Source organism: Mustela lutreola, chromosome 2 (genome assembly GCF_030435805.1).
Source record: "Mustela lutreola isolate mMusLut2 chromosome 2, mMusLut2.pri, whole genome shotgun sequence".
In the NCBI taxonomy this organism is placed as follows: Eukaryota; Metazoa; Chordata; class Mammalia; order Carnivora; family Mustelidae; genus Mustela; species Mustela lutreola.
In genome coordinates, this window is record NC_081291.1 from 211,781,454 (window position 1) to 211,925,632 (window position 144,179).

Here is a 144,179-nt window from a genome sequence, read left to right on the forward strand (position 1 = left end):
ACATTCAAAAGACCATGGTTCTTCTATTATAGCTCCAGAATGCATGAACACTGTGCATTCAATCTGGGCATGCATTCAAACATGAAACATAGTTTCACATTCAGTGTTCCTAGAAATCATCTTCTCCCTCTTCAATGTCATCCCTTTATTATCTTTATCTGAATTCTGGAAAAGTTTTTCAAATTTGTCTTCCCCATTATGATTCCTTGCATTATGGAAAAAGCTTTTCCATTTTAATCCACCTAATGCAAATTTTAGTCCATCCCAGGCAAATTTTTAAAAAATTTTTATGTGCATATAGTGGATACACAATGTTGCATTAGTTTCAGGTGTGCAACATAGTGATTTGAGAAGTTTATACATTATGCTATATTCACAACCAGTGTAACTGCCATCTGTCACCGTACAACATTATTACAATACCGTTGACACTATTCCTTATGCTGTGCCTTTTATTCCCATGATTTATTCATTCCATAACTGGAAGCCCTACCTCCCTCTCCCCTTCACCCATTTTGCCCGCCCCCCACATCCTCCTTCCCCCTGGCAACCCTCAGTTTTTCTCTGTATTTTAAGTCTGATTCTGCTTTTTGTTTGTTTATTCATTTGCTTTGTTTTTTTCAGATTCCAAATCAAATGGTATTTGTCTGACTTATTTTCAGATTTGAAATCAGCTATTATATGTTAGTTGCCTTTCTTCTTTCCCTACCTCATCCAATCATGTTGTACTTCTGTGCTCTGTCTCTTAGCTGTCCCCTCTTTCTTTAAGATTTCATTTATTTATTGAGAGAAGAAGAGAGAGCAGGCATGTGAGCAGGGAAGGGGCATAGGGAGAGAGAAACAGCATCTAGAGCAGACTCCTTGCTAAGGAAAGAGCCCAACACGGGGCTCCATACCACGACCCTGAGACCATGACCTGAACCAGAACCAAGAGTCGGTTGCTCAACTGACTGAGCTACCTCCAGCTGGCTCCCCTTTTAACCTCGGATCTCTTGTTTTATTACTGCATGCTTATATTTTCTAGAGTTTTACTGAAAACAAAAAGAGCTTATTCTGAATTGGTTCTCCCTCCTATGGAAATTTATTTCTTTTAGAAATAAAACATGTGCATCTTCTTCCTTTCAGGCTTCGGAACACTTGGTTTGGTCCCACGCTGAGCTGCTCTGTCACAGTATACCCATAGTTAATAGGGATGGCTTATGTTCCTTGGATCCTCCTCTCAGACTTTTCTATTTGTCTTAAAATTTTCATTGCAGATATAAGACAGCAAGGTTACTTTCTATAAATTCCACGTGCAGCTGGCTGTTTCAGAGAATGAGGAAATGGAAAAGAAACTCTTTCTGGTGATCCACTTTGCTAAGGGTCAACTTCTGGACTTTTCTCTTTGGTTTATCCATAACACCAGGTTTGTGGAAAATCTTGCCCAATCTGCATTCCCGGGCTGCTGTTTACCACGTCAAATAGAAACCAAAATGTGTCTGGAAGGAATTTCACCTCACTGGCAGCTTTCTGCTTGATGGGACTCTTGCATGAACTCTGAAGTCTCCCTCCTACGGTGTTTTCCTCTGCTGTGGCTCTGCAACCATGACCAGGCATCTAGTGACATACCTGACTTTCCCTAATGTTCCCATGGTCTGTAGAGCTCACCCCCCAATATGGCCACTGGTGGAACATTTCTGAGAGCATCAATCAACCCTGCAACCTCCTTGCCTTGTCTTGTTTTTGGAAAAGTCTCCATTAAATAGAAAAGAAATGTTCCCAGCTTTTTAACATTTCCTTTTTCTAATTTCCAGTGGTGATGTCTGATCCCTGATAATTTTCTATTTTTTCCGTTACTCGGTCAGTCAAGATAGGAGTGTCATAGTGTACAAACGATCACAGCTGTCATCACCTGAAAGTCAAAACATAAATACTTTTAAACCACCTAATGAGCTAGAAATTCCAAAGTTCTCCAAGTGGACCAGCCCTGCAGACAGATAAGCAGTGACAGAGAGGTCCAGAGAACACTGTGTGCAGCCTCTCTTGGTAAGTCGCGCACATCACATCTGTCATTTTGCTGAGCCTTCTCATTCAGACTGCCGTTAGCTCCATTTGCAGGTGAGTCACCTCAAAACTTCAAGCTGCAAAATGGCCCAGTTACAGCAGGGAGTGAGGATGCTTTCCAGAATCTTGTGAAATAAGATGATTTGTGAGCAGAATCACCCAAACAATATTTCTCAAGGTTATTTGGGGATTTTGCTTTTCCTTTCTCCCTAATAATTTTAACTCAGATGAGTACATGGAGCTTTACCTATGGTGCTAATAGGTAAAAAAAGAAATAAGATAAGTATTAGCATTATCACTAAATAAGAACGCACTGATAGATAATGCATTTGTACCGTGCTCCACATTGCACTTGAAAATCGTGATGGAATTAAACATCTTTCTGAAAGTCTGAAATCTTAAAATGTATGAGGTCTCAGGTTCTCCATGAGGAGCTGAGCATGCTGAAATCATTATTTAGCAGCTGGAAAGACATGATGTGCACATTTCAAAGACTTCCTGGTAGTTTTCTCTTCGTGTGAACCGAAGAGGTCAATGAAGAAGGGAGTACGTGGAGCCACAAAGGAAGAATGACCACTTTTCACCTGGACTTGCCCCTGAGCTGTTGACAGAGCCTACAGCTTCAGGGAGGAGTCCCTCATCACCTGACTTGACGCCCATCTTCCCACAACCCCAGGAGTAAGCTGAGGTTGAGAAAGGGCAAAGGGATCTTTGCTTTCCATTCCTGCCCTTCCAAGTGATTAAGTTTCCACCATGTGGAAGGTCCCTACTCACCCACTCAGGCCATGAGGTAAGCAGAGTGAATGAGTTAATGAATGAACAAATGAATGATTGAGTCCATCACCAACGGAGCCAACAACTACATGTTGACAGTACTACTTTTTGTCATCTGGGCTGACTCTCAAGTCTGGGGTAGAGCACTATTGGCTGATCTAGGATGGCCTCAAGCTGGGAGTCTGGAATAACATTGCTCTGGTCCACATGTCTCATCCTAGGGCAGGCCAGCCCGGCATCTGGTCACCACAATCACAGAGGAGCTAGAGAACAAGGAAAAGTACGCAAGCACTTGTTGAGACCTCCCTGTGGCAGAGGGTGGAGGGGAATGTGTCACATTTGCTAATATGCCATTGTCCAAAGCAAGATACACGCTGAGCCCAGAGTCAAGGGGTGGGTTAGAATGCCCAATTCAGAGGGCATTGCACAAGGCAAAGGGAGTGGGTACAGAGAGAGATGGAGAATGGGGGCCACTGATGCAATCAGTCTATTATACTCCTTTATTGTCAGCTCATCTGCTGTATGAGTCACTATCCTGAGTAGGCCAATTACTTTATAACACACCTAATCCCTGATTGAGGCCCCAAAATCTAGAACTACTCACTCACACGAAAATATCTGGTCAACTCACCCATGATTACAAATAGATGAAATTTAATTACCAATAGGTAAACAAAATTAGCTCATAGCTAAACAACACATGAGATTGTGGTAAAACCATCTTTGTTCTAATCGGATGCAATGCAAGATCATTCTCTCACTAAAGAGCAAGTCCTGGATAAGAGTGAGAGTAAAATCACGATTGTGTCTTGAGGCAGACACACAAGTTTCATGGAAGCAACAAAGTGAGATCCCCAGAAATGGTAACATAAAATCACTCTTCAAAGTACAACCCAAAAGTTGTCAGTATTCTAAATAATGACATGCAAAAGTCAATTAGAAATCAAAGATATATTTCCTCACAATAATGATTGGGAATGCATCAGTGATTGGAGATCAGTACATTAAGGGTTCTCATAGCTCAAGCTGCACTGAGTGCTTTGGAAGCAAATTCTGTCCCTTCCTTCCAGATGTTTCATGTTTGACACAGAATACTTAGCATGGATTCATTTGAGATCAAACTGTATCTCTGAAAAGTTGCATATGACTCAAATATCTTGGGTTAAATAAATCTTTGAGTTATAATTTAGAGTGCATTTCCCACTTTCATCTGCTGCGATAGGAAGCCCAAATAGTTCGGGAGGGTATCAGTGTTTCTATTGTAGGAAATGATAGAATAAATCAAATTCTTAATATCGATGTTCTTGTAAGAAAATCAGTAATAAGTTTTCTTGATCATTGACACAATTCTTAAATTAATCGCCTGATTTGGATGTTCGTTCAGATGAAGTTCTTGCTGGCTGGGTGGGCCACAACGCATAGAGACAATTCAATGACAGTTGATTAGATTCTGCGTATCTCCTGACTCTGATCAAAACAGTAAAGTCATGGTAATGATGCTCCTTCCAACCAAAAGGACTTTGAAGAAAACAGTTCTTCTGTTGAGGCCTCAGAATTCTACCCCATTTCCCGCCCAGTTCTGTTCTGGCTGGTTTTCGGGGACGATTCTCTACTCCTTAATTCACTGTGTTTTTATCTTCAAGCCAGGATGGAAGTCTTTCTCTGAGAAACTGCTGAGAGACCAATTTTACCTCTAACGTTACTTTTTTTTTTTTTTTTTTTTGAGACTTAAATATGGAAGTGGTTCACATAATACACTGTGATAAGAGCCCTAAAGGCAGTAGGCACCCTTCTATTCAATTTCCCTTGTTATCAGCACATGGATTGTTCTAGACAGCTGGTTGGATTGAGGCGCTTTCAGAGTCCACGGGATATGGCAAAGTCTCCTCGCCCAGAGAGAATCCTATGCATGGCTAGGAACATTGAGTCCTTTCAGGAATCCTCAAAGGGAAAATGGAAAAAATTGACCAGGTATCTTTCTTTTGTACGGCTGAGATATCCCCTGCATTCCCTCAATTGGCAGTCCCCGCTGTCATATAGAATGAGAAAAGTTATGTAAAATAGCTCTTTACAACAGAAGGTCTGCTTCTTCCAAAATCTAATATTAGTGCAGCTTGTATAGACATTCAAATAAAAGATAAGGAACCAACACCATTAGGGTTTCATGGAAAAGTATCAGGAATTAAGAAGGCAGATTTAGGTCTTCCCACTTTGGGACAAAAAAGATTTTTAGCTAAGAACTAAAACATTCTGCGCTAATGAAAATAGCAAATCTTATTTCTGTCCTTTGCTTCCATAGCCAAACACCAGTGATCTGTTAACTGTTGTTTCTATGTCCTGCCTAGCCTTCCCCTACATGAACTTGTCTCTGGAACATTGCTGAGGTCATTCTCTTAAAGATCACCAAGGACTGACTGCCTTATGGTTTTCCCGTTTTTTATTGTAAAGTATAACACAAACAGAATAGTGCATAAATGAAAACATCAATAATTTATCACACAGAAAACAGCTGGGCAACATCCCAAAAGTATTCCTCGTGCTTCCTCTCGATCCCTAATCCCTTCTTCCTCCCCACAAAGAGATCTCCCTTATGCTAACCCTGCAGTGTAGTTTTTCCTGCTTTTCAGCTTTTTAAGAACAGAATCGTGTGTTTGCCTTATTACGGAACGGTGTTGGGCTCACTCAACTCAATGTCACTCGACCTTCTGATGGTGGGATTCACCGATGGCATTGGATGCACTGTATGTAAAGAATGAGTCCCTCCATTCACATTGTTGGGCAGGTATTTGCACTATATGACTGACTACTCCACAGTTTTTTGTACCCATATTTCTACAGATGTACTTTCAGGTTGTTTCTAGTTTGGACTATAACAATGTTGCTATGAACCTTCTTATTGGTCTTTCTTTTTTGGATTCAAGTACAGTCTCTAATGCACATGTGCACACATCACTGTTGAATAAGTAGGAGCAAAATTTCAGGACCATCTATTAACACTAAGAGATAATTGGCAATCGTACTAATTTCTACTTCCACGCAAAAGTTCCTATTGTCCCAAGGACTCTCCAGTGTTTGGTATTGTCAGTTACTGTAGCTTTAGCCATTTTGCAGTGCCCACTGTATCTCATTGTTCCTGCCATTGGCAATGTCCTGCAAATAATAAAGCAAAGCACTTTTCTATATGTTTATTGGCCATTGGAGATCTTCTTTTCCTTATGGATTTGTGGTAGTTCTTTGTATAATCTGGAAACAAGCCCTTTGTCAGTTATTAGTCATATAAATGTCTTCTGTCACTCTTGTTTTACAGTTTCTTAATGCCACTCTTGTTTTCTTAGGTTATTAAATATCTTAATTTTGATATCACAATAGTCTGGTCTTTTCTAGAGTTTTAAGCAAATGAAATAATAGATTAGGTAGTCAGTTTTGTTTGACTTCTTTCAATTCACATAATATTTTTGAGATCTATATATATTGCAAGCATTAGTATTTTACTACTTTTTCTTCTGCATTAATATTTTAGTACTTTTTACTTCTGATTAGTATTCTATAGTGTAGAGACACCACAATTTGTTTATTATTTGTTTATACATTCACACCTTGGCCATTTGAGTTGTTTCCACTTTTTTGGCCTCTATGAATAATTGTTATGTGCATTCTTGTACATAATATATACACATATGTTCCATTTCTCTTGGATAAATAACTAGAAATAGGATTGCTGAGTACTATGTTAATTATAAGTTTCACTTCATAAGATGTTGCCATATTGTTTTCCAAAGTACTTGTACCAATTTTGTATTCCTACTAACTACATTGTCCCACATCCTCACCAACACTTGGTATTGTCGATCTTTTTAACTTCAGCCATTTCACTAATGTATGATAATATCTCATTTTGCATTTCCCTGATAACTTAGGGCAGCAAGCAGTTTTTCCCCTATGTGCTTATTGGCTATTTTTATTTGTGAAGTATCTGCTTACATCTTTTGAATATTTTACATTAGAGTTATTTTTTAATTATTAAGTTATAAGAAGTCACTGTACATTCTAGATACAAACCCTTTGTCAGATACATGTTTTGGAAATTGTTATGTGTTGACTTTCAAATTTTCTTTTTATCTAATATGTGTGTTTAAGGCTCTATATTATCCTTTAAATACAGCTTTAATGGCATTGCACAGATTTTGATAAGTAGTGTATTTATTATTATTCATTTCAAAATATTTATTATTTTCCCTTATGACATCTTTGACCTGTAAGTCATTTGGAATGTATTCATTCCCGAAAGTGGAGATGTTCTCATTAACTTTGAATTACTGATTTTTATAGTTCAATTGCCCTGTATTCAATATGACATATTCCATATGATTTCAATCTTTTGAAATTTGTTGAAACTTGCTCTATGGCCCTACGTATGATCAATTTATGTAAATTTTCCATGCATGTTTAGAAATAATGTGTATTCCATAGCTGTTGGTTATAGTTTCTATATCTTTAGTTAGTATAGTAGTTATTCATGTTTTTCAAATATTCTGTTTACTTACTTTTTTATTGTCTGCTTTTCCAAACACTTTTTGAGTGAGGCATTTTAAAATTCTCTGTTAGGGGGAGCCTGGGTGGCTCAGTTGGTTAAGCAACTGACTCTTGATTTGGGCTCAGGTCATGATTTCATGGTCATGAAATTGAGCACTACATCAGGCTCTGTGCTCAGAATGGAGTCTGCTTGTCCCTTTCCCTCTGCTCCTCCCCCCACCTCCCCACCCTCTCTCTCTCAAATAAATAAATAAGATCTTTTAAAATAATAATAATAAAAACATAAAATTCTCAGTTATGATTGGGAATTTTTTCACTTCCTCTAATTTTTGCTTTGTATGTCTCTGTTATTAGGTATACACAGAAATAAAATCTTTATATCTTCTCAGTGAAAGAGCCTCAGTGAAGTGAATATTTTATTATTTTGAACACTCTATTTTGTTTATGTTTTTTCCCTAAAATGCATTATTGTCAGGTATAGGTGTGTGTGCCAGGTTCCTTGGTACTTTTTCTCTCTTCCAAATCAATGCAAAAAACTTGGAAGATTTTAATTGCATTCTTTTCCCTTATTCGTCTATGATATTGACATATTTTCTCATAAGGTTCTACTATTATTTTTTAGAATAATCATTATTCATTTAAATCTGTTCATCTGTTTCTCATTTTCACTGTCCTTTATTTTTTCCTGTATCTCAAATTTGGAGCCTGAATAATGTTCTCTCTGTCTTTGGTGTAGATTACAGGTGATAAATTCTTCCAGTATTTACTTGTCTGAAATGCTATTTATCTATTTGGGGGAGATATTTTCACTGGCTACAGAATTCTTAGCAGCACTTACTTACCATGAACACTTTAAAGATAACATTTCATTACCCTCGAACTTTGATTGTTTCTATTCTGAAGTCAGCTTGTCATTCTAATAGTTGCTTCCTTGGGAGCAGTTTGGTTCTGGATGTTTTTGTGATTTCTTCTTTGTTCTTAGTTTTAGATTATATATATATCTATATAGATCTCGATCTAGATCTATATAGATATAGATATATATAGATATATAAAGATTTCATTTATTTATTTATTTATTTAACAGAGAGACAGCAAGAGAGGGAATGCAAGCAGGGGGAGTGGGAGAGGGAGAAGCAGGCTTCCTGCTGAGCAGGGAGCCCCATGCAGAGCTCCATCCGAGGACCCTGGGCTCGCGACCTGAGCTGAAGGCAGATGCTTAACCGACTGAGCCACCCAGGCATCCCTCAGATGTTATATTTTAAGGAACCTAAGTTGGTTGGTTTATTGGTTGTTCTCCTGCTTGGGATCTGTAAAGATAATTGAATATGCAACAACACTTTTTGCTAACTTTAGAAAATTCTCAGATTTTATCATATTGTACTGTGCTTCCAGCCCATTATCTGTCTTCCCTGCTCCTGGGGCTCCAGCTCATTCCTTTTGGCAGTACTGTTAACAGTCTCTTCTCCTGTTTCTAACTGGAACTCTTCATACTTCACTTTGCATTTTGCAGCTGTCGATGTCCCATATAGTTAATTTCCATTTCGAATTGCCTTTGATTTAATTTCAAGAATTGAGATCATTCAAAGCATGACTTCAGTCCCTTCCAGAACTGATCTACATCCAGTTCTCCTTGACCCCCAGGGTATAATCATTTGGGTTCTTAACCCCAAATGAAGAACTTTTACCATGTCTTACCAAAAGGTTCTGGACTTTAATTTTCTTGTCCCCCATCACAAAAGGTCTCAAAATTTCTGCCCAGTATCTCAGCTTCTCAATTATCTCTTCCAGATTTAGCAAATGTGTCTGAGGAAAAATAGCCCTAAATGTCAGGCTCACCTTTTAGCATGAGTCAACCCAGTTGTTTCTGTGATGACTTTAAGTAGATAAACCACTTTTTAAAAATTTTGTCCAGATTTTCTAGTTGTTCTTAGTGTGAGATTTAATTCAAATTACCTTGTTCATTGCTGGAGAACAAAAACGTATTGGTTTTAAAACCTAGTATTCTTTCCTGAATCATCACTTTCCTCAGTTCTCTGAAACATTCAACTCTTGCTTAACTTCTTCTTGAGATTTCCTTTTCATTTTCATCAAATGTATTTCTAATTTATTTTTCCCTTTCTTTTTGCTCTATATGGTCCTTCTATTCCTTTAACTTTTCTATATGCCTTCCTCTTTTTTTTTTTTTTTTTTTTTTTTTTTTTTTTTTTTTTTTCTGCCAGGACTTTGGCCTCTCTACACAAGCTTTTGTACAGGGTACAGGTGTCTGTCAGGACAAATATCCCCTTCATAGCCACCCTCCAGTCAATGTAGCTACTCCTCTAGCAGCAGCTGTGGGATGATTCCCACATCTTTATCTCCTGTCTGAAAATACCATTTGCAATTACACCTCATATTCCTAACTCTTTAGAGGAGCCTCCATTTAAATATCCAGTCTCGATGTCACCTCCCTTGCAAATGAACTTCTCATCCTAACTAAACTACTTTGAAGTGGTCCAGGACGCTAGAAAGGGAAAGAAAGAGCAAAAAGAGATGTATGTGCCAAGGTGCCACAGTAAACTATTTGGCGACTCTGCTGATTCAGAAAATAAAGATTAGAGAAGAAGGAAATATGGTTCCAAGTTTTCTTGCCTAGAAGATGTAAAAGTACCTCCTTTTGATAAAATTAGTTGGCTGGGAAGAATGCTGCTTGGGGGAGACATATTTGTTACCTGTCTCTCTACCCACTATCCCAGACACTCCCCCACCACCTCCATCAGAGATATATTCTGAGTAACACTTTCATAGTATTCTCCCTGAAATACAAGATTTCTCACCTCTCCCCAAAAGTTAAAAACCCCAAAATGGAGGGGCCTGAGTGACTCAGTGGGTGAAGCCTCTGCCTTCTGCTCAGGTCATGATCTCAGGGTCCTGGAATCGAGCCCCGCATCAGGCTCTCTGAGCCTCCCTCTCTCTCTCTCTCTGCCTGCCTACTTGTGATCTCTGTGTGTGTGTGTCAAATAAATAAATAAAATTTTTAAACAAAAAAAAAGAAGAAGAAGAACCCCAAAATGGCACCTTTTATCTTCTGTACCCATTTCAAACAATGGTGCCTGATGGTTCAAGGTTGTTTGTCATCTGTCATCGGCCATTGTTTCCCATGATGCAATTTCTTCTCAATCAATAGCCTTCATCAAAAATACTTCCGTCTTCCTTCCCGCTCCCACACTGTTCTTCAAGCTGATCTCAAGTCCAAAAGATGTTTTTTCACTTCCCTTAATAGTCTTAATTATTCTTCCAGGTTTGACACAAGCCCCATCCCTGCCATGAAACCTTGTGACTATGTCAGTTCCTGCCACTTCCCACACTCTCCCAAAAATCTTTTGTACAAGAGTGATGTGAGCAAAATGGCAGCATAGGAATTTCCAGGGCTTGTCCTCCCTCCCCCGCCACTAAGCCCCAGAAATATCAACTTGAACAACGAGCCATGAAGGAAAAACCTTTACAAGGATCAAGGTTTCCAGGTGAGGGATAAAGAAGAGAAATAAGAAAGGACTCACTGATAGATTCACACTCCCCCAAGCCCAGGCCACCCCGAACAAAGACACCCTCCCCAGGAGAGAAAAAAAGTAAAGTAAGTGCCTGACCTGACCTTGGGCCCCCAGCACCAAACCTGTTCTAGGCAACTCTCTACAGGCTCCCAAAACCCTAGGCAACTCCCTACAGGCTCCCAAAACCCATGCAGAAGGATGACAGGCTGGACATCTGTCCTGTTTCTGTCCCCAGGTGTTCTCCTTCTCAACAGTATCTATGATGTACAGACTTACTACATAAAATTGGAATGTTCTCCTTGGGTCAAATAACATTAGAATTTATTCATTACATAAATGTTACCAATAAACCAGAGGCAGCATGGAAAAGGTATTCATTTCCTCAAGTTTCAGCACTATCTTGACTCTGCCCAGCCCTAAAGCAAAGGGTGAAAATGAACAAGACTATTATATAAAAACAAAATACAGGACACTACCTTTCTTTTTATATGTCTTAAAATTAAACACCAAAGAAATATATCATTTAATATTGTCAACATCAATAAAACAATTCAGTTTAAAACTGCTACTGTGGAGAAAAGAGGATTTTTATATTCTGTGCACATAGACGGCCAAATATTTACTTTTGTGGTTCTTAGTCTTTTAACCTTCTCACCTGGTAGTGGATACATAACGCCCTGAAATTTGCTTTCGGGGTTGCTAGAGAGTGTCTGTTGTATAAAACTGTAAACATTGCTGCTGGTTTTGACATTTAAGGAGCAGGTGGTATGGTGTGACCTGCTTCAGTGTTCTAAAACCTGGCAGCTTGGGTTCCATACCTGAACAAAGGGGGGAGAGAGCAGGTTAAATTCCCTGACCTCTGGAGTTTTCCAAAGGGCAAACTTAATTAACTGCATCCCAGTTGGTGCTTGCAGGTGGGAGGGAAGACAGGAACGGAGTTCTATGGAGGATTAAGGAGGCAGCGCTACTGTGTCAGCCGCCCACTGGGCATCCCACTGGCCAAAAGCAGGATAAAGAGAATTGCCCTGGAGAGTTCAGTGGTTTTGGCAGCGCTGCCAGAACTTGATTGAGAAATAACCCTTCAACAGTCTTAGAAATAAGCCCTTAAATCTGCCACCAGACTTTCCTCTTTTCGGAGAATCCAGGTTATGAGGACAAAGTAATGCATTTGGTTAATACAATGGGCCTCTTTTCTAATCCTTTTTGCTACTCAGAATGAGAATTTTTTTAAAACGTCAAACTAAACTGCCTTATTGAGGCACAAAATAACGTCATTTAACTTGAAAACTTGAGGTGGAGGGAGCACATGCCTCTTGATCTCCGGGCTGTAAATTCAAGCCCCATGTTGGATATAGAGATTATTTTTAAAATAAAGTCTTAAAAAAAAAAAAAAAAAAAAACTTGGGTGCAAAACTTAATGAGACTATGTATTTTTACAGAATTAATGATGGTTCTTCTCAGGACCAATGCATATATGTCATTGTTCCTTGCAATTTAATAACCAATATTTGTTTGCTTCTCATGTGCCAAGTTCTGTGTTGTCTCTGACTTAAGCTTCAGAACAATCCAATGAGGTCTGGGTACTAGAGTCATTATCATTTCACAGGTAAGAAATTAGAGGTACACAGAGGCTGGATGAGTTGCCCCAGTTATGTCCCTAGTGAGGGGCAGAATTTGGATTCAGACCCGATGGATCTAGTTCTGTGCTCCTCACTCTGAAACCACTATAGCATACTATTTTCCCTGGTGACAGAACTAGTCACAAACATAGTCAGCTTTCAGATAATGTTGCAAAATTTCCTTACTCTCCCCAACCAGTAGTCTTCCAATCAAAGGCAGGGTCACCTTGGATGGACACCAGGAAGCTCTTGTCCTCTGGTCGAATTTTCTTCTTTTTCTACTCCACTGCACCACTGGCACTATCCTCCCTGGCTGGGGCTCAGGAAGCTGTTTGCACCTCATTTCAGGTCCAAGGGTGCTAATTTGAGTCCTCACACTGGGGCAGGGAGAGAGACCTCCCCATTCCGGAGTGAAACATCTGCAAGACAAATAAACTTTTCCTTTGCTTCTGTTAATAACCACTCGTGGCATGATTTTGACACATTGTCTTGTGAAGGCACGTTCAGTGCTGATGAAAAAGAAGGAAATGGGAAGAAACAAACAATGGAGATTACTCAGGTTTTCCAGAGAAACAGAACTAATAGGATATAAAGAGAGAGAGAGATGGACAAAGGTTTTGTTTTCTTTTTTTAAAAGATTTTTTATTTATTTATTTGACAGAGAGAGAGATCACAAGTAGGCAGAGAGGCAGGCAGAGAGAGAGAGAGGAGGAAGGGGGCTCCCCACCGAGCAGAGAGCCTGATGCAGGACTCGATCCCAGGACCCCGAGATCATGACCTGAGCCGAAGGCAGCGGCTTAACCCACCAAGCCACCCAGGCGCCTGACAAAGGGTTTTTTAATGCAGAATTAACTCAAGCAGTTACAGAGGCTGAGAATCCCACAACTGCCTTTTTATTCTATTCACATCCTTGATGGGTTGATTGGGGGAGACCCACCATAACGGCGACGCCTCATCTTTATCAGTCTGCGGATTCTAACGTTCATCTCTTCCAAAGATTCCCTGGCAAACAAACTCAGAAATAATGTTTTATCAGCTGTCTGGCCACCCTTTAGCCCAGTCAAGTTGAAGCATAAGATTTATCAACAGAACCCCAGCCTGCAAAACACACAGCACTGTCCCCAGGGTCTCAGCAAGCCTGCAGGCTCCTGGACTACAGCAGGGTACAAGCCCCTGGCTCTAGGGCAATCATGCTGTCTTTAGATGCAATAGTTCAGGACAATACCCAGGGCAATTCTTTCACTCTTTTTTAATGAAATAAGACATTTGCTTATTCTTAGAAGGAATCACCTATTTGGTGACAGCTGAGAAGGAGAGTAGCCCATTAACTTATTCAAGTGTATTTCAGAAGCACCTCCCATGAGAAGACAGGTGGATCCGAGGCCCATCAAGGAGGCATGAGTATGCCTTCTTGTTTGGGCCTTAACATGTAAAGAATTCAATTAGATTCCTTAAGAAACCACTGGGCTATCTGCACGTTCTGACTCGGCCTAGTGGAAGACGGGAAATATTGGCCTGTCTAAATAGTCACCAGCCCCTCTTTTTCGTATGCTGCCCTGGTGTCTTGATTCCCTTTTGTAGGTCTCAGGTTTCTCATCCACAAAATAAGGGGTTCAGCTCAATTATCCTTAAGGCCCCTTAAACTTCTATGATCATTTACTGTTGGATCTGATATTGAGAACTAACAAGATGAACTTAGAAGGCTCTTTGGGGTTGGTTTTTGGACTGAATAATCCTTAACTTAGTCTTCACGGTGCAGGAGAAACACACCCCAGCCAACAAGAAACTCAACAAAAACCATTGCCAGCTTTTGTTTGCATGCTCTTTTTTTTTTTTTTTTTTCCAGTCAACCGACTTTATTTTTTTTTCTCATGACAATGCTTTCATTTATTTATTTTCAGCATAACAGTATCATTATTTTTTCACCACACCCAGTGCTCCATGCAATCTGTGCCCTCTCTAATACCCACCACCTGGTTCCCCGACCTCCCACCCCCCCCCCCGCCCCTTCAAACCCCTCAGATTGTTTTTCAGAGTCCTTGCACCCTCTCAAACACAGCAGGACAGATGGCAAGGAAGCTGCCAGGACAAAGCACAAAGAATGGGTGGAGACACTGTCCCCACCTGTCCCCCAGCCCTCACTTAAGGTATGACCCCAGTCAACAAGCAGGCTGAGTTTTGTTTGGTCTTCAGTTCCAAAAACAACCAGGGATTAGCAGATGCCAGACCCACAAACCTAAAGGGTTTCAGCTTCCCAGGACACGGTGTCCCCGCCACCCTCCAAGACTCACTCAACCCGACAGAGACATCGCCTTCCTTATCTACAAAAATAAACATACAGTGGGCAATATCTTTGGAGGGAAATGGACTAGTTGACATCACAGAGTGCAAAGGCCTGGACCAGGGAGAGACTAAGCCTGCAATTTATTTATTTATTTAAGATTTTATTTATTTTTTATTTGGCAGACAGAGATCACAAGTAGGCAGAGAGAGAGGAGGAAGCAGGCTCCCTGCTTGAGCAGAGAGCCCGATGCAGGGCTTGATCCCAAGACCCTGGGATCATGGCCTGAGCCAAAGGCAGAGGCTTTAACCCACTGAGCCACTCAGGCACCCCACAAATCCATATTCTAAACCCTAAAATGTTCATTCTTTTATTTATTTATTTATTTATTTTAAAGATCTTTATTTATTTATTTGCAGAGAGATAGCACAATCAGGGAGAATAGCAGGCAGAGGAAGAAGCAAGCTCCCTGCAGAGCAGAAAGCCCCACTGAATCCCAGGACCCTGAGATCATCACCTGAGCTGTGGCACTTAATCCCAGGACCCTGAGATCATCACCTGAGCTGAAGGCAGATGCTTAACTGACTGAGCCACCCATGCGCCCCTAATTATCTAAATTTAGTATGCATAGAAATCATTTGCATAACTTCTTAAAAATGCATTTCCACCTGTAATAGTTTGTGAGGGCTATCATAGAAAGTACCACAGATTGGATAACTTAAAAAATAGAAATTAATTTTCGGGGCTTCTGGGTGGCTCAGTGGGTTAAAGCCTCTGCCTTTGGCTCAGGTCATAATCCCAGGGTCCTGGAATCGAACCCAACATTGGGCTCTCTGCTCAGCGGTGAGCCTGCTTTGCTTTCTCTCTGCCTGCCTCTCGGCCTACTTGTGATCTCTGTCAAATAAATAAGTAAGATCTTAAAAAAAAAAAAAAAAAGAAATTAATTTTCTCCCAGTTCTGAGGCTGGAAGTCCAAGATCATGGTGTTGGCAGATTTGGTTTCCCCTGAGGTCCCTCCCCTTGGCTTGTGAATGGCCTCCTTCTCAAAGTGTCCTCATGGGGTCTTACTACTTCTTATAAAGACAAAAGCCAGATTGCTTTGATTCGGGCCCATCCTGATGGTTTTATTTTAACTTACTTAATGCCTTCTCTGAAGACCCTATCTCCAAATCCAATCCAATTCTGAGGTCCGGGGGCTCAGGGCATCAACATATGAATTCTGGGAGGACATAATCCAGCCCATAAAACACTCGGCTCCATCCCCCACATTTTGATCAAGTGCATCTGAGCTGGAGGTCTTTTGTGAGTTTCTTTTTGTTTTGTTTTAAAGGAGCACCCTTATGATTCTAATTCCACAAGTAAAATTTAGAAAGGACACTATTTTAGGCTCATTCCTCTGGACTTCCCCCAGAGAAATCTCCCCACTGACCTACCTCTTTCTTCTACGAGTCTCCCATAATGAGTTTCTCCACCAGTTTGTGAGTTTGGGGTTATGTTCTCTTCCCTATAGTTTCAATCAATATCCAATGTCTTTAACCACAGGAGTCAATAAAAACAGATTTCCTCAAAAGAGAAGACAAAACTTGTCTGTGAGTCTGCATCTCAAGCTGAGAAGCAGAATCAGAATGAGGAAGACTTCAACTAGAAATGAGAAGCCAAGTTCCCAGTCCATCTTCAGAAGTGGCCTCCCCTCTCCCAAGATAGGAGATGCTATGAGTCCATTAAAGAAATGTTGCCGTAAGGTTTCTGAGAGGACAGAAAGAAATCTCACTGGGACTAAGCACAGTCCCTGCCTCAGTGGCCCCCAGACGAGGCCACCACCAATTCCTCAGGGTTCCCACATGAGCAGCCAAGGAGCATGTAGTGGCTGGCTCCAGCTTAGCTGGGTTCTACCAGCAGTGAAACACACACTAGTTCCAGCCAGATGTTCCTGTCCCTCTCTTAGCTTTAATGCGTACCAGCTACTGGGAGTTTCAAGACAACACTTTCCCAGAAGAGTGCACAGATCCTAGGCTTCCAATCTGGCTGTAAACTGCTAGAGCAGCATTTTCTCCAGCTGGCAATAATCCAAACCAGAAAGTAAAACGCCTGACCCAAAGACACATTTCCCCTTTAAATTTTTGAACAGAAACCTATGAATTAATCTGAATCTTAAAGGCACAGGTCAGTTTGTCTTTTCATAAAATGATGAAGTCTAGAGACCCTATATTCCCTTTCCTCTCAAACAGATTTATCTTCTCACTCCACAGCATTCTGCCTACAGCACAAGTTTATGACATTCCAAAAATATAAAAACAAGATTTATAATTTCAGACTTAGCCTGTTTTGATCAGATTAAGAGAAAAATGTTTACAGTGTTTTGATAAGAAAAATCAGAAGCAAAACCAAAACAAGCCAGAGACTATTTCTGATTTAAAAACATGAGATATTAAGATGTGGCATATGATAAAATTTAGTACATGTATCAAGAGGTTTTCTCAAAGAGGTTTTATTTTCCCAATTCAATCAATGTCTGTTCAAGATAAGGACAGAAATAGCATTTCAAGGATGTTCTCAGGGCTATATTAAAAAGATCCAAAGACTCCAACTTATGGGAAGCCACTGATGGGGTCAGTCCCTTCGGGGATATCAATAGCTCATAAATCCAAGACAATAGCAGGGGAGGTAAACGCAGCTTCCGTAAAAGCAATGTGGCCATAGATCAGTTTAATAACTCAATTTTACCCTCTCTTCCCAAAAAAATGAGACCAAAGTGTGATAATTTACCAGTCCCAAAATGGCCTCGTTAGTCATCTCCAATTACACTGTATCCAGGGAACTAGGCTGAAAAAGATTTATGGGTTTTTCTCACTTCCTTTCCCTTCTTTCTACCTTTGAAGTCTGGGTAGGGATGTGATGACCAGCGCAGCGGCAGCTCTTTTGTAACCATCACAGGATATGTGATATGAAAAGCTAGTCCATGAAGCCTGGTGTACTCAAAGCATAGAAAGCTGGGTCCCGGATAACTCACTGAGCTGATCCGCCAACTCTGAGAACCAGTCATCTTCAGACTTCTTGCTAATTAGACCATGAATATCCTGTGAGTTAAGCCAGATTCTGAAAGTCAGGTACCCATACCAGCTTCAGCATTACCTGGCCACTTACTAGACACACAAATCTCTGGACACCACCTGACACCTGCTGAATGAGAGACCCTGAGGATGGGGCCCAGAATTCCAAGCTTTATCAAGTCCTCTGGGTGATTCTGATGCAAGTAAAGTTGGAAGCCACTCGTTTAAGCCATTGTTAGTGCGCTTTCTGTTATTTTTTCAGCTGGAAGGATGCCTGATGAATATAAGCAATGGTATCAAATCTCAATGGAGTGTTACCTGTCTATTATTTATTACACAGAACTTTTCTTCTAACAATACTTATCACACTGTGACAGGGTCACAAGTTAATCACAGTGCACATAAAACTTCAGAAAAAAATGCATATCTGTATTTTTTCACGAAAAGCCTATTCACAAAAAGTCCCCATTCCTTATTATCCCCTATGCTTCTCAATGACGTCTGTGTGCATAGGACCAAATCAGAACAGCTAATCAACATCTTGGTCTTTTCTGGTTGAAACTGTCTCTTTTCAGTTACGTTTGTTCAGGATCCAATCCCTAACAAAGCTGATTTAAATCACATCTTTTGGGGCGCCTGGGTGGCTCAGTGGGTTAAGCCGCTGCCTTCGGCTCAGGTCATGATCTCAGGGTCCTGGGATCGAGTCCCGCATCGGGCTCTCTGATCAGAAGGGAGCCTGCTTCCTCCTCTCTCTCTCTGCCTGCCTCTCTGCCTACTTGTAATCTCTCTCTCTGTCAAATAAACAAATAAAATCTTTAAAAAAAAAATCACATCTTTTGGACTTCTCAGCCTCTTTAACTATAGTGCTAAGTCTCTCAGCATTGCTTTCCTGAAGACGGGTGGCTCATATGACTTTTTGGCAATGAAGGAGTCTTCTGGCTCCTTATTATCTCTGGGCCAATGTTCCTTGTTCTTCAGCGGGATTTGTGGCTGGATTTGGTGGCTGGTGTGACCCAAGTTCTCATTCCTCTTGCTTTGGTCACTGCCTAATGGAACTTCTGAACAGTCTGACTCCTGAGACCTTGGAGTCTCTGCCATGCCCTCCAGGCAGTGTCTGGCCTCAGGTGTAGTGGGGCATTGCCCCACCCACGGGGCTGAGTGGTGACATCTCCTGTAGGAGCAGACAAGAGATCCAGAGTGCTGTGCCTGCTATGAATGCTTCAGGAAAGCTCAGCCCATTTGCATCTCGTTCTGAGCCATGGCAGTCACTTTGCTAGTCTGTCCCTGAGTTGGTGAAGGGGCCATCTTGGAAGTGACTTCCTTTTAGAGTTTTTAGAATCCTTTGCTTATTCAACAGGTTAAAACCCTGTGACAGTGGTTCTCAACCTAAGGTGATTTGGTTTCTCAGGGGACATTTGACAACGTCTGGAGACACTTTTGTTGTCATAGCTTGGAAAGGGGAGAACGTTGATCCTGACATCTCGGGAGAGGTTAAGGATGCTGCTAAACATTCTAGAATGCTACTGTGGACAGCACCCATAAGGATGCTGCTAAACATTCTAGAATGCTACTGTGGACAGCACCCAAGATTTCTGTCTGCTGGGACATATGCTCTGCATCAACCCTTCTACTTGACTAGGGGTGAAACTTGCAAATATGATGAGGTATGGTTCCTGCAATTATGTGTCTTGATAGGGCAAAAGGGATTTTTGGAGCTATAACTATGATCCCTAATCAACTGACTTTGAATTAAGCAAAGGAGAAAATATCCTGCGTGGACCTTGCCAAACCAGGTGAGCCTTAAGAGACAAAAGCAGCAGCTAACAGGATTTTACTGGTCTTGAAGAAGCCAAGAGCCATGTTGCGATCTGCCCATAGAGAGGATCACGAGGCAGGAAGTGCAGGTGGCCTTGAGGAGCTGAAAGCAAGTCCCATGCAACAGCCAGGAAGTAGAGGTCACAGTCTCACAACCAGGAGGGTGCAGAGCCTCAGATGAGAATTGTCCTGAGCAACACCTTGATTTCAGTCTTGTGAACCGTGAGTGGACACCCAGCTAAATGCACTTCTGACTCACAGTAAATGTGAGATAATAAATGGATGTGGTTTTAAGCCACTAGGTTTGTAGTAATTCTTTATAGGGCTGTAGAAAACCAACACAAATACACAGGATATCCCCCCGCCCCCACAACAAATAATTATCCACTCCAAAATGTCAACAGTGCCACTGCTGAGAATCCACGCCCTACAGGAAAAATGTGTTCTTCATGCCTCTACGTCTCCCAGATGTTTAAGGAATAGAAGGAGGAAACCTTCAGGCCTTCCATTTTCTTAGGTTGTACCTCACATTTTTTTTATTCTAGGCTCACAACCCACATAGCCAGGTATGCGGAGGGTGGGGAGCGGGACAGACAGCCGAGAGCTGAGAGGCCTCGGAGCACCTGGAGGAGGGACGGTCAAGGAGGTGGGGCTACTGTGAGATTTGGAGAAGGTCAGAAAGGTCACATGGGAGTTAATAGTATGTTTTGCTGCATGAGGAAGATGAAAGCCACATCTTCTTGATGTAGGAAAGACTTAAGGGTATGAAGCAATAACCAAGAGAGAATTCTTGAGACATCTTTGGTGCAAAAAGGTGGTTTTATGAAAGCATGGGGAGACAGGACCTGCGGACAGCAAGAGCTGCACTGAGGTCATGAGGAGTGGCCCATTATATACTTTCTCGTTGGGAGGGGGTTAGGGATAGCAAAAGCCTCTAAAGAATTTGGAAGCAAGGTTTCTAGAACCTTGAGGGGGCTAGCTATTGTTGGGGAATGGTCATTTATTGCCATCTAATAAAACCTGAGTCATGAGACCCTTCAGAGATGTATCTGTGGGCCATATGCTTGGGGGATGACTGCCAAAATGTATCTTGGAGGATGGAAGTTTCCAAAGGAATTTTTACATGTTAAAGTAGACTTACAGATCCTGGGGGTCGGGCTAAGATTGCCTTTTGCCCTCCGCAAAGTATTAACATCGAGACAGCTGAGTTTCTAGAAGAATGTCACTCTGCCTGTTTTAAGGACTTATCAGTGGGCTGTAGGTAGTAAGGAAATTTAATTTTTCTTTTGCTTTTGTTTCCCACATCATTCTTACTCCTAAGAGGCTGTCAGCAAAATCTTTCCCCCTGGCTCATGCTATGTGACTTTAGATTTGGTTTGGGTGTGTAACAAAGTACAGAAAATGCCAGAATCCTGCTTTGAGGTGAATATGAGGGGGAGACCAGAGACTTCCCTGGCCACATCTCACAGAAATCTCCAAAAACCTGTTGGAATAGGCATTTTTATGCCAGTTAATATCATTTTATGGAGGAGGAAATTGAGCTAACAGATGTTGGTGATTTCCCACAGTAACTCAGCTAATCATCAGCTGAATAAGGATTTAGACTCCAGAAGGCTAAACCACGCCTCCTCCTTCTCTATGTTGGAGATCTGGGGATGCTCCACATTCTGTTACTATGTATTTCTTCCTTCTATAAACGTTCCTGGTCTAGGAAGGGCACCCAACCCTGGTTACTTTAGAATGACCTAGGGAGCTTTTACATAAGGCTGATGACCCTGTTCCCTTCCTGCTCCCCCAACCCCAGCCTTGACTTCATAGCACTATGGCGCTCTGAAGAATTCCTAGATGATTCCAACCTGCACCCCAGGATGAAGAACCATTACTCTAAAAACATAATTCTTGGGGAACCTGGGTGGTTCAGTGGATTAAAGCCTCTGCCTTCGACTCAGGTCATGATTCCAGGGTCCCAGGATTGAGCCCCACATCGGGCTCTCTGCTCAGCAGGGAGCCTTGCCCCCCCAACCTGGTCTCTCTCTCTCTCTCTCTGCCTGCCTCTCTGCCTACTTGTGATCTCTGTCTGTCAAATAAATACATAAATAATAATAAATAAAAGTAAAAATAATAAAATCATAACTCTCTTCATTCCATATGTGAGGCGACTATGTCCAAGGTCATTTGTTCTTCTGGAATTTTTTTCAAATGGTTTCTCTTTTTAGCTGCGATTTCAATGATCGCCTGTTCCTATTTACCATTCCAAGGGTCAGGCTTATTTGTTTGGTTTTTTTCCACAGGAAAAATATCTAACAGCCAAGCAGCTGGCCGAGGCCAGGAGAAGCTGCACAGTGTGAAAGGATGTGCAAGAGCTCTTCACTGGCAGACCAGCCCTCTCAAAATGTCACCCTTGGCATTTGCTGACTCTTACGCTATTTAATCTTGGTCACAAGGTCATGAACAAAGAACAAACAATGAAAAGCGAGACTTCAACCCACCCGTTGTGACTGGAATATATTGAGACTCTCCTATCCGACACCTCTCATGTATCTAAATGTTAAGAACAATTGTAGAGATTTAAAGGGAATTTACACTCCTTTTTGTATCAGGAACTTTTATGTTATTTTCCCATTATTTTAGGAGGTTTGGGGGAAGGATTGATGGAGGTAAAGATGCTTGGGTAAAATTCTAATCAAGCCCCATTCATCCTCATAGGGAGTGTGAGGAGCCTGGTGTTTTCCACTCGTCATAATTACCTAATTTAACCACACGAACACATCACAGCATCCTTTGTAATCTCACAGATCGAAGCAAAGCAATAATACGTTTTCCCAAAACAGAACAACAGCAGACGTTATTTTTCATGGTCTCATACTTACAGAGCTGAGCAAGCTGGCTGCCCAAATGAAAATGCCCAAACGTGCGGCCCACACTGCAGTGAACATGGGGTCCTGATGGCCACCTCTACCACACTGTGGTGTGTGGTGGGCACCTCAAACTCATGGAGTAATCTGCCTCAACCTGGCCCAGAAGGAAGACAGCCCTGACCTTTGGTATCAAAACCCATAACCAAAACAGTACCCCTACCTTGTTACATCCATCCAAACTCTCATTTCTCATTTGTGGATAAGGTTGTACATGGTGTTATATGCCTCTGGATTTTTTTTTTTTTTAAGAGAGAGAGAGAGTGAGTTAGGAAAGTGTAGAAGGAGAGGGAGGGAGAGAATCCCAAGCAGGCTTCACACCCAGCATGGAGCCCGATGCAGGGCTTGATCCCATGACCCAGAGATCATGACCTAAGCTGAAATCAGGAGTCAGATGCTTAATCGACTGAGCCACTCAGGCACCCCTATATGTCTCTGGAATTTTTATGAGACCTGAGGAGGCAGGTAGGGGAGGTAATCATGATCATAACAATGACAATGGCTAGTGTTTGCAAAATCCTAACAGTGTCCCCGATTCTGCTCTCATCAATTCAAGTGGCTGTCTTCTTATCTTTGCAACAGCCCCGTGAAGTGCGTGAGGCCAGGAGAGGATAATGACATCCCAAGGATGACAAAGTTTATAAGCGGCAGAGCTGGAATTTCAATTCATGGGATCTGGTCTGGAATATATTATATTCCCCATGTCCTATTCCTTACTGTGGGTAAAAGAAGATTGTGTGTAGGCCATAGAAACTTCCGCCAGCTCACTTAGGACTTCTGCAAGCATATTTCAGTCAAATTTGACCCAACTCCAGATTACATCTGGCAAAAAAATGCCCAAGATAAAGTTTCCTATTTTACAAATCAAAACCAAAAATATTAGGACACACATTCTGTGCAGGTCTAATAACAATCAGGACTTATGTTGGGCCATAGAGGAGAACCCAAGGATACCCTTGACCTGGCTTTTGGGGACTCCCAGGCCACCCTCATTCTTTCTTTTTCCTCTCCCATTGTCCTGTGCTTCCACATCTGTCTGCTCCTCCTAAGCCACACCCCACCTTTCATTGGAGTTCTCTTTTCTATATGCAAATCTGATCTGCACCCTCTTTGGGACACAAGTCACCCTCAGTGGCTTCACATCACCCTTAGGACATGTTCCCAAATTGTTCTGCTCACAGTGACTTTGTGTCTTAGCATTTTTTTTTTCCCAGAGCCCCTAGGCCAAAAAGAACACCTAAGTGTTCCATTTATTAAGTAATTAATACAGATAAGTCAGAGGAGTAGTTCACATGATGCCCAACAGATGTTGCTGTTTCCCTCAAAATTTTAAAATATGACGCCCCTGTGAATCCATAATGACAACCTAGGGCATCTCAGCATGCAGTCTAGAAAAGTCAGTCTATTAGGATTCACACTACAGGCCAAAAGGTGGCCATCTATATCCCTCAAATCTCCCCCCTCCAACTCACCTGCATGGCCTCATGCTTTGTGGTCCCCTCACCTCTCAGTTTCACCCAAGTTCCTAGTCTCCTCATACCACGCTTCTACCAGATAGATGGTCCCCACCCTCCCAGCCCACCTTTCTGATTAAGCGAGTCCTTTAATAACTCCAAGTGCTCAGTTCTACCAGCAATTGCCTGGAGAATGTCAGTCTGACCGCTCTGTGTTAGGAGGTCAATCACTCCCAGCATATACTCTCCTGGCACCTTAAATTGTGTGTGTGTTTCTTTAATGAGTCTCTGATTTGTGTCTCTCTGTAAGTTCCATGAGGTCAGGAACTTCCATCCTGACCATTATCAACCAAGCATCTGGCAGCTCTGCCTCCTCTCCTTGGCAGTCTCTGCTGGAAACCAGGTCTAGAAAGCCCAAAGATTCCATACTAAAAGCTGACTAAGCTCTTTAACATCTTTTCCAAGCCTTATTACAAAACTATGAAGTTCCCAAAGCAGGTGTTGAAGGAGGATATCAAGAGGACTTGACCTCTGGTTGACCCAAGAGCTGGACACAGGGAATCAGTCACTCTTCACCGTCCCCCAACCCTCCCCATCCTGGAATGTAGGTGCCACCTACTATCCCCACAGATGCAGGCAATCAGGGACCCCTCACCGCCCCCACCCCACTTTGCCTTGTCCTAGAATGTATGCTCTGCTTACCATCCCCACAGATGGAGCCATTTTCAAAGATGCAGCCTTTAGAGAATAATATATTGTTCAGTTCATCTGAAGTGTACATGAATGAACCCCATCAAGGCTTCTATATAAACTTAAGATCTGGCAGGCAGGAACCAACATCTATTCACTTGCAGCCCCCCAAGACAAGCCTTGCATGTCAACTTCCTTGCTTATTAAACAGGGCACCTACAGGCGCACCTGGATGGCTCAGTTGGTTAAGTGTCGGACTCTTGATATTGGCTCAGGTCATGATCTCAGGGCTGAGACCAAGCCTGACATCAGGCTCCACACTAGGTGTGGATCCTACTTAGGATTCTCTCTCTCCCTTTGTCCCTCCTTTCTGTCCCTTTCTCTCTGGGTCTTTCTCTCTCCCTCCACCCTCCCTTTAAAAAAAAAAAATCTGCTACCTACTGATCTGCAGTGGCCTGTCTCTTTCTTTGGTCTCTCCCTGCCTTCTGCATACAGGGATCAGTTTCAGATTTCATCCAAAAAAAAAAACCTCCAAAGTTGAGAATCAACTTGGCTCAGTTTCATAAAATAGGAAATATGGGCTGAAAAAAGTAAAAAAAAAGGGAAATGGCCCTGGAAGATAGTAGACATTAGTGGTAAATTAAATTATTGTTTCAACACCATTCCAGATTTGAAAGACACTGTATATTTCCATTAGTTCCCTTGCCCCTCTACTATCTCCATGAGAACATGTCCAGAGCAGTCCACAGGGCCAGGCAGGCGGACAAGAGACAAGTATTGCAGGACCACATTAGCTGGACCCAGCCACTCAAGAGCAATCTTGAACCAACCCAGAGGCACATGAGCGAACTCAGCAGAGATCAGCAGTCACCATGGATATGTAAGCCAAGTACATGTTTTTCATTATCTACCTCTGAGATTTTTGTGATTATTTGTTATGCAATAGCAAGCCAATGTATATTTCTCAAAAGAATGAATGATTACATGAATGACTTGACAAAATACAATGGCTAGCGACTCAGATATGGAAGGCTTTATGGGTCTTGTCCCTTGCTTGTTTTACTCCTCTTCTTTCTCTCTAGCTGGAGAAGAATGAGAATTGAAAGCGAATATTAAAGAATTTAAAAGTTAGGAAATAGAAATGATGGGCAACAGTGAAGGAAATAAAACTAGTTATCCAGAGAAAAGAAACAGTGAGGCTATTTGCCAGCTATTTGCTCTATGCCAGACTCCCACATGTAAATGATGCCCGAATATCATCAGTTGTTCTTCAGCCCCCAAAAACAAAATAGACTTAATCTGAGCATGAGGATATGGGTTATATCTGAAAAAGAATTTCCAAACTATAGGAGTTGTTACATTTGAAATCATGCCCCCGAAGTTATCTGAGGGAACTTAAAAATTCCTAAAAATTTTTCTAAATAATGTATATACCTATCTTTCCAGAAAGTTCTGGGATAATGGATCCCATGCAGACATGCAGACAAGGGCTAGGCTAGCTCTCCCACCTCTAAAAATGTACAGATTTCTCGACCCAACAACCCAAGATTCAAACTCAGAAGATAGGGGTAAGGCTCAGGAATCCATATTTTTAGAAGCTCTCCCAGGGTTCTGCCATGAAGGAATGTTTGAAAACCGCTGGTTTACATGAAACTTGACCATGTGACCTATAACAGTGATTTCAATGCTTCTTCTTGTTTGTCTCAAGGTCTCATGTGAAGACAAGGTATCATGTGTTTATTAACAGCCTGTGGTGGATAAAAGAGTGGTTTCAGAGGAGAAAGGCAATGAAAGTATTTTGTACAACCATGTTTCACAAATGTAAATGTAAATGCACTTATTATTTGCACAGACATCTCATTAATTACTTAATTGTCATTTTCTCAAAGGGTGTGTATACACTGCAAGAACTAGTTTGGTCACTTTGCCTTGGATTAGATTTAGTCAACAGGATGCAGGTCATTTCAGCTGTGAGGGTCCTATCCTTATCTCTTATTTGAGGGTAAATTTTTATTTTATCATTACCTTTAGGTTACATTTTCCCCCCAAATAAAATACATGGATTAATGACTCAAAGGAGAGCCCTTTGAATATAAAAGAAGATAGTTTTAAAGTACTATGAATGGTAGAATTCCAAACAATGTAAACATAAAGGATGACCAGACCTAACATGAATATGGATTGTAAATGTGCCTGTAATAAGATAAGTGAATCTGTGAACATTATTATTTTATACAAAAGCAAAAAAGAATAGCACGATCATAAGGTCAATAAAGACCAGACTGACAATTCACCACCCTAGTGAGTAGTTCACCATGGAATTTTGTCAAGTAACAGTCTGGAAAAATTAAAGTTTTTACATAATTTTTTTTTAATTTTTATTAATTTTTTATTTTTTATAAACATATATTTTTATCCCCAGGGATACAGATCTGTGAATCACCAGGTTTACACACTTCACAGCACTCACCAAAGCACATACCCTCCCCAATGTCCATAATCCCATTCCCTTCTCCCAACCCCCCTCCCCCCAGCAACCCTCAGTTTGTTTTGTGAGATTAAGAGTCACTTATGGTTTGTCTCCCTCCCAATCCCATCTTGTTTCATTGATTCTTCTCCTACCCACTTAAGCCCCCATGTTGCATCACCACTTCCTCATATCAGGGAGATCATATGATAGTTTTTACATAATTTTTAAAAGACATTCATTTAATATATGAGATAGAGTGGGGGGAGAAGTGGAGGGAGAGGGTAGGGGAGAGGGAAAGAAGCAAACTCCCCTCTGAGTGCAGAGCCCAACGAAGGGCTCCATCTTATGACTCCGACCCATGACCTGAGCACAAAACCAAGAGTTGGACACTTAACCAACTGAGCCACCCTGGCACCCCCATAAATTTTAAAGCAAGTCCAATAATATCTTTTTGCTATAATGATTCCACCTACTCCCTGGTTAACACAGTTTCTAATACATTATGAATTGAACTGTTGCCCATTATCCATTCCTAGTTATGTCATAGATGAGACACAGAGAATTTAAATGACTTAAGATCAAAGAATGGATGATTTCTATAGCCAGGACTAAAATTCAAATCTCCTGGTTTTGTGTGTGTGTGTGTGTGTGTGTGTGTGTGTGTGTGTGTGTGTATTTGTATACGTGTATGTGTGTTTCACATGTAGTAAAATATTCCAAAGTCTGTCTTCTCCTATTACATAACGTTTTCTCATATCATTTCTACTCAGAGACACCATTATATATTTCATATCCCCATCCAAACTAATTTAGGGGCATCTTCTGATAACAGAGATGTCTAAACATGGGGCTTATTGAGGACAAGAGATAGACTCCATATGAACTCTCTGGCCATCCCAGCCTGCTTTTTTAGTCAACTCTATTCTAGAAGATGGTCCTGGTTTCTCATGGAAAAGCTTTCTATGTGCCATTAGCCATGATGAGCCCCCAGGCATCCAATCTTCAAATTTACATTTGGCAGTTCTGGGCCTTGTATTCAGCCAAAACGACGTCAAAAATACCACCCCAGGGTTTTTGCAAGCAAGTTCAAAGTCCTGTGTAATGATTTGTACATTTGTACCTCCCCTTGTGAACTGCTGGGATAATCACCTAAGAGGTGGAAGCTAGCTTATAAGCTTTGATATTCAGCAGTTAGCATGAGCCGCCATGACTGATAATATATTACATTCCAAATAGATCAGGTAGAGGCCTGTGTGTCATGGAATAAATGTCATGGAGCCCTGGATGAAATGACTATTCAACAACACATTAAACTGGGTGGCAGTTTATATGTCTAGGGAGTGAGTGGTGCTGGAATGCAACCAAGCAGATCATCCCATTTCCTCAAATCCATAAATTCTAATGCTTCCCTGCTTCTTAAACCCTCCTGAATTCATACTACTTCACCCAGTCATAAAAAGAAGACATTTTCCCTCGCTCACAAATCTCAGTGGACTTCTTTGTTACCAAGGGCATGTCTTAACTGAAATCTTATTATTGTTTTTAGATTTATTTCTTAAAAATTTAATTGAGTAACAAGAACTTCATCCAACAAATCTGAAGTTTTGTTTTAAAAAAATTATCTGGTCTGGGTAAATAATTTTATTTAATAAAACTTGGGTATTTTCTCCGACAAGGTACTTACACTGTATCTACCTTTCTTCATATACAAGTATAGCACACTCAGTTACCTGGTTTCTTATTTTACAACTGATTTGAAATATGGGAAAACAGAATTCAGGGGAAATTTTTAACAAAGGAGGAATGCTTAGAGTGAGGAACAATCTGACACCAAGGGAGAAAAGAAAAAATTAAAACAGGAAATTATGAAAATAAAAGCATAACATACTATGCCTTTTAGTGTAGTGTCAAATAACCCTGTGTTCTTCAGTGACCTGGAAGCACCAGATTTTAAGGAACACCAAATAATATGTGTGTTTAATAATAGCCCATATAAAGGTGCTCATCACAGCAGCATTCACAAAAAGGGGGGAAAAAGTTGAAATAGTCTTATTATCCAATAATGGAAAAACTATTATGTAAATTATAAATTTTCATGCAATTGAATAATATATAATTTTTAAGTGATGTGAACAAAAAGGCTTTTAAAAGATAATCATAAAAGCATTCTGAAAAAAGAAAAGATAAAACCATGTTCTATATATATTCTATTCAACAAGGCTGACAAGTGTAATAGATTTCAGAAAGATACTGTTCAATACGGCTAAAATGAAAAGGTATGATACCTAAACAAATAACATTTGGGAAAGCTTAGTTACATGTAGTAGCTCGGTTTTTCAAGATTTAAGACAAATAAGCTATTCTAGGAAGTGGACAAATCACAAAGTGCTTTGTGTTCATTTTCTTAGCTTCCTTATTTTCATTGTAAGAAAGTTAGTAATAGGGGCACCTGGGTGGCTCAGTGGATTAAAGCCTCTGCCTTCGGCTCAGGTCATGATCCCAGGGTCCTGAGATCGAGCCCCAACTCAGGCTCTCTGCTCAGTGGGGAGCCTGCTTCCTCCTCCTCTCTCTCTCTCTGCCTGCCTCTCTACCTACTTGTAATCTCTGCCTGTCAAATAAATAAATAAAATCTTTAAAAAAAAAAAAAAAGAAAGAAAGAAAGTTAGTAATATGTTAATCTTCAATAGAGTACTGAGATGTAGAAATCACAGCAAAGATGGCTTTTCCCTTGGAAAGACTTAAGAAATAATAAACATAGTGGAGGGAGAGATGAACCATGAGAGACTGTGGACTCTGAGAAACAAACTGAGGGTTTTGGAGGAGAGCGGGTAAAGGTTTGGGGGAGCCAGGTGGTGGGTATTACAGAGGGCATGTATTGCACGGAGCACTGGGTGTGGTGCATAAACAATGAATTCTGGAACGCTGAAAAGAAATTCAACGAAATGAAATATTAAACATAAAGCAAAAAGTCTAATAGATCCTTCAACCACAGGTGAGAACCAAAAGCACATTGCCTCACACAGTATGGAAAGTGTGGAAGTCAGGAGCTGGTCTTTATAACTAAAACCATATATTGTCCATCTGAGATAGAGGAGTCTCATGACTTCAAATGTCCCATCTAACTCTTACCTTCTTGAAGCCTAAGTGTAGTATATAAGGGCAACCCTACTTGGGAAACCTCATCAACATACAAAACAAGGTTGAGCTCTGCTGCCTCCATTACATCTACTCTCTACTAACTTGCCATCTTACATTTATTTCTTTAAAGTTCTCAAAAATCTCATTTTCTAAGGACTGCTTATTTTCCCCTTTAACAAAGCTACATACTCTAAATGCTCCTTATTGCTCTAGTTTCTAGCATTAGACCACTTCTATCAATGGTCTAATGTTTTGTGCACTTTCATTTTGTCCAGCAATGAATTTGTAATGTCTAGTCCTTCATGTCATATAGTATAGAAGAATTCTACTAAATAAACACTTCTGCTATTCTAATTATCCTACATTTGCTTCTAGTTTTTATCCAGGAGTCATATTAAAAAAATTTTTAATTGGTACAGTGCAGACACTAACCAATCTGAATGGAAGTAAACTCAATTCCCATGGATGCACACTGTAAACAGTGGGTACACCTGTACAACTGCATGGCAACTGCGTGTGAATACCATGCTAATCCCCAAACATTCTGAAATATTAGAATTACACTTTTTCTTTTCCCCCTATCTTCTTTAGACAAATTAATTCTGGTGAGTTCTCTTTTCTTTTCTCCATCCATAGCTATTTTCTTCACATGTTCCCGTAGTGCATCTTCAGCAATTCTTACAACTGCCTGTGAAAATAAGATACTAATCACAATTATATGCCAACCATTTAGATGACCTAGATAAAATGTTCAAGTTCCTAGACATAAACAAATAATTAAAACTGACTCAAAAAGAAATAAAAATCTGAATAAATACGTAAAAGTAAAGAAACAATTAGTAATCAAAACAATCCCCACAAAGAAAAGCTCAGGTCTGGATAGCCTCACTAGTGTATTCTATATAATGCTTAAGAAAAATTAACACCAATCTTTCACAAATTCTTACAAAGAATAGAAGATCCCAATACCAAAACCAGACAAAGGCATTATAAGAAAACTATAGACCAATATCTCTAAAGAATAAAGATGAAAAAATTCTTAGCAAAATACCAGTAAACTGAGTTCAGCAACATAAAAGGATTATACACCACAGTCAAGTGGAATTTATCCCAGGGTGTTGGTTCAATATGCAAAAATTAACCAATGCCACATATTATGTTCTTATCTAATCTTGACATTTTATCTGACATTGTACTAGAGACTCTAGCCAGGACAATTAGGCAAAAGTAAATATATAAATAAGTAAAAGCTACCCAGTTGAAACAGAAGAAGTAAAACTATCTCTATTTGTAGATTACCTGATCTTTTATGTGGAAAATCCTAAGAAATCCACAAAGAACTAGTAAAGCTAACAAATGAATTCAGCAAGTTTGCAGGATGTAAGTTAATATACAGAAATCAACTGAATTTTTATACACGTATAATTAAAAATTAAGAAAACTGATATTAAGAAAATGAAATTAAGAAAACAACTTCATTTATAATAACATCAAAAAGAATAAAATAGGGTCAGGTGTTGGATTATTAATTTTAGCTCAGTTCATGATCTTGGGTCATTAGATCAAGCCCCATGTCAGGGTCCACATTGGACATGGAGCCTGCTTGGAATTCTCTCTCACTCCCCCTCTCTCCCTTTACCCCTTTCACCCTGCTTACACTCTCTACTTAAAAAAAAAAAAAAGAGGAAGAAAGAAAGAGAGAGAGAGAAGGAAGGAAAGAGAACGAAAAAGAAAAAGAATAAAATAGGAATAAATTTAACAAAAGAAGTGTGAGAATTGTAAATTGACAGCTAAAAACAAACAAAAAAAATTGTTGAAAGAAATTAAAGACCTAAATAAACACAAAGACATTTCATGTCCTTGGATCAAAAGACTTAATATTGTTAATATGGCAATTCTTCCCATATCAATCTATACCTTCAATGCAATCCCTACTAAACTCTTATCTATATTTTTTGCAAAAATGGACCAGCCTATCCTAAAATGAATGTAGAAGTGCAAGGGGCTCAGAATAGCTAAAATAGTTTAAAAAAAAAGAGCAAAGTTGGAAGATTTTGATTTCAAAATCTTCTTGATTCAAACTTACTTCTTGATTTCAAATTTACTGCAAACCTACTATAATCCGGACTGTGTGGTACTAGAAAAAAGGTAGACATATAGATCTATTTGATAAAACTGAGAGTCCAAACTAAATGCTTATATTTACAGTCAACTGATTTTTGACAAAGATTTCAAGAAAATTTTATGAGGAAATAATAACCTTTCCAACAAATGGTGCTGTAACAAGTGAACAGCCTCATGCAAAAGAATAAAGTTGGACCCCAACCTCACATCACTACAAAAATAAACTCATAAATTATCAAAGACCTAAATGTAAGAATTAAAACTATAAAATTCTTAGAATAATACATAGATATAATTCTTTTATTTTGATTCAGACCATCTTCATACATTCGGGAGTTAGGCCCTTCTCTGACAAATGAGTTGTATTTTTCCAAGAATAATTATATCTTTTGACCTCAGTCATGGTGATTTTTCCAGATAATATTTTTTTATATTTATGAGGCTAAATTAATCAATTCACTTAATGGTCTAAGGGTTTTGCAACTTACATAAAAATGGCCTTCCACACTCGGAAACTACTAAAATGTAAAAGAATAATGCAGAGAAGATTGCTTAAATGTCCATCAAAATCTGTTTTGCTCACTTCTATAGTAAACTGAAGTCTCAGACTATACCTGTTATAAAATTCAAACCCCTAAACGATGGAGACTGAGATCTATAGTTTTGAATTCTTACCAAGAGCCCAGCAAACAGGAAAAATACCTTGTGTTTGGCTTGCCCCAGCGGCAATAATTTCCTAGTCCACGGGTGGGTCACTTAAGTGTCCAACTTAAGACAGATGTGTAAGTTCCAAGACCCACCTCACAAAGGGACAACATTCATCCCCTCTCACCACACAGTTGTTAAAAACCATGCCATAACATCAAGACAGACCGTCGCAGTTCAGTCAGCCACAAAAATTCTGCTGTGGTTTTCTGCTTTCTGCTCTGGTTTTCAGCTCTGGCTTAGTTTCCAACACCTGAGACTTTATTTTCTTGCTTTTCTCAGCTATGCATTTAGAAGTATTTGCATTAGATGTTACCACACACACTTTTGAGCCTTGTAGTAGCAAAATTTTAGTTTATCTGCTTCACTGTGATCCTGAGCCAGAAACCCACTCTTCAATCTTTTTAAGGGTTTCACTACCAGTTACTCTGGGAAATCAGACAGAGATTACTAAAATAAAAGAGATGGGAAATCACAAAGATTCTGGAAATCTTACAAAATTGTCAATGCTACAAACCCCAAAACAGTACTTCCTGCCATCTTTTGTAAATGGGGATCAGAAGCCAAATTGTCAACTGCTCTTCTTTCCTGAGAAAGGAGGTCATAAAAGCATCCTAATTACTGACTCCTACACTTTCTACAAGTCAGGTCAACTCTCCTTCATAAAGGCCCCTCTGTAGCATAAAAGGTTTATTCCTTCTATGAACATGAGTGATGGAAAGCACTCTGGTTTACAATGGGTAATTACAATTCCAGGAACCTCTTGGTAGCTAATTCCCATATTAGGTGAAAGTCAAAGTCCAAATGGCTTTCGGGTCAATTTCTCTTAGTTAGACCTCTGTAGAATACAAGAATGTCATGTAGAATCAAAAATCCGAAGTCTAGTGGGGTTTTATGCAATATGTAGAACCTACTTATGCAAAAATTATTATTTTTCTGGAATTCAAATTTAACTGGCTGTCTCATATTTTTATTTGCTAAATCTGGCAGCCCTACTCTACAGCAGTGCATTGATCCTCTTTCCGTGGATCATGGCCCTGTGGGTTTCTGGGATAACTTCAGAGAAAAAAAGACTGGTTTGGATAGTGAAAACCTGCTGGACTTGATTAATATCCTAGTTCCTACAACTCCACAGGATATAAGATATGACTGTATTCCAATGTCTTAACAAAGTTTATACGAATGAAAAAAATTACTTTTTCCAGTACATTTTACAATTTCTCCCAGATTCAAGTCCCTAAAGACAGATGACTAAAGGTAGCAAGTGGTAGAATGAATTGATCACATTGCCATGGTAGGTGTCTCTTTGCTTTTTTAAGTTTTTACTTAAATTCAAGTTAGGGAACATACAGTATAATATTAGTTTCGGTGTACAATACAGTGATTCGACACTTCCATACAACACCTCGTGCTCTCACCACAAGTGCACTCCTTAATCCCCATCACCTATTAAACACTGTAGGTGTCTCCTAATCCAAAGACTGTTTCCTAGGAGGTCCTTTCTTACGTTTTCCTTATGATCTCTCCCTAACATCGCTCAAATGTACTGAAGGATTTAGACCCCTTTGGTATTTGGGTCCCTTCTCCATCACATCAGCAGGACAGTCAGATACCCAGAATTAAGAAATCCTGCATATTACCTGGGAGAATGCTGAAACATTCTGTGACAGAAGTCGGTTGTTGCTTTACTAAGTAACTCTGATGATGAGAGTCGTGTTATTAAATTTATTTCATAAAGGATAAGAATGTTAGCTTAAATTCTGAAGAGCCCACTGGCAGCCATGATACCATTTGCCAAACTACTGAGTCCAACATAGTTTCAAGATTTCTGATCACTCAGCTTTTATCTCTAGACTCCAATTTGATCACAGAGTCCAAAATAGACTCCCCAAGTTCTGGCTGAAGCTACCTAATGCTCCTAGCCTCAAGCAAAGTAGGGATTAATTTCAGGATATTCCTCCTTAAAATAATATTAAGCCGAAAGAGAAGCCAAAATATAAGCCACTTATGGGCCAAATCCTGCTGCAGATGTGCTGTGCAATATGGGATGGAGAGAGTTTAATTTTCATTTCCACTGAGTGCCTTTAGATGAGGCAAATGCTGTCCAGACCCCACAGGTTCTACCTCTTCAAATTGCCTTATACCAAGTCATCCCATAGCTCACAATTCCTGTCTGTCCCAGGAGAGTTCACACAATATATTCAATGAACATCCCATGTGCCAATCTGCTTGTTTCAAATGTACATTTAAGACTTCTATCACTAAACTTGTTTTTCTGGGTGCCATATTATAGAAACTACAGAAATAATAAAAACTAAGCACTTGCATGAGTTTCATGTAAATTTCTCATTTCCTTGTTCTTTACTTTCTATTGCCTGGATACAGCTTCCTCAAGCCTACACATCATTGCACACAATTTTCTCTTTTTCTACAATGACTTCCTCTAACCTTCTTCTTACTCTAGCCTGTCTGCCATGTTCTAATAATTTCCAAGTCACAGCTCAAACATTACTAACTGGTGGACTGTTGCCTGCTCGCCTATGACAGCCTTGAATGCTTCCTTCACTATAACTTACTATGACATGCCTCCATCTCAGCCTTTTTCACAGACTGCATTTAAATTCCTCAAGATTAGAGACCTTATCTGTTTATATCTTCTTATAACCCCTAGCACAGTATCTGGTACATAGAAAACTCTCAATATTTGGTCAATGAATTAATGAATAAATGAAGGGATATAATTTAGTCAAACCACAGTGTTCCTGAGACTGAAGTCACACTTTCAAGATTCATATAGACACATAAATTTCATTTTCCTTAATAACAGTGTCTGCACCCTTGACCAGTCCAATGCCCCCATAACTTCTATGAGACGAGTCAGATTTCATATGAAATGACTCTGTGTCATTCCTTCACCACTACTCAGAAAAAGGTGTTATTCCTAGGGACTGATGGTGGCATTATCCTTGAGTTTAAATAACAACATATTTTCTTAGAGTTGAAACATCAATTATTCTAGGTTTGATATGGCTGTCTAAACATTTACCCTCAATTGCTGGTGTGTACTCACTCATTTCCTATTGCATTCTATGCATAGAAAGAAAAGGATGTTACTTTTTAAAAATCTTTCTCTTTTTGGGAGGTGAGAATTTTGCTCTGTCACAGATACAAAATAGTGTAAAATCAAAATAAGACTTCTCAGATTTCTTTTCTCTGAGTTAAATAGCATTTAACCCAATCTCAAACTTTCTGTTAAAAAAAAAAAAAAAAGGGTTGTTTCCCCCTACCCCCAGGGTAGTAGTTGGCTCACAGTGGCCTGACCCAAAAGGAACCCTGGTAGAGGAAAGTTGAGTTATATGAGTTTTAAGCCTTCAATGTTTGAAATCGTGGTCTGTAGACCAACAGCAGAGGTATCTGCTGGGACCACACAAGAAACACAGAATTTATGGTCCTGGTCAGAACTCTTCATTCATATCTCTGCCTTAACAAGTTCCTCAGATTGAAATACATACTAAATTTTTGAAAATACTGCTTTGAAATCTCCATGCTAAAGTAAAGGTTGTCTCCGCAAACTTTTGAGCCGTGTCCATTAAGTTCAAATGCGAGTAGGTGCTATATTCTTTCCAACCTAGATCATGAACCAGAATTGATTTTCATATGACAAGAGGTCTGGAGAGGAGTTTGTACTCTTAGTCAATCAGACAGCCCCATGAGCTTGAAATGACCCAGGGTTCCTTCTACATTTCCTCTCAGTCATACTTAGCATGGTGGATTCCTTTATTATCCCAAGATGACTGTCACAGCTCCAAGCATCACATGCATAAACAGAAATGTGAGCAGCAGAAAATATCTTCTTCTTCCTAAACATCTATTTTTGAAAATTAAGAAAACGTTTCTGCAGAAAGCCCCTCCACAGACTTCCCTTTGTATGGCATTGGCCAGAATGATGTCACATGACCTTGACTGGGCCAGTCTTTGGCAAGGAGCACAGATCCTCCTTGATTGGCTTAGACCAACCATTTTTCCTCCCTTGAGGTTGATTTTAAAACTTGTTCTCCCATGAAGAGCAGAAACTTGTGTGAAATAGCATTTGGTTAACAAGGGTGAGGGGAGGCAAGAGGTCGGGGCGTGGTAATCTGAAATGGAGGTAGTAGCAGAACTTCTAATAGAAAAAAAAAAAATGATAATCCCAAATATAAGTCACATAAACAAAAGAAAATTTATCTTTTTTACCTAAAAGGACACTGCTTACAAGAAGCATATGTAGGAATCAAAATAGACCTCAGTCCCCAGATAACTACCAGAGTCTCCCTGAGATTCCCTCTTATCTGCCCCTCCAACCAAAGTCTGACCCCACCCTCTAGGTGGAATGCACCCAAGAAATGGACTCAGGAGTTGGTGCTCCACGGGGCTGCTGAGGTGCTGCCACACGGATGCCTGGGCATAACCCAGCACACTCAACAGGTCTCTTAGATTGGACTACAACTGCTTCTCCTATCACTGGTTAAACATGAAGGAGTTATGGGATGGATGCCCACAGGAAAATAAGTCTACAGTTGATCACTGCCATAGCAACAGTGGTGTCTCCAATGGACATTGTAGATAACAGGGAAAGAATATATATATCAACCACAGAACAAGCTAGCCAAGGACAGTGCTACTCAAATGTTAGTGTGCTTCATTACTATCTGCTTCAGAGATCTGAGATGAGAAGGGAAAATCTTCATGTATAGCAAGAATCCCAGGTAATTCTTGAGGGGTACTCATCCAGAGGAAGAAATTCTTTATCATGTGATGCAATGTTGCCCTGATATCTTTTTGGATAAAGGAACAAAGATCATTTCCCTGTTACAACATGCCATCCTTACCGGGCCAAGTTGTGTATTCTAGTCAAAGCATTTAAACAACAGGGGCACCTGTGGGGCTCAGTCAGTTAAGTGTCTGCCTTCAACTCAGGTCATGATCCCAGGATCCTGGGATCGAGCCCCATGTTGGGCTCCCTGGTCACTGGGATGCCTGCTTTTCCCCTCTCCCTCTGCTGCTCCTCCTGCTTGTGCTTGATCTCTCTCTCTGTCAAATAAATAAATAAATAAATAAATAAATAGAATCTTCATTTCAAAAAAGCTTTAAACAACAATTATAAAGGTAGGGATGTAGGAGGTGCACAGTGCTATGTCTTTGAGGCAGGGGTTTTTGTTTTGTTTGGTTTTGTTTGGTTTGGTTTGGTCAGAGACAGTGAGCACAGGCAGACAGAGTGGCAGGCAGAGGCAGAGGGAGAAGCAGGCTTCCTGCTGAGCAAGGAGCCCGATGTGGGACTCGATCCCAGGATGCTGGGATGATGACCTGAGCTGAAGGCAGCCACTTAACCAACTGGGCCACCCAGGCATCCCTTTGAGGCAGGTTTTGTCCACCATCACAGTAGTATAATGTAGTGAAAAGAACACTGGGTTCTACCTTGACTCACCCACTGCTTGAAGACTTGGATGAATGTACATTTCAGATTACTATATATACAAATACAAAAGAAACTTATAAACTGGGTAACACAATAAAAACGTATTCTTTCCCGTTGCAGATTTATAATAAAATTATTTTCCCATGATACTGGAACATTTTTTAATTTTATACTTTTGCTACATGCAACATCTTCTGGGACTTGGTAATTTTCACAAGGGCTGTTCATTCCACTCTGTTGGCCTTTTATCCACATGGCATCCCACGGACTCTTATCTTGCTCACTTACTCATAGGCTGCACGAGAGCAAGGTCTGTGGTATTAACCGGCAATGTCTCATCTGCAGTCTTTGGTGTGTGTTTTGAAAGCCCTGAAAATGCAAAAGGAATGCACTTTCAACCAGTGTAACCAAGGAAACACTGAAAACAAGAACCAATTTCATTTCTGCCTTATTAATCTTCTCCCCCTACACTCCCCCACACACAAAATACTGCCAACTATAGTATTTTAGGAGTTGCAAGAAGACGTTCAACAGAGAGATGAACAAAATTATTTCCAGAAAGAATGAAGATTGAGGCATCAGAAACAATAGTGGAAGAGGCAGCAACTTTTTACTGAATCAGAAATTGATCGCGATGAGAAATATATCACTTGCTCCTGCCTACAAACAATTCAAACAATTATTCTATTCTCTTTTTCAACACTTAGCTGTCTTTCCATACTAATGTGTTTAGCAAAATTGCTTTTTTTTTTTTCTTATTTATGAGCTGCACTACTGATCCCAACCGGGACAGAAATAAATGGAATATGTACGCCAGGGTCTCCCAGCATCCTGTACCAGCCCTTGTGCTTCTGCTGACGAATGCAATTATGATTCTAAATAAATATGCTTTATGTTCATTTACAAGGAAGCTGAACTCAGAAAAGATTTGTGCCCTTTCATTTAAATGTACACACCAGCTGGCTCCCAATCGAGTCTAAAAAGAATGTCCCCACCCTGTTTCTAAAGATATAATAATAGCACCAGGAGCTAGCAAATAAAAACTCTTTCCCAGGCCTAGAGTGACTGTAAAGGGTTATAGGGTCCAAGGACCACATACCTGTTGTTGCCCAAAGACACAAGACAGGCACAGTAAGCCACTAGAAAATATCTGTCCAAGGTGGATACAGAAGGATTTATTTACTAGATGACATCATAATAATGTTCATACATCCTTGCATTGTCCAAATCCTCATTTTCTAGGCATGGAAAGCGCAAGGGCTCACTTCCACCATCTGGGTTCTAGTAGGCTGAATAATGGTCCCCAAGGCACCAGGTCCTAATCCCCGGAACGTATAAATGTCACATTATAAGGAAAAAGGATCTTTGCAGATGTGATGAATGTGACGTTGACATGGAGAGATGATCGGGTTGGGCTCTAGATGCCATCCCAAGTGTCGTTCTAAGTGGGAAGCGGAGGGAGACAGGGCGCGGAGTGGAGAGGCAGTGTGAACGCAGGCAGAGTTCGGAGGAAAGGAGGCACAAGCAGGCATCACCTCTGACGCAGGAATTTTGGCAGCCACCAAAAGCTGGAAGAGACAAGGAACAGATTCTCTCTAGCACCTTCAGAGGGAGCATGGCCTTGCACACACCTGGACCCTAGCCTAATAAAATGAGATTGCACTTCAGACCTCTAGGACCATGAAAAAGTAAGCTTCTGTTGTCTGAAACCACCCAGTTTGTGGCAATTTGTTACACAAGCCACAGGAAACTTATACGGGGACCCAAGGCCTCCTTCTCTCTATACTGGTCTTCAGACCCCGCTGAGGGCAGTCACAGTGGAGTCCCTGTCCCTGTCAAACAACCCACATACATGTCACCACATCTTCTTGACTAGAGTTCTCTGCCCACCCCATTTCTCTAAAATAAACTCCATGTAGAGCTCGAGGAATAATTCAAACATCATGCTCTCCACAACCTGGGTTTGAGTGTCTATGTCTAAATGAAGTTGTTTTTTTTTTTAATTTTCCTCCTGACAGATTTACACAACATTCAAGAACAAAGACAGATTCAATTAACTTTATGCAAATTAACTTCTTCTCTCTCTCTCTTTTTTTTTTTTTTTAAGATTTCCTTTATTTGTTTGAGACAGTGAGCATGAGAGGGGAGAAGCTCAGAGGGAGAAGCGGACTCCCCATGGAACTGGGAGCCTGATGCAGGACTCCATCCCAGGACTTTGGGATCATGACCTGAGCTGAAGGCAGTTGCTTACCCAACTGAGCCACCCAGGTGCCCTATGCAAATGAACTTCTAATTACAAGTGTAATATATCCACTGCTCTTCCAGCTGTAGGGAAATTTCCTGAAGAGGCAGTTCAGTTCTACCAGAACCGGGAGGAGACTGTCTTTTCAGAAGCCTGTCCTCACAAATTGACCAAGACCTTCATCTTCAGCTTCCTGTGGCCTTGTGAGGCTCTGAAGTGTTGGACAGTGACTCCTGCCACCCCCGCCACCCCCGATGGTTCTTCAGAGGTCCGCTCTCTAGGGTGGCTCGGTGCCAAATCACATCCACACCTCTTCCTGCTGTTGTGGCTGATGTACAAGTTCCCACCCACTATGAGGACTGCCACTCTTTCCTCTTCGTTTTGGGAAAACTTTCAGTGACCTCTCCCCTCTGCTTCCAGCCCATCAGCACCTGGAGTTGGGGAGCAAACATACATATCTCACACAGAGACCATGAACATACTTTTATTCTATGTCTTCATTTTTTTTAAAAAATTAGTCTTTCATGATATAAGCAAACTACATACACCATACGAAAGAAATTTAAACAAAAGAGGATGATAGGATATGCAAAATTTTCCATTTCATCTCCCAATACTCCTTCCTCTCCTTGAGTTGACGGGATCTCTTAAATACTTCCAAATACTTTCTATCACTATATTATCATATATATAATCTATATATCTTAAGTGGTTCTTCTGTTATAGTTTATCTTTTATTACAAAACATGGCAGAGAAATAACAAATGTGAGAAAATATATACGTACAATTTAAAGAATATTTTTATTTTTTTTAATAAACTCACAAACCAGATCAAGAAAGAAAGCTTTTTTTTTAAAATATAAACTCACTTTTTTAAAAGATTTTATTTATTTATTTATTTGACAGAGAGAGATCACAGGTAGGCAAGAGGCAGGCAGAGAGAGAGAGGAGGAAGCAGGCTCCCCACTGAGCAAAGAACCCGATGTGAGGCTCGATCCCAGGACCCCAAGAACATGACCTGAGCCAAAGGCAGAGGCTTAACCCACTAAGCCACCCAGGCGCCCTAAACTCACTTTTTTATAAACTTACCAACCAGATCAAGAAACCGAGCATCAAGTTATATCAGAAGACCTCAGATGCCCCTCCCAGGTGGCGTTTCCTTTCTAGCCTCTCAAAAGTATGTTGACTTGTCGGTAAATCGTCCCTTTGATAGTCAACAGATGTGCTCACAATTATTCTGGCTCTCTCCTTTCAGCCACTTTGCAGGACTGGAGCTACATGCATTCAAAGTTTGGTTTGGCCATGCCCCTTTTTTGGCAAATGAAATGTGATCAGACGTGACTGGCTAGAAGCCTAGACAGTCAGTGTGTGCTTCTCCACCGTCTCTTTCCATCTGCCTCAGGCAGTGGTCTATATGGCAGCTGCTCCATCCACGTGGATCCTAAAACGAAGACACTAACATTCTGAGAATGGAGATAAAACTTACTTTAAGCCACAGAAGTTTTGAGATTGTTGGTAGCTGCGGGAGAATAGAGCGTAGGCTGACAGATACCATCCCCGGCGTCTCAAAACAGCTTCATCACCAGTGAGTACAGCTCTAGTAGAATACAGCTCCGTATGCTTGTCCGTTATCTTTATGTAAAAGCAAGGAGGGTGAACGCTCGACTGTGACTTTTCAATATTCTATTGTGCAAGTCGATCATGTAATATTCATAACTACATGGTGTACCATTGGGTGAATGTACCATGATTTACCCATTTCACTACTGATGGACATTTACATACTCTCCATTTGGGAACATTTATAAGCATGTAACTCTTCTAGGAGTATGAGTTTCTGTAGATGCGTACTTGGGCACGGAATGCCACCTGAATTCCAGGACAGCTCAATAGCTCACTTTTACCCACCTCTAACGATACACATAGGAAGTGATTTAAGGCCAGGATATTTGACCTCCCTGCTGTGCCAGTTGAAAATTTCTCTTGCCTGGGGCCGTTCCATATCAATCAGTACACTTAGCAACAAACTCAACACCACAGGTAAGAGGTGGCACCTCTGTACCCATAAACACCACTTCCCAAACAAGGTTTCTCCTTAATCATTGTTAAATTTTTCAAAAGAAGTAAGTCCCTTTCAAACATTTGTGCTTTTTGTAACGTTCTGCTAATATGATTTGAAGGCACTTACTTTTTTCTAGAAAAGTGTGTTAAAACTACTTTAAGGCAGCAACTATTTATTTAGTAACTACCATGAATACAGAATACGCTGGGCATCGGGAGGATGGCGGGTCACCCAAGGCAGAGTCCCGGCTCTCACGAAGCAGCCAGCCACCTCCCTGGGACCCTTCCGTCCATTCAAACCAATATGAAATGTTATAATTCCACTTCCGCCCTCCCAAACCCAGGTACCTGACCGCTCTATCTATTTAGGACCTAGCCAAGAAGCAAACTCCTTGCAAAATAGGTGCCAGAAAAGGCATGCACTCCCCGTAAGGGATTTCCTCGGTCCTCGCTCAGGGCCTAGTAATGCTTTTTATGTGCCTGTAACTGTCTTCAAGTTAGCCGTCGGGTTTACAAACCTACCACAAGTCTGAACTCGCAAGTGGAAAGAGGCAAACGTAGCAAGGACAAGTGACAGCAGACTTGCGACAGCACGCAGGAAGGCCCAAGAGCAGAAAACACAGATAAGCACACTGACATCCTAAGCAACGTTCACAGGGACAAACTGGCCTTCATGAATCAATAGGTCCTGGGGCATTTCATCAGAACCCAAGAACAGCTGTGCTTAGTAACAGCCTTGGAGCAGGGAGATAAAGTAAACTCAGTCCATTCCAGGGAAGGAGGAATGCGAATGTGTAATAAATTTTTAAGGACTTTTATCTAAAAGGTTACACTTTTAAGAAGCTTTGATGCTTAAATCAACAATATTGTTTCTAGTCAAAAACTCAGTTACTGGGGCAACTGGGTGGCTCAGTGGGTTAAAGCCTCTGCCTTCGGCTCAGGTCATGGTCTCAGGGTCCTGGGATGGAGCCCCACATCGGGCTCTCTGCTCAGCAGGGAGTCTGCTTCCTCCTCTCTCTCTCTGCCTGCCTCTCTGCCTACTTGTGATCTCTGTCTGTTAAACAAATAAATAAAATCTTAAAAAAAAAAAAAAAACTCAGCTACTTCATAACTATCATTTCTTAAGCTCCGGTATATGCCACGAGCTATTTCCCTGTGTACCTCCGCCTCGAAGGGAAAGAGCATTATCTCCACTAAACTGAGATGCAGAGAGGTTACGAACTTTTCTCAGAGTCACGCAGTTGATACCTGATTGATGCAAGATACAAACTCTTCTCTTTCTGACTCCCAAATCCATGTTGTGTCATTATACCACAGGACTTGATTTATCCAAGAGTCACCTTTCTGAAGGTTATTAAAATGAAGCTTCTCTCTATACATATTTTGTAAAATTAATAGCAAAGGGTTTCAGTATATACCCAGCGTTATCAGCATGCTTGATCTACATATTTGCCTCGGGGAATAATTAGCTATCCAGGTTACTACTGTGTTTAATTTGTACCTACCATATGCCCTGATGCCCTGTGGAGGGACATAAGAAGAACTCTTTCAGCTGACAGATGAGTTTTCCAGATTCCTGAGTTCAGACACCAGAACTTCTGGAGGTCAGCCTTGCAGTGATTGAGGGAGGGTGTCCTTTCTAATCTTAACACAGAAAGGGAGGCCGTAGCACATGGACATATTTGTTTGTCAAATAAAAAGACTTCAGAATTTTGTTCTAGAAAAGTGGTTTATGTAAAAAACTGGGATAGAAAGAAATCTCTTGGGTATACTCAGCAGTATCCTCTGAGAGGGACCAGGGCCAGATGCCTGGAAGCCACAGTTCACCCAGATTCAAATTTCTGAAGAGCAGGGCCAAAACCGAGGGGGAGGCAAAAACTCAGGAATAAAATAAATAACATTTTTAATGCAGTGCTTAAAAAAATAAAGAGTGGTAAAAATAAGTTCATGATAAAATATTAGAAGCTTAATAAACACAGAATTAGTGTTATTAATTTTTTTCCTTTTGCTTCAGGATCCAATATGGTTTTGCACAGGACCAATGGAGAGTTAACAAAAAGAGGGTGAATACATGGCAGTAGAAAGATGGTGATTTGGGAGATTATTTTTAAATTACAAGTTTCACTAGATGGAGGAAATAATAATTGCCTTCCTAGAGTCTTGTTAAGCCTGGGACAGAATTGTAGCCTGAGATAATAACTCAGTTGTAACTCCACTCAAAATACCTCCAGTGAGAACCATGACCAAGGAAAGTAGTTTAAAATTATTATTAGAGGTGCCTACGGGGCTCAGTTGGTTTGGCGTCCAACTCTTGATTTTGGCTCAAGCCATGATCTCAAGGTTGTGATCTCAGGGTCATGGAATCAAGCCACATGTTGGTCTCCACACTCAGTGGGGAGTCTGCCTGGGATTTTCTCCCTGCCCCTACCCCCAACACGTGTGTGCTCTCTATCTCACTCTCTCAAATGAAAAAAAAAAAAAATTTTTTTTAAGGATACTATTAGCTTACAGAGCCCCCTGGTGTGGGGCTAGGTCATATAACTTACTCTGGCCAGGGGAACATGGGAAGAAATGAAAGTGTGACAATACAGACCACAGTAGATATCCCATCTTTCTACTCACTTCCCTTGTAATTCTGTCGTTGCCATGAAGAGAGTATGCCCTGGTTAGCCTGCAGGTCCCCAAAGAGAGAGAGTCACATGAACCCAAGACAAACTCAACCCATGGTCTGAAGCCATGCCCAATCAACTATGTTGGGACCACGAGGGCTACCTAATCACCCTCAGAGATGCATGAGCAGACAATGCTTATTGTTGTGGGATTCTGTGGTTGTCTGTTACACAGCAGTAGCTGAATGATACATTGACAATAAGCCCAAATGTTCAGTAGCTTCTTAAACCTTTGCATAGACCAGCAATTCTCAACCCTGAGTGCACAACAGAATTGCCTGGGCAGCTTTTACAACTACTACTACCAAGCCCTCACTTCAGACCAATTGGTGTTTACTGAGCATCAAGCATTTTTAAAGCTCTACAGGTGATTTCATATGTGCAGCCAGGATCAATAACATTGATGTAGATCAAGATATGAAAATCGGATCAACAGCATGAAGAAGTATGTCTGTATCCCTGTTTGCTCTGGCGGAGCCATTCTTCTCCCCATTGGGAACTGATGGAAAGCAGGCCTGGGGAGCTAAACAGTGTCCAAGATGTTCCTCATGTTACCGTGAGGTTAGGTTAATAATACGCCTGGTAAGTTGTTAGAACCAAAGGGTTATATTAGAATTTACGTGCTATGAAAATATTGCAGGGGTATCAAGTGTAAACAGGCTCATCAATAACACAAAACAGCTAGAGAATGGAAATTCAAGTGTGAAGCCAAACAAAGGCGGAAAGAGGGCTGATGAATCAGAGGAAGCAAGACTAGAAATAGAACAGCAAAAACCGGTTACAAGTCTGCTATGGATTCCAACAACACCAGATTCATCTAGGAAGCACAGGATCCCAGGCCCCATTGCAGATTTTCTAAATCAGAATCTGAATCTTAATGAGATCCCCAGGTGATCTGTATGTATATTCAAGTTAGAAATGTATTAATTTACAGGGATCCAGGAAACAAGGTGATTTACCTTCAGATGCTTTTATATTCTTCCACTTGTATGATTGTGTGACCAGCCCAGGTACGCTTAAAGAGGATGAAATGAGACATTAAATGGGGTGTGCATACATCCAATAATCCAACAGGTATTCCAATTATTTAAATTTCGTATTTTAAAAAATGAAGGTTAAGACCCTAGAGATTCTGATTTAATCTCAGGTGAGGCACCAGCATAGGTTTTTTTTTCTAATAGCTATTGAAAGGATTCTGACGTGCAGCCAAAGTTGCAAATCGCTACTCTCTGCACTTTAAAACTGAAAATCGATTTGCTAAAAGATTGTCTCTATTGACAGTGATTCTGAAGCAGTGTTAATATACATGCTTTTAAAAGCTGCCTGAGTACCAATCCTGGTTTCAAACCCTTGCTAGCTGTATGCCTTTGGGAAAGTCACTTAATCTGTGTGCCTCAATGTCCTTCTCCCTGAAGTGGGGGTAGTAATGGTAACTACTTCACAGCCTTGTCATGGGGACAAAATGAATTATGTGCATGAAGTACTTGAGAAAAACATCTATCTGCTTGACTTCACTCATCATCAGGGAAGTTGAAATCAAAATCATGATGAGACATCCCCTCATACCTGCCAGAATGACTAAAATTTATAACACAATAAACAACAGGTGTCGGTGAGGATGCAGAGAGAGGGGGACTTTCTTGCACCATTGTTGGGGATGCAAATTGGTGCAGCCACTCTGGAGAACAGTTTGGAAGCGCCTCAAAAAGTTAAAAATAGACCTACCCTACAATCCAGCAAGTGTACCTACTAGGTTTTTACACAAAGGATACAAGAATATGGATTCAAAGATGTATATGGCCCCTGATGTTTATACCAGCATTATCAACAATAGCCAAACTATGGTGAGAACCCAAAGGTCCATTGACTAATGAATGAATAAAGAAGACAGGTATATATAATATATGCTATTACACAGATATGGATATTGGATATGGATAATATGGAATATTATTCAGCCATCAAAAAGAATGATATCTTGCCATTTGAAATTACATGGACGGAGCTAGAGTGTATTATGCTAATAAGCAAAATAAGTCAGTCAGAGAAAGACAAATACCACATGATTTCACTCATGTGTGGAATTTAAGAAACAGAAAAGACAAACATATGGTAGGGAAAGGAGAGAGGGAAACAAACCATGAGAAACTCTTTCTTAAGGATAGAGAACAGTCTGAGGGCTGATGGAAGACAGTGGGTGGGGGATGGGCTGAATGGGTGATGGGAATTACGGAGGGCCCTTGTGACGAGCACAAGGTTTTGTATGTAAGTGATTAATCACTGAATTCTACTCCTGAAAGCAAAATTGCACTGTATGTTAACTAAAATTTAAATTTTAAAAAAAATTTTTAAAGAAAAAATTCTATCAGAATATTGGCCCTCAGTAATGTAAGCAAAAATGAATGTAGATAAGGCAATTTTGGAATCAGAAAGTGTGTGTGTGTGTGTGTGTGTGCGTGTGTGTGTGTGTACCGAGTGCTATGTGCTCATGTTTTCACGCCCCCCCCCCCAGAATTCATGTTGAAACTTTACCACTCAAGGTAATGGTATTTAAAAAAAAAAATTCAAGGTGATGGTATTTGACAAAGATGGGGCTTTGGGGAGATAATTTGATATAGGTGAGGTCATGACGGTGAGGCCGTCACAATGAGATTAGTGCCCTAAGAAGCAGAGGAAGAGAGTTATCTCTGTTCATGTGTGTGCACTGAGGAAAGGACCCGTGACCATACGGTGAGAAGGTCTGCAAAACAGGGAAATAGGTCTCACCTAACAAAGCACCCGTCCACATCTCCATCTTGGACTTCCAGCCCCTGAAATGTGAGAAATACATGTCTGTTGTTTAAGTCACCCAGCCTATGGTATTTTGTATAGCAGCCTGCACTAAGACATAAAGTATAATCGTATATAGTCTGAGAGGATTATGCCAGGGGGGTTCTAAGTTAGAATAAATTAAGTTGGCAAGGATTGAGATCCACCATTCTGGATAGGATCTAAATAATCTCTTTTCATGGTAAGAGATTTTTCCTGAGGTCCTATCCAGTTTCTTATGAATGATCTGCTATTTTAATGTGGGTGAGGCCACTGCCTTCGCTGAAAAAAAATCTAGAATCTCTGAAAGGGAAGGAAGTGGGTCTGATATCAGGGCATCTCAGGTCCATCTCCAGATCTCCCACTTCTTGCTTCAGAGCCCCTCCAGACATTGCTTAACATCTAACCTCTCTGAACCTTCATTTGCTCATCTATCAAAAGGAGATAGTGGCAAATCTGAATATGAATACAATTAAGTAAGATGGTATAAGAGAAGAACATCCTGAAAGTATCATGTGAATGCTAATTGGTATTATTAGTGCAGAAGCCCTTTCCAAAACACCTCGAGCACAGTGTTGGACGTTCTTTAGATTTCAAAATGTTCCTAAAGAAACTGTAGGTCTTGACTCCAGCTCAGTCTCTCTCCTCATAGTTTCCTATAGGAACTATAGGAAGTTTTCATAGGTTCCTGTTAGACATCTGGTCATATTTTAAAAGAACAAGTTTGAAGGAGATGTAATCATTTTCAATGAAGTCTTCGCTCATTATCTCACAGAGAGATAAATAAATAGTGACTTTAAATGATTTTTTTATTTTATTCTATTTTATTTCTTTTCAGTGTTCCAGCATTCATTGTTTATGCGCCACACCCAGTGTTCCATGCAATACATGCCCTCCATAATACCCACCACCAGGCTCACCCAACCCCTACTCCCTTCCCCTCCAAAACCCTCAGTTTGTTTCTCAGAGTTCACAGTCTCTCATGGTTTGTCTCCCCCTCTGATTTCCCCCAACTCACTTCTCTTCTCCATCTCCCAATGTCCTCCGTGATTCCTTATGCTCCATAAGTAAGTGAAACCATATGATAATTGACTCTCTCTGCTTGACTTATTTCACTCAGCATAATCTCTTCTAGTCCCGTCCATGTTGATACAAAAGTTGGGTATTCATCCTTTCTGATGGAGGCATAATACTCCAATGTATATATGGACCATATCTTCTTTAGCCATTCATCTGCTGAAGGGCATCTTGGTACTTTCCACAGTTTGGCAACTGTTCCCATTGCTGCTATGAACATTGGGGTACAGATGGCCCTTCTTTTCACTACATTTGTATCTTTGGGGTAAATACCTAGTAGTGCAATTTCAGGGTCATAGGGAAGCTCTATTTTTAATTTCTTAAGGAATCTCCACACTGTTTTCCAAAGTGGCTGTGCACCAACTTGCATTCCCACCAACAGTGTAAGAGGGTTACCCTTTCCCAATTCCTCTCCAACACTTGTTGTTTCCTGTCTTGTTGATTTTGGCCATTCTAACTGGTGTAAGGTGGTATTTCAATGTGGTTTTGATTTGAATGTCCCTGATGGCTAATGTCCCTGATGAACATTTTTTCATGTGTCTGTTAGCCATTTGTATGTCTTCTTTGGAGAAGTGTCTGTTCATGTCTTCCTCCCACCTCTTGATGTGAGTATCTGTTTTGTGTGTGTTGAGTTTGAGGAGTTCTTTATGGATCTTGGACATCAGCCCTTTGTCTATAGTGTCATTTGCTAATATGTTTTCCTATTCCATGGGTTGCCTCTTTGTTTTTTTGTTTTTTTTTTTACTGTTTCCTTTGCTGTGCAGAAGTTTTGATCTTGATGAAGTCCCCAAAGTTCAGTTCATTTTCACTTTTGTGTCCTTTGCCTTTGGAGACATGTCTTGAGAGAAGTTGCTGTGGTTGATGTCAAAGAGGTTATTGCCTATGTTCTCCTCTAGTATTCTGATAGATTCCTACCTCACGTTGAGGTCTTTTATCCATTTTGAGTTTATCTTTGTGTATGGCATAAGAGAATGGTCAAGTTTCATTCTTCTACACACATAGCTGTCCAATTTTCCCAGCACCAGTTATTGAAAAGACTGTCCTTTTACTACTGGATATTTTTTTCTTGCTTTGTCGAAGATTATTTAGCCATACAGTTGAGGGTCCAAATCTGGGCTCTCTACTCTGTTCCACTGGTCTATGTGTCTGTTTTTATGCACCATTCTGTCTTGGTGATCACAGCATTGTAGTAAAGTTTGAAATCAGGCAACATGATCCCCCCAGTTTTGTTTTTCTTTTCAACATTTCCTTAGCAATTAGGGGTCTCTTCTGGTTCCATACAAATTTTAGGATTGTTTGTTCCAGCTCTTTGAAAAGTGTCAATGGAATTTTGATTGGATGGCATTGAAAGAATACTTTGCTCTAGGCAGTATAGACATTTAACAATGTTTATTCTTCCGATCCATGAACATGGAAGTCTCTTCCATCTTTCTGTGTCTTCTTCAATTTCTTTCATGAGTGTTCTGTAGTTCCGTGAGTACAGATCCTTTACCTCTTTGGTTAAATAATTTAAATAATCAATCAACTGAAACCCTGACCAGAGATGTGCATGCATTTTTCTTCCCAGCCATGTCCCACAGGTTGCTTATGGGTCAGTATTTATCTTTAGGGTTATCACATGTGGCTGAGCACTGTGTACACAAGGTGATGGATGACATCACACAGATTGACGTCTTCTAGAGCTATGCACAGCAGACCTACCCTTCTCTATCTGCTAGCCTGATTTAGCTATATGCTTTTCTCAATCACACAGGGGGGCTATCTTCCATGAAATGGCCCATGGATAGTCTTCACCTTCCAGATTGGCTGATAATTGAATTTTGGAAATATAGTTAATCCCAGCCTTCATGTCTCCTATGATCATCACCAGCTAATAGATGCTTAGCAGCACTGGTTTCATAGGCTTGCCACCTGTACAGTTGCCCCAAGCCCTGTGCTTGGTTTAATGCTCTGATGTCCCCATCTTGAAATTCTTAATAACTTTTTAAGCAAGAGGCCCCATATGTTCATTTTGCACTGGGCCTTGCAAATTATGTAGTCAGTCCTGATGCTCAGAGTAAATAGTATCGTGATCTTGGAAGGCTTATAAAAGATTGCTAACCAGGGTCAATATATATTAAGACAGTGATCCACAAACAACTCCACTTCACAATCATTTGGGAAGTTTGTAAATTGTACAGATTCCTGCGCCCTATGAGCTGGAGATTCTGATTCAGTAGGTCTGGGCCTCAGGTGAAATCTCAAGCTCAGAATTCTGTTAATATCACTAGTCATTCTGATAAGCAGCCAGGTCAAAAAATTATTGTTCTGGGACATGCCAGTGTGGTCTTACCAAGAAGCAGAATCAGGAGGAGTCATTCTGAAAGCTTATAAGATCTCCTTGGAATGTTCACTCAGATTAGATAACTACCTACTCTGAGCTTCCATCTAAATTCCTTTTCCAGGATCCTAAGAAAAGGATGTTAACCTCAAACATGGGAGAAATGGCTTTTCAAAGTCAGAGGCCTTTTAATTACATGATGCTGAAAGTTCAAATTAGACGGTGAGAGAATTTTTCTTTTTATCCATGGCCCTCTCACTAGAGGATTTTTGATGACGGGAAAGTGTGTCCCAAAAGTCCTCCAAAGAATCACAACTTTAAAAGAAAGTGTAAAGGGAATGTGAGAGGAGATATGTTGATGCATGGATGTCACTCTGGAAATTTACACAGATGACCTGGTCCTCATAACTGTCAGTCTTGCTGAATGGTTCCCAGCTCCTCCAAGATGGTGACTGGCTCTTCTCAGTGAAGTCAACAAGAGTCTTTCTCTGCTGCTCCCAGGGCTGAGAGACCTCCTTCGCCAGAGACCAGAGCTCGACATGGTCACAGTACATCATTTGTGTTCTATTCTCAGTCTCTCTCTTTGTGTGTGTGTGTGTGTGTGTGTGTGCGCGCGCTTGTTTGTGACAGTTTACTATGTGCTGTCTAGATAAATAAACTAGGAAATAAGATGCTATTTCATCCTAAACTTCCATTTAGAGACATCATTGTCAGATTCCGCACCACCACCGTGATGAAAAGGTTCCTATATATTAGGAAACCTTTTGAAAAATCTTTCTGAATAGAAATTAGATGCATTTGGGGTGCCTGGGTGGTGCGGTAGGTTAAACATTAGACTCTTGATTTTGGCTCAGGTCATGATCTCAGGTCATAAGAGGGAGCCCCATGTCAGGCTCCATACTCAGTGTGGAGTCTGCTTGGGATTCCCTCTCCTTCTGCCCCTTGCCTCCTGCATGCTTTCTCTTTCTCTCTCTCAAATAAATAAATATTTTTTTAAAAATTAAATGCACTTATTCAAGGTCTGCTGACATCAGGAGAATTAGGATAGAATTGTTTTTTTTATTTTTTTAATTGTGATAGAATGTCTTATGAATCATTATAGGGGATTCTTTACAAGCGGGGGTGGAAGAGCAGGAACAGAAACATCTCCCCAGCCAGTTTAAATCCCCTCCCACACCTACAGTCATCCACTTTAGGATAGCTGGGCTCTCAAGCCTCCTTTTCCAGAACCTACAGAAGTCTTTAGGACTGCTTGTCTGTTTCTGAGAGGGAAGTTTGTGAAAAGCTAACCCCAGGGTCTCCTCCTGGTGTGGTTTCCTCCCACTTTGCAGGGCATGACATGGCTTACATGGAGACTAGTCCAAGGTCAGAACTGATGCACAGTGGATGCCAAGGCTTTCATGCACAGTCTTCCTGTACAGAGCCAAATCCCCTTCACCTGGGAATCTTCTGAAGCACCATGTTACTATCTTAAGGGAACACTCCAGCTTTTAATTTAATGGTTGCCAAGAGCAGCTATCTTAGAAATGTGGTTGTCAAGTCTCCACAGAGACTTCTTCAAAGTTCAAAAGGACCCTGAGGAATTCTCTCCAAAGTAATAAAAAGGACCATGCTGGGCTCACAAATCAAAGAGAAAAAAGACATCCAAACTCCCCTCTGGGAGGCTATAATCTAGCTGTCTTCTACATACTTTGTTATCCATTAAAATAATTTAAATGTGAAGAAATAAAATATTAGTGAAAGAAAGTAAAATACATATTTCTATGGAGTTTTTGAAAGCACTAAGCCCATGAAGAGACCACAGACACATTTGGGGACGATTGGCTTTTTGGAACCCAGGAGGCTGCGGATATGAGTGCAGAGTGAACAGGAGTTAGGAAAATGGTTGAAAACTGGGGATTCTCTAATGGTCTTTACTCCGAACAGCACCTGTTGGCACCCAAAGCCTAGTCACTCCCTTCCTGACAGGCTTGAGAAGTTGAGCATGGAGGGAAATGTAATGTAGCCTCTGCAGGGGTCAGGAATAACTCCTCCCCACAGCTCTGTAAACTCCAGCTAGTGGTTTTTACCTTTCCACATTAACTTCCAGACACCGGGAGAACACGATGTCTGTAGAACCACATAAAACTTAAATATCCTGGCAATTATGTGAGCAGACAAGGGAACAAGTTGGGGAAAAGTCTGGAGCATTAAAATATAGACTATACAGAGAGGGGAGGTGTGATAAGGTTTACAAAATGCAAAAATGAAATACCCCACTAAAATTTAAGATTACATAAATGACCAATAGAAGTAAATAATACACAAAAATACTGTGAGGACAGTGTGGAGATTCCTCAAGAAATTAAAAATAGAGCTTCCCTATGACCCTGCAATTGCACTCCTGGGTATTTACCCCAAAGATACATATGTAGTGAAAAGAAGGGCCATCTGTACCCCAATGTTTATAGCAACAATGGCCACGGTCACCAAACTGTGGAAAGAACCAAGATGCCCTTCAGCAGACAAATGGATAAGGAAGATGTGGTCCATATACACTATGGAGTATTATGCCTCCATCAGAAAGGACGAATACCCAACTTTTGTATCAACATGGACGGGACTGGAAGAGATTATGCTGAGTGAAATAAGTCAAGCAGAGAGAGTCAGGTTTCACTTATTTGTGGAGCATAACAAATAGCATGGAGGACATGGGGAGTTAGAGAGGAGAAAGGAGTTGGGGGAAATTGGAAGGGGAGGTGAACCATGAGAGACTATGGACTCTGAAAAACTATCTGAGGGTTTTGAAGGGGCAGGGGGGTGGGAGGTTGGGGTACCAGGTGGTGGGTATTATAGAGGGCACGGATTGCATGGAGCACTGGGTGTGGTGCAAAAATAATAAATACTGTTATGTTAAAAATAAATAAAAAATAAATAATAAAAAAAAATACTGTGAGGAGGGGAAAGGGGATCACATTGTCTTGTCTAAACCTTTCTCATCATAGGAGTAAATAAATCAATAAACTGCACCAAATTTTTTTTAATCAAGTAACTATTTTGAGTTTTGGACTTAAGAAACAGAAGTAAAACAAAAATGATTAAAGGACTTTCTCAGAGGAATGGAATCCCTGCTTAGAGAGAGGTAGGGGAGAGACTTTTGCTTTTTAGAAGATTTTTGATACCATCTAACTGACTCCATGCATATGGATGAGGAGATAAGGTACATGAACTCTGGAGGCCTTACCATCTGTGTGATTTTAGGTAACTTCATCGAATCTCTCCATGCCTCCATGACCTCATTTATAAAGAAGGATTACTAATAATATTTCTGCCATACTGTTGGAAGAATTAAATGGGACGTTGTAATGAAAACATTTAGCACAATGCCTGACCAAGAGTAACAAACATCTCTGTAAAGATTGGCTGTAATAATTAATATTATCACTTGATAATTTGTTTTGATTCACTTCATCACCACGCACAGCTCTACAGATTAAGACGTATGGTTCTAAGTCACTCTTCAATAGTTATTTTACAGTCCATAGCATGAACTGTCAGAGCTATTGAGCCTTTTGACTGCTAAGGTTCAAATGTGTTCCTTCTCAAAACAAGGGTTTTTTTCAACTCAGCTCTATGGGAATTTTGGGTCATACCATTCTTCGCAGTGCAGGATGGTCTTGTCCATTACAGCTGTTTAGCAGTATCCCTGACCACTGCTCACCAGATACACCACCACTCCCAATTCCAGCAACCAAAAACATTGCCAAATGTCCCTTGCAGAGAAGGAAAGGAACAAAATTACTCCCAATAAAGAACCATGGATCTCAACTGACATGGCTAAAGTCCATCCCAAAGACTTCAGGGACTGCCCACCTAGAGTCAAATTTCTTCTCATGAGAAACCTTTGTTATCTAAGAGGTATTTTATAAGACTTGGGGAAAGGAATAAGGGGTATTACTCAAGAAATAATGCCATCCATCAAGCCAACCAGTGGAAAACTATTGAAGTGACATGGTTTCCGTTTTTGGCTCTTGCTCTTGTAAACTCAATCATAACTTTATTAAATGGGGTTAAAACAGGTACAATTTATATGTGACCAGTTAATAGTTATTTTTCATTAAAAAAGTTTGTTCTTCCACAAGTTTTCTTCCCTAACCAAGCCCCAGAGCCTTGCCATTGTGCGTCGAATGATCCAGAGGGAACTTGCAAGAGAAAACAAGCAAGTCCACAGAGACACAGCCCCATAACTCCTCGAGGAGAACAAAACATGAAATCCGTATCTAAATAACACTAGCTCAGAGTTTACCTTCATATAAGGAGGGCAGCAAGTGAATACAAGCAGAACCCCATGATTATATAGCATTTTAATTTAGATTTCTGTTTAGCAAAACTACATCCATGTCCTTGGGGATGGCTTATTATAATAGTACTTTGCTGATGTGATGTGGTTTCGGAAAATTATATTAAATGAAAAATCCTGTAGAACAGATGTGTTCACAAGTCCCTGTCCACATAGCCATTGATCTGTTTAATGAAAACACTGCTATGGTTCAGAATTAGTGCTTTATACTGTTACAGTATTGTTATATTAGGGTCTCAGAGGAGGAAAGAAGGTTGGGAAGGAATGAGAGTGAGGAAATTGCCAGAACTGAAGGTCAGGGACAGAATATCTTCAAGGCAGGTACCTCAATATGGTACAGAGGAAGGGAGATTAAAAAAAAAAAAAAAGTATTATTTAGAAAAAGAGATAGCAAAACCAGGACTTAGATATGAAATGTCTGCTTTATTCAAATAAACTAAATCAAGTAAATAACACTACCTCTGTGCTCTGTTTAATGGTTCCATTTAAATATTATTGGAATGTAACAAAGCTACTTGCAACTCCCTCAAATTCATTAAAATAAGAGTTTACCAGGATTCGCGAGCTATTGTCTACCCAAATCATTCCTGTATCAGGGGAGTCCTAGGACCACTTAGCTTGTGGTCAAAAGTTGTAGATGAAATTTTATGTGGTTTCTCCACATCAGTTCAATTTGTGGTGACTGTTCAACTAGCTTTAGAATAATTGTTTTTGTTCTGTCTCCAAAACAAGAAGGAACAACTCCATTTGAGGATCTGCTGCAAAGAAGCTGTCTCTACAGTGCGAGGCACTGAATTGTGTCCCCCACCACCACCTAAAATTCATATGTTGAAGCCCTAACCCTCCAATGTGATAGTGTTAGGAACTGGGACTCGAAGGAAATCATTAGGTCACAAGGGTAGAGTCCCATGACAGAATTAGTGCTCTTATAAAAAAAAAAAAAATAGAGTACTTGTTCTCTCACCAACCCCCAACCCCCCAACCCCCACTTCCAATCCCTCCTACCCCCATCTCTCTGTCATGCAAGGACAAAATAAGAACTGTGAAGGCAACTATCTACAAGCCAGCAAGCAAGTCCTAACTAAGAACAAAACGGGCATGAACCTTGATCTTGGACTTCACAGCTTCCAGAACTATGAGAAAGAAATGTCTGCTGTTTAAACCACCCAGTTTGGGGTATTTTGTTACGGAAGTCTGAGCACACCTGCACATACAGGTGTGCAACACATTTCTCCTTCTTCTCTGTATGTGTTTGCTTATGGCAGAAATCACTCATTGTCATCCTTGCCCCCAAAGAGCTACACTTCTATTTTTTTTTAAGATTTTATTTATTTATTTGACAGACAGAGATGACAAGTAGGCAGAGAAGCAGGCAAAGAGAGAGGAGGAAGCAGGCTCCCCGCTGAGCAGAGAGCCCAATGCGGGGCTCGATCGCAGGACCCTGGGATCATGACCTGAGCCAAAGGCAGAGGCTTTAACCCACTGAGCCACCCAGGCATCCCAAGAGCTACACTTCTTTTTCTTTTTTTTTTTTTTTTAAAGATTTTATTTATTTATTTGTCATAGAGAGAGAAGCGAGAGCAAGCACAGACAGACAGAGTGGCAGGCAGAGGCAGAGGGAGAAGCAGGCTCCCCGCCAAGCAAGGAGCCCGATGTGGGACTCGATCCCAGGATGCTGGGACCATGACCTGAGCCGAAGGCAGCCGCTCAACCAACTGAGCCACCCAGGCGTCCCAAGAGCTACACTTCTAAATAACACACAAATCCTATGTATACCCTATCCATCCTGAAACCACAGAAAGGCATATTTTATCCAATGAAATATAAGAGAATTTTTGAAGAAAGCCAATAATTTAATTTTGGATGTGACAGATTGGGTTAGTAAAAATAATAATTGACCTTGGAAAAAAGCAACATGGACAGTTTTGTTGTTTTTTGTTTATTTTATTTTAATCCCAGTGTCATTAACTTATAGTGTTATGTTAATTTCAGATGTACAATAGAGCGATCCAACAATTCTGTACGTTTCACAGTGCTCAAGACAGGTGTCTTCCTTCATCCCCATCACGTACTTCCCCCATCCCCCTCCTACCTCCCCTCTGGGAACCTCAGCTGGTCGTCTATAGTTAAGAGTCTGTTTCTTGGTTTGTCTCATTTGTTTCCCTTTGTTCATATGTTTTGCTTCTTAAATTCCACATATGAGTCAAATCATATGGTATTTGTCCTTCTTTGACTGACTTCTTTCACTTAGCGTGAAACTCTATAGCTCCATCCACATCATTGCAAATAGCAAGATTTCATTCTCTTTGATGGCTGAGTAATATTCCATTGTAGAGATACATACTGTGTGTGTGTGTGTCTGTGTGTGTGTGGGGGGGGTGTATCTTCCACCTTCTTTATCCATTCATCTATCAATGGACATGGACTGTTCCTTATGCTTTCATAATTTGGCTATTACAACTAATGTTGCAATAAACAAGACAGTTTTATAAAACCAAAAAGAAAGATCAAACATCAATCTATTCTTGATGCTAACCCTAGGATAAGAACTACCTAAAGTATTGAGATTTTTCGTGAATAGCATGCCTTCTCCTCCAGGAGGCCACCACACACATTTTTAACTTGAGTAATTGAGTCCTCTTCTCAAAACATAAAAAGTTTAGAGCAAAACTGGAAAATGCTTGTCATTGAAAGTAATATAAAACTCATATTTTAATAATAGCTATCCCCTAAGACATTTATGAAGTGACATTGTCTCTCCAGTTTCACAGATCTTCAAAATCATCTGTGATAGGGGTTGTATCATTAGAAGGCATTCTAGCTCTTGTTGAAAAAATAAATAAATAGCAAATCTCTTATCGGAATTTGCTGATGTAAGAAGTAATACAGTTCCTTTGCATTTAAACCAAAGATACAGTTCAATTTGTCTTTTTCCACTGGCTTTATTAAAAGATATATATATTTCTTTCCTAGTTTACAATGCACATACATTATCTCATTCAATCTTTCCAGAAAGCCTGGAGTTTTGTAATATTATCATCTTCATTTTCCAGAGAAGTAATTGACCACTAGAGAGGGAAAGGAATTGACCAAATGTTAACTCAAAAGTGGTGCAGCTAGAATTCAGTGTCACCAACAGGCTTCCACGGGGTACATCTAGTCTTTCCCCATATAAACGAAGGGTGGCCCTTCCTCAGCACACACAAGTGTGCACACACACACACACACACACACACCCCTAAGACATAGCTTATTTCAGAAACTGATTATAATTTGCCATATATCTGAGAAAATGTTCACAGGCCTGGGGTCTTCAATTACCAATTTTCTCCTTATAGCCTGTAGTTCTTTTTATTTTCACCAACTTGGAACTTGATTGAAATTAAAACATTCTGCTGGTAATTCCCCAAGGACAACCACTGCCACCAAGTCCCCAGTGGATCCTACATCAACAGAACATTTTATTATTAATTCAAATAATAGACACACAAACCCTTGAAGCCTGCCCTATCTTCAGTAGCAATTAATTAACTGATCAAAGAAAGCTTGCTTTTTTTCATTTTCATTTTTTAAAAAAATTTTGGAATCCTCCCTGTGATGGTTGATTTATCTGCTAACACTAGAAGAATTTTTTTAGGAAAGATTTTTTTTTTAAGATTTTATTTATTTATTTGACAGACAGAGATCACAAGTAGGCAGAGAGGCAGGCAGAGAGAGAGAGAGGAGGAAGCAGGCTCCCCGCTGAGCAGAGAGCCCGATGCGGTGGCTCGATCCCAGGACTCTGGGATCATGACCTGAGCCAAAGCAGAGGCTTTAACCCACTGAGCCATCCAGGTGCCCCAGGCAAGAATTTTTTTTAAAATATGTATTGGCTTGAAATAAAAGTTTGCTCAGCATTTTTCTATCCCTCTGACTTCAGAGACCACCTTTAAGATAGGTTCCAGATGATAATATCCTACTAAATTGTCCAGACCTCGCAAAGAATACTCAAGCTGAGAAACATGTGTCAGGCTTCACTGGGTATGTGACTGAAATAAGTAAAAACAGAATACAGTTGACCCCTAAGCAACACAGGTTTTAACTGTGTGGGTCCACTTACATGTGGATTTTTTTTTTCAATAAATAACAGTACAAGATCATTAATGTATTTTCTCTTCCTTATAATTTTCTTAATAACATTTTCTTTCCTCTAGCTTACTTTACAGTAAGAATACAGTACATAATGCATAAACATACAAAATACAAGTTAATTGACTTTATGTAATCAGTAAGCTTTCTAGTCAAGAGTGGACTTCTGGTAATTAAGTTTTAGAGGAGCCGAAACTTATACACAGAGTTTTGACAAGGTCAGGGCTGGTGAGTGGACACCCCTCACCCCCACATTGTTCAAGGGTTTATTGGAGTCAAATGCACTCATGCTAGAACATGACAGCTTGGGTTCCCATGTTGGCCCTATTGTTTTTACTAACACTGAGAATCTGAGCAAATTATTTAAACACTGTGCCTCGGTTTCCTTACCTGTAAAATGGGCATAGTAATAATAGAACTTACCTCATTGCCTTCTCATGAAAATTTAGTAAATAGAGGTAAAGTACCTCAAAAAGCACCAGGCAGGGACGCCTGGGTGGTTCAGTTCGTTGGACGACTGCCTTCGGCTCAGGTCATGATCTCAGAGTTCTCTGGATGGAGTCCCGCATCAGGCTCTCAGCTCCACGGGGAGTCTGCTTCTCCCTCTGACCTTCTCCTCACCCATGCTCTCTCTCATTGTCTCTTTCTCAAATAAATAAATTAAATCTTTAAAAAAAAAAAAAAAAAAAAAAAAAGCACCAGGCACATAGAAAGGGCTACACAAGTATTAACCGTTGTTACCATTACTTAAAAAAAGTTACTGTTACCAGTAACTTAAAAAAAAAAAATTCTACTTCTTGATCCTTCAAGGACAAAAAATAATTTTTAAAGCAGTTCCATGATAAAAAATCACTTTCATTTTTTTTTTCCCTTCCTGATTCCAAGTCAGGGCTCAGCAAAGAACAGCCCATAGGCCAAATCTAGCCCGTGACCTGTTTTTGTACAATTGGCAAGCTAAGAATGGCTTTTCCATTTTTCAGTGGTTGAAGGGGAAAAAAATGAAGAATGCTGTTTCACGACACATGGAAATTACGTGAAATGCAAGCGTCAGCATCTGTAAGTGTAACTCGTGCCCAGCAGCACCCATTCATCCATTTACACAGTGTCTGTGGCCGCCCTAATGCCACAAGGCAGGGCTGACCAGTTGCGACAGAGGTAACAGCTCACGAAGCCTTAAGCCTGTGCTGCCTGTCTCTTGGTGAAAACATCGCCAGCCCATCCTACAGGGGGTTGGCAGACTCGGAGTACTCCGGTGAACTCAGGGAGATCCAGATGGGTCCTGAAAGGGAAATTTTGTATTCCAGAAAATGACAAGATAAAATTTAACTGTTTAGTATTAGTCCTTTTGAGTTCAGGGAAAGGTATGACAAAGATGACCATTGAAACTATGGGTTCAATTTTAATTACAAACTAAATTTTGTAGATCCTGTGAGGTTTGATTATTCATAAGATAATTCATCAGAAATTATCTGAGCTCACATCATGGGGCTCAGTTGTTTTTTTTTTTTTTTTTTTTAAGATTTTATTTATTTCACAGACAGAGATCACAAGGAGGCAGAGAAGCAGGCAAAGAGAAAAGGAGGAAGCAGGCTCCCTGCAGAGCAGAGAGCCCGATGCAGGGCTCGATCCCAGGACCCCGGGACCACGACCTGAGCCAAAGGCAGAGGCTGCAACCCACTGAGCCTCCCAGGTGCCCCGGGGCTCAGTTTTTTATGATAAAAATTTCATACAGGGCGCCTGGGTGGGCCAGGTGGGTTAAGGGACCAACTCTTGGTTTGGGCTCAGGTCATGTTCTCAGGATCCTGGGATCCAGCCGCATTGAGCCTTGCGCCCAGCCCAGAGTCTACTTCCCTTCTATTAAATTTATTAATACAATGCAGCTTTGTCCCAGCCTTGCCCCTTGCCCCTCCCCCTGCTCATGCTCACTCTCACTTGCTCTCTGTGATAAATAAATAGATCTTTAAAAAAAAAAAAAAAAAATGTGCCCAGTAGCTAAAAATGTATAGGAAACTCCACCCCAATCACCCTGTACCACCAGCGCTAATGCTCTTTTTTCCTCATTTTAATTCATTGCATGTTTTTCCTTTTATTAAAAGTTCCAGTTTGAATCTGGAAAATTAAAGAAGAAGCATGAAATAAGTTTATCTCACCTACGCACTGTCTCATTTGTCTCCAGGCTTCTGCTCGCTCCCCCAGGAAGAACTTGTTCTCTCTTTTCTCAACAGTCATAATCCCCATACTTAGGCTTCCAAGTTATTTTTCACACTTCGATACTAAAATACTCACCGTTAGACTTCTCCCATCATGACATCACCTGTCTGCTTCTGCCTTCCTTGTCACCCACAAAATCTTGCCTTGGTGAGGCAAAGTTAAAAACAATAAAAACAGAAAGTTCTGTTCAGGTATACAGTTTCTACTTGCTTATTTGAACTGTTTTCATTTTTCATTATTTTGATGAAATCCCTTTTTTTCTAAAAACCATTTTTTTAAGATTTTACTCATTTCTTTGTCAGAGACAGCGTGCACGCACACAAGCAGGGAGAGGGGCAGGCAGAGGGAGAAGCAGGTTCCCTGCTGAGCGAGGAGCCCCAGAACCCTGGGATCATGACCTGAGCCAAAGCCAGGTGCTTAACCAACTGAGTCGCCCAGGCGTCCCTCTGGAAACCATTTTTCTGACAACTTCGTGCGATGACAGCTCTGGGGATGCTGTGGTGAGGCAGGAGCTAGGATTCTGGAGTTCGTTTGAAGGTGAAGGGAGAAAGGACCTCTACCTCCAGTTCCCAGGCCCTCTCCACGGTGGCTGCCCCCCACCCCCATCAGACTGGAGCAAGAAAAGCCAAGAAAGGTAAGGAGAAGGGAAAGAAATCATTAACTGACACCTCTGTGCTTTACTTATGGTTCTCGTTGGTGTTTAAAGCCGATTCTATTGGGGGATGCTTTCTGGGTTATTCGGACAACATCTCCAAATTGGGGACCCTTCACCGGCAGTTGCTGTGATGAGGCCAGCTAAGCGCAGGCCAGGCCAGCCAGCCTCTCAGCATGCCGGCTTTCTTGTAGGTAATTAACTACAAGGTTCGCAGATCACTCTGCAAATGAGCTCCTTAAAGCCCTCTTTCTTGCCTTGAGAGAGAAAAATCTCTTTCATGTTGGGAGGTGAGAAGGTGGCAGGAGTATAAACCATGGGCAAAACATGAAATGCAAAGCCCAGCTTTTCCCAGATAAATTCTCTCCAAGTTCCTGGTTCTTCTCTCAGATTCCATGACCCATTCATAGGCTGCAGTGGTAGCCAGCTCAAGGACATAACATGGGATTTTGCCTCCCTCCTTTGCAAGTCCTGATGAGAAAGCCTAGAGTTTCGCTTTGGAACATGGGAGAAGTTGAGACTTAATTACCTTGGAGGCGCAGCCAAAAAATGAGATAAGAAAGAGTTCTTGTCAAAGGCATACAATTGGCCTCACACATTTAAATTTACCGGGTAATGTTTTTATTTGAGAATAAATTAAAAAAAAAAAAAAAGACCAAAATTTGGTTTTCTCATAATGTCTCCAGTTTATCAGCACTTACAATCCTCATTCTGGGAAATAAATTATATAATAACCCACTTAAGCATGTTTTTAAAAGAAGCCAGCCCAACAAACGTCTTTGAAGTGCAGCTAAAATCTGGGGTCATGACGAAATCTTAATCTGATTTTTCTTTTCAGTCTCTAGGCTTCTGGATTTTTTACTTTGATCCACCCCGCATAAAGCTATGGGCAAATGTATCATGATTTTGATCTTATAAAGTGTATGTAAATTCACACACCCTCGTATTTGCCTTGTAATAAAGACAGCAACCTATAAAGGATGACACAGCGATGACTCAGCAGTTTGAAACCCCGCCAACAACTACGTGGTCACCCCTTTATATGGAGCTCCATCCCAAATTCTCCCCTGGGAAGCTTCCTTGATGATTGAGGGATCTTCAGACGAGCAGGCATCCGCCTTCCCCAAATGCTGACAGACACCCGAGGAGAATCTCAAATAGGAGACGAAAGAAAGATAAGAAGAAGAATTTATTTATGTTTAGTGCAGAAATAAATATGGGCACAGTTCAGCAGCTCTGGATACCGGAATGAACACAGAAGAGAGAGGTTGACAGAGGACATGGGAAGCTGGTTCATGCTGTGCAGGCGTCTGGGCCACCACCGATCATCTCTACATCTAGGAATGTGAAAAACAAGGATTCCAGAAATGCTGAGATCATAGTTAGTGTCGAAATGATTATGTCTTCATTCTGCTGCTTTTCTCTGAGCACCGACTCCAACTGGATTCATCAGGGTACATACACGAGACATTCCATAATGATTCCCTTCAACACAGACAGGCATGTTGCTGGCCACCAGCCAAATCCAGCCTGCTGCCTGTTTTTGAACAAACTGGGAGCCGAGAGTGACTTTGTTTTTAAGCGGGTGAAAAGAACCGTGACATGTGAAGGCTCTGTGAAATTCAAGTTTCAGTTTCTATAAATGGCTTTATTGGCCGCCAGCCATGCTTATTTGTTTGCGTATCGTCTATGGCTACTTTCTCACTACAAGGGCAGGGCGAAGTAGTCGCGAGTGAGACTAAATGGTGCACAAAACATAGAATATTTTTTCTGTCCCTTTACAGAGAAGGAAAACACTGCTCTATAGTTATTAAGAATCCCATGGACAAGGCTGCTGGCGTCAGTAGGGAGAGGTAGTCTGTGTCCTAATTCACTCCATGGTGGATATCTCCAAATTAGTATTGGCATCTCTGTCTTCTACTCTAAATTAAAACAGCCCCTGGGAGGGGCACCTGGGTGGCTCAGTTGTTAAGCTTCTGCCTTCGGCTCAGGGCATGATCACAGGGTCCTGGCATCGAGCCCCACATTGGGCTCTCTGCTCAGCGGGGAGCCTGCTTCCCTCTCTCTCTCTGCCTACTTGTGATCTCTCTGTCAAATAAGTAAATAAAATCTAAAAAAAAAAAAAAAAAAATCAAGAGATTTGCCTTAGTTGTTTCTCACATACAAATGATTTTAAAAAACTGAAACCCGGGGCGCCTGGGTGGCTCAGTGGGTTAAGCCGCTGCCTTCGGCTCAGGTCATGATTTCAGAGTCCTGGGATCGAGTCCCGCATCGGGCTCTCTGCTCAGCGGGGAGCCTGCTTCCCTCTCTCTCTCTGCCTGCCTCTCCATCTACTTGTGATTTCTCTCTGTCAAATAAATAAATAAAATCTTAAAAAAATAAAAAAAATAAAAAAAAAAATAAAAAAATAAAAAACTGAAACCCTGGTCTCCTGGTAAACCAAAGGGATCAAGTAAGATTACCTGTGCAAACTAGTCAAAGTAGCTCTGATTTCCTCTCTGTTTTTATTCTCATTAGGCCTCAGATTTTCAAAACCTTACTGTTAACCTGTTTATGAAAAGTCAGCCATAGAATATCAGTTTTGAAATATTGGGGACTTTAGTTTTAGAGATCTGAAGCCTTGAAAGGATATTACCTTTCTGTGTCCAAATGCCCCCTTCCAAAGATTTGTCAGGAACATGTAAACCAACAAGGAGTTCATACTAGTAGGTTAACTATTAACCCATAATTGCCATGAGAGTACAAGTTTCCCATTGAAACTGTAAATTCTCTCAGTTGAAATAATACTCCCTCAAAGGTGGGATGCATATTAGCTTCTGCTCAGCTCGAAGAGCCTAGAACCTGGTAAGAGGCTATCATAAAAACCAGTTGAATAAATGTTTGACTTAAGGGTGCCTGGGTGGCTCAGTCGTTATGCGTCTGCCTTCGGCTCAGGTCATGATCCCAGCATCCTAGGATTGAGCACCACATCAGGCTCCCTGCTCAGAGGGAAGCCTACTTCTCCCTCTCCCTCTCCCCAGCTTGTGTTGCCTCCTGCTGTGTCTCTCTGTCAAATAAATAAATAAAATCTTTAAAAAAAAAAAGTATCACTTATTCAGAGAGCTTATTTTTCAATTCCTATTACAATTGTGTGTTAATTCATAGCATAATTCTGGATATTTTTGTATATTTTAATAGGGTTATATTAATTTAAATGAGAATCTACATCACAATACAAAAGGAATTCTGTACACATGAATGTAATACAATGGACATACTGCCTTGTCCCTAAAGACTAATCCAAAAACACTGTGCCACATGGACCCAAATAATATCCGTTCGCTAAATGAGCATCTGTCATGCTCATTTAGTGCTCATGAAATGAGAACTGTGAAAAGTTCCCAAAAATGACAAGTAAATAGAATCCGTTTGTAAATATGCATGGAGGGGGCATCAAACTCCAGGGAAACACCATAGACCGTTTTCAACTGTTGAATCCGGATGAGGGTTTGGGAGTCAGACAAATCAAAGAATACATCTCCAAAGCAATGGTGAAGATGTTCTTTGGATAACCCTCCACTAGAAATTATTTTCCCTCCTAAATCCAGGAATATTTATAGAATTCCTCTCATCACAGCATGAATTCACAGGCAGCTACAGCAGGGTTAGCCACAAGCAGCATTAGCAGAACCTGTAGCATTAAGAATCTGGAGGAATTTTGTGCCATCGACATTTGTGTACAACATGCACTTAGTCACTGAGAGCATCAGACATTAAAATAATAAAAACACAGTGTCTAAAGGCTTTTCTGCTTCAGAAACTTCATTTGGAACCCATGTTCGCTGACACAAATTCTCACTCCCAAGGTCAAAGAATACTTTCTCTTATTGTTAAAAAGAGGTGCTGAGCCAGATAGATTTTACTAACCCTGGTAGTCAATATCCTGGGCCCAGAGCAACGGTGCTATTCAGGATTCTTGGCTCCACAATGGAAACTAATTCTGATGACTTGAAGGCATAAGGTCATTTATCTGAAGGATATGGGATAGATCACAAGATTCAGACAAAGGCTAGCCAACCAGGCACAGAAAGTGAGCAAAATAGGGAGGCCAGTGCCATAGTCAAAATCATAGCAAAATCAAGATGCTGCATAGGATACTGTGGCCCCATTTTACCAGGCCCATGCTGGCCCTGGACAGAGAATGATGCCACTAGACATTGGAAGCCACAACCATTCCTCTAAGATAAATTCTAGAATGCCCCAGTACAGGGCTAAGGTCAGGTCACCCCAAAATCTACCATTTTGGCATATTATTTTTAATTAAAATTTACTTAAGAAACAACCAGTATAAAAAGAACACTTTGACCCCAGGTTTATCTCCAGAAAGCAGGAAATAAATCTCCCTTGTGGAAGGTACCTCCCCTGTACCAGGACATAAAGAGACATGGGATAGAGATAGGGAATTTAGAGCTGAGAAGGGTGTTCAAACAAATCTTGTTACTTAATACTAATTTACTACCCCACCCCAAATTTTGTTTAGAATTCCTCACTAATTGAAGCTCCCAAATATAACTTTTATTTTCCCCATCAATTACTCACAAATTTATTGTCTCTTCATCTAAAAGGCATAAAAACTGCATGTTTTGGTCACTTCTTTAAGTCTCAACTTTATTATCAGGCTTCCATGTGCATGTAATTAAACTTTGGGGTTTTTTTCTCCTGTTAATCTGTCTCATGTTAATGTAATTCTTAGACCAGCTAGAAGAACCTTAAAACGTAGAAGAAAAATTTTCACACCCAGCACCTATTTCTTTGCACCTCTGTCCCAGAGTTAATGTCTAAGGTAAGAATACAGTAAGCTTGACCCTGGTCAAATACCTGTTTCCTAGATGCTAAGGAATGAGAGAACAGCCCTTGGAACAGACTTTGTCATTGGGAATCAGGGTTCTACTTCCATTAATCTTAAGCTTTCCCCAAATTAGAGGTTATTTTCAGATGCTAGACTAATGTCCAATCTGGAGGTGCCTCCCCTTTCTGAAGAAATTACAAAATAAGTATAGATATCACTATTACCCTAGAGAGGAAATACATCACGAAATATTATGATTCATGTCATAAACTGCCCCATGGTCAATCCCATTTCATAGAGGAATAACACTGTACTTCACTTCTTCAAGGTGTTTGGGTCTTTCCAGAATGGAAACCAGTGAGGAAGAAACTGAGGTCCACATCATCCCTGACATCCTTTCCGTGACACCGTGACACAGGCACTCTGGTCCCACTGAACTGTGGTAGTTTGGATAGTGTAGGAAAATGGCGGAGGACAACAAGACGATTAGGCTCCCGTTAAAGGAGGAAAGGCTTAAATGGCCAGGTTCACCTTCGTAATGAAGGGAGAGAGGTGTGCAGAGCCCTTTTGCTTCAACTCTGCAGCAATAAAAAAGTGGATAAATAATAAGGCAAGAGGAAGGGCTTTTGTTTATTTAGAGGAAAAACTGCCTCTTTTAGAAAAGATATACATTCATCAACAAAATATACATTGCAGTATAGTAAGTACCTCCACTATATGAAAAAATACTCTTTAAACAACCCATATGTCTTTGACAGAATTATTTCCTAGTGACTGCAATCACAAGTGATTTTTCAGAATCAAGGGAAGGAGGTGGTCCCTGCTGCTGAGAAAAATCATAAGTACCCAATCTTCACAGTAGAAGTTGGTAACCTCGTGCCGAAGGACTGAACATAGCCCAGGATCAGGTCAGGTTTTCCCTGCTTTGTTCTCCCGTCTCCTGTCATCAAGGCACAGACACACAAGGGGCTGGTGGTGTGCTGTGCCGACGAAGGGACACTGGATGAGCCCACGTTCATTCCCTCCTAAAGCTTGGCAAAGGCATCCTGTAATTAAGCATTAACATCTAATAAATAATAAGTGAATACCAGTGTAAAGCACTTTGCAAGTGGAGAAGACTACATGAGTACCTATCATTGCAAATGGTACTCTAGGTAATCACAACATCCGGGAAGGAGTTTACACACACACACACAGCTTTGGCAGGGAAAACACTAACGTCCAAAGAGCTAGGCACTGAATGTTTCAAGTCCCTGCCCTAGCTGGATGCCTGCCCAGAAAAGGAGGCAAGCCTACAAAGCTCTTGAGATGATTTCGGGGAGTTCCGCAGAAAACACAAACATTGCCAGGGAAATCACTGAGCATCCTTAATGGATATTTGCAGCACCAATCTCATGTGTACATTTACAGAAGTGGTCCCCTTCCGAGTCCCTAGAAGAAATGGAGACATATTTAAATGATATCAGACGCTCAGCTACTTGACTAGTCACCTTCATTATCACAACGAATGCGAATAAGAAGGACTTCAAGAGGGTCAAATGGTAGCTATTGCCCACTAGCTCCATTTTATTTTTTTTTAAAAAAGATTTTATTAATTTATTTGACAGAGAGAAATCACAAGTAGGCAGAGAGGCAGGCAGAGAGAGGAGGAAGCAGACTCCCTGCTGAGCAGAGAGCCCGATGCGGGACTGGATCCCAGGACCCTGAGATCCTGACCTGAGCCAAAGGCAGCGGCTTAACCCACTGAGCCACCCAGGCACCCCACCACTAGCTCCATTTTAAAGGGAATCCCAATTCCTTTATATCTTGGCTTTTTTTTTTTTTTTAAAGATTTTATTTATTTATTTGAGAGAGATCACAAGCAGACAGAGAGGCAGGCAGAGAGAGAGAGGAGGAAGCAGGCTCCCTGCCAAGCAGAGAGCCAGATGTGGGGCTCAATCCCAGGACTCCGAGTTCATGACCTGAGCTGAAGGCAGCGGCTTAACCCGCTGAGACACCCAGGCGCCCCTATATCTTGACTTTTTGAATGAATCTTTTTCCTTGAAGGAATTGTAGCATTTTGCACAAACTCAGATTTTTATTTTATCTATTTCTAGTTATGCAAAAAGTTGCATTGTCATGTTCATCCAAATCCAGCAGCCTTCACTGATCTGTCCATTTTCTGAATGTCTACAGTACTGACAGTAGACAATGCACAGATGGATTATATTTTGTCTCACTACATTCTCTAATTTTTATGTGTATTTATTTATTCTTCTCTTCTCCATGATAAACCCTCTAGAGACCAACGACAATGTTCAGGCCACTGCTTTGGGTTCCCTCTGGGAACTAACACAATAACACTCATTAAGTAGATTCGTTGTGCTATGAAATTGCTGTAACATAGGATCATCTAATTAGACATTTCCAACCTCAATATTCAGAACACTTCAAGCAATTTTTTAGATAATTTAGGGGTCATTTAAGTAAGCTTCACCTTTGCTTTGAAAGTCCCCCTTTACAACACAGGTTAACCATTTCAACATCTCAGGGAAGAACATTCCATACTTGGGGACAAACCAAGTGCGCCCAAGAACTTTCTGAGATCTTGTCTCCTTCACAGTTGACGGCTCATCCTGCTTCACTTAGAGGGGAGGGGGAAAAAACAGTCGCTTTTCTAACAAAATATTTTGGAACACATTGAGGCCTCCCTCTCTTGAATGTTTTTTAAAAGAAATATGTTATTGACTTTTCCATTTATCTACAAAAGCAATATAGAGTCAGTGCCCCGAGCAAACAACCGAGAAACATTTAAAGGAAACACTGAAGCCTCCTTCTCACCCCTTCCTCAATAACCAGTACCTTTTGAAGTATTCTTTCGTGCTTTTTTTCTGACGCTCAAACCTATCAAAACATGTTTATTTATGTGGTTTTGCTTTTTGTTTTGTTTTGGGGTTTTGGTGTTGTCTTGTTTTGCAAAGTTGAAATCATACTATACATATTGCTTTGCAATTTTCTTCATTGTTACTCAAAATGCATAAGAACATGCCTCCGATCACCTTCTCACTCATTCTCCTTCTTTTGAATGCATGTGTCAGATTCCCTTGCATTAGTACATGATCTGATTTCCCCCCCACATTTTCCTACCTGTGAACATTCAAGCTTGTTCCACTCCACTCATCTGGGCCTCAATTTGCAACTGGAAGCTTCCCCCCAACTCTAAAATTTGAAAATCGCCTAAAATAAAATTCAGTTCTTTTTTTTTTTTTAAGATTTTATTTATTTATTTGACAGAGAGAGATCGCAAGGAGGCAGAGAGGCAGGCAGAGAGAGAGAGAGGAGGAAGCAGACTCCCTGCTGAGCAGAGAGCCCGATGCGGGGCTCGATCCCAGGACCCTGAGATCATGACCTGAGCCGAAGGCAGAGGCTTAACCCACGGAGCCACCCAGGCGCCCTTAAAATTCAGTTCTTAAAAAAAAAAAAAAAAAAAATGCTGGGTCAAAAAAATAAATATTTATTTAATTGAATTTCTTAAAACTACTTTGGATTTGAACTTAAAAACATTGTGCTATTCCTGAGGAGCATCAGAATGTCCGAAAACTATTCTTTGAAACAGGGCATGCACAGACTTCCTTAACTCCCTTAAAATAATTAAACTAAGGGTTTAAAAGTGCCAGCACACTTCCATCACTATAACTCAGAAATTCAGTTGTCATAATGTACATTGGCACAGACATTTTCTACAGGCCCTTCTGGGGATGACTGTCCAGGAAAATGCAACTCGTGACCACAGTAAGCCTGGGAAAATTCTGTTTAAAACTAACCATATCATTTTATTAAATTCTGATTTCCTTGTGAAGGTGACTACTTCCTGATCTCTTCCCCCAGCTTCTCCATTAAGTCTCGGAGATGCCTGTGCAGTCTGGCCAGAGCCAGACAGAGAGAACCTCATATTCCAAACCCTCTACCATGCGCACAGCATCATGGGGCAGATAAGGGACCGTGCTACCAGCGCTCCCGTCGCTCCCTCCCCACACGCCCCTTCATCCCACTTTCCTTGTTCTTGATCAAACATTAAGCCATCACTCAAGACAGACGGAAAAATTCATCTTCCTTACCTTTCCTGTGCCCTCAATCTTTCTTACTCTTAAAGCTGAAACAAAAGTGACATTTGGATTCACTTCTTATAGTTTATCATTCATAAGAAACTATCTGAAAGCACAGAACAAAATGGCGTGGTTTTTAACTTTGGAGATCCGAATGTGCCTTCAGCACAGGCGAGTGGTGAGTTGGTTCTCACCTCGAGCGATAAGAGAGCTGTGAGGTAGGGCCTTCGGGTGCCGACATCCAGAAAGTGGAGGCACGCCTAGGAATTCAAAATGGCCTGAGTCTTTGGCACAAAGCCCAGCCCCAGCTCTCCTTTCCACCGCCCTAGCAATATAGTTCTTACTTACTTATGTCAAAAGAATTCATAGGAACGAATAATCACAATATTTGTCTCGAGACTCCATCCCTTGGGAACAATCGCGCCAGAGCCTGAGAATGAAAAGAAACCCTTCCCAAGACACCAGCTCTAATTGAAAAATAAACCAAACACTCCAAGACATTAAGTGGTAAAAGCCACATGGGATCACCACTGTTCTCAGAAAAGAGAACTCCTGCATTCTCCAGAACAAGACTTTTCAGGCAGACATGTAGACCACCTGAATCGGAATTATCCCGAGTCTGATTAAAAAAAAAGATCTGACCCAATCCAGACCCTAAAGGTGAGTTCCCTGGAATCTACTGTTTTTACTAGCACCCCAAGGGATGCTGATGGATGTGAAAAATTTAAGACCATAGTAGGGCAGTTCCATGAATGTGGTCCCCAGACCGGCAGCATGCAAACCACCTGGGTCTCTGTAGAGATGCCCGTTTTCTGTCTCACCACAGACCTATGAAACCAGAAATTCTGACAGGGACTCAGCAAGCTCTGTTTAAGAAGCCATACATGAGGGCGCCTGGGTGCCTCAGTCAGTGAAGCAGCTCCCTTCAACTCAGCCCAGAGTCCTGGGATCAAGTTCTGCATCAGTCTCCCTGCTCAGCGGGGAGTCTGCTTCTCCCTCTGCCTGCTGCTCCCCGTGCTTGTGCTCTCAATCTCTCTCTGCCAAATAAATAACTAAAATATTTTTTTTAAAAAGATGATGATAATGAAGAAGAAAGAGAAGAAGCAGTAGCAGCAGCCATCCAGGTGATTCTAATGTATGCCTAAGTTCGAGAACCACTCCCATAGCATGCTCCTGCAGAGCTCTGTTTGGAAAATATTGGAATGGCCACTGAGAAAACAAGAATTTAAAGAGGGAAGCCATCACCTGAAGCTGAGACAACATGTGGACCCTTAAGAGAGGAGCACAGGTTTAGGACCGGGCATCTAAATTATGGGTTACTTAGTGAAAAGAAGAAGAAAAGGCATAATGAGAAAAAAATTAGAATAAGAATCGTCATCTTCCCAGGGTCAATAATCAGTTCAGTGAGCACAAAGATTTCACGCCATTGTTGTTACAAGAATTACCGTTCGACAGGCGCACTAAGCCGGGGATCTGGGAGACCTTCAAAGTAACTGTAAAGACTGTGCACCTTCTGGCTCAGGCATTGACGAAGCTTTGAAAGATAATGAGCTGAGGCGTAACAAGACACAAGACTGTGTTTTCGAAAATCCAATTGTGTATAGTGCGCATAGGGGAACATACCGGAGAGCCTAAAGGAGGTAATTAAATTAAAAGTATCTTAACATTACAGAAATAAAGAGATGAAGGTCTAGAAGAGGGTGATGGTGCTGCGTAAAATTACCAGACAGGTAGAGGAGACTTAGAGAAGGACAAATGGCTCATACTTGGTGTGTGGATGGGACAGAAAGAGAATGGAGGAGGAGCCGGGAAAGAAGTGGCCAAAGGTGACAGCAGAGGTTCAAGGCTCATGAGCCAGGAGGCTTTAGGAACTTGAGAAATTCCAAGGGGTGCAGGTCTGGCTGAACAGATATCAGCCCTTCCCATCAACTCCCAACACCATCTCCACTCTTGCTCTCACTTCCAGGTCTCAGAACAAATCAGTCTGCTGTGAAGGAGATGCACATAATAATTCTATAAAATGTGTAGCAACTAGATACGAAACCCCTCCAGCTTACAAAGAGAGGAAGTCTAAAATGAAAAAAAGGGTGTGTTGTTTGTTGATTTGTTTTCATATTACATCTGGAGAGCAACTTCGATCGTAATCCTCAAAATCGGTAAGGAAATCCTTAAGGGAAACTAGGAGGCTGGCTTTCATTTAGGCTGGCTAAAGACACCTCAGTTAACACATACGTGCCCCTGACCTAAGTCCCTGAAATTTCAAATTTGCCAACAGAAAATTTTTCCTTCCCCCCATCTTCTTGTGAAAACCTAGCCGTTAAACAGGCCAACTTCGAAGCACATTTTTGCTTCTGCTTCCACTCCTTAATGCTATGCAAGTACCAGCATTCTTGATTAATTCTTTCCTCCTCTGGCAAGCCTTCTGGAACGTGGTGCTTAAACTCCTAGGTGCACTGATAGGTGGCAGAATGATTAAAGAGTAATAAAGCATTAAGGTCACTTTCTGGATAGGATTTGGAGATGGCCAGATTCCAGGCAAAACTAACTCAGGGGCTCTGCAAGCAGGATCAGGCCCTGGACCTCCAAGGTGGCGCTCAGAGGACCGGTGACAAACACAGGACAGGAAGTGGGGATGCCCTGGAAAAGTATCCGTAGCCAAAGGAAAGAGCTCCCCGTGGTCAAAGCTGGAACAATTTGAGCAATAAAACGTGCCTGCCTTAACAAGTGACCACCAATTGGGTGGCTTGAAACTATTAGAATTTCTTTTCTCACTGTTCTAAAAAGGCCAGGAGTTGGAAATCAAGATGTCAGTGGGGCTGTTCTCCATGTGGAGATTTTTGGGAGAATGTGCTCGTGGCCCCTTTCAGCTTCTGGTGGCCCCAAACGGTCTTTGGCTTGTGGCTGGCTCCCTCCAACCTCTGCTCCTGTCTTCGCATGGCCTTCTTCTCTGTGTCTGTGTCTTCTTTCTTTATAAAAATACTTATCGTTTATCATGGTGATGATTTCATAGTGTATACTAATGTCAGACCACTACGCTGCACACTTGAAACACTATAAAACTGGACTGGCCAATCCAAAAATTGAATTTAGGACACACCAAATCATCCAGGATAATCTCAATGAAGATTCTTATCTAATTACATCCACAAAAACCCTTTTTCGGAATGGGCTGCAGGGGTTAAGATGTGGGTAGATTCTTTTAGGGGCCGCCATTCAATCCACTGCACTGATAAATGATTGAATATATAGATAAATAAAGGGGGAGGGAGGGTAGGCAAATCTTTAGAGCTTAAAATTCCAAATAACGTATATAGATAGCTTCTCCCTCTGCAAAGAGACTGTGTACACTCCCCTCTCCTTAAATGTGGGTTGCACGTAGTGAACATATTCCAAAGAATACAGCATGGAAAGAGCTGGAGAGAGGAACTGCACAAGGAGACTTGACAAATATTATCTCAGCCAGGGGATCAAGGTTAACATCAACGGTGGCCAGTCCTGTGAACAGCAGGTACCTCCGAGACCACATTTAATTCTGTGGTCTTCCTCCGAAAAGACTAAAACCCCATTCTAGCCAGGAGAAAAGCCTCAGACAAACTGAAACTACAGACTTTTGCAGTAGACCTAACTAGGACTCCTCAAAGTTATCACTGTCATCAAAATCAAGAAGAGCCTGAAAAACTACAGCAGTCTAAATGAAGGGCCTAAGGAGACATGACAACCCAATGTAACATGGGATCCTGGAACAGAAAAGGGATAATAGTAAAAACTAAGGCTATATGGGGGCGCCTGGGTGGCTCAGTGGGTTAAAGCCTCTGCCTTCGGCTCAGGTCATGATCTCAGGGTCCTGGGATCAAGCCCCACATCGGGTTCTCTGCTCAGTGGGGAGACTGCTTCCTCCTCTCTCTCTGCCTGCCTCTCTGCCTACTTGTGATCTCTGTCTGTCAAATAAATAAATAAATAAATCTTTAAAAAAAAAAAAAAAACTAAGGCTATATGAAGTATGGACATTGGGTTAGTAATAATGTATTAATACTGGCTCATTAATTGTGATAAATGTACCATACTCCTAGAGCATACGGACGCTGGGTATACTCCCTGCACTGAATTTGCAACTTTTCTGTTAACCTAAAATTATTCTGAATTTTCAGGTTATTTTAAATATAGCAATATTGCTACATCCCTGTGATAAATATATGAGGGCCTAATGCAGGGCTCCGCAGCCTCAGTGCTACTGACATTTTGTTGAGAGGTCTCTCCTGTGCTTTGTAGGATGGTGAACAGCGTTGCTGGTTTCTATACCCCAAATTCTAGGAGAATCAAGCTCCCCTCCACCCCATGGTGGACAACCAGATTTGTCCCTCGATATTGTTAGATATCAGGTCTTATTACCGTATCATAATGTTTGTTTTATGTTATCATAATTTCTCATAATTATTTCCTAATTCTATTCCTTACTCCAAGAAAGGTTAATGATGTCCCACCAGGCAATGTGAGGAGCTTCTGAATGAAGATGCAGCCCCTTAAATCCCTAACAGTGGGTGCAGTTCAGGAAAGCAATGTTGCGGGAGTTGACAGTTTGTCCCTAACATCTACGTCCATGACCTCAGCTGAGTGACCAGCTTACTGAATGACGAACCCTGATGAGACTCCATCAGGAATAGGCTTTATTTTCCTAGGTCCCTCATTTCCAATGTGCCTTGGCTGAGCTCTGTTCCCCCTTCTTGATGGCGTTTTGGGCAAACAAGAGAGCTTTTTGGTCAGTTTCAGTAGTAAGAAGAGGAATCTTCTTAAATGATTCCCGCAGACCTGACTCGATCATCTGACATAAGCTTCAGTCTCCGGTGGGTTTCACAGAGCAAGCCTGGCCCCTGAGTGAGGCCACCCACTCCTGAACTGTCTCTTGACTTAGGCGCCTCCCACCACCAAGACAACCAGGAGGAGTCGGACTGGCCCCAATTTGGTGATGTTTGTGCCTGCGGCTCTCCTTCTCCGGAAGCGCAAGGATCTTGTGTGGCTCGTCTCTATGATTTGTCATTTGAATTCTTCACCCTCAGCATCAACAGATGAGAAAAGATTCCAAATGACACAGATCCTGCACATTCAACAAAGGAAGAGAACTCCAAAATGTCAGAGATGGCAAGTTATCACGACATATTGTTTATTAGACAAGCAACCAATGGACGATAGAGAGTTGTGACATTACCCAGCCAGGATAAAATTTGGAAGGAAATATTACCAGAGCAGCCCTCATTCCAGGAAGTCCTCCAGTCCTTGGGGGGGAGAGAAGGTTACAGAGAATCATAACAGCTCATGGATGTACCCCTACAGATTCCTAGATTGGCTCGCTTCTAAGATGCCATCAGTTGTAAGACACAACCAAAGAAATGGGGAGAAGTAAAGAAATATCAACACTTTAAACATCTGATTATTGGGTTATGGACATCGGGGAAGGTATGTGCTATGTGGAGTGCTGTGAAGTGTGTAAGCCTGATGATTCACAGACCTGTACCCCTGGGGCAAATAATACATTATATGTTAATAAAGAAAATTGATGAAAATTCTTTTGAAAAATCTGTTCAATAAGAAGATGCTTCCAGATTTGATAAATATTAAAATGTGAGATGGGAAAAATTTCAGGGAATCAGAATAATTAAATGGCTCTTAGACTAGAAAACAACCTTTGAAAAGTCCTTCAGCTGACCCCATGCATTGAGGCAGGCCACTACAGACCCACCTAAATCAGAGAAAGTCTGGCTAATTTTTAAAGATTAGGTTCTTTTCATTTTCAGTGACATTCCTTCAGTGGGAGTGAATTACAATTTGCCACTGGTATAAATAACAGAAAGAAAAAGTGCATACAATTTGCATACTAAAAAGTGGAATACTAATGAAGACAAATGACTCTCCTCAATCTAATGTTCTACTATTGAGATCTTCCCTTCTACTCTGCTTCTAACTTGGCTTAGAGAAAAAAAGTTTTTTGTTTTTTAAATAGAGGGGGGAAAAAAGAATTTCATTTAGGAAGGGGCCTACCTTTGTGAACTGTAGGCATGAATTTCTGTAGACACACGTACGTTTTGAAGTATATTGCACACACATACTACATTTCTTAGGCTTAAAGCAGTTTTTTGCAGGAATTAGAAATGAGGACTTGCCCAGTTAGAAAAGTCTGATTCAGGATTGACTAAATCATGCACTGAAAATTCTTCACTGTTCTTATGGGACAATAGTAAAGCTCAGTCTTTGGAGTTAGCAGGAACTAGCTTTGAAACCGAACCCCATCACTCCCTTGAGTGTGCCCCTTCTGTTTTGTTTCTGTTTCTTGAGTTATAAAATGGTGAAAATAATTTTCATATATTAAATTCAGGATTAAATAAGATATTGCTAGAGAAGCACTTTACCCAGTGTTGGGCATTCACATATTATTATAATCTATTCTATCTTCCCTAGCCCCCCCAAAATGAGAGTGTTTCAAAGTAAATGTTAACTTTAAAGTGAATTGCATTAATTAATTAATGCTGGCAAGATCTCAGCTTTCATGGAAAATGAAGAATAGCTTTGTTTTTATGGAACAGACAAAATGGTGTGCACTGTATGCCAGGTACCATATGAGGCCTAAGGATAAACACAGAGAAGGCTAGGATACAATTCTAGTTCATGAAGGATTTACCTTCTAGTGGCAAACCAAGGAACAGAGCAAAGCCTTGCCACATGTGGTGGCTCTAAGAAAAGCAAGTACACAGTACCAAGGGCAGCTGAGCATGGCCGGGGCCCACGGAGCAGTGGGTGACCACCCAGCTGTGCTGAGCAAAGCTCTACAGACATGGACAGATTGGAGCATCGGGAGCTGTCAGTGAGGCAGGGGTGGAGTCAGTCAGAGTCCCACGCCATGTTCTTCAGAAGCGAGAGAATCTGTTCTCACTCCCTTTACCCCCCAAGAGACCCAGGGAGTAGAACACTCTTGGGTACGTCCCATCTACTCTTGAGTTTCTCTTTGATTTATAAAACGGTGTACATAATTCCCATATGTTACATTAAGGATTAAATGATATAATCTGCTGGAGAATAGAAAGGTCCAGGAACATCTGAACTCCTTCAAGTTTGTTCATCCCTCGAAGGTCTCTGGCAAGTCTTCAGATCAACTTCCTGCCCTGCTCAGCTTCTTGTCTTCTGCCTCAGGATTCCATTTCCTGCAGCCCCTGTTCTTTCCAAAGTGTTCCGTGGCTGTCCCAGAAAAGCCTTGGAAACGCCCCTGGGATCCAAGTTTAGAAAAGCAATTTCTGGGGCGCCTGGGTGGCTCAATGGATTAAAGACTCTGCCTTCAGCTCAAGTCATGATCCCAGAATCCTGGGATCAAACCCCACATCGAGCTCTCTGCTGGGCAGGGAGCCTGTTTCCCCATCTCTCTCTCTCTGCCTGCCTCTCTGCCTACTTGTGATCTCTCTCTCTGTCAAATAAATAAATAAAATCTTAAAAAAAAAAAAAAGAAAGAAAGAAAAGAAATTTCTTTCTGAAAGGGTCCTCAAAGGGTCATGCTAGACCAGTGGGTTTATCTTTAGGGACATGAGGACATTTCCACAGAGCCATCACAGTGGTCTGCTAATGCCATTGCCAAAGAGGGTCTAGGATCAAAATCAGGGTCCAATGTAGAAAGAATGTGAGCATTAAGGCAAAGGGGCCTGAGACGTGCAGCCCCTTGATCACCATGGAAACGAACAACTCTGGATACATGGAGAATGCGAAGCCATTGGCCTCTAAAAGAAGGACAGGAATTCCAGAAGTTAACACACCAGAAAGAACATTTGAAGAGTCTTCAGAAGCTTTGGGAAGCCCAGCCCTCCCTCTGAGCCACCTTGTTCTGGCTTTGACATTTCTCTGCGGGCTTGGATTTTTCTTTTTAAGCCCCAGATTCGTAGCTGGCCCAACAGTGAGCAGACTCAGTGGCTTGGCACATTTTCCATCTGAAATTCACCCCTAACGGGGCCTGATTTATGTATAAACTGTCTCAGCAGAACAGGTGACACCCTGTGACTTGGCTGTCCTTCATTGTCAACAGAGGACCCAAGTAGAACCTGAAACGTTTCTTTCTTGCCTGCCTGGTGACTCTGCACCTGTGACTCACGGCACCTGCTTGCTGGCCCCTCGACTTGCTGGCAGGGGCTGTGGCCGCTGGTGGTTCGTGCTCACCTCCCCACCTCTGCCGCTCTCGGGCCTCCTCTTTAAACTGCAGAAGGAGGAAGGCAAGAGACGCGTGCCTCCATCATCACACCTGACGGAAGCAGTCACCAGGTGTTGGATCAGGCAGGGCCCTCGCTGGGGGGACTTCTGTTCCAGAACCATCCCCAAGCTGTTACCACCTTTGGATTTCATTTGGCACATATTCTAAGACCAAATGACTTTGGGATAAACTCTTGCCCAAGGTTGGGTCGGCAGGTCTGACTGGATGTTTCTGAATGAGATTATTGAGAGAGAGAGAGAGAGAGCAGGAATTTTCAGGTCTAAGACCTCCCAGGAAAATAATTTGAAACTAATGAAAAAATAATTTAACTTAAATGCAGGTGGGCCTCCCCAGGCAAAACACATCTCTTCTGATGGCAAGGATTAGAAAAATGGCATTCAAAAACCAATGCTATCAAGACCCAGCTTGCAAAACATTTGGCTTTCCTCTGGATTTTTGCAAGAAACATAAACTGTCTGTAACACATTCCAAAGAGCCTCCCCCAACAACACAAGCCAAAGTGCTTACATAGCACAATCCTCATGTTTGCAGCCCACCCTCAAAGCTGACACATTCTCATGACATGAATAATTTGTCTTCTCCAGTGAGAGTATGATTAAAAGTTTCTCCTCTCCGGTCTAAAAATAATACTGTAAGAGCCTCTTATAAATTGGTGCAGTTCTCTTTGGTTCTTAAAATACAAGAAAAGAAGTATACGTAAAGTGGAGAGTGTATCCCTGTACTCTTTCTGTTCTGACCTAATTATTTTATTTCATGATCTGTAGTCTACCAATTGCAGGCGTTGGAAACAATGAGTCAGCACTTACATGGTACTTAAATATGCTGGTCACTGTTTAAGTGCCTTCCTAAACTCATTAAATCCCCAGAGCTATCTTTGGATAGGCATTCTGATTAGCAAGACCATTTTAAAGATTATGAAACAAGAGCACAGAGAGGTTAAGGGACCTGCCCAAGATCACACAGCCTATTTAGTGAGAGGCTGAGCCAGGAATCCCATCCAGATAGTTTAGGTGCTCTTATCCATTTACACTGTTAAGTCTCTTTTAAAATGTCACACAGGTGAACAGCTAAGCTTTTCATCACGGCTGAAGAAACATTTTTGTTGGTTTTGCTAATTTGTGATGTTCAGAGACTCTCTAAACTACCTTTGATAATTATTTGATTGCTTGTAGTGAAAAGGACCTGAGAGATCCTCTAAGCCCACCCCTTCCTGGTTTTTTCCAGCAAGGACAGGGAAGCTCAGGGTGACACAGAGATCTCCTTGGACACTAGGATTGGGTCTATTCCTCCCAGTCATCATGGTGAGACAGTGCCAGGAAACAAATGTTGGATTCAGTAACTGGATACCACCCATTAGCCTTGGCTTAATCCGAGACAATCCCCTTCCTTCTAGACTGAAAAGCTCACAGTGGGTGTGTTCTAGGGTTTCTTCAGGCTGTACTTTCTTTGACTGGACAGTTGTGTAACTTTCCCAGGGTCAAATAGTCCTGCAGACAACGGGGAAAGGTGAGAGGAAGCGGAAAGACAAATCTACGGTCTGCAGAAGCGGGGTACACGGCTCTCCTTTTTCTTCTGTCTCCTTTAGAAACCGTCTGAGTCCAAGAAAGGAAGAAGTCAGAAGGTCAAAACTTTCAACTGATCTCTCTGAGAGGGAAAGCAGGACCTGGGGGGGGGGGGGATGGCCCCCTGCAGAGCAGCACTCAGCCAGGAGTCCCAGGTACGCAGAGGGAGGGCCCGAGCCAAGCTGGACCTGGAATTCGAAATGATTCTGCTCAGACCAGGGGAACTGGATCTCACTGCAGCACCTGCAGGTTGAGGTTTTGTAAAACTACAGAAGGGGATTGTGCAAAAGAAATAAGATGGCCAAGCAAGACGTAGGGATGATGAAAGAAATTTTCATAGACTGTTCTTGTGTGACTACAAAAAATAAATTCCCTCATCCAAGATAAGATGTTACCTCACACACACACACACACACACACACAAAGAAAAGAAAAAGAAAGAAAGAAAAGAAAGAAACAAAAATGGGAAAAAGTCAGTGTCTGTTACACTAATGCCTTTCATAAGAAGGTTTTCATGAGTATAAAAAAGCAGGGAGGTCAACTTCCACTTCTGGTTTGGAGGGGGGAACAGAGAGAGAATAATAATGGAAGGGAAGGGGTGCCTGGCAGACTCTGTTGGTAGACACTTGACTCTCGATCTCTGGGGTATGAGGGTTGTGAGTTCGAGCCCCATGCTGGGTGTAGAGTTTAGTTAATTTTAAAAAAGGGAAGAAAAGACAATAGGAGGGAAGATGGGTTTAGTGTCCCCAGGCATCATGGGACATTAAGCAGCAGTCCCAGCCTCCGTCCCGTGGATGCCTGTAGCAGTGCCCACCCAAACCGTGACCACCGAAACCACCTCTGGATATTGTCAAATATCCCCTGCGGGGGCAAAACTGCCTCCTGTTGGGAATCATTGGGAAAGAGCAAAGTGATTAGAAAGTCATCCCGGCTCAGTGGTGAGGAGCTGATGGAGAAAGAAAAAGAAAGAAAGAGAGAGAGAGAAAGAAAAGGAAGAAAGAAAGGAAGGGAAGAGAAGAAACAAACAAACAGAGGGAGGGAGGGAGAGAGGAAGAAAGGAAGGAAGGAATAGAAAGAAAGAAAACAAAGAAAAAAGAAAGAAAGAAAGAAAGAAAGAAAGAAAGAAAGACAAAGGAAAAGAAAAAAAAGAAAAAAACCAAAACCTCATGACTGATTTCCGGACACTTTGTATTAATCAAGCTAAAAAAAAAAAAAAAAATTGGAGAGGATTTGAGATTCAAAGCTTTATCTCACTAGTTACTTTAACAAGTATCTTAACAAGGACCCTCCAGATGCCGATTGTTTTTTCGAATTTTATTTTTTAAATACCCATCATTGCTCCCTCCTAGGGCTGTCAGCTTTCTTCTCCAGTTAAAATTTAGCAGAAGAGTTATTATTTCCTTTTTTCCCCTTTATGCTTGTCAAAGTTTAATCAGCCTGATTACCAGATTGAAAATGAATGGCTGCAAAATGCTAGTTTCTAAAAACAGGAGATCAATCAACACAATTGTGCACACCTGATAAAAGTTTCCCGAGGCAGGTTCCTGATTCCAGGAAGCAGTGGCCCTCAGGACGATTTCACTGAATAATAGATTAACCCTCCTACTACCAGAAAGGTCTGGAACTAATGCCCCCCGCCCAGAGCAGATCATGATAGCTAATTATGTGAAGAGCTGTATCATAGATTCTTAACTCTCACTGGCAAGGTGTTGGCAGGCTAGGAGCAGAGTGGGAATCTCAAGCCAACACAAGCCTTATGGCTTGAATGTGTCCCCCAAAATTCTTATGTTGAAGTCCTAGCCCCCAGGACCCCAAAAAGTGACATGATGTGGGAATAGAATTTATCTTTGCATGTACAGCTGGTTCAGATGAGGTCATACCGGAGCAGGGGCGCTCCTCATCCAACATGCCTGGCATCCTTATAAAAACGGGAAATTCGGACACAAATATGGACATGGGGAGAGCACTATATGAAGATGGAAAAGGAGACTGACGTGATGTGTCTGCAAACCTGGGAGCCCCAAAGATTGCCAGCAACCCACCAGAAGCCGAAAGAGAGGCACCGAACTGATTTTCCTTATAGCCCTGAAAAGAACAAGCTTGCCTACATCAAGATCTGGGACCTCCGGCCTCCAGAACTGTGAGACAATAAATGTCCGTAGGACTCTGTTACAGCAGCTCTAGCAAGCTAGTCAAAGTAACCCGTGCATACCTCTGCTCTGATTTACCCCTGGCCTGCCTCATCCAGGACATGCGACAAATGACCTCTCAGAGTCACATGGCTATCATAGCGTCTCCCCATAGACTCAAGCAAACAGCATCAGAGTAAATTACCTTTAAAAGGACACCAAAACTCACTCATCTACAGCCACGTCAAAACCCAAAAGCCTTAGGAATTCTATCATTTCCCTGACCTGAAATTTCCAAGTGTTAGCCAAGAATGTTTATGTAGCTAAGCTCAAAACCACTGGCCATCCCAGCTCAGAAGCTGACTTTCCTATGCTACTATGTGTATTAGGATTTTCCAGGAAAACAGTACCAATAGGGAATATATCAATATTACCTATCTGTTATATAATAGCATATAATATACATAACATATATATAGAATATACATCTCCACATTATATCCTTTATATAATCTCCCTGGGAGTCTAGATGGCTCAGTCGGTTAAGTGTCTGACTCTTGTGTCAGCTCAAGTCATAATCTTGGGGTCGTGAGATGGAGCCCTGAGTCGGGCTCCACACTCAGTAGGGAGTCTGCTTGAGAGTTTTTCCCTCTGCCGCTCCCTCCACTAGCCCTTGAGCATTCTCTGTCTCTCTCTCAAGTAAATAAATAAATCTTTAAATATATGTATGTGTGTATAATCTCCTTTATCTATCTAGATAGATATGCATTTTATATAAGTATGTTTTATATATGGATATATATATGTATATATACTATATATGTGTATATACATAAATGGATATATCCATTTACATATAGAGCTTTATGTGTATAATGATAGAGATTTATTATGAGAAACTGGCTTAGGCAATTATGGAGAATGAAAAGCCCCATAATCTGCCTTCTGCAAGTGGAGACCCAGGAAAGCACTGGGCATAATTCAGTCCAAGCTGAAAGCCTGAAAACCAAAGGAGCCTGTGGTTTATTTTTTTTTTTACAATTTCATTTACGTATCTGAGAGAAAGAGAGCACGCAAGCGCACAGATGGGTGGGAGAGGGGACCGGGCCGTAGAAGGGCAGAGGGAGAGCAAGAAGCAGACTCCCCACTGAGCAGGGAGCTGGATGTAGGGGCTCGATTCCAGGACTCCAGGAATATGATCTGAGTTAAAGGTAGATGCTTAACCTACTGAGCCATACAGGTGCCCAGAAGCCTGGGATTTAAATCCCAGTCGGGGAGCAGGAGAAGAAGAGATGAAGTGTCTCAACTCAAACAGTGAGGCAAGAAAAAAAAGGGATGAATTTCTCCTTCCTCCACCTTTTGTTTTATGCAGGCCCTCCATGGATTGGAAGATGCCCACTGACACTGGGGAGGGCCATCTGCTTTCCTGCATCCACTGATTCAGACACTCCTCTCATCCGGAAGCCCCCCTCCCAAACACCCCCAGAGATCATGTTGGTCTAGCCTCTCAAGGTGACACACACAATTAGCCATTGTACTCCAGAACATAGCTTCTGCTCCTCTGTGTGGGATCCAGAAGTTTGTATGAACCAGGATTAAAAAAATGTATGTTTCTTTTTATTTCACTTATCTAGCTACAGCTTAAAGAAGACACAAATAATGCCACATTCAAATGGTTATGAAGAAAATGACTTCAGAAAATTCACAGTTTTCTCCAAAGGGGCCCATTTCCCTTTTCCAAATCTTTAACTTTCTGAATGAATAAGTTTAACAAAGGCAATCCAGACTTTCCACACAGATTATATTCTGCGGACTATATGTGGAATATATGGACTATATTCAGCTATATGATTCCGCATTTTCCCAGGGTAACAATATTATGAATGAAAGTCAGAATCCTGCATGGTCCCAACAAACAAAACTGTTTCATCCATGACATCGCTGAACTGCCATGCTCCAAAGACAAAGCTGAATTTGAGGTCCTGGGAACAAGGGTTCATGTACTTCAAAAGAGAAAATAATTTTTTTAAAGATTTCATTTATTTATTTGACAGAGAGAGAGATCACAAGTAGGCAGAGAGTCAGGCAGAGAGAAGGGGGGAAGCAGGCTACCCACCGAGCAGAAAGCCCGATGTGGGGCTTGATCCCAGGACCATGAGACCATGACCTAAGCAAAAGGCAGAGGCTTAACCCACGGAGCCACCCAGGTGCCCCAAAAGAGAAAATAATTTTTAAAACCTTTTTTAGTTCTCATTTTTCTTTAAGTGCCAGGCAGAAGCCAGTATTTGTATATTAAATGCAACAGGGTTTCGGGATATGGCTTTCCTGCCTCGGTGTTGACATGGGCGCCATCGAACAGAACTGGTGTGATTGTGACACCGAGACTTTCACAGAGAAAATTTAGAGTGAGGACTGAAGACCTATTCCAAGACACTTGACTCCACTCACCAATTCCAAGAATAGAAAAGTGTAAAAGGAGGCAATTTAGCAGGAAGATTTCTTCACCAAGAGCTGCTGCCATGTCTTAGCGGAGTGCTGCCCCGCCAAGGGGAGAGGATTGTGGGGTGCTGCCTTCCCCAGCTCAGGTTTGGTGAGAAGCCTTCTTTGTACCCTCACGACGCCTTAAAGTGTGTTTTCTGATGTGGGGTGAGTCTCCCCTCACACAAAGTTAAATAAATCGGGAAATTACAAGTTGTGGCAATGACAGCACAGCTTATAGCAAACCAATTTCCCCTTGAATAAACTATATAAGCTGAAATTTTGTTCAAAGTAGCTGTTTGAAACCATGGGAGATCAAGAAGGCAGCCAAGACTTAACGGGTCAAGATCAAGAGAGAAAGAAAATACACTGGTGTGATCTTTTGATTCTCTGCCGTGTTTCTCCTCCAGCTGTTTGCCAACTTCTCAGTAACAAGGAAGAGGGCTAAAAAGCAAGGAAAAACTGGGAGCTGAGTATCCAAAAAGCTAAGCAGGGCTCAAAGTGCCTGCAAGACAAAAGTTGGTGTTCAAGTCAGTAGGGCCACATTCTAGGAGTGAAGGAGACCAGAATGAGACCTGGACCTTCCAAAGACTGACTAGATCAAGATGACCTGTTTTACTGCACCTGCCTTCCAGAAGAAAGCTAAGGCCTCCCTGGGGAAAGATAGTATCACCCAATCCTCCATAATTTTTTATATGTAATATCCAATATTTAATAAAAAATTGCAAGCATGTCAAGAAATAGGACCAAGTGATTGTAAAAAAAAAAAGAAAAAGAGAGAGAAAGAAAAAGAAAAAGAAAAAAAGGAGGGGCACCTGGGTGACTCAGTCGGTTAAGCATCTGCCTTCAGCTCAGGTCATGATCCCAGGGTCCTGGGATCGAACCCCACATCAAGCTCTTTTTTCAGCCAGGAGCCTGCTTCTCCCCTGCCTGTCATTCCCCCTGTTTGTGCTTGCTTTCTGCCTCTCTCCCTCACTCTACCTGTGTCAAATAAATAAATAAAATCTTTTAAAAGAGAGAGAGAGAGAGGGAGAGGAAGAAAAAAAACTGGACCACAGAGACATACTCATAGTTCATTATGTCTTTAAAATAAATGTGACTGATACAGTCAAGAATATAGATGGCAAGATGGTAAATTTCATCAGAGATCTGAAATATATTAAGAAAAAAGCAAATGGAAGTTTTTTTAAATAAAAAATGCGAGAGCTGAAATTAATAACTAAAGAAATAAGATTAACATCACATTAGATAAATAGAAGAAAGGATTAATGAACTAAAAAATATTCCTAGATAAAAAAAAAAAAATAGCCAAAATGAAGCATGTGGTTGGGAGGTGATAGACAGAAAATGCTTCAGAGCAGACTGACTGTCTGGAACAAAGTATGGAAGGCCCAAACCATGTGTAAGTGAGATCCCAAAAAGAAAGGGAAAAGAGAATATTTTAAGAGGTTATGAATGAGAATTTTCTAACACTGATGAAAAACACTAAGCCATGCATTCAAAATGCTCTTTACATAAGACAAACACAAAGAAAACCACATTTAGGCACATTATGGCAAAAGCTACTAAAAACCAAAGATAAAGAGGAGGAGGGGAAACTCTTACCCTAGAAGAATGGAATTTCCAAAAGACTTCTGCTATAGGCTGGTCTCATTGAAAAGATGTATATCAGCCCTCCTTGCTTGCTCACCAGTCACCCTATTTAGTGGGTGTAAGGTAACCAGATCCAGAGGATTTCTCCCTTTAGCAACTCAGCCAAGCTGCTCACTTCTTGAATGAGAAGATGCACCCTTAGAGGATTCACATTCATCTGTGGCAGGGACTGATGACTGCCTTTTAGACAGCCTGGGTGTGTGTGTGTGTGTGTGTGTGTGTGTGTGTGTGTGTGTGTGTGTGTTTTATTTGACAGAGACACAGTGAGAAAGGGAACACAAGCAGGGGCAGTTGGAGAGGAAGAAGTAGGCTTCCCACTGGGGAGGAAGCCCAGTGGGGGGCCTGATCCTGGGACTCTGGGATCCTGACCTGAGCCAAAGGCAGACACTTAACGACTAAGCTACCCAGGCACCCCTAGACAACCTGTCCTTTACAAACAGAGCCCACTGAATCCAGTTAAATACAAACAAAGACAAAAACCCCTCCTTTCCCAGCATCTACTGTAGTTAGAAATCACCATGTGACACAGTTCTAGTGAATGACAAGTGGAAATTCTTACCTGGAGCCTCCAGCAAGCACATCTGGGTGATAAAACCAGTTGGCACAGGGCAAGTCTGGCCTCAGTGCTTCCCTCCTTCTCCCCACCTGAAAAGCAGCTGTGGTGGCTGGAACCACAATAGTCGATCACAGCTGACAGTGAGAGAGAATCGAAAGAATTAAATAAATTGATCTGGACGTCCTTGAGCTGCTCTGCGGACTGTGGATTACCTACCAAGACTTCATCATCATTCAAGAGAGACTTACGCAAGTCACTATTATTTGGATCATTTTGATTGATGCCTCCAAAGCAAATCCCCGTTAGTGTTTCTCTCTCCTTGGGGAGAGAGGGGCCTGAAACAACTCTGTAAGGAATTCTTCTTTTGGGTTCAACGTGTTGCTACTTTGAGGTTAAAGGAAGCTTCAGAATATCTGACCTAAGAGGAAACCAATCAGCAGCTTATTCTCACATAATAACCTTTCAACATAAGGAAGAGACCTTGGGGCTCCTGGGTGGCTCAGTGGGTTAAGCGTCTGCCTTTGGCTCAGGTCATGGTCTCAGGGTCCTGGGATCAAGTCCTGCATCGGCCTTTCAGCTCAGCAGGGAGCCTGATTCCCCCTCCCTCTCTGCCTGCCTCTCTGCCTACTTGTGATCTCTCTCTGCCATATAAATAAACAAAATCTTTAACAACAACAACAAAAAAAAAAAAAACACACAAGGAAGAGACCGTTTAACACAAGATACATGATCATCAAATCTGGGCCATTAGAGGGGTAGGAAGACAAGTACAGAAGCCAGTTAAGTGGTCACTGCAATGGTCCAGATTGAAGTAAACTCATGGTCAGGAGACTGGCGGAGATGGGACTGACTGAAACTTGCTTAAGAGGCAGAACCAATAGGATTTAGCTGTGAGTAGAACACAGGGGAGGGGAGAGAAGCAATTCCGTTCCCCCCCCCCATTAGTGTTGTGACCTTAGGCACAGTCTCGGACCTTTCCAGTTCTTAGTTGCCTCATTAGATATTCATATGTTTTCTAGGACTTGGGGCGGTAGGGAGAGGGTGGTGGGGTTATGGATATTGGGGAGGTATGTGCTATGGTGAGTGCTGTGAAGTGTGTAAACCTGGCGATTCACAGACCTGTACCCCTGGGGCTAATAATACATTATATGTTAACAAAAAAAGTTAAAAATTTAAAAAATAAAAATAATTTTAAAAAAATTAAAAGGGGCACCTGGGTGGCTCAGTGAGTTAAGCCTCTGCCTTCGGCTCAGGTCATGATCCCAGAGTCCTGGCATCGAGCCCTACATCGGGCTCTCTGCTCAGGGGGGAGCCTGCTTCCCCCTCTCTCTCTGCCTGCCTCTCTGCCTACTTGTGATCTCTGTCCGTCAAATAAATAAATAAAATCTTAAAAAACAAAATTAAAAGGAAATTCATAAGGCTGTTGAGAGCATCGAGAGTGTTCAATATAAAAGCACCTATCACAGGGCCTTGTTACAAAATAGATTTTCCGCCAACACTGGTTATCTTTCCCACTTGCTCTTCTTCTTCTCAGGCCGTACTGCAGAAGAGCTCTTCTGAATTATGGAGACTTTGCGCTTAGAGATATTCATGCTGGACATTGAGAACATTTGGGGTTGGAGGCTTTGGGGGGCAGATGTCCTCCCAGATTTCCCAGAGAAATCTCCAGAATTCTCACGATAAAGCCACTTCTAGGCTGGGTGGATCACATTTAGGCTGTGTGTGGCAATTCTTATATTCTTCAACTATCAGAGGAAGCGACAAGGAGCTCTTGGTAAGTTCTGACAGTAAGAACCATGTTCTTTGGGTCCTACACTCCAGTTTACATTGTCTTCATTCAAAAGAAAAAAAATCTGGGCCATTTCTCAATGAGAATCTGAGTGGAGAAGATGGAAGACAATCTCTCTTGGATTCCTGAGACGTACACCCATTCAGAGATCACAGAATTTAATCATCTGTCTTAGATTCGAAACACAGATGGGAAATGAGGGAACGAGTTTCCTTGCAAGCCTTGTCCCTATGCTGAAGGACCAGATTATCTTTCCAGTCCATCACAAAGTGATACTTTTGTCAAACACAGCAGAAATACATTATTAGAAAAGTGAAATTTTTCAAAAGAATATGTATCACTCAATATTGTACTATTTGATTCAAGAGACATAAAGTAAATCTGTCAAATTGTTTGTTTTTTTGTTTGAAGTTTCCTAAATCTTACTCTCAATTTCAGGACTTAACTTACCATCAACATACACTTTAAAGACTGGTTCTAACCATACTTTGAGTAGAATACATCTAGAATGTCTTAGCCTGCTAGGATTCCTATATAAAGTGGCATGCATTGAGTGGCTTAAACAACAGAAATATTTTCTCACAGTTCTGGAGGCTGGAAGTCCAAGATCAAGATGTCAACAGGTTTAGTTTCTCCTGAGGCCTCTTGGCTTGGCTTGCATATGGCTGCTCTTTTTCTCCATCCTCACCTGGTCTTTACTCTGTGTGTGAGCATCTCTGATGTCTCTCTCTGTCTCTTCTTGTAAGGACACCAGTCCTATTGGATTGGGACCCCACTCTGTGACCCCATTTAACCTTAATTACCTTCTTGAAGGCCCTGTCTCCAAATACAGTCACTTTGGGGGTTAGTGTTCCAATATATGAATTTAGGACACAGTTCAGTCCGTAACAAGAATAAAGCTCAATACAGGTTTTTGCAATACTTCTCAGCCTGAGCCTTGTAAGTGTCTGAAGAAAACAGCCTCTGTGTCCTTTCTCATCTTGGAGGGGATAAAAAAATACCAAGCAAAAACAAACCTGCTATTCATCCCTAATCAATAAAGATCACTTAATGATCAAGCTTGAAAGTCTCTCCATCTTGATTTTCCTCCTTCTTGGTCTGCTCTCTTTATCTTTAAATAGCTTTTAAGCAAAATTAATCGACAGTTCCTACTGACACAGGACTTCTATTTTTTTCAGGATTTTTTTTTTGTTGTTGTTGTTGTTTACATTTTGCTTCGGTTTCACTGGGATTTCATTTTGATGAAAAATGCAATCCCATGTGTGTGTTCCCTGAGTTCAGCGATGGGAATGGAGCTAATAGAGAATGTAAATCAGATGGTTTTTATAACCCCTTCATAAGCGTGCACTGGACTGTTTGTGCTAGAATCTGTCTCTACCTCCTGCCAGCTGAGCCCCATCTCACGTGTGTCCAGGCAGATGAAATATTTTGTCAAGAAGCACACGAACCACAACAGTATTATCTTTGTCCTGGGGTAGAGATTTTTCTTTCTCCTTTACCTGCAACAGCATAAATTTCTATGCTCAGATTATATATTTTGTTCCTTGAGATGTGTCGATCTCTTTTTCTATTTAAATCTGCTGATTTAAAGCACGTATCTCTAGGAAGTGACTGTTCAAGAAATCTGGCACATTCAACCCAATATTTGTAATCAGTTCTACTTTGGGCATAATGCCTGGTTCAGTAAGTCTATGCTGGTTGATAATATTTCCCCCCAAAAATGATGACTGTCAGACTACTTAAAATTGTATTCGTAACCAACAAACGTTTGAAAGCCTTGTTGCACGCATCTATATTTGAAGCCCTTCCAAGAAAATACAGCCACTCACAAAGTGCTTTCTTAAGTATTTATGTTTTTTTAACAAGATAAATTTAGCATTTTTAAGTAGAGCAAAGACATGAAGACTGCAAAAATATATTTTTAAATCATTTACATCCCAATTGTCATATTTCATCACACAAACTTAAGGATTTTATTGTATCTACAGATAAAGATCAGAGAATTTTCTTGTGATACCCACATCCCCTATAACTGTTATGAATGTTCATATCGTAGTTAACATCTGGTTGTATTTTGAATTGTGTTTCTCATTTTTTGCTTCCATGGAAACATTTTGCATTATTAAGATTTGCCTATAACAGCCTGTCGGAGACTTTGTTTCTTGATCTGCAAAAATCAGAGAGTTGGGCCAAAAGTTTGGAATCCCTTTAATTCCTTTATTCTTTTTACTCACCTGCATGCTTATCCTTTTGTGATTTAGCTGTTGTTATTCTTATTTTAAAATATTGTTTTATAGATCTTCAACTAGAAAGTAAGTCCCCAGGAGTAGAAGTCATATCGTGCCTGCCTTCTATCCCCTAGAGCTGTGCTACTCAAAATAGAGATCTTCACACTCTTTTTTATTTATTGTTTTATTTGCATACTGCTTAGTTCAAACAATATTTTTATTTCTTAGCGGGACTTTTTTTTTAATTTAAATTTTAGTTAGTTAACATACAGTGCAATATTGGCTTCTGGAGTGGAATACAGTGACGCATCACCTACCTGCATCCCCATCTAACCTATCCCCCACCTACCTCTCCTTTCATTCCCCCAGTTTGTTCTCTGTTGTTAAGCGTTTCCTATAACTTGTTTCCCTCTTTCCTTTTCTCCCTTTGCCCCCTTCCTGTGTGTTCACCTGTTTTCTTTCTTAAATTCCACATATGAGTGAGATCATATAGTATTTATCTTTCTCTGACTGACTTATTTCACTTAGCATGATTCACTCTAGCTCTATGCATGTCATTGCAAATGGCAAGATTTCATTCCTTTTGATGGAGATATCCATCTCTCTATCTATCTACATAGATAGAGAGATGGATATCTCCATATTTATCTATAGATATGGAGATAGATAGATAGATCTATCTACGTAGATAGACAGATAGATAGATATGAAGATATATATCTCACTTCTTCTTTATCCATTCATCTGACAATGGACCTTTGGGCTCTCTCCATAGTTTGGCTGTTGTTGATAATGCTGTTATAAACATCAAGGTGCACGTATCCCTTAAAATGTGTATTTCTGTGTCCTTTGGGTAAATACCTAGTGCACTCGCTGGGTCATCAGGTAGTTCTATTTTTAACTATTTGAGGAAACTCCAAACTGCTCGCCAGAGTGACTATACCAGTTTGCATTCCCACCAGCAGTGCAAGAGGGTTCCTCTTTCTCCACATCCCCTCCAACCCCTGTTGTTTCTTGTGTTCTTAATTTTAGCCATTCTGATGGTGTGAGGTGGTATTTCATCATGGTATTGATTTGTATTTCCCTGATGATGAGTGATGTTGAGCACCTTTTCATATATCTGTAAGCCACCTGAATGTCTTCTTTGGAGAAGTGTCTGTTCATGTATGCTCACCAGTTTTTAACTGGATTATTTGGTTTTTGAGTGTTGAGTTTGATAAGTTCTTTGTAGATTTTAGATACTAACCCTTTATCATATATGTCATTTGCAAGTATTTTCTCCAATTCTGTAGGCTGCCTTTTAGTTTTGTTGTTTCCTTTGCTGTGCAGAACATTTTTATCTTGATGAAATCCCAATAGTTCATTTTTGCTTTTGTTTGCTTGCCTCCATTGACATGTCTAGTAAGAAGTCGCTACAGCTGAGGCCAAAGAGGTTACTGCCTGTGTTCTCCTCCAGGATTGTGATGGTTTCCTGTTTCACATTTAGGTCTTTCATTCATTTTGAATTTATTTTTGTTTATGATGTGAGAAAGTAGTCCAGTTTCATTCTTCTGCATGTGGCTGTCCTGTTTTCCCAACACCATTTGTTGAAGAGACTGTCTTTTCTTCCACTAGATATGCTTTCCTGCTTTGTCAAAGATTAGTTGATCATATGGTTGTGGGTCCATTTCTGGGTCCTCTATTCTGTTCCATTGATCTGTGTGTCTGTTTTTGTACCAGTACCATGCTGTCTTGATAGCTACTGCTTTGTAATAGAGTTTGAAGTCCCGAATTGTGATGCCTCCGACTTTGCTTTTCTTTTTCAGAATTGCTTTGGCTATTCTGAGTCTTTTGTGGTTCCATACAAACTTTAGGATCATTTGTTCTAGCTCTGTGAAAAATGCTGGTGGTATTTTGATAGGGATTGCATTAAATGTATAGATTGCTTTGGGTAGTATAGACATTTTAACAATGTTTGCTTTTCCAATCCATGAGCATGGAATCCTTTTCCATTTCTTTGTGCCCTCTTTGGTTTCTTTCATTAAGTGCTCTGTGGTTTTCAGAGTACAGATCCTTAACCGTTTCAGTTAGGTTTATTCCTGGGTGTCTTATTGTATTTGGTGCAATTGCAACTGGGATCAATTCTCTGATTTCTTTTTCTGCTGCTTTGTTATTGATGTATAGAAATACAACAGACTTCTGCACATGGATTTTATATCCTTAGCAGGAATTTCTTTTTTTTTAAAGATTTATTTATTTACTTATTTGACAGAGATCACAAGTAGGCAGAGAGACAGGCAGAGAGAGAGGGGGAAGCAGGATCCCTGCTGAGCAGAGAGCCTGATGTGGTGCTGATGCGGGGCTCTATTCCAGGACCTTGAGATCATGACCTGAGCCAAAGGCAGAGGCTTAAACCCACTGAGCCACCCAGGTGCCCCATTAGCAGGAATTTCTTAAAGAAGAAAGCTGTGTGTTGATTTACACTCTGATCCAAGCTCCTTACCTCAACGTAACAGTTTTAGGAAGAGTACCAACCTGCAGGCAGCTTTGGTCTATACAAAAGATTCTCAATTATGTATTTATTATTTGACAAATGGCTTATTTATTCATTTAATAAGCATTAATTGAACATCTGTGATAAACAAAGCACCAAGAAAACCCAGAAATGGACCTGCAACTATAAGGTCAACTAATCTTTGACAAAAGGAAGGAGTACCCAATGGACAAAAGACAGTCTCTTCAACAAATGATGTTGGGAAAACTGGAAATGGTGGAGAGCACACAAACCTAGAGGTTCTCACTGTCTATTAAATCAGCTGACATATTTTAAATCATCAACTAGAATATAAAGTCACAAATTTATAAGCAAGACAGCATGGGAGTTCAAAGGCAGGAAAGAATCATTTAGGCACTGAGAAGGAATGATCTGGGAACCTATCCCTTGAAAGTGGAGCAGAACATTTAATGATGGAGTGGAAGCCAATCATGGGGAGCGAAAGTGAGAATTCCAAGAAGCTTCAGGCATGTCTAGGAAACTCCCCAAGTATGAACATTGTCTTTCTCATTATTTGACATTGGACAAGTGTTCAATTCCTGCACAGGCCTGTGCACATTCGTGTGCACATGCCATGCACGTTCTGTTAAAAAAAAAAAAAACATTCACCTTGTAGGATGAACATCAAATGGCTTAATTCAATGAAGTGCTTGGAGCAGCGATCAATGCTCAATACTTGTCAATTCTTGCTGTTACTATTATCATTCATCACATTATGATTATGAAATGTTAACTTTGCTTTAGCTTTTTGAGGCTTTTAGTGCTTTTGTTTTTATGCTGTAGAAAAAAAAAAAAAAAAAGCTACTGGAGCTTTCCAACCACAGTAGGCAAGAGAGCAGAGAAAAATGGGATGGAGGTCCAAAATGCGATGATTGCCTACAATTAAGGAGCAGAAAGAAAAAGGAAAAAATCAGCAAAGGGCGCAGAAAGCACTATCTGGAAAACAGGAAGAAAACCAGGTAAAAATGGGCCCATGAATTCAGGCTGAGAAAAAAAGTGTTTTGGCAAAATGTGCCAGGGACAGAGTCAACTACTAGAGAAAGATTAAAGAGGGTGGTTATTTAAAAAGGAAGAAGATGAAGAAGAAGAAGAAGAAGAAGAAGGAGGAGGAGGAGGAGGAGGAGGAGAAGAGGTAGTTGAATTTGGAGAATTATGAGGTCACTCACAGCAACCTTTAAGAGAATTTCTTCATGGTGCTCAAAACAGGAAGCAAACTGCAAGAAAGTGAGGAGAGTGAGCAGTAAGGAAGTGGAAACAATACAGGTAATATACTCCCATTCCTTTGTGAGTATTTACTTGCTGTGACTGAATGTGGGTGCTCACCGCCCACCTAAATGACAGCCAGTAACTACTAACTACCTACCTCCTTCAAGATGGGCCATGGACGTCTGTTGTTCTGTCTGTCCCATCCCTTCCTTAGCCCTTTCTGTAAACTATTTCTACCTCCACCTTGAACCTTGCAGCTGACATAAGGAATGTCAGAAATGTGGATTTCTAAATGTGGTATCAAAGAGAAAGCATGAGTCAGTCTTTTCCTCATAGCAGAAATTTTAACATGAAAAACTTTGGTTCTGTCAGCAATCATATTTCTTCCCTGCTAGAATAAGCCAGTCAATCTGCAAAGAAAGATGATAATTCTGCTTTTCAGAGAGAAGCGGATGGAAGAAATGGAGAGAAAGAACGCTAAGGGAAGCTAGACTTAAGTTCCAATTATTTCTAAGGCATGGCTACAGTACTGCCTTTCCAATGGTTTTCCCATTTAACATGTCCTCGGATCCCATGAACCAACGGACTCACCCTCTTGTCTTAGGCACTTTGACTTCTGTCCCTTGAGATTTAAAATAACCTAATAGGAGAAGGGCTGTATGTTATAGCAAAGGCTTGGTAGATGTTGGAAAATGTTAAACAAGAGTTCAGGATAATGGTGTGGTGTGCTTACAGTGAAAAGAGAACAGAAGGCAATGAAGTGGGTCTGAATCTTAGTCTTTTTCCCCCATTTTATTTATTTATTTTATTTAAATTCTGTTAATTAACATATAGCATATTGTTAGTTTCAGAGGTAGAAATCAGTGATTCACCAGTTGCATACAACCCCCAGTGCTCACTCCATCACATGCCCTAGCCCATCATCCAGTAACCCCTCCTCTCCACCTACCTCTCCTCCAGCAAGCCTCAATGTGTTTCTCATGATTAAGAGTCTCTTATGATTTGTCTCCCTTCTGGTTTCATCTTGTTTTATTTTTTTCCCTCTCTTCCCTATGATCCTCTGTTTTGTTTTAAAATTCCACATTAGATCATCTGATAATTGTCTTCCTCTGATTGACTTATTTCACTTAGCAAAATACCCTCTAGTTCCATCCACATCATTGCAAATGGCAAGATTTCATTTACCTGATGGCTGAGTAATATCACACGGTATAGGTATCTACCACATCTTCTCTATCCATTCATCTGTCGATGGACATCTGGGCTCTTCCCAGAATTTGGCTACTGTGGACATTGCTGCTATAAACATTGAGCTGCAGATGCCCCTTCAGTGAACCTCAGTCTTTCACTCAAGTTGTACAATAAATATACACAGTCTTTTCTGTAACTCAAATTAATCTGCATTGTAAGTCCTCGGCCTACTGGATTGGTGGAAATTTTATCCTAGTTGATTCTCCCCACCCCACTTCCTTTCCCACGGCTCTGTCAAGGTTCTTGGGTACTCAGAGCACTAAAACATGGTCAGGGATTTCCACTAAGACATGCCCGCAGTCTGGAGGCTCTCTGCCATTTCCACATCATTCCAGCGCAGGAGACTCTTGCTGTGGCTTTTGTGCCATGCCTAGCATGCAGGGATCTCTACCACACTAAACACCCATGTACTTAAACACCATGACTCCGTTCTCTCCCTGCAATTCTGTTGAACAAGAAGGCAGTGGGTTCCCTCTCCCCAGGCTTCACCGAGTCTCTGTATACCCCACTATCCCAGAGAATTCTAGTCTGGGGAAGGACTAAGGAGAAGTGGAGACGAGAATCTTCCTTTCTTGTTTCATCCAAACATCGGGTCAATTCTCAGTTCCCCCTTTCTCCTAAGAGCTCAAGGTTTCTCTGAAACCAAAGGCAGTTAAGACCCCTCCTCCCCCATTCTATCCCAATGCTGAGACCATGAACTTGGAGCCCATTCACTGCTTCTATGCATGGGGATAGAAAAGAAGAAATGCTGGAAGAATTAATTAACATAGGTTAATATCTCAAAAACATCCTGCCCCCATTCAGAGAACTTTAGATGTGATATAAGGGGAAATTAAAGGGTCCCTGTTAGACAGATCTGATGGTCTGAGCAAAGTAAGAGTGGAGAATTTCCAGGGGGGAGAAGAGAGCTGCGGACTGATGTCTCAGAAGTTCCTCACCCTCCTCTATCAATTCTTGGGACCTGGGAATAGCAGGAGGAAGTGTCCCTATCCAGGTATGGATGTGACAAGTGAGAACAGTGGAAGACTATATGGGCTGAGGGGTGCTGCGGTGTGAATGAGGAATTTACACACACTGGGCCCTGGGGTCCAGCTTGAGTCGAGAAGCAAAGGAGGTGGAAGGGAGCAAAAACTCGGGCAACAGAGAGGAACCGTGGGAGCAGGTGTTCCCGTGAGAATGGGGAGCCAGCCCAGCAGGAACCAGAGTACAAGAGGTCAGGAAAGGAGAAAAGTCCCAAATCCCAGCTCTGGGAAACCCTGGCAGATGGGAAAGATATCCTGCCGAACCCACGTGCCCACTTCTGCTGAGAGCCGGATCTGATATTAAACCCAGAGATACCTACTCTGTGCTAGCCCCCCTCCCCCGGGACCTGAACTATATGAGCTTCCGGGGGACTCTGAAAGTAAGGGATTCCCAAAATCCCTCAAGGGGCCTGAGGGGCTAACACGGGGAGTTAGCAATGTGGAAGAGTTTACATCATTCAGCCTAAGATCTACTGTGTAGGAGCTGGTCGCTATTTCCAGAAGGAGGGCATGTGGGTTTTGTTGTTGTTCTTGTTCTTGTTCTTTTTTTCTCTAAGATTTATTTATTTATTTTAGACACAAACACGTGCGCACGCGCGCACACACACACACACACACAAAGAGAGGGCATGGGGTGGGGGTGTGGGCAGACAGAGAGAGAATCTTTTTTTTTTTTTTTATAATTTTTTTATTTTTATAAACATATATTTTTATCCCCAGGGGTACAGGTCTGTGAATCACCAGGTTTACACACTTCACAGCACTCACCAAATCACATGCCCTCCCCAATGTCCATAATCCCAACCCCTTCTCCCAAACCCCCTCCCCCCGGCAACCCTCAGTTTGTTTTGTGAGATTAAGAGTCACTTATGGTTTGTCTCCCTCCCAATCCCATCTTGTTTCATTTATTCTTCTTCTACCCACTTAAGCCTCCATGTTGCATCACCACTTCCTCATATCAGGGAGATCATATGATAGTTGTCTTTCTCTGCTTGACTTATTTCGCTAAGCATGATACGCTCTAGTTCCATCCATGTTGTTGGAAATGGCAAGATTTCATTTCTTTTGATGGCTGCATAGTATTCCATTGTGTATATATACCACATCTTCTTGATCCATTCATCTGTTGATGGACATCTAGGTTCTTTCCATAGTTTGGGTATTGTGGACATTGCTGCTATAAACATTCGGGTGCATGTGCCCCTTTGGATCACTACATTTGTATCTTTAGGGTAAATACCCAATAGTGCAATTGCTGGGTCATAGGGCAGTTCTATTTTCAACATTTTGAGGAACCTCCATGCTGTTTTCCAGAGTGGCTGAACCAGCTTGCATTCCCACCAACAGTGTAGGAGGGTTCCCCTTTCTCCGCATCCTCGCCAGCATCTGTCATTTCCTGACTTGTTGATTTTAGCCATTCTGACTGGTGTGAGGTGATATCTCATTGTGGTTTTGATTTGTATTTCCCTGATGCCGAGTGATATGGAGCACTTTTTCATGTGTCTGTTCGCCATCTGGATGTCTTCTTTGCAGAAATGTCTGTTCATGTCCTCTGCCCATTTCTTGATTGGATTATTTGTTCTTTGGGTGTTGAGTTTGCTAAGTTCTTTATAGATTCTGGAAACTAGTCCTTTATCTGATATGTCGTTTGCAAATATCTTCTCCCATTCTGTCAGTTGTCTTTTGATTTTGTTAACTGTTTCCTTTGCTGTGCAAAAGCTTTTGATCTTGATGAAATCCCAGTAGTTCATTTTTTCCCTTGCTTCCCTTGCCTTTTGCGTTGTTCCTAGGAAGATGTTGCTGCGGCAGAGGTCGAAGAGGTTGCTGCCCGTGTTCTCCTCAAGGATTTTGATGGATTCCTTTCGTACATTGAGGTCCTTCATCCATTTTGAGTCTATTTTTGTGTGTGGTGTAAGGAAATGGTCCAATTTCATTTTTCTGCATGTGGCTGTCCAATTTTCCCAGCACCATTTATTGAAAAGGCTGTCTTTTTTCCATTGGACATTCTTTCCTGCTTTGTCGAAGATTAGTTGACCATAGATTTGAGGGTCTATTTCTGGGCTCTCTATTCTGTTCCATTGATCTATGTGTCTGTTTTTGTGCCAGTACCATGCTGTCTTGATGATGACAGCTTTGTAATAGAGCTTGAAGTCCGGAATTGTGATGCCACCAACGTTGGCTTTCTTTTTCAATATCCCTTTGGCTATTCGAGGTCTTTTCTGGTTCCATATAAATTTAAGCATTATTTGTTCCATTTCTTTGAAAAAGATGGATGGTACTTTGATAGGAATTGCATTAAATGTGTAGATTGCTTTAGGTAGCATAGACATTTTCACAATATTTATTCTTCCAATCCAGGAGCATGGAACATTTTTCCATTTCTTTGTGTCTTCCTCAATTTCTTTCATGAGTACTTTATAGTTTTCTGAGTATAGATTCTGTGTCTCTTTGGTTAGGTTTATTCCTAGGTATCTTATGGTTTTGGATGCAATTGTAAATGGGATTGACTCCTTAATATCTCTTTCTTCTGTCTTGCTGTTGGTGTAGAGAAATGCAACTGATTTCTGTGCATTGATTTTATATCCTGACACTTTACTGAATTCCTGTGTAAGTTCTAGCAGTTTTGGAGTGGAGTCTTTTGGGTTTTCCACATATAGTATCATATCATCTGCGAAGAGTGATAATTTGACTTCTTCTTTGCCGATTTGGATGTCTTTAATTTCCTTTTGTTGTCTGATTGCTGAGGCTAGGACCTCTAGTACGATGTTGAATAGCAGTGGTGATAATGGACATCCCTGCCGTGTTCCTGACCTTAGCGGAAAAGCTTTCAGTTTTTCTCCATTGAGAATGATATTTGCGGTGGGTTTTTCATAGATGGCTTTGATGATATTGAGGTATGTGCCCTCTATCCCTACACTTTGAAGAGTTTTGATCAGGAAGGGATGTTGTACTTTGTCAAATGCTTTTTCAGCATCTATTGAGAGTATCATATGGTTCTTGTTCTTTCTTTTATTGATGTGTTGTATCACATTGACTGATTTGCGGATGTTGAACCAACCTTGCAGCCCTGGAATAAATCCCACTTGGTCGTGGTGAATAATCTTTTTAATGTACTGTTGAATCCTATTGGCTAGTATTTTGTTGAGTATTTTCGCATCTGTGTTCATCAAGGATATCGGTCTATAGCTCTCTTTTTTGGTGGGATCCTTGTCTGGTTTTGGGATCAAGGTGATGCTGGCTTCATAAAATGAGTTTGGAAGTTTTCCTTCCATTTCTATTTTTTGGAACAGTTTCAGGAGACTAGGAATTAGTTCTTCTTTAAATGTTTGGTAGAATTCCCCCGGGAAGCCATCTGGCCCTGGGCTTTTGTTTGTTTGGAGATTTTTAATGACTGTTTCAATCTCCTTACTGGTTATGGGTCTGTTCAGGCTTTCTATTTCTTCCGGGTTCAGTTGTGGTAGTTTATATGTTTCTAGGAATGCATCCATTTCTTCCAGATTGTCAAATTTATTGCCGTAGAGTTGCTCATAGTATGTTCTTATAATAGTTTGTATTTCTTTGGTGTTAGTTGTGATCTCTCCTCTTTCATTCATGATTTTATTTATTTGGGTCCTTTCTCTTTTCTTTTTGATAAGTCGGGCCAGGGGTTTATCAATTTTATTAATTCTTTCAAAGAACCAGCTCCTAGTTTCGTTGATTTGTTCTATTGTTTTTTTGGTTTCTATTTCATTGATTTCTGCTCTGATCTTTATGATTTCTCTTCTCCTGCTGGGCTTAGGGTTTCTTTCTTGTTCTTTCTCCAGCTCCTTTAGGTGTAGGGTTAGGTTGTGTACCTGAGACCTTTCTTGTTTCTTGAGAAAGGCTTGTACCGCTATATATTTTCCTCTCAGGACTGCCTTTGTTGTGTCCCACAGATTTTGAACCGTTGTATTTTCATTATCATTTGTTTCCATGATTTTTTTCAATTCTTCTTTAATTTCCCGGTTGACCCATTCATTCTTTAGAAGGATACTGTTTAGTCTCCATGTATTTGGGTTCTTTCCAAACTTCCTTTTGTGGTTGAGTTCTAGCTTTAGAGCATTGTGGTCTGAAAATATGCAGGGAATGATCCCAATCTTTTGATACCGGTTGAGTCCTGATTTAGGACCGAGGATGTGATCTATTCTGGAGAATGTTCCATGTGCACTAGAGAAGAATGTGTATTCTGTTGCTTTGGGATGAAATGTTCTGAATATATCTGTGATGTCCATCTGGTCCAGTGTGTCATTTAAGGCCTTTATTTCCTTGCTGATCTTTTGCTTGGATGACCTGTCCATTTCAGTGAGGGGAGTGTTAAAGTCCCCTACTATTATTGTATTATTGTTGATGTGTTTCTTTGATTTTGTTATTAATTGGTTTATATAGTTGGCTGCTCCCACATTGGGGGCATAGATATTTAAAATTGTTAAATCTTCTTGTTGGACAGACCCTTTGAGTATGATATAGTGTCCTTCCTCATCTCTTATTATAGTCTTTGGCTTAAAATCTAATTGATCTGATATAAGGATTGCCACTCCTGCTTTCTTCTGATGTCCATTAGCATGGTAAATTCTTTTCCACCCCCTCACTTTAAATCTGGAGGTGTCTTCGGGCTTAAAATGTGTTTCTTGGAGGCAACATATAGATGGGTTTTGTTTTTTTATCCATTCTGATACCCTGTGTCTTTTGACAGGGGCATTTAGCCCATTCACATTCAGGGTAAGTATTGAGAGATATGAATTTAGTGCCATTGTATTGCCTGTAAGGTGACTGTTACTGTATATGGTCTCTGTTCCTTTCTGATCTACCACTTGTAGGCTCTCTCTTTGCTTAGAGGACCCCTTTCAATATTTCCTGTAGAGCTGGTTTGGTATTTGCAAATTCTTTCAGTTGTTGTTTGTCCTGGAAGCTTTTAATCTCTCCTTCTATTTTCAATGATAGCCTAGCTGGATATAGTATTCTTGGCTGCATGTTTTTCTCGTTTAGTGCTCTGAAAATATCATGCCAGCTCTTTCTGGCCTGCCAGGTCTCTGTGGATAAGTCAGCTGCCAATCTAATATTTTTACCATTGTATGTTACAGACTTCTTTTCCCGGGCTGCTTTCAGGATTTTCTCTTTGTCATTGAGACTTGTAAATTTTACTATTAGGTGACGGGGTGTGGGCCTATTCTTATTGATTTTGAGGGGCGTTCTCTGAACCTCCTGAATTTTGATGCTTGTTCCCTTTGCCATATTGGGGAAATTCTCCCCAATAATTCTCTCCAGTATACCTTCTGCTCCCCTCTCACTTTCTTCTTCTTCTGGAATCCCAATTATTCTAATGTTGTTTCGTCTTATGGTGTCACTTATCTCTCGAATTCTCCCCTCGTGGTCCAGTAGCTGTTTGTCCCTCTTTTGCTCAGCTTCTTTATTCTCTGTCATTTGGTCTTCTATATCACTAATTCTTTCTTCCGCCTCATTTATCCTAGCAGTTAGAGCCTCCATTTTTGATTGCACCTCATTAATAGCTTTTTTGATTTCACCTTGGTTAGATTTTAGTTCTTTTATTTCTCCAGAAAGGGCTTTTATATCTCTCGAGAGGGTTTCTCTAATATCTTCCATGCCTTTTTCGAGCCCGGCTAGAACCTTGAGAATTGTCATTCTGAACTCTAGATCTGACATATTACCGATGTCTGTATTGATTAGGTCCCTAGCCTTCGGTACTGCCTCTTGTTCTTTTTTTTGTGTTGAATTTTTATGTCTTGTCATTTTGTCCAGATAAGAGTAAATGAAGGGGCAAGTAAAATACTAAAAGGGTGGCAACAACCCCAGGAAAATATGCTTTAACCAAATTAGAAGAGATCCAAAATCGTGAGTGGGGAGAAAGGGGATAAAAAGAGGTTCAAAAAGGAAGAAAGAAAAAAAAACAAAAAGAAAAGAAAAAAAGAAAAGGAAAGAAAAGAAAAGAATTTTTAAAAAAAGAAAACACCTAAGAAAAATGTAAAAAAGAAAAAATATATATATTAGATAAACTAGTAAAAAATCGTTAAAAAAGAAAAAGGTAACAGTTAAAAAAAAATTTTACCCGAAGGCGAGAAAAAAAAAAAAATGAAAAAGAAAGAATTAAATTAACTGCAAGACTAAAAAAAATCACAGGAAAAAAGCCATGAGTTCCGTGTTTGGCTTTCTCCTCCTCTGGAATTCTGCTGCTCTCCTTGGTATTGAAACCGCACTCCTTGGTAGGTGAACTTGGTCTCGGCTGGATTTCTTGTTGATCTTCTGGGGGAGGGGCCTGGTGTAGTGATTCTCAAGTGCCTTTGCCCCAGGCGGAATTACACCGCCCTTACCCGGGGCCAGGGTGAGTAATCCGCTCGGGTTTGCTTTCAGGAGCTTTTGTTACCTGAGCACTTTCCGTAGAGTTCCGGAGGACGGGAATACAAATGGCGGCCTCCTGGTCTCCGGCCCGGAGGAGCCGAGAGCCCAGGGCCCCACTCCTCAGTGCGCCCTCAGAGAACAGCGCCCAGTTACTCCCGTCTGCCTGACCTCCGGCCGCGCTCCGAGCTCACCGAGCCTGCGACCGGTTCAAGGTAACACGGAGCTGCGAGCTTACTGTCGGCTCTGTCTCTGTAGCCGGCTTTCCCGTTCCAATACCCGCAAGCTCTGCGACACTCAGACACCCCCGATCCTTCTGTGACCCTGCGGGACCTGAGGCCACGCTGACCCCGCGTGGGCTTCGCCCCGGTTTAGCCTCTGGAGTGATGTCCCTCAGCAGAACAGACTTTTAAAAGTCCTGATTTTGTGCGCGGTTGCTCCGCCGCTTGCCGGGAGCCGGCCCCTCCCCCCGGGGTCTATCTTCCCGTCGCTTTGGATTCACTTCTCCGCCGGTCCTACCTTTCAGAAAGTGGTTGTTTTTCTGTTTCCAGAATTGCTGTTCTTCTTCTCTTCGATCTGCCGATGGATTTTCAGGTGTTTGCAATCTTTAGATAAGCTATCTAGCTGATCTCCGGCTAGCTGAAGCAGTCTCAGCTTGCTACTTCTCCGCCATCTTGACTCCTCCCCCGACAGAGAGAGAATCTCAAGCAAACTTCCCTCTGAGCATGGAGCCTAAAGTGGGCCTCCATCCCATGACCCTGAGATCATGACAGGAGCCGAAACCAAAAGTTGAACTCTCAACCAACTGCACCACCCAGGTGCCCTGAGGCCATGAGGTTTTTAACCTTCATTTTACAAGTGATTTTTTTCCTCCATTTTAAGCAAGGTAAATCTTATCACTGTTTTTTGCATTTTAAGTTTCCTATTTATCGAGAACAACACCTTCCACCGAGAGACATTGTTCCAGAAATGAAAGTTCATAATGTATTTTTAAAGCTGGTGCATTGGCAATCATAATTATTTTACTGTCTGCATGAAAGAGCATTCTTTTGCATTTCCAGAGAAATTTGAAGCTTCTGTGGGCTTCCAGCATCATCCGCTGGTGCCTGTGGTCTTTTTCTACAGTGAGAAGGCTCGTCCTACTTTTCAGATAATAAATGGAAACAACAGGTTTCTCGTCAACAGAGCTAGCATTGCCACACCAGTTGCCAGGTTCCTGCCTGTTATTCTGGTAGCTCAGTTTCTAATCCTGCTCTATGAACTCCCATCTCTCTCCTTCTCCTCTCTGGTGATGGTCTGTTTCAATTCTGTCTGCTTGCCGAGGTCCTCAGAACACAATGTAATCACCTTCTCTCTGCCTTCTTTTCATTTACTTCTTGAGAACCTCCATCATCCTACAGGAAGCCTCACCACATTCTCTTTTAAAATCTGGGACACTAAGCAGCTGCTAACTAGTACACACCAGGCATGTAAGGAAATAAACCGAGCCTCCTAGTAGAATCCCCAGCCAGTAAGAGAAAGCCTTTTTTCAACGGGATTGGCAAACAGTATAATCAAAGCCTCTCTAGGACTTTGTCACAGACATAAAGGAAAACGGGTTTTGTGGAAACTGTTTTGAGGAAACCTGAAATGCTTAAGGGCCTACAGGGAAATTGCCCAAATCTTACTTCAAAAGCAGTAGACAAGAGCACACAGATACTGTGCTGTGATGATTTGATTAAGAATTGCAAGACTTGGCCAACATCTCCACGGTGAGTTAGAGGGTTGCCAAATTCTATAAATTACCTCAACTCAGAGCCAAAACTCTGAGTTTTGGAATGCTAAATGGAGCTCATGCTTACTGTGTCAGCTTTAAATCAAACTTTAAAAGACGGATCTTATCGCATTGTTGGTAGTGTGTTATGTTATTTCTATTTTAGTGCATGTTTCTTTCGAGGTATCTCCTTCTTTTCCCTACCAAGTAATCATGAATCATTCTTGTACAGTACAGCAGGTACTTTAAAGCTTTAAATCCCTTTCATGTCTGTTTTTCTGATTCACTCTCAATAGATAAGACTGCCCTTGCCCATGGTTCCCCTGGTTCCATGATGTCTTAGCCAAAGTCCACTGCAGAATCTGCCACCCCAGGGTAGGTGTCAGAGGCAGGAAGGTGAATTTAACTCAGACAGAATGTGCTGTCAGTGCACACAGGCTCTCTCAGCTGGGTCGCGGGTCTACCCAGAGTCCAGTCACTATTAGACACTTGTGCAAAGCCTTGAGAAGTCCCCACGGGAAGGGGGGCTCTTGTCATTTACAACACTGTATAAAACTATGAGACTCTGATGCTTTGACATCCTGAGGGCTTGCTGACTCTTGGAACTGCCCCTTCCCGGCACCACCAAGCCTGCCTTTGAAACGTGAACCAATCAAACCAATCAATACCTGTACCCTGCAGGTATCATATTCCTGTAGAAAACCCAGCACAGGTTCTTCCCCATGCTTTCCTCTCACTCCATCTGTCTCCTGACTGGCCCTGGTGCTTCCCTGTGTGGCCTGTGGGGTATGGCCTGCCTTCATCCCCCAACCCCAGGAAACTGTTCATGAGTAACATACTGTCTTTTCAATGGCAGCCATCTCCTGATCTATGGGCCCCATCATACCTGAGTAATAATAAAACCTACATTTTCAAATCAGCACACTTGAAAATTAAACATTGGAATAAGCTGGGTCCAGACAGACAAAAGATGAGAGAGAATAGCAGAATAGTCTCCTCTCTAGGGAAGATCCTGCACCAGGAGGAAGTGAGCTGATTTTGCTGCACCCAGTTAGCTCTCCAGCAAGAGCCCAGTGATCCCAGCATCCACCCAAGCTAGCCCTCCTGTACCTCTACAAAGCCATCACACATGCAACCAACGTGGGTTCTGAATTGGAAGAATGTCTACTCAGCTTGAATCATCCCTCCAAGCTGAACAAGACACAAAAAGCAGAGAAAAAAAAAAAATGGTGCAGATGATAAGAAACCACAGTAGTCCTCCCCTAACACACCCTCACACACATTCCCTTCATAAGGTCGTTCCACCCATCCAGGCTTGCTCAGCAAAGGGATTGGTTGGAAGTGGTTTACACTGCAGAACTATACATTTGCATGGTCATGGGTGCACAGAGCACCTGCTCTCATTCTTGAAGGCCTCTACTGGACATAATTCTGGAACTAAAACTTTGGAGATTTGTTCTGAGGTTGGGAATGTGAGGTCCTGGAGAATAAGAATAAGACCAGCCTTTTTTTTTTTTCTACTTGTTTTCTCAAGGCACTTCTCTCTGCCAGAGAGAAGAAAGAGTTCCCATATATTCGAAATGCGATCTGCCTATTATAGATGGGTTTTTTGTTATTATACACCTCCTTTTATTTCAAAGAGCAGATGAAAATGGAAAACTGTTAGCTATTCTAAGAATCATATAATCATAATTATCAATTTGAATTCCTATTGCGAATACTTGCAACCACAGTGAAGTGATTTATCATCAATGCATCTCAGGGTTTTAATTGTGTGCACTTGAATGTATTTGCATATTCTCAGCACTCTTCATCATTTTCATTCCTGATAAAGCACTTCAAAAGGAACTATGCTCTGCCAAAACTATACAGTTCAAAAATGTATTGTCTTGCGTATCTCTCAAAATTGTGGGTAATTGCTATCATCCTCTGAATATGTTTAGGTTTAAAGGTAACTTGGACTTTTTTTAAGTGGCGCCATGAAACTAAGATTTCAAAAATGCTGGTCTAGGTGTCCAGTGTTTAATGTTATTCAGACCCACACTCTGTATAATGTTAATGATTTCTTGTGTGACAGTTGAAACTGGGACAGCAGATTCTAAAAGCCCATCTCCTTCCTGCCCCCACAAGGAGCCCAGAAGCTAGAAAAGAGAAGGAAGATACTGAGAGGACTCTAGACAGATAGATATTGACTGACTGGGTCCTTTTCTGTGGCTCTTTCCCATTTTTCTTCCATCACTGACTCATGGCCTTCAGCATCATGTTTTTTCTCCCAGGGGATTAATAAACCCAGAGAGTCAAGAACAAGTTAATATATCAACTATGAAAAGAAGTGATAGCAAACCTATTTAATGAATCCAACAAAAGAAATATAAACCCAGCTTCCCCATCACTACCAAAAAGCAATAATAATTTACACAAATCCTGCTGGTGTTATTTACACAGTCCACTAATCTAATGCTTTCTTTTATTTGTACATCTGAAATGCATATTGATATAAATTCTTAGACAGAGGAAAGATCTTTGGCAGAGCTGAGGAACGTTCTTTGAAAATTAACCCTAATCTAGCCAGGTGTATTTACTCGATCCTCCTCGACATCAGTGTCAAAAGAAAGTATTAGGATGCAACAAGACACTGTGTAATATAGCTTTGAAATACTTGAGGCAAAAATAAGCAGAAATACCCCAAAAAAGGCAATTCTGCCATCATAGTGCAATAGTTAAACATATTTTTCCCAATAATAGCCTAAACACAAAATATATTGGCAAGGAGATTGATTTGAATAATATGCAAAAACATTATCTAATGCACATATATTGAACACTATGGCGTCACAATATACATTCTTTTCAAGAATGTGAAAAATATTTATAAAAATGAACCGTGTCTAAAGTTAAAGTAACTCAAAAATGTCAAAAAGTTAAAAAAAGTCAAAAAGTTGATATCATGTAGATTACATTTTTAACTATAAAAGTTATGTAATTATTATTTATAAATATAAAACTATAAGTGAAAATCCCCATATGTTTGAAAATTTAAAAACACAAATTTAATAAGTCAAGCAGAGAAAGACAACTATCATATGATCTCCCTGATATGAGGAAGTGGTGATGCAACATGGGGGCTTAAGTGGGTAGAAGAAGAATAAATGAAACAAGATGGAATTGGGAGGGAGACAAACCATAAGTGACTCTTAATCTCACAAAACAAACTGAGGGTTGCTGGGGGGAGGGGGGTTGGGAGAAGGGGGTGGGATTATGGACATTGGGGAGGGTATGTGCTTTGGTGAGTGCTTTGAAGTGTGTAAACCTGGTGATTCACAGACCTGTACCCCTGGGGATAAAAATATATGTTTATAAAAAATTAAAAATTTTTAAAAAAAGAAAAAAAGAAAAGAACTCCATTTACCATTGCATCAAAAAGAATAAACTGCCTAGGAATACATTTAACCAAGTAGGTAAAAGACCTGCACACTAAAGATTATAAGAATTTCATTTAAAAAATTGAAGAGGACCCATAGAAATAAGTGGAAAGATAGTCCATTTTAACTGGTTGGAAGGCTTATAATGTTAAAATGTTCATGTTAGGAGGGGCAAGATGGTGGAGAAGTAGGAGACCCTGTTTCAACCAGTCCCCTAAAGTGAGCTAATTATTTACCAGAAAACTCTGAACACCTGTGAAACCAGCCTGAGATGTAGGATTAGACACTTCTGGATCTCTACGGGGACAGAAGACACCAGTGGACAGGTAAAGCAGAGTGGGAACGTCAAACTGATATCAGAAGATAAACAAAAGGGGGAGGGAACCACCAGAAGGGACCTATTGGAAAGTGATACCCCAAGACGAGAGTGCCCTGTGCTTGGGGACAGCATTAACTTAGAGTCTAGCTAAAAGCACTCAAAAAGAGCAAAAAATCTTAAAGGGCAACTGGTGGAATGGGGCAGCCATGGGCATGGGCCTAAGCCCACAGACCCAGAATGGCCACCACTGGTGACCCCCCGGGCCAGAGAGAGTGTGGCAGAGCTCCCAGGGTTGTGTGACTTGCATCATGGCTTGGCAGGGCACACTCTCAGCCCCTCATGAGGGAATCTGGTGACAGCACCAGCCTATACTCCCTAGAAATTTTGTGCCCTGCATGACCAGGGTCTTACCCACTCCCCACCGCACCTGATAAAACTCTGTGGGGAGCTAGCCAGCATTCCCTGTGACCAGCCGAGGGTCTGGACTCTCCCAGCTGGGGCCTGAAGGAACTCAGTGTGATCTCCCACCATGGCAGCCTGAAGTCTAGATCCCAGACAGCAGTGCAAGCAAAGGCAGTCACAGGAAACAGGCTCCTTGGACCAATATCACTCACAGTTTCAGTGGCATGGGGGTGTAGAGACAAGCTTTGATGGGGTTGCACTTCGGACAACCCCTGACATGGTGGCTGGGGACCTGCACTGCCTGTGGGAGGTTGCACAGTTCAGCGGAGTTCGCAGAGGGGAAGTCTGTGTGTTCTGGACAACCCAGAGGGGAGCAAATTGAAGCTTCTCTCACAGACAAAGCTCTGGGTTCAGTTTGCTTTCCACAAAAACTCCAAAAAGACACAAAAAGCTGCCAAAGAACAAAAACCTCCAGAGAACAAAAGCCTGAAAAACCAGTTTCCACAGAGCCCAGACCCTTGATAGGGTCAACTCAAGCAAGACTAACTAACTGAAAAACAATGTGGCAGACCCCTCCCCCCAGAAAGCCATCCCAAAGAATGAGAGGACAATACCACAGGGTCCCCATAAAACAGTAAAATCCCAATATCAGGGGAAAACAATGTATTTAGCTCTTGGTAGTGCCCTAACACCTGTATATTTCATAGATACAACTTTTATTTCTAATTTGTTTTCACTATTCTCATTCTTCTTAATTTTTTTTTAAAGATTTTATTTATTTCTTTGACAGAGAGAAATCACAAGTAGATGGAGAGGCAGGCAGAGAGAGAGAGAGGGAAGCAGGCTCCCCGCTGAGCAGAGAGCCCGACGTGGGACTCGATCCCAGGACACTGAGATCATGACCTGAGCCGAAGGCAGCGGCTTAACCCACTGAGCCACCCAGGCGCCCCCTTAATTTTTTTAACCTATTTACCATTACAACAAGAGGTTCAATGCAACAAATTCCATAATAACCTTTTAACTTGAACTTTTTTCATACATATACCTGGGTTTTTGTTTTGGTTTTCTATTTTTTTAATATACATATAGATATAAGCTTCAAGGTAATCCTCTTTCCCTAATCAATACTACCTCTACATATAAACCAGTTTTAATCTCCCTTTATCTTTGGAAAGTTGAGTCCTTTAACAAAGATCTCAAGACACACTCAGGAAGAATCAAAATAATCATCTTCCCTCAAATTGAGGATTTATAACCACCCTCCCATCTTTTTCTTCTGCCAGTGTTTCTGTGTATTTGTTTTTGTTTGGGTATTATATAAATCACACCCCTTGGGGTTCATTTTGGCTGGGTTCTTTTCTTTTTCTTGTCATTTACTTCTTTTTATTTATTTATTTATTTTCAGCATAACAGTATTCATTATTTTTGCATCCCACCTAGTGCTCCATGCAATCCGTGCCCTCAATAATACCCACCACCTGGTACCCCAATCTCCCACCCCCTGCCACTTCAAACCCCTCAGATTGTTTTTCAGAGTCCATAGTCTCTCATGATTCACCTTCCCTGTCATTTACTTTTGTCGGTCTTTTTGTTTGTCCGTTTTCATTTGTATACCTTATAAATCTTAGCTTTGGGGCCCATTCTGGCTGGGACTTCTCTTTTATTCTATCTCTTTCTCTCTCTCTTTTTTTTTTTTCTTTTTTCTTTCTCCTTGGTGGTGACTTCTGATTGCGCATAAGCCTACCACGGTGCACCTTGTCTGGATTACAGTTGATATATTCACTTATGTCTCCATCCATTTTGGATGTTGACAAGCACTTCTTACCAAAATGACTAAGAGGAGAAACACCCCACAGAGGAAAAATTCAAAGACTGTTCCCTCTCCATCAGAACTATTGGATATGGACATAAACAGTATTTTGGAAAGGGAATTCAGGATGACACTTATCCAGGCAATGGCTAGGTTGGAGAAAACCATTAGTGAAAACATGGAATAGATTAGGGCAGAAGTGAAAGCCACCTGGAAAGAGGCTAAAAATGCTGTGAATGAGATCCAATCTAATCTGAATACTCCAACAGCTAGGGTAACTGAGGCAGAAGATAGAATTAGTGATCTAGAGGACAAAGTGATAGAGAAAAAGGATCAGGAGGAAGCCTGGAACAAACAGCTTAGAAGCCATGAAAACAGAATTAGGGGGAAAAATGATGCCATGATACATTCCAACGTCAGAATTATTGGGATTCCTGAGGGGGATGAATAAGAAAGAAGACTAGAATATATAGTTGAACAAATTCTCCATGAAAATTTTCCCAGTCTGGGGAATGGAACCAGTGATCAGTGATCCTGTCCTAGAGGTAGAAAGAATACCCCCCAAGATGAACGAATCTAGAAAGACCTAGAGGCATTTGACTGCAATACTGATGAATCATAATTTTAGACAAGAGCTTTTGAGAGAAGCTAAGGGGAAGAGATTCCTTATGTACAGATATGATCCATCAGAATAACCTCATATCTGCCCACAGAAACCTGGCAAGCCAGAAAGGGCTGACAAGATATATTTAGGGCACCAAATGAGAAAAACATAAAACCAAGAATACTTTATCCAGCAAGGCTGACATTCAAAATGTATGGAGACATAAAGAGCTTTCAAGACTGGCAAAGTTTTAAAGAATATGTGACCACCAAGCTGGCACTACAAGAAATATAAAAGGGAGAGGGGTTCTGTAAAAGAAGAAAGAACCCAAGAGTGTCATAGGACAGAAATTTACAGAGACAATCTGTAGAAACAAGGACTTCACAAGCAACATGATGTCAATAAAAACACATCTTTCAATAATCACTCTCAATGTGATTGAACCTAAACACTCCCATAAAATGGCACAGGGTTGCAGATTGGATAAAATGACAGGACCCATCCATATGCTGTCTACAAGAGATTCATTTGGAACCTAAGGATACATCCAGGCTGAAAGTGAAAGGATGGAGAAGCATTGTTCATGCTAATGGGCCTCAAAACAAAGCTGAAATAGTGATTCTTATATCAGAAAAATTAGATTTTAAACTAAAGACTGTAATCAGAATTAAAGAAGGACACTACATCATTCTTAAAGGGTCTATCCACCAAAACAATCTAACAATTGTAAATATTGTGCCCCCAATGGGAGCAGCAAACATAAGACAACTGTTCATCAAGATAAAGAGTCATATTGATATGAATACGTTAATAGCAGGGGATCTTAACACCCCACTCTCAGTAACAGACAGATCATCCAAGCAGAAAATCAATAAAGAAACAAGAACATTGAATGACACATTGGACTAGATGGACCTCAGAATATATACAGAACATTCCACTGTAAAACAACAGAATACTCATTCTTCTCGAATGCACATGAAACTTTTTCCAGAATAGACTACATACTGGGTGACAAATCAGGGCTCAACTGATACCAAAAGATGGAGATTATTCACTGAATATTCTCACACTACAGTGCTTTGAAACTGGAACTCAACCACAAGAGAAAGTTTGGAAGGAATTCAAACACTTGGAAGCTAAAGACCACCTTGCTTAAGAATGCTTGGATCAACAAGTACATCAAAGAAAAACTTAAGCAATTAATGGAAACCAATGAGAATAAAGACACTTTGGTCCTAAAACCTATGGGATATGGCAAAGGCAGTCCTAAGGGGGAAATACATAGCCATCCAAGCCTCCCTCAAAAAAAACTGAAAAATCCAGTTACACCAGCTCTCTTTATACCTTAAAAAGCTGGAGAATCAACAACAAATTAAGCCAACCCCACACACAAGAAGGGAAATAATCAAAATTAGAACAGAGATCAATGAGATAGAAACTAGAGATACATTAGAATGCATCAACGAAACTAAAAGCTGGTTTTTTGAAAGAATCAATAAGATTGATAAACCATTGAGCAAACTAATCCAAAAGAAAAGAGAGAAGACCCAAATTAATAAAATCATGAATGAAAAGGGAGAGATCACAACTAACACCAAAGAAATAGAAACAATCATCAGAAATTATTATCAACAGTTATATGCCAATAAGTTAAGCAACCTAGATGAAATGGATGTATTCCTGAAAAACTATAAACTTCCAAAACTGAATCAGGAAGAAATGGACAACCTGAATAGACCAATATCTAGTAACAAGATAGAAGCAGTGATCACAAACCTCCCAAGAAACAAGAGCCCAGAGCCTGACGGATTCCCTGGAAAATGTTACCAAACATCCAAAGAAGAAATAATGCCTATTCACCTGAAGTTGTTTCAAAAAATAGAAAAAGAAGGAAAACTTCCAGACTCTTTCTATGAAGCCAGCATTACCCTAATCCCCAAACCAGGCAAAGACCCCGCCAAAAAGGAGAATTTCTGACCAACATCCCTGATGAATATGGATGCTAAGATTCCCAACAAGATCCTAGCTAACAGGATCCAACAGTACATTAAAAAGATTATCCACCATGACCAAGTGGGATTTATCCATAGGATGCAAAGGTGGTTTAACCTTCACAAATAAATCAATGTGAGAGAACAAATCAGTAAGAGAAGAGAAAAGAACCACATGGTCCTCTCAACTGATGGAGAAAAAGCATTTGACAAGATACAGCATCCGTTCCTGATTAAAATGCTTCAAAGTACAAGTATAGAGAGAACATTCCTCAACTTCATAAAATCTATCTATGAAAAACACACAGTGAATATCATCCTCAATGGAGAAAAGCTGACAGCCTTCCCTTTGAGATCAGGAACACGACAAGGATATCCCCTCTTGCCACTGTTGTTGAACATAGTACTAGAAGTCCTACAACAGCAATCAGACAACAAAAAGAAATAAAATATATTCAAATTGGCAAAGAAGAAGTCAAACTCTCTCTCTTCGCAGATAATAAGATACTTTATATGGAAAAACCCAAAAGACTCCACTCCCAAACTAATAGAACTTATACAGCAATTCAGTAATGTGGCAGGATAAAAAATCAATGTACAGAAAAAAGTTGCTTTCTTATACACTAACAACGAAAATATAGAAAGAGAAATTAGAGAATCGATTCCATTTACTATAGCACCAAGAACCGTAAGATACCTGGGAATAAACCAAACCAAAGAGGTAAAGGATCTGTACTCAAAAAACTACAGAACGTTCATGAAAGAAATTGAAGAAGACACAAAAAGATGGAAGAGACTTCCATCTCTAGGATCAGAAGAATAAACATTGTTAAAATGTCTATACTGCCTAGAGCAATCTATGATTTCAATGCCATCTGATCAAAATTCCACCGGCATTTTTCAAAGAACTGGAACAAATAATTCTAAAATTTGTATGGAACCAGAAGAGACCCCGAATTGCTAAGGAAATGTTGAAAAAGAAAAACAAAACTGGGGGCATCACATTGCCTGATTCCAAGATTTCCTACAAAGCTGTGAATATCAAGACAGCATGGTCCTGGCACAAAAACAGACACATAGACCAGTAAGCCCAGATATGGACCAAATATGACTCGTCAAATAATCTTCAACAAAGCAGGAATAAATATCTAGGGTGAAAAAGACAGTCTCTTCAATAAATGGTGCTGGGAAAATTTGACAGCTACATGTAGAAGAATGAAAGTCGACCATTCTCTTACATCATACACAAAGATAAACTCAAAATGGATAAAAGACCTCAATGTGAGGCAGGAATCTATCAGAATCCTAGAGGAGAACATAGGCAATGACCTCTTCAACATCGGTCATGGCAAATTCTTTCAAGATATGACTCCAAAGCAAAGGACACAAAAGCAAAAATGAACTTTTGGGACTTCATCAACATCAAAAGCTTCTGCACAGCAAAGGAAGCAGTCAATAAAACAAAGAGGCAGGGGCACCTGGGTGGCTCAGTGGGTTAAGCCTCTGCCTTCAGCTCAGGTCATGATCTCAGGGTCCTGGGATCAAGTCCTGCATCAGGCTCTCTGCTCAGGGGGGAGCCTGTTTCCTCCTCTCTCTCTGCTAGCCTCTCTGCCTACTTGTGATCTCTCTCTTTCAAATAAATAAATTTTTTTTAAAACTTTATTAAAAAGAAAAAAAAACAGAGGCAACCCACAGAATGGGAGAACATATTTGCAAATGACAATATAGATAAAGGCTGATATCCAAGACCTATAAAGAACTCCTCAAACTCAACACACACAAAACAGATAAGCATGTCAAAAAATGGGCCAAAGACATGAACAGACACTTCTCCAAAGAAGACATACAGATGTCTAGCAGGCACATGAAAAAAATGTTCATCATCATTAGCCATCAGGGACATTCAAATCAAAACTACATTGAGATACCAACTTACACCAGTTAGAATGGCCAAAAACAACAAGACAGTAAACGACATGTGTTGGAGAGGATGTGGAGAAAGGGGAACCCTCTTACACTAATGGTGAGAATGCAAGTTGGTGCACTGCCACATTGGAAAACGGTGTGGAGATTCTTTAAGAAATTAAAAATAGAGCTTCCCTATGACCCTGAAATTACACTATTTGGTATTTACCTCAAAGATACAGATGTAGTGAAAAGAAAGGTCATCTGTACCCCAATGTTCATAGCAGCAATGGGAACAGTCACCAAACTGTGGAAAGAGCCAAGATGCCCTTCAGCAGACAAATGGATAAAGAAGATATGGTCCATATATACAAATGGAGTATTATGCCTCCATCAGAAAGGATGAATACCCAACTTTTGTATCAACATGGATGGGACTGGAAGAGATGATGCTGTGTGAAGTAAGCCAGGCAGAGAGAGTCAATTATCACATGGTTTCACTTACTTTTGGAGTATGCGGAATAACACAGAGGACATTGGGAGATGGAGAGAAATTAGCTGGGGGAAATTGGAGGGAAAGACGAACCATGAGAGACTGTGGACTCTGAGAAACAAACTGAGGGTTTTGGAGGGGAGGGAGTGGGGGTGTTGAGTGAGCTTGGTGGTGGGTATTATGGAGGGCATGTATTGCATGGAGCACTGAGTGTGGTGCATAAACAATGAATTTTGGAACACTGAAAAAAAATTAAATTAAATTAAAATGTTCATATTACCCAAAGCAATCTTCAGATTCAAGATTCCAGTGGAATTTTCCCACCAAAATTCCAATGGAATTTCTTACAGAACTAGAAAAAACAACCCCAAAATTTGTACCAAACCACAAAAGACCTAAAATAGCCAAAGCAATCTTGATAAAGAAAAACCAAGCTGGAGACATGACAGCCCTTGATTCAAACTCTATTACAAAGCTGTAGTATTCAAAACAGTATGGTATTAGCATAAAAACAGACACATACATTAATGGAACAGAGTAGAGAGACCAAAAATAAATCCATGCATATATGGTCAATTAACTTACAACAGTAAGGCCAACAATATACAATGAGTAAATGACAATCTCTTCAACAAATGATGTTGAGGAAACCGGACAGCCACTTGCTAAAGAATGAAACCATACTAACTGACACTATACACAAAAATTAACTCAAAAGAAAGATTTAAACATAAGACCTTAAGGTATAACTTCTAGAAGAAAACATAGGCAGTAATCTCCTTGACATATGTCTTGGTGATGATTCTTTAGACTTAATTCCCAAAGCAAAGGCAACAAAAATAAATAAATAAATAAACAAACAAACAAATAAGTGAGACTACAAAAAAGCTCTGCACAGCAGAGAATTCATCAACAAAATGAAAAGGCGACCTACTGAATGGAAGAAAACATTTGTAAATCTTCCATCTGATAAAGAGTTAATATCCATAATATATAAGAACTCATATAACTCAATAACAAAACAAAAAACTGAATCAAAAAATGGACTGAGGATCTGAACAGACGTTTTTCCAAAGAAGATATACAGGTACATGAAAAGATGTTCAGCATCACTAGTCATCAGGGAAATGCAAATCAAAACCACAATGAGATATTACCTCATAACTAATAACATGACTATTATCAAAAAGATAAGAAATATCTAGTGTGGGTTAAGATGTGGAAAAAAAGGAACTCTTGTGCACCATTGGTAAGAATGTAAATTCATGCAGCCACTATGGAAAACAGTATGAAGCTTCCTCAAAAAATCAAAAATATGATTCAGCAATTCCACTTCTGGGTATTTAACTGAAGAAAACAAAAACACTAATTCAAAAAGATATCTTCACCCCCATGTTCATTGTAGCATTATTTACAAGAGCCAAGATATGGAAACAACTCAGGAGTCATTGATCGATGAATGGGTAAAGAAGTTGTGAAATCTATATACAGTGGAACACTATTCAGCCATCAAAAAAAGAAAAATGAAGTCTTGCCATTTGCAACAACATGAATGGAACTTGAAGAGGTTATTCTAAGTGAAGTAAGTTAGACAGAGGAAGATAAATATCGTGGAATCTCACATTATATGTGGAATCTAAAAAGAAACAACCAAACAAGAAACAGCCAACCTGATACAAAGAACAGATTAGTGGTTGCCAGAGGTGAATTCAAGGGGTAGGTGATATGGATTAAGATACTTATTCATTAAAAAAAAAATTGTTATAAAGCTTTAACAAGTTGGACGCTGTTATTATAGGGAAAGACAAATAAATAGACCAAGGGAACACAGTAGAGGAGGAAGGGGTGAAGGGGAGGTCAGTGGGGAGTTGAGTTAAATGGGTGACGGGTATCAAGGAGGGCCCCTGCTGTGATGAGCACCGGCTCTTGAATGAAGTGAGGAATCACTAAATCCTATACTAGAAGTCAATGTTATACCATATATAAACTAACTGGAATTTAAATAAAAACTTGGGGGAAAAAATAGAATATAAACTTGTTATGTCAAGAGCAGGGGAAAGATAGGCTTTTAATAAACATGACTGGAACAATTATTATTGTGTGGGAAAAACGAAATCAAAGCTCTCCTTTATCTTGTGCAAAAAAAAAAAACCAATTCCAAATGGACTAAAGACTTACACACAAAAGGCAACACTATAAAAATTTTTAGGCACAACATGGAACCACATTTTTGTGACATTAAGGACAAGGGACATTCTTTCTAAAATAAGATGCAAAATTGGGCAGCTAAATGGCTCAGTTGCTTAAGCGCCTGCCTTCAGCTCAGGTCATGATCCCAGGGTTCTGGGATTGAGTCCCACCTTGCGCTCGCTGCCCTCTGCCTCTCTCTCTCTCTCTCTCTATCTGTGTGTGTGTGTGTGTGTGTGTGTGTCTCATGAATAAAAAAAAATCTTAAAAATGAAAAATAAAATAAAATAAATAAAAGTAAGAACTCAGTTGGTTAAGCGTCCAACTCTTGATTTTGGCTCAAATCATGACCTCAGGATTAAAAGATTAAGCCCCACATCAGGCTCCATGCTCAGTGGGAAGACTGCTTGAGATTTTCTCCCTCTGCCTCCTCCCACCACCCATTTGCTTGCTCTCTCTCTCTAAAATAATCAATAAATCTTTTTTTTTTAAAGGTAAGAACTTTAGTTCACCACAAGATATCGAAGAAAAAATATAAAGGCAAACCACAAACTTATCAAATTTTTGCCAGGTGTATTACTGACAAAGCAGTACTATCTAGAATACATAAAGTATTTCAATGAATCATTAAGTAAAAAAGCAAACAACCAATAGAAGACTGAAACAACAGATTGACTAGGTCTTCAGAGGAGAGTAGAGCCAAATGGCCAAACAAATATAAATGAGATTCTCAGCCATGTGAATCACCAATAAAATAAAAATTCAAACCACAATGAAGTACCACATTACAACTGTCAAACTGAGAAAATTTTAAAATTCTGGCAAAATCTAAAGTTGGCAAGGATCTGGAGTTACTCATCTATAGAATTGTAAATTAAGGCAAGCATCTTTGAAAACCGTTATCACCCAGCAACTACTTCTAGAAGACAATTGCATATTCATAAAAGCACTTTCTACAATAGAAAGAGAAGTGAGAACGACCTAAATGTACATCACCTGTAAAAGAGATGAATAAACTGCATGAGAGGCATACGATGAAACACTGTGTTCTTGTGAAAATTAATGAATTACAGATACATGCAAAAACATAGATGAACGTCAGGAATATTATGTGGAACTAAAGAGGCAATTATCCTAAGACATATTCTTTAATTTTGTCTATAATAAATTCAAAAACACATAACACTGAACAATCGATCATTTAGGGAAGTACCATCTGGGAAAAGTGGGGAAAAAAAGAGGGGCGGAGGAGTTAGAGAACAATAAACATAAATGTCAGCAGAGTGGTTTCCCGAGTCGAGAACTAAAGCCAGAACCCAACCGGAGCTCAAAACTCCAAGAGAACCAACATCAAAACTGAGTCATTTGAGTTATTGTCCTGGGATTCCCCCCTACGAAGAAAAAGCATAGGTCACAGAGCTGGTGTGCAGGGTTGAATGCAAGGGAGAAGCTTGAGAGAATCCAGCTATTAGAACAAGATCTTTATATCGTCTTCAAGAAAAAATTTTTCTTCTTATTTCATAGGTAGGAGGCCTGAAAAAGTTAACGTGACTTCTCTGAAGTCATTTTATCATCAATTTAGAACCAGAAATAGAATCCACCTGTCTTAACTCCTTTTGTTGATGCCATCACTAACCTATGCTCCTTCATTCACAAATGACTTAGAGGCTCTGCACAGGCCATGGGGGAGACAGGCCATGATTCACTGGCTAACATGTTTCAGGCAAGGTTTTATTTCCGTACTTTGACGATTCCCATCTCTTTTATGCTCTGAAAACAGCAGCTGTGCCAGACAGTAGTCAACAGAAAAAGAAAAGAACTCATTTATAAAGCAGAGGACAAAAATAGCTTGCCCAGCATTTATACTGTGCTCTTTGGGGCTCGGGGTCAGAGAGTTCAGTCTGACTTTCCTTTAGTAACCTAAACTTAGTTGCTTTTCTTTTCTGCATCAAAATGATTTTCGGTGTCTGTTCATATAACAATGGATGTGAGGTTCTGTTGAATGCCAAGCAGTTGGATCACTACTGAAATGGAAATGGCATGTTTTAAACAAATCAAAAGCATATAATTGAGGTCACTAAAAGACATTTTCCTGGCAAAACCCAAGACACCATGATGATGAAATACATCTAAAACTGAAAATAGAAAAACCAGCTATAAGATATTTCCCTATGTAAATGTCACAACTGCATCAGACATGAAATCCACCTTTAGGGGAAATTTTGGCCCAGAGTCAGGTTTAGAAATCATGCTGCCTAAAGGAAAGAGGATTTTTTAAAATAAAGAAAAACACATTTAAACAATCCTGATCCATCACCTATTTTCTGTGTGACATTACACAAGCCTTCTCACCTCAGAGACCCTGCTTCCCTACTGAGCAAATACACTCAGAGACAGCTGCCAGTCCTGGTCCTCCAAAGAGAAATATATAAGAAAGCAGCTCACTGAATATGAACGACCACTCAAAGTACGCATCTGATGAACAGCTACAATCGGTTTTCCTGGAATTTTCTCGTGATTTAAGAAAATATTAAGAAGTTCTTGTAGAAGACAGGATGCATCTGTTTTGAGTCACAGTGATTCACGGATCAGTTACCCAAAGAAGGTAGACTGATGACTTTTTTTTTTTTTTTTAATCTAAGAAGGTGTGTTTGTTTTCCATTGCTGTGCAAAAAACCATCCCAAATTTAGTAGCTTAAACAATACATGATCTCATAATTCTGTAGGTCGGAAACCCAGGAAGCTTGACTAGGTTCTCTGCTTAGGGTTTTACAAGACCAAAGTCAAGGCCTGGCAGACTAGGCTATTACCTGGAAGCATTAGAGATGAGTCTAATCCTAAACTCATTTAGGTTATGGCACCCAGTTCCTTCCTGGCTGTTGGCTAATAGGGGCTCTCTGCTCTTAGAGAGAAACCTCATTCATTCAGAGATGGCCCCCTTCATCTTCAAAGCCAGCAACAGCATACTGAAACTCTCGTGCTTGGAATCTCAGACTTCCTCATCTGCTACTAGTTGTGGGAGCTCTCTGCTTTGAAGGAATCGTGTGATCAGGCAGGCCCACCCAAATAATCGTGAGGTTAACTCTGCCAGATGACATAATGAGACCATAGAAGGGATATTTCATCATCTTCCCAGCGTCTGTGGATCAGAAAAGGACATTTTTTTGGAGGGAATTGTGGAAATTCTGCCTACCACAGAGGAAGTAGGGGGATAAAAGTTAAGAGCATGGGTTTTGATGCTCTAAGACTGACTTAGTTCAGATTCCAGCACTGTAATTTGACTGGATCTCTGTTTAAATTCAGATAAGTTGCTAAACCCCTCTAAGCTTTACTTTTTTCAGATTGCAATCTTCTTAGGAGCAGGGAGAACTAATAACTATTTCACCCATATGCTTTGCACAGTGTCTGGAATATGTCGGCATTTGGTAATATTTGAGAGAACGAATCGTTGAATGAATGGGAGTTAACACTGAAAGCTATCTCCAGAACATACCACAAAGCTCTATTTGGTCCTGTTTTGTTAACATTTTTTTCATTGACTTAGTCACTGAATTTGAATTGGCCCAAATTGACTTGGATCAATGAATAAGGACATACGAGGAATACACGTTAAAGAAATAAGCGAAAGAAAGGTGAGCCAGACATTGGGTGACAGAGCCCAAATCAAGAAGAATCATGGCAAACCGAAAAAAGAAACTTACCAAATCAAGTGAGATGAGAATTAATGAGATTCCTTAATAACCTTAGCCAGAAAGTTTGGAGCTGTTTCCAAGTTGATCACAATGGTTTTTCCTCAGTCTGGAGTAACTAGCATCATTGTCCCTCTTCATTATTTAAGTCTTCTCCTTTGACTCTCATGCTTCACAGTTTTATTGTAACTGGTTTTTACTGTAAATCATCTAAAAACTTTTAAAAAGTAGGTAGGATAGGGCACCTGGGTGGCTCAGTGGGTTAAAGCCTCTGCCTTCGGCTCAGGTCATGGTCTCAGGGTCCTGGGATCGAGCCCACATCGGGCTCTCTGCTCAGCGGGGAGCCTGCTTCCCCCTGTCTCTCTGCCTGCCTCTCTGCCTACTTGTGATCTCTATCAAAAAATAAATAAAATATTTAAAAAAAGAAAGAAGAAGTAGGTAAGAAGTAGATAGGATATAACAATGTGTAACAAGATGAAGAAAATTTTATGCTCCAAAATCCAGGAGAGGTAAAAACAAACAGATTTTCTTTGGGCAATGAAGAGTAGAGGGGACTGTTCTCTCGGAAATTCCGTGGAGTGGGATACAGGTCTCCTCTCGCAGGGATTCCTGTGATGAATGGGTCACATACGGAGGGTGTGAGTTGGGCAGGGCTAGATTGTATGAATGAGCTCCTAGACAAGATGGTAAAGGTATTTCTTTAGCATATCTCATATGATCACTTCTCTATGCCTCCCTTCTGCCCTGAAAATGTCAGTTAAGGTTCTAATCTCTCCAAATGCTCTTGTGCACGTGGATGTTAAGTAGACAGAGATGGAAGTAAGGGAAAAAGACACTTTGAACTATTCTAATACCAATAATGTTTTATCAGAATTGCTGAGGCACAAGAAGCCCCAAATGAGGTCTTGATTAAATAAATTAACTAATAATTATTAGATAACCTCTAATCCCTTCAAATGTCTATAATCCATTAAAATCCCCTTAAAAATTCCATAAGAAAATATAAACATCTTTTTTGTTTATTCTTATAAGAAAACAAATTAGAATATTTTATAGATTTTATGCCCATAACATACATAGAAAGGAAGATAGATACACGAATTTACATATTTATTTGAGTCTTGGAATGCCAAGAAGAGAGTTTGTACCATTTTTTTAAATATTTTATTTGTTTATTTGACAGAGAGAGAGAGGCCACAAGCAGGGGAGCCAGCAGGCTGAGAAGGAAACCCCATGTAGGCTCCATCCCAGGACCCTGGGATCATGACCCAAGTCAGAGCCAGATGCTTAACTGACTGAGCCACCCAGGCACCCACAGCTTATACCATTTAAAGTGGCAAGGAACTATGTTAGCCTGGAAAAGAACGTCCTATGTCAAATGAAGAAAGTTCACCCTTGATCTTTCCATTTCTCCATTGTATTTATATTTGGGTTAAACCCATAAATGGAGCATGGGGTGGGCACAGAAAGGAGCAAAGAGCCCCTGAGATGTGCAAAACAATACAGTTCTGGTTGAGGAAATTAGCCACAGCTGAGACCACCAATTCTGCCCTTCCTGGGTGCGCAGAGACATATGACTGGGTCCTCGCATAGGGGAAAGGGAAGGGCACTCGTATGTCACATCCCATCCAAAGCCGTAGGAGCTGCCATGTCTTCTGCATGTTTTCTCCTCTTCCTTCGTCCTTCAGCCTGACTGGAACAGTAAGACACGGGAGCAGTAAGACTGAGGCAGCTCAGATCCCCGAGCCACAGCCTCCCCAAGGAGAGGTGCCTGACTTGAATAAGATGGAGATAGGGTCAGAAAGAAACCTTCCTGGATGAATCCTCAGAGATCTGAGAGGTCATCTGTTACCACAGCATAGTCTGGCTATCCTAATACAAAAACACTATTTTAAGTCATAAATACAAATATTCCTTGGTCTGAAGGCAACTGGGATTTAACTGTTCTACATGAAATTAGACCTACAGAAGAGTTAGCAAAAGCTTACTTCTTTATTTTAGATGTTTATCACTGATAGCCCATTTATAATTAGATAAGCAATAAATCAAGAACATTTACAAAATCTACAGAGATTTTTTTTTTCTTTTTTTAACTACAGTTTATGGTGAACAACATGGGTTGAAACTGCACAGGTCCACTTATATATGAGGGTTGTTTTTGTTTTGTTTTGTTTTTTAATAGATACAGTGCTATAAATGTATTTTCTCCTCCTTATGATTCCTTTAATAACATTTTATTTTCTCAGGCACCTGGGTGGCTCAGTCAGTTAAGCATCCGCCTTCAGCTCAGGTCATGATCCCAGGGTCCTGGGATCAAGCCCCAAATCGGGCTCTCTGCTCAGCAGGGAGACTGCTTCCCTCTGTCTATCTGCCTGCCTCTCTGCCTACTTGTGATCTCTGTCTCTCTGTTAAATAAATAAATAAAATCTTTTTAAAAATTGTTTTCTTTTCTCTAGATTAATATTGTAAGATATAGGACATAATACATACAACATACATAATACGACTTTATGTTACAAATAAGGCTTTTAGTCTACAGTGGGCTAGTAGTAGTTACTTTTTTGAGGAGTCAAAAGTCATATGTGGAGTTTAGGCGGCAAGGGGGTTGGTTCCCCAATCCCCACATTGTCCAAGAGCAAACTATATTTCTAAGCAAATTCTAGACAGTTCACACCCTAAAGCTTAATGAAAAAGCTAATTCCCAAGCATCACTGAAAAGTTATTCTTAACAGGTGGTCAGTCATAAACTTATTATAGCCCAGATGCTTAATGTTAACTTGGGTTTCAGACCAAAAGGGTGTTTTTATAGCTTCAGTCTTGAGATGTTAGGTGGTGACATGGAATGCTGTCGCTTTCTGGGGCATCATAATGATCTTTGAGGCCTTCCTTTCAAGTGTGACATGAGGTTGGCATACTTTTTAGCTGGTGAGTTGGAAACAAATGTGCAGTTTTTCCTAAGCCTTGAAAGTTCAATCCATCTTATGTGAGATAAATCTTGGTGAACATTCAGGGAAAGCTGAATTTAGTGAGAGGCTCATGTGTGGTATATTATTTCTGTCAAGTAGAAGATACTAGTCAGCAATGGGGTCATAAAAGCAATTGCCTGGCCAAGATTTGTGCCAATCTCCAAGTTCAACAGTCCTCATGAGTAACTCCTCGCTACCATATCATTGTTTTTCTGTATATATTTTTCAGACATATTTAATAGCCTTAGGAATGTTTGATATTCACATCAGTTTTGTTAAAGCTCTGATCAGCCCTCCCAAACCCATCAGGCAGACTACTGAAATATTGAAGGCCTTATGTGAAAATCATTAATACCATTGCCCAACTAAAATATCTTTTAGTAACACAAAGAACATCAACTTTATGTCCTTACTTTTCCAAACATTTTTAATAGCATAAATAAACTAATTCAAGAAATCAAGAAATGGCAAACACCATTTTCCTTAATATATTTCACGTTGTGTAACAATTTTTCTCATATAATATCCTAAGGAGTAATTTAACCAGTGTACAATTTTCAAAAATTCTAGGACAATTTTCAGACATCAAAATTCCCACTGAAGTTCGGATTAATGTTTAGCTAGATCGTTTTCTCCGCTAACAATACCCATTTCCTATTTATAATCCCAGAGGAATACTGATGCCTTCCTTTTTATAACAGATACACTCAGTATTCATTGAGCAGGAAACACTGGCTGTGCAAGCTGAAAAGCAAAACCAACAGGTAAGCAAGTTTCTTAATTGAGGTGCTTCACTTGATTTTCTTGGTGGTTCCTGTTGAAACTGCTGTCATCCTCTTTCAGGTATGATTAGCTCTAGGACTAACATAGAGATGCTAGTAATTCAGGGATACCCTGATGGAGCCTGGTTGCATTAGGAAAAACTTCCCCGACTCTGACTTCGATCCTAGAAGAACAGGGACTCATCAACCCCTCCCCCAAACATATCCCTATTATAAATTACTGGATTTTGAGTTTCTTAACACTAAAAGCAATGTGTTTATTCATTTGAAACCCACATATGCCCTAGCCTGTTACAGAACAATATTTCTCTTCTTCTCTTCTTTCTTTCTCTTTCTTTCTTTCTTTTTTTTTTTTTTTTGAATTGTGTTATCTTAGTCACCATACCTATGTTCCATGATTCATTGTTTGTGTATAACACCCAGTGCTCCATGCAATCTGTGCCCTCCTTAATACCCATCACTGGACTCACACATCTCCCCACCCTTTTTCCCCTCTAAAAGCCTCAGTTTGTTTCCCAGAGTCCATAGTCTTTCATGGTTCGCCAAGGTTTCTTTTAAGGTGGCAACGGGCTTTGGGCAGATACTGCAGAGAAATCGATATTTCCTTAGAAACCAGTTGATGAAGTTGGAATTGTTGACCAGAATCACCTTGAAAGACAGAGAATTGAAGTCCCTGAAGCAAGAAAAAGAGGTCTCAATACAAGAACCATGCAAATCATGAAGAAGACAGTCCAAACTGAAAGAGAATCTTCCCTGAGAAGAATGGAGATAATCGCTTATTAAAAATTACCATTGCCCTTATAAGGGCCTGCCGTTGCTTACTGTGGAGGAACTAGGGTATGTAGATCCTTTACCATCGCTTAGCAGGGGATGATAAGTTTAAAATATTGAGCCAATGTGCTTTCATCCATGAGAATTGCTTCTTCCACATTAAAGCAGGTGAGGCTGTGGGATGCAGACTTGGGGAAGGGGTTTCGAGGGCAGGTGGTTTGTTAAGCAGAGCTCTAAGATCAGCCCTAAAGGAAGGAGCAGCAGGGAGCAGAACTGGGCAGAAGGAGAAGCAGAGCCATGATATTGTCTCAACACAGCCTGGGCTGACCCACGTGGCCTCTGCCTCTGGAACAGCCCTCTAGCCTTGAGCCAAGTAGGGCCAATGTGATCTGACCTTCATACTCCTATACAGATCAGTCATTAGATATGAGCATGACCTTGGACACAGCCTGATGCTGAGCTGATCCTAAAGAAATGATGGCTGAAGGCCATGTGGGCACCATACGCTCAGCGGCTGGATCCAACCCCATCGGGGTTGCACATCCCTATGTCCACTCGGCGTCCTACGGCAGATTCCCTTTGCAGATGCTGCTGTGTCCTGCCCTTTACTGCCCTGACCTCCAATGTGGGCAATTCTTGCACAGACAGAATCCACATCACTACACCTGTTGGCTTCTTGCTGAGCAACCGAGGGCAACTCTGCTCACAAGCAAGACAGGTTGGATGTGCCAGTGAATGAATAACTACCTACAGCCTTGACTCTCGGGGGTGAATAAATACCCCAGCTTCCTGACTCCTCCATGATGTCATTCCTATGTGCATGTTTGACCCTTCTCCAAGTTTCCATGTGAGATTAAGCTCCCATCATCCACTGCAATAATTATAATTCACCCATTGTTGGCCTTCTTTTTCCTTGCTCACTTCCCTCTCCTCCACTGGTGTTCCTTGCCCCTCCCAAATAAACTACTTGCACTCAAGTCTTTGTCTAAGGACTGCTGGGGGAATCCAAACAAAAGAGTTTCCACAGCCAAAAACATGCCTGGAAGATTCGGATGATGGAGATTTTCCATTAAGTCTGGTCTGTAAAGATCAGTGCTATGGGGAGAAAAATATAATATGGGGAAATCTTTTCCTAGAAGGAAAAGAAAGTGGAAAATCCACTGTTTGGTGCAATGAAGTAGAAGAGGAAAGTGTGGAGGTAGAAATTGGGAGCCATAGGGACCTAGAAGTGTGGGGGACCCATCCAGGCAGGTAGTGTAATTGTAATTGTAATTGCAATGTAATTAGCAAAATCTCTCCTGACCCAGAAAAAGATAGAAGAGAAATAAAACTGTTCTATCACTGAATAACCATTAAATCAGAATATGCTGTGTATCATAGGCAATCTGCAAAGAGATTGCAAAGAAGGGGGGGGGGGTCTTACCATTTTATGGAGCCAAGCAGATAAAACCGATCACATGCATGTTCTCAAGATAAACAATAAGCACTCCCCTATAACGGGACCTGACAGCACCATTTGTCACACCGAGATCATCCCAGAGTCACCTGGGAACTGAGGTCACCCTCTGTGTTTGCTAATTGGCTTTACGGAAAGAAAAAATAAACCTCTCACATCTTCATGACAGGAATGGTTTGGAGTGAGGCACCTGCCAAAGTCAGGTCCCTATCCTCCCACGGAAACTGGGAGATGGAGCACTTGAGAAAGACATTTCTGGGTCATAAACCTGACAAGAGGCTTATTGAGCTTTTAAAAAGATTTACATACATTCAAAGAGGGAAAGAATTTACAATTATGAGTTTTCTAATGAAGCTGCTTGAAGAAATGGGAAGTCTCCTCCCTTATCTTCAAAGAAAGAATTAAGCATCTTATTTGTATCTGTCTTTGCCTTTACAGTGCAAGGGAGACTCAGCGCTTGAGGGCCCTTCCTGACACAGGTTTCTCTAGGTGATGCTTTGCTGGACAAGAGGGACAATTGTAGGAGGCAAGATCAGAGGAGACAGAGGATTAGACCGAGCTACTCCTTGTCAACTGTGGTAGGGCTTGGCTTTCACTGTAATTGAGATAAAAAGTCATTAGAGAGTTTTGATCAGAAGAGTTATGCCATTTGACTTATATTTTGGAGTCACTTATTGTAAAATTGATGACTGCTTTTTTTAGCAGGACTTGAGTCTCAGGACTCCTGCAGTTGCTCATGGAGATACACAAGACCCAAAGCTTTATCCTGAGGTTGTTTGCTGTGCCTTCTGCTGATGGGAAGATAACAGGGAAAAGTCCTTAATAACTTGAGGTCTTTCAGGTTTATCTTCCCAAATGACAGCAGAAGAGGCTAGAAGAAAAGAATGCAGAGAAATGGAAAGACATTGAGGACTGAACAGTGTCAAGGAAAAGATGAGACCCAAGCTATGCATCAAAAGGGTGGTGGTAGTTAATGATGGAGAGGCAAATGGCATGAATTCAGGGTCAGGGGTCACTCTGAATACAGCCTGTTTGGAGTAGACTGAGAAAAGGTAATAAATCAAGATCACAGAGACCTGTCCTGTGGAGGCCAAGTGTTACTGATAAGAAAGTATAGGGGCATCAGCCTGGCTCAGTCGGAACAGCATATGACTCTTGATCTTTAGGTTCTGAGTTCGGGCCCCATGTTGGGTGTAGAGAGTACTAAATAATCTTTTTAATGTGCTGTTGGATCCTGTTTGCTAGGATCTTGTTGAGAATCTTAGCATCCATATTCATCAGTGATATTGGTCTGAAATTCTTCTTTTTGATAGGGTCTTTGCCTGGTTTGTGGATTAGGGTAATGCTGGCTTCATAGAAAGAGTCAGAAAGTTTTCCTTCTGCTTCAATTTTTTGAAACAGCTTCAGGAGAATAGGTGTTATTTCTTCTTTGAAAGTTTGGTAGAATTCTCCAGGGAATCCATCAGACCCTGGGCTCTCGTTTTTTGGGAGGTTTTGGATCACCGCTTCAATCTCATTACTAGATATTGGTCTATTCAGGTTGTCAATTTTTCCCTTCCAGTTTTGGGAGTTTATAGTTTTCCAGGAATGCATCCATTTCATCTAGGTTGCTTAGCTTATTGGCATATAACTGTTGATAATAACTTCTGATGATTGTTTCTACTTCCTTGGTGTTCGTTGTGATCTCTCCCTTTTCATTCATAATTTTATGTATTTGAGCTTTCTCTCTTTTCTTTTGGATTAGTGTTGCGAATGGTTTATCGATCTTATTGATTCTTTTTTAAAAAACAGCTTCTAGTTTCATTGATACATTCTACTGTATCTCTGATTTCTACCTCATCGATCTCAGCTCTAATCTTGATTATTTCCCTTCTTATGTGTGGAGTTGGTTTGATTTGTTGTTGATTCTCCAGTTCTTTAAGGTGTAGAGACAGCTGGTGTGTTCTGGATTTTTCAATTTTTTTGAGGGAGGCTTGGATGGCTATGTATTTCCCCCTTAGGACCGCCTTTGCTGTATCCCATAGGTTTTGGACCGAAGTGTCTTCATTCTCATTGGTTTCCATGAATTGTTTCAGTTCTTCTTTGATCTCCTGGTTGATCCAAGCATTCTTAAGCAAGGTGGTCGTTAGCTTCCAGGTGCTTGAGTTCCTTCTGAACTTTTCCTTGTGATTGAGCTCCAGTTTCAAAGCATTGTGAGAGTACTAAATAATAATAATAACAACAACAGCAATAAATAAACTTTAAAAAAAGAAGAAGAACAACGTATAATGAAAAGACCCTCAGGAAACTAACCAGTAGAGAGGTACTCTGTTCTGATAGCCCTACCTCCAGCAGAACAAAGCAGCCACACATTTGCATAATGACCTCCTCCTTGTTACTGCTTGCCAATTAGTTGGGTGTAACAAAAAGCAATTATAACAAGTGCTTTTAATTACTCCTGCCATTCCTTCCCCATCCCATCCCTCCCATCTCTTGTCCCGGAGATAAAAATTCACCCTGGTGGGCAAAATTTAAATTACTTGGGACCTTTGAGCAAAAGGCCATTTTACTGACGGGATGAGGAAGGGGGCTTGAAAAGAGAGAATGGGAATTATGACGGTTAATTTTATGTGTCAGCTTGACTGGGAGGGATAGTGTATCAAATGTTATTCTGGGTGTTTCTGTTAGGGTGTTTTGGATGAGATTAAGATTTTAATGGATAGACTGAGTAAAGCAGATTGTCCTCCCTAGTAGGGGGAAGGAGGGCTTCATTCAATCAGCTAAAGGCCTAAATAGAAGAGAAAGTCTGACTCTCCCTAAAATAAGACAGAATGACCCTTACTTGACTACATTTAAACTGAGACCTGGGATTTCCCTGTCTTCAGACTCAAACTGAAACATTGGTTCTTCCTGGGTCTTGAGCTTGCTGGTCTATTGACAAGAACTACACCATTGGCTCTCCTGGGACTTCAGCTTCCTGACCTGAAGATCTTGGGACTTTCAGACTCCATAACTGTGTGAGCCAATTCCTAATAATAAATCTCATTATATTTACCTATTAAAAAAGAGAGAGAATATATAGATACAGATAGATATATAAATATCCTGTTTCTCTGGAGAACACTTACTTAACAGAAGTGCACCTGAAGCCATTCTTCCTCCTGCTTTTGTGATGTTGGTCACCAAAGGGAAAGCAGGGCAAGGCTGGGAGAGAAACTATAAAACCAGGACTTATGAAGTATCTGGGAGCTTTCCTCAAGCACAGACTAGGGTACCACAGAGTCATGTGGTGTGATTAGTGTCAGGGGGTCAATAACACCTCCCAGGATACTTCTAGGTAATGGCCTAAGTCAAGTTGGAGCCTAAGAGACTGAGCCTGGAGAAGGGAAGACATTCTGTACTGGTGATGAGTGAGTAAGGCTGAGGAAAACGCCTGGGGTGGCAGAGTGACAGACACAAGTGAATGCAGAGCAAGCCAGGTCATGGGAGCCCTTGGGCATGTGCCTTTGGACATTTCCCTGTAATAGTCACAAGAATGAATACAACTCTCAGTGAATACTTCCTTAGCAACAGACGCTGTGCCAAAGGCTCTCTGTCCATTGTCTCATTTCTCAGATGAGAAAAAGAACTCTTGAGGTTAAGTGGAAATTATAGATAAAGAGATTAAGGGCCTCTGACTAAGAATCCCATAAGGATGAAATGGATCCTGCTAGGACGTGTGTAGAGCTAGGGGACTGGCATGTAACAAGAGCTCAATAAATGGGAATTACTATTTTCACATTGTCTGTCCTCTTCATCACTGCTATTATGGTAGTCTTCCTTCATTATAAATACTTTACCAACCAAATTGGTCTGGATCAAATAAGGCTAGAATGTTCAAGAGATCACTCTGTATATGGCCTTCCAGTTCAAAGGTACCTGAAAGGAGTGCCTAGGGGATCAACTAGTTAAGCATCTGCCTTTGGCTCAGGTCATGATCCCAGGGTTCTGGAATTGAGCCCCATGCTGGGCTCCCCATTCTGTGGGGAGTCCTCTTCTTTCTCTCTCTCCCCCAACCCCCTCTCAAATAGATAAATAAAATCTTAAAAAAATGTATTTAAAAAGTTACCTGGAATTCTCTTTCTTAGAATGTTTTCTCAGGGGCAAGATGGACTTGGGAGTCTTCCTTAGCTTGAGAAAGAAACAAAAATATTCTCCAGTCAGAAACCTGGTTCCAAACTTCTCCCTCATTTCTCCCTGGCCGCCATAGCGCTTTCCTGGTTCCCACTTTCAAAACATCTCCTGATCGCAACAACTAAGCTCAAGGACACTCATTCTCTATCTCAATAAGGTACTACCTTCAACCTCTTCATGTACTATACCCTAGAGGTTATTCAGTTACTCAAGGCTCATCAGTCAGCCCTAAATTTACTTGCTTAAATCAAGTTGTTTTGTCTTTAATCGCCTCCCTTCCTGCACAAAGAGAAAAGTTTAGAGTTGACCACATAGCGATCACGTAAAATGACCTATATTGCTTTAATTGTATTTCACCTTTGCATAAGAATAGAGTTGACCATATAGCTATAATAAAAGATGTCTTCCATTGTCTTTGATACCTACTCAGAAGAAATGGAGAAATGCCCTTTGAATTAATTTTTCCAACCTGTGTATCATGAGCAACCTGATTACTTTGGAATCATTTTCTTTCTGTTGTTATTAATTATTTTTATTCTTTTGATGGCTGTCATTATCCTGCGGCTGTTCCTCCTCTCCAGGCAGCGGAGCTGTACGGAGATGCACGGAGATGCATTCATTAGTCGTCACATATATCTTGCAGTTTGTGGATTCCTATTGCCACTTCAGATCTGATTAAATTCAACATGAACTTTGGCCTTGAATAAAAAGAGAGGCAAATTCAGCCATGTTGCTTGAATTTATGAGGCTGCAACGTGATTTGTTGTGATTGGAGATGGGACACGGCTCTGGAGAGCAGGGCTGCCACCAAAGGAAGAAGTCCACGTGACCTTCCCTCTGACCTTGACAATCACAAAGTGTTCACGGCCAGGCTTCATCTGAAGAGACTGCATTATTGGGGGGGTGGGGGAATCTGGATATTACACTGATGTGGCACCTGCTCTTTGAACATTGAGAAGGAAAAGGGAAATTCATTGACATTGCTTGTCATCTATGACCACTCTGGCCACAGTACTCATCCAAACTTTTAACAGCATATTAAATAGCTTTTATTAAATGTATTTTAGAGGTAAGGAAGCTGAAGCTCAGGGAAGCAAAATAACATGACCAAGAACACATAGCTGTAAGTAAAGGAGCAGAGAGTGGTTTTGAATCTAGGCTGTGATGCCAAAGCACGGGTTATTTCTCTGCACATTCTTAAGAAGACTTAAGAAATGTGTTCAGCAATGACATCAACTTGGGGAAAAGGACAGTGGTCCAGCTGGCGAAGATGTCGTGGGGGGAATCTCAAAGCCAATCGGCAAAGTGACAAGATGTTCTTCAGTGAGTCTTAGAAACCAGTCAGGATGGAGAAAGCAAATAATCTGATTGCCTAAGATTTTGGAGTCTGCATTATGGGTGTGATGGAAGTTGCCAAAGCAAGAAATCTGGGACAGAAAGGAGGGCATGATGTGGGCATGACGAGTCCTGGCCATGTGCAGAGCTGAAGATCAGGAGGGAGTGGGGACAGACTAGGACCACAGAAGAGGGGTAGGCAGTCTAAGGAGAGGTGGCTTGGTGTGAGTGGAGAGACAGGGAAAAGAATGTCAGAGATACTCAAGGAAAAAAGGAGGTAATGTCATCAAAGAGGCAAGTTTCGAAGTCCAAGCCAGAGCAGGCAGAGCCCAGGGCATAGCTCATTCTCCAGCAAGCTGCTCTCCTCCAGCTATCAGGGTTAACTGCCCTTAAACAGGTGTCTCTTCCCATGCAGAGCAAAGGTATCTGGAAGATTGAGGATTCTTTAGCAATATAATGGCAGACTCTACAAACAGATGCTCATGATTGCGAGAGCTAGAATTTCCAGTGAGGACACCACCTCCCCAACTCAGTCCTTCATGTGGTTGTCAGCTAGGAATGGCTATCAGTCAGTGTATTAGTCAAGGTTCTCTGAAGAAACAGAACCAATGGGATTGATCTATGTATCTACCCATCCATCCATCCATCCATCCACCCATCCATCAATCTGGATGCCTGCCTGCTTGTCTATTATCAATGGAATTGACTTACCTGATTATGGAGGCTGGGAAGTCTGAAATCTGCAGCTTTGGGCCAGCAGGCTTGGTACCTGGGATTGCTGATGGCACAGTTCCAAGTCTGCTGGAGAATTTTCTCTTGCTGCAAGAGGCCTGGACCGCCATCTTCCTTAGACCATTCCCATCACCACATTTCCTTCCCAGTCCTACTCCTCAGATGATGTCCCTGCCTTCCCCACTGGTCCACTTGCACTACTGCTTCAGAAGGGCTGGATGGTGATGATTCCCTGATCTGCAACTCCTTTCAATCCCCTACTTTTCCAGCTTCTTCCGTAATTGTGGAAGGCTGCAATCCTATAATATATCTCATTCTACAAAGCCCATAATGATTCTGCATTCCCTCTTATACCATGAGTGATATATGATAATTTAGCACAGGTGAAAATGTGCTAACATTTTCGGCATAGACAGTTAAACATCCATTCTGTTAAATGATTCTCATTCTCATCCTAGTTCTTTAGTCACCCCGTCATTCATTTAGGCAGTATTTGGTGAGGGCCCGCTCCAAGCCAGGTGCCTCTTCTGTGAGAGCACACTCTAAATTAACAAAGGGCTATGTTGGGAAGATTGTCAGGATCTGGAACTATGACCAATAAGGAGAAATTACCAGGAGGCGGCTTCGGTTCAACATAGAGAACTTCCTGACGAAGTTAAAGCTGCCTATAAATAGAATGGCCTCCTTACTCTAAGCCAGTGAGGGACTAGTTCCTACAGAAATTAACCAGCAACTTAATTACCAAGGAGGCTCCAAAAGGCACTGGCACACCAATGACCAATATTGAAACTTCATTCGTATCAGGTTCGCTTTCAAATTTTATATTCTATGATTCCATTATAATATATACCATTTGTGATGCCAAGATTCTCTATTCTGCCCATATTCTGAAGCTACTGTGAGGTGTAACAGGATTATGATAGTCTCAGAATAATACCACAAGGGAACAGAACCAGTGTTTGTGGCTTAGTACATGCCAGTCAATTTTCACTGGTTGTTTTATAAGGCTCCCAAAACTCCAAGAGGTAAAGTGTACTATCCCCATTTTGTGGATGAAGACGCTGAGATTCAGCAAGCTATAGTGACTTGTCCAAATATTCCAGCTCCCCAGAAGAGGCAGCTAAAATCTGCATGACCCCAGAGTCCGTGTTTTCTTTTACACGTATCCCATCACATTCTGGTCTTAGAATGTGAGGATTAATATTATCAACCATAAATAAAAGCATAATTTTCAGATATGTTCCTGATGAAGACATATTTTAAATATATAGTTTAGAACACTTTTTAAACTAAATGTGTTAAACCAGAAGCATGATATCATCTATGGAATGTTTTGTATGTTCCAATCACTCCAAGGTGCCTTGCATTGTCATTTTACCCTCACAGTAACTCTGCTAGGAGAGTCATTATTTAGGCTCGTTTTACATGGGGACAATGATGAGAACATTGACAACCAGAGGGACTGAGAAATGACTCCAAAGTCAATGTCTCCTAGGCAGGGGCAGGGATGGAATTCTAATTCTACTCTGGTTGACCCTGAAGCCCATTCTCCATGTTCTATGGGGGGAGGGATGGGTGGAAGTGGTGGTTTTCTGTCTACTACAGTAGACTCCCTTATCCATGAGAAATATGTCCCCAGCTCCCGAGTGGGTGACTGAAATCCTAGATAGTACCAAACTACATATATACTATGTTTTTCTCTACCCATACATACCTTTGATAAAGGCAAATTTATAACTGAAGCACAATGAGAGATTAACAATAGCTAATAATAAGATAGAACAATTATAATAATATACTGAAACAGAAGTTATATGAATGTGGTCTCTCTCTCTCTCCCTCTCAAAACGTCTCATTGTATGGTCCTCACCCTTCTTCTTGTGATGATGTGAGATGATAAAATGCCCATGAGATGAAGTGAGGTGAGGGATGTAAGCACTGACCCGTAGCAGCAGGCTACTATTGACCTTCTGACGATCGGTCAGAAAAAGGGTCACCTGTTCTCAGTTACTTGAAGGTAACTGAAGCCACAGAAAGCAAAACTTTTGATAAGGGCGGGAAGCCTGTGTATTTTCCAAGGTGGTTTTTTCCTTCTTCTACATGTTCTGAGATCTATCTTCTCCCCCCTCCAGAGGCCTACAAAACAGCTTCTTATTTATTTCTGTGCCACTTTCTACTTTCAGCCTCATTTAAAAATTAGGAAGACTCACCCCATTAAAGCATTTCAATATGAGAAATTGGTTGAGCAGAGAAAAAGAAATATTTTAGAATACTTAAATTGCAATGAATGACATACTACTCTCATCCATTGCAATTTAGGTGTTGTAAGATATTCCTTTTTCTTTGCTCAACCAAGCACTCATAACTGGATGATTTTGCTTCAAGCTATGATTCAGACCCATACAGGATCTCATTCTGCCTTCAAACTATACCCGACTATTGCTGGATGAGATGTTTAAGACAACCTGGTATATAAATTGCCCCATCTGCAATTAAGGGAAAGATGATGATATTTTTGTAAAATGGACCTCGGAATAGAGACAGACCTATCTGCTGTTTGCTGTAGTTACCAACATCAGCACCAAAGCAAAAAAATAAAATTGAAGGAAGGAGAATTGGTTTTCAGCTCATTACAGGGAAACGTAATCTACATTAGAACATGATTCATGTAAAAAGCAAAAAGTACACACAAACACACAGTGGGAAGAAGGAAACTAGCATTTATTAAGGTTTTAATATACACCAAGAGTCTCACATACCTTGCAATTACCCTGAGATAGATATTGCTAGTTCCCTATTACAAGAAAAAAAGAGAGTGAGAGAGAGAGAGAGAGAGAATTGCCAAAAACAAAAAACAAAATTCAAGTTTATAAACTCCTCCAGTTCAGGGTCCAGGCTTTTTCTACCATATTACACTGATGCTACCTACAATATTATGACAATTTCACTTAGAAACATGGAACTAGTTATATGAGAGATCACTTACCTTTTTATGCTTTAGAATGAAAATGAAGTTATTGCAGCATCGACCAGTTGTCCCTCTGCTCTAGTGTTTATTACCTAGTTTACAAGCACCTTTGTGTTTAAATCTTGACAAACTTGTTTGGAATCCCTGGAGGTTATAATGAAAGTGAATAGAAAAAACTCTCCTCCCAATTTGAAAACATTAGAGAACTTTCTAGCTGTCTGGAGATGATGTCTGTTGTTGTTCAGGACCTGAAACCCGACTCACTTGATTTTGAAAACAACACCTTGCCTTTCCTGCATAGAACCACTCTCCTCATTTATGGTTTCAGTAGAGCTGTCTGCCATTGAAGATGCCCTCCCCTGGGGCGCCTGGGTGGCTTAGTCAGTTAAGCATCCAACTCTTGATTTTAGCTCAGGTCATGATCTCAGGGTTCTGGGACCGAGCCCTTAGGGCTCTGAGCTCAACGTAGAGTCTGCTTGAGGTTCTCTCTCTCCCTCTCCTTCTTTTCCCCCAACCCCAATAAATACAAAAATAAAAACCTTTAAAAAAAAATAAGCAAGAACAAGAATAATATGCCCTCACTTTTCCTGACCAAGGGGAGATAAACCAAGGCTGAATATTCCTCACACCCACCCAAGATTCAGATTTTGTGCAGAGATTGAAAGGGAGAAAATAACTGATATAAATACATCCCAAAGGCATCACACTCTGTTCATTCTTTCTTCAGCTCTGCACAGATTCTTATGCTTATTTCATTTATTTATCTACTCCTTCAGTTCCATATATTTCTTTATTTCTTCCCCCTTTATTGACTAGAGTCAGTTTCTGTCACCAGGAATCCAAATACCTGAAATGATAAACCAAGTCACCCTTGGCAAATCATAACACAGGGCTCCAGGGGTCCTTCTCTCCTGGATGTCTGTATTTGCAGGATGTACCCTTGCCATGATCAATTTGCTATAAGCAACTAATCCCTTCTAAAATAGTCATGACTGATACTACTTCAAGTTGTGTCATCTACAGAAAGAAATTTTAATTCAGTGGGAAACCCAAGAAAACTAGAAAACATTGCTGACACAGAGGAGTGAGACTCCAATGAAGAGATCACACATATGCTAAGTAAAATAAAGTAAAAGTAATATACTTACGATAGATTTTTCTAGAAAAGATTTCTAGAAACCTGTTCTAGAATAATCCATAATAATTAATGTTGTCTGAACAGTGTCCTCCAGGACCCTCTGCCCTAGAATATTTCCATAATTTACAGAATCTTATGCTTAGAAAATCTCTCTGAGAGATTCTTAATTAACCAGTTGTTGAATATTGTAACCCAAGACCATGACAATTTATGCTTGGTTACTTCCACACTCAGACTTATTAGAGTTTAATTTCAATTTTTTAAAAAAAGAAAAATCTACTTTAAAAAAAAAGATATCATCTACCCCTTTCACCATGAGGAGCAGGTTTCCCTGCAGACTGCTCAGGGGGTAAATCCATAGGATTGAAGCTAATCTGTGCTATCTCTTGCTGCTGACCTGCTCTTTGCACACCAATAGTGAAACGGTAGGAAACTACAACCGTCCTCACCATCTTGTTGACTGTTCCTTACACTCCTCTCTGAAGTAGGCTTTTTGAATCAAGGACAAGAGAAATTACCAAGTAACTTCTGTTTCATTTAATCTGCAGGTAAACATAGGGCCAGAGACCACTGTTTCCTCGGGGGCTTCCAATTAAAAAGGATTAAGAAAAAAATCCATGTCCTAAGCTTCCCCGATTTCTCAGCATCATCATTTTACTCCATCTAAGAACCTCAGCTGCCACCCTATCCTATAAATACCAGCTATATTTTGAGAAAGACTCAAATCAGACAACTGAAATCGCATTTACAAAGTCAGGTCAAAATAGCATAGCATCTGTACCCTAAACACTAGAGTCCCACTCTTCTGCTTTGTTCACTCCGGACTCCTGGTTGGACAACACTCCCCACTCTCTGCTCTATCAAATCATCCCTATCCTTTGAGGCATAGATGGTTCCCTTCCTCCATGAAAGAGTCTGTGGCCCATTGACCTCCTGATGCATTCCTCCCCTGGGATCCATTCATACCCAGAAATTCCAGGAGTCTCTTGAGGCACTTAGCATTGCTAGCTGTGCATACTCTGACTTCTGGGAGAGCTCAAGGCCCTTCTCCACCCATTTAGATCCTGGCAAGGTCCAAGCATACAATAAAGCAATGACACACAACTGAACCCCACTGCTGACGGAGCACAGGAGGGAGATATTTAGCTGGAGGGATAAAAATGAGGTGAGTGGTTTGCTTTTTTTTTTTTTTAACTAAAAAAAGGAATTTGTTTATTGAGGGCAAGAGGATGCAAACAATATAAAAATCAAAAACTTATCTGACTTTTCTTTCTCTGCTTCTCAAATGGGGGTTGGATTTTATTTGTACATTTTCTGAGGGTCCCCAACTGCCAATGGAATCCTTTATACAGGGGGAAGCTGTGGGACAGATTCTTTAAGAGACCCTTTGGGACAACTCTCATTGGGCAGGAATGGTGCTCAGTATCGCCTATTTCTTTCCCTTCTGCTTCATGTGTACTACAAAATAGTCATTGCATGCAATGGTGAGCCCTGCGATTAGCGAGAAGAAGCTCTGGAAGCCCACTTTGCCATCTCGGCACTGGTTGAGGTCCTTCATTATTTTGTCCATGGCCAGAGGGTCTTTCTAATTTTCCAAAAATCCAGGGAACTCCTTTTCCATGAGTACTCACAGGTCCTCTTTTGTTAAGTAGCCTTTATCACCAGCAAACTTGTGAAACGTGACCATCATGGTTTCCATGGCATGTTCCGTTTGAGATGGCATTTTGGTGAGGTCTGTTGAAACCTTGGCCCGAGGCAAAGCAGGGACCGAGTGGTTTGCTTTTAAAAGAATTTCCTTCCCTTGTGTGTGTGGTAAAAAATTATCAGGTCAATATTAGCAACTGGTACAACCTTGACCTGCCTCTAGAGTAAGTCCACACTGAAAGGGACATGGGGAGATTTGAGTGTAGTTTGGATAAGCAAGCAGAGATAGAGGAGACACTAGGTCTATAGGCAATAGGCATTCCTCTCCTGCAAGTCAAAGGACAATGTGGTAGCTATCTAGAACAGAGTTGCCAACTGAGGGAGAATCAAGGAGTCCTCAGTTCTGCTTCCAGGCCCCATCTCTTCTACCAAAAATCATATACTGCCTTGTACCATTAGTTGTATACTTTTGACTTTTTCCAGTTTTACAAATGGATTGGAAATTTCTTGAAAAGAATCTATTTCCCTAATATCCATTTGCCATACCTTCTATGTAGTACATGTGAAATGTTTGATGGCTTAAATAAGAAATGACTTCTTAATGAAAAGAAAATCATACTGAGAAAGAGAAACCTAACCAACAAATACAACATAAACTTTTATAAAGTTATGTAAATAGTGGATGTTAGCATCGTTGCCATACTAGGCTGGGAGCTCTAAGAAGAAAGGCACCATGCCTATGTTATTGACAAGTGTGCCTAACACCAATTATAGTTTAAAAATTATTTAAATGATTAGCAAGGAGTAACTCAAAAATTAATATTTTATCCCCTACGTTAGTTTTCTATGGCTGTTGTAACAAATTGCTGCTAATGTAGTGGCTAAAAACAACACAAATTTATTATCTTACCATTCTGTTTGTCAAAATTTTACTGAGCTAAAATCAAGACGTCAGGAGGGCTGTGTTCATTATGGAGGCCCAGTGAGAGAATCCATTTCCTTGTGTTTCCTAGTTCCTAAAGGTGTCTTATATTTGTTGTCTCATGGCCCCTTCCTCTGTCTTCAAAACCAGGTGAGCAACATCTTCACACATTTCTGGGCGTTCGGGGAGGCCATTATTCTACCTACTGTCCACCACCCAGAACGTGCATGCATGGACACACACACACACACACACACACGGCTATGTCATCATGTCAGGCATTTATGAAGCACCCTAGTGCTGAGGTGGAGGGTTTGGGGAGTATTTAGGCTTGTTCCCACCACAGAAGCAGTGAAAGAGCAAAGGCAAATCCTCCAGGGAAGCATGGGTACGTGCCTTCTCTCCCGCGCAGCAGTCCTAAGCAACAACCAGCCTCCTCATGGCCACTTACACTTGGGTTACAACTGCAAAGTTCATTGACAATTGAAAATGTAATAATCAAATCATTATTTATATGTGATAGACATTTAAGTGAAACTCTTTTGTAAAGAAAATAATCACTTTCAATTAATCTTTTTGAGTAAATAAAATTTTCATTCAAAGGATTACTTAAAATTGGAATGCATCCCCATTTGTTTTATGAAGCAGAGCTTCCTGAATCCCACTCAGAAAGTTACTGCTCCATGATTTCATAAGGCATTAGCCTCAACAAGGAAGAAATGTTGGGAATCCTCCACAAAAATTCTACTCTCTGTGATCTTGCTTGGAACAAAATAGAGAGGAGAGCAGAGGAGGGAAGAGTCCAGACAGGAGACAGAGATGTAAATTAAGATTTTCTTGGCAGGGTTCCCTAGGAAACAGATATGTAAGTGAAATGTGCATGCTGTTTTCTTGGGGGGGTGCAATGTATGAACAGCCAGAGTGAGGGGAAAGGACAGCAGAGTAGAAAACAGCAAATCGAAGGTGGACTTGTTCCTGTTGCCCATACCCTCAGCATAAAGTACATTCTGCTCACTTGCATGGACCATTTCCAAAAGAAACTGAAAGCAAACCAGACCCTGAGAGCCAGCTAGGAGAAGAAAGGAGAGAAACTTATCTGTAGGCTCATTCCTGTCTCCTGGCTCCCACGGGGCCAAGTTCACCCAAGTTGTATTAACTGGCACCCCCAGGAAGCCACTGGGAAGTCAGAGCTCACTCCTTAGGCATGGCCCTTTAACTCAATCCTGAAGCAGCAGAAAGGCCAGAGACCTACTGAATTTTGGTCAGCTCCAAATCCAAAGCCAACTGACCTCTTGTATCTAGGGCCACCTTTGCAGGAAAGACCCTGGTGGGAGCTCACTCTCTGGTGACAGCATGTAAGGCTTCACCAAACTAAAACAACTCATCCCCAGGGAAATTAGGCTGTGCCTCCACCTTGTCCCTTCTTGGCCACAGGGCCAAGACTCTGCATCCCCTAAACACTGTAACTGCTGTGGTTCTTGCTTCCATGAGTACAATGGTGGTCACAGCTGCCACACCACATTGTCATAGCCTTGCTTTGTGATGTGGAGGAGGGAAGCCTGAGGCCATGAGGCCAGCTGGCAGATGTCCAGAGAGCTCCTGCCACCAAGAAAGAAGAGGTATAACTCAGGGGAGTCTGAAGATTAGCAAATCAGAAAGGCACATAAAGTTGGACTTGATACAAACCGCGAGTACATGATATTT

At 41.0% G+C, this 144,179-nt stretch overlaps 1 pseudogene; it reads right to left on the reverse strand.

Moving 5' to 3' along the window:
- Nucleotides 1-141,097: 141,097 nt before the first annotated feature.
- LOC131825995 (protein S100-A10-like) lies at nucleotides 141,098-141,660 on the reverse strand (annotated as a pseudogene).
- Nucleotides 141,661-144,179: the final 2,519 nt, after the last annotated feature.